The sequence below is a fragment of the Gigantopelta aegis genome, chromosome 4, assembly GCF_016097555.1.
Source record: "Gigantopelta aegis isolate Gae_Host chromosome 4, Gae_host_genome, whole genome shotgun sequence".
Classification (NCBI taxonomy): Eukaryota; Metazoa; Mollusca; class Gastropoda; order Neomphalida; family Peltospiridae; genus Gigantopelta; species Gigantopelta aegis.
In genome coordinates, this window is record NC_054702.1 from 102410145 (window position 1) to 102554323 (window position 144179).

General features: G+C 37.9%; 5 protein-coding genes across 6 annotated transcripts in view; 3 read left to right on the forward strand and 2 right to left on the reverse strand.

Moving 5' to 3' along the window:
- The first annotated feature begins 36332 nt into the window (after nucleotides 1-36332).
- LOC121370117 (acidic mammalian chitinase-like) lies at nucleotides 36333-49050 on the forward strand. The gene is made up of 11 exons (XM_041495220.1): nucleotides 36333-36401; nucleotides 37381-37474; nucleotides 37858-38061; nucleotides 40341-40503; nucleotides 41270-41363; nucleotides 41910-41971; nucleotides 42425-42605; nucleotides 44632-44817; nucleotides 46415-46537; nucleotides 47486-47774; nucleotides 48920-49050. The coding sequence occupies exons 1-11, from the start codon at nucleotides 36333-36335 to the stop codon at nucleotides 49048-49050; spliced, it is 1596 nt and encodes a 531-aa protein (XP_041351154.1).
- A 29760-nt stretch (nucleotides 49051-78810) lies between these two features.
- LOC121371623 lies at nucleotides 78811-102760 on the reverse strand. The gene is made up of 4 exons (XM_041497649.1): nucleotides 102698-102760; nucleotides 85502-85676; nucleotides 84377-84484; nucleotides 78811-79863 (listed from the first exon to the last, which is right to left on the reverse strand). Exons 1-4 carry the CDS (start codon nucleotides 102730-102732, stop codon nucleotides 79249-79251), a joined length of 933 nt encoding a protein of 310 aa, XP_041353583.1. The 5' UTR covers nucleotides 102733-102760; the 3' UTR covers nucleotides 78811-79248.
- On the forward strand, nucleotides 80754-111518 carry LOC121371622. Of its 2 annotated transcripts, none has more exons than XM_041497648.1 (4): nucleotides 80754-80964; nucleotides 104062-104241; nucleotides 106115-106222; nucleotides 106833-111518. In XM_041497648.1, the coding sequence occupies exons 2-4, from the start codon at nucleotides 104119-104121 to the stop codon at nucleotides 107679-107681; spliced, it is 1080 nt and encodes a 359-aa protein (XP_041353582.1). In that variant the 5' UTR covers nucleotides 80754-80964; nucleotides 104062-104118; the 3' UTR covers nucleotides 107682-111518. The 2 variants fall into 2 exon arrangements, with proteins under 2 accessions (XP_041353582.1, XP_041353581.1); XM_041497647.1 differs by lacking the exon at nucleotides 80754-80964 and adding an exon at nucleotides 102118-102228.
- Nucleotides 111519-129242: 17724 nt separating this feature from the next.
- Nucleotides 129243-144179, reverse strand: part of LOC121372421 (transcription factor kayak-like) — a 14973-nt gene continuing 36 nt past the window's right edge. Inside the window, exons 1-4 of the mRNA XM_041498727.1 lie at nucleotides 144079-144179; nucleotides 134561-134769; nucleotides 132615-132722; nucleotides 129243-130616 (exon numbers count right to left, since the gene is read on the reverse strand). The exon at nucleotides 144079-144179 is cut by the window's right edge and continues 36 nt beyond it. Of these exons, the coding sequence (XP_041354661.1) occupies nucleotides 129963-130616; nucleotides 132615-132722; nucleotides 134561-134755 (957 nt within the window). The 5' untranslated portion in view covers nucleotides 134756-134769; nucleotides 144079-144179 and the 3' untranslated portion in view covers nucleotides 129243-129962. The remainder of the gene's footprint in view (nucleotides 130617-132614; nucleotides 132723-134560; nucleotides 134770-144078) is intronic.
- LOC121370118 lies at nucleotides 135233-137161 on the forward strand. Its single transcript, XM_041495222.1, has 2 exons — nucleotides 135233-135243; nucleotides 136393-137161. Exons 1-2 carry the CDS (start codon nucleotides 135233-135235, stop codon nucleotides 137159-137161), a joined length of 780 nt encoding a protein of 259 aa, XP_041351156.1.

A 144179-nucleotide genomic window follows, 5' to 3' on the forward strand; every position in this document is an offset into this window, starting at 1 on the left:
AATTAGTCCAGTCAATGTTTATAAACTAAAAACCTACTTTTGCGGCGAATAATTTGTATTCATTGTAGACATTTTCAAAACCTGATCACAAGTCAACAAATTCAGTCTTGATAGTAAACCAGAGAGATTCCATTTACCCAATCATATTCTGACTTTGAGACAAACTGAATTTGTTGACAGTGACATTAAAAGATTGTTACATAATGAGTGCATTGAAGAATGCGAGAGAAAACTTGTGTGTGTTAGTTCGGTTGGTTGTGTTCCAAAACGTAATAACAAATTTCGATTAATAACAGATTTACGCGAGTTAACTTCATATTGTGATACACCAACAAAAGGACCGGTTTGTATCGATAGACATAAAAAATGGTTTTCACCACATTCCAGTTGCACAAACGTTTCGTGATAATCTCGATTTTAATTGGCAGAACACTTTTCACAGGTGGAAAGTTCTACCGTTTGGTTTATCTTGTTCAGCGTTTTTCTTTACTAAAACTGTGCGACCTATTATTACCTATTTACGGTCACTGGGAGTTCGCTTAACAGTGTATGTTGATGACTTTTTATTAGCCGCCACGTCATCGGTAGTCGCCGACCACACCGATCAATTAGTTCACACTCAGGGTTTCATATTAATTATGAGAAATCTAGGTTATCACCCAGTCCTAAAATAGATTATATTATCAAAGTACAAAGTACATATATTATGTTATCAAAGTACAAGGGAAGCGCGTAGCAAAACTGAAAAGATGTATACAGAAAATACTGAATAACAAACAGATTTCTGCACGTGTGTTGGCTACAGTTGCAGGCCAGTGCATATCTGTAACGTGTGCGGTGACGCCTGGCAAATTATTTCTTCGAGGACTATACAGATTTTTGAGCACTAAAATGTCCTGGTCTAGCCAATTAACATTGACACAAGAGGTAATTAAAGAGACATACCCTAGTTTCAGCCTATGAAAAAGCACACTAAGTTTAGTTAATCTACAAACCTGTAACACATTTGGATAAAGTTACAACTGAGTGAATCATGAGTTTGTGACTTTGAAATGGTGAAATACCCTCTAAAAATAGACTAAAGCTCGACTCCATAACTGTTACTTCTCAGACGCACGCGCATTTTTAAAAATATGAAAAATGCATTTTGTGATATTAAAAACACCAGGATGACCAAAAACACTTCGAATGTACGGAAATGGATAATATAAACAATAAAATCTAAGTAAAGTATGATTTCAGTTATCAAAACGGCTCTAATAGTAAAACATATGCCTTAGTGTTTACAAACTAGGGTATGTCCCTTTAAGGAACTAAATTGGTGGCTCGAAGCGGTTGGCCACTGGAATTATAGAGAAATATGTTCTCGTCCTACAGACATACAAATAGTTACGGATGCCTCCCATCTAGGATGGGGTGCTGTTTGCAACGGGAAAGTCGCGTCGGGGGATTGAAATATGAGAATTTCGCGTCAGTCGTCAAATCAACGAGAAACGCTAGCAATTTTGATGGCGTTAAAGGCTTTTCAGCCTCTGTTAAAAAACAAGTGTGTACAAATTCTGACAGACAATATATCGGCGATCGCATATGTAAAACACAAGGGCGGTCCGTGCAAAGAGTTGTCGCAGTTGGCAATGGCAATATGGGTAGAGGCATGGGCGTACGACCCGGGGGCAATTGCCCCCCCCCCCCCCCCAAATTTGGGTAAAACAGTGGGAAAACAGTGGGGAAAATTCGGGCAGTTTTTATCTGGGTAAAATTTCGGGCAAATCAACCCCTCCAGCCCCCCTAAATCAAAGAGTCCCCATACGCCCATGGGTAGAGGCGACAAAGAATGGAATATATAAATATATACATCTAGCACAATGACGTCGTAGAAAGGTGCTAGAAAGGCGAGGTAGAAAAACCGTCTACAACATGTGTGTAGACGCTAATCCGCCCTTTTCATTGGTTAATATTAGGATGTACACGGCAGTTGCTACCGGTTGATTACGTCATTTTTTAAACAAAGTCGTATATGACGTCACATAATATGAGTAGGTCTTCTCGACACCACTGTATGCTTTCACACTCGTGACGTAACATGGGTGTCAGCTTAGAGGTGACGTCACGCTACAAAAATAAAATGAAGAGACTTACAGTATAGTTAGACTAACTTAATAATTAACAGGTGCTAGAAAATATTTCTGGCACTCGTCCTTTTGTAGATGTTTTTTCTGACACGAGTCTCAAGAAAATCAATCTTTGGAGCGAGCTTTAGCGAGCTCCATGGATTGATTTTCTTGCGACGATATATATTCATGCCAATATATATATATATATATATATATATATATATATATATATATATATATATATATATATATATATAGTAGTCGTTTTCAAGTTGAATGACGCTATTTTATAGAGTGCTCAACCGTGTGGGAGCCAGATATATATATATATATGTTTTTTGTTGTTGTTGTTTTTTTGTTGTTGTTTTTTGCTGGGGTGTCCTTAAGCATTCTGTCTGTGTTTGGAGCTGTGTTCACCACCACCCACATGTCTGAACGTCCCACACAGGGTTCAGTGTTCCTGTATACTTCCCTGCACTCAGTTAGCATCCTGGGGGCGGGACGTAGCCCAGTGGTAAAGTGTTCGTTTGATGCGCGGTCGGTTTGGGATCGATCCCCGTCGGTGGGCCCATTGAGCTATCTCTCGTTCTAGCCAGTGCACCACGACTGGTATGTCAAAGACTGTGGTATGTGTTATCCTGTATGTAAGATGATGCATATAAAAGATCCCTTGCTACTAATGATAAAAATGTAGCGGGTTTCCTCTCTAAGACTACATGTCGAAATTACCGGATGTTTGACATTCAGTAGCCGATGACTAATAAATTAATGTGCTCTAGTGGTGTCGTTAAACAAAACAAACTTTCTTTCACTTAGCATCCTCGTGCAAAGTGCCTGGTAGAAATGGACGTTTTGCAAATGACAACACCATCCTATTATTTTATTAATTAATACAGAACAGCTGGCGTTAACACAGAGAAATAAAGTTAATATTTGTTTTGTTTAACGACACCACTAGAGCACAATGATTTATCAATCATCGGCTATTGGATTTCATATACATGTATTTGGTAATTCTGACACAGTCTTCAGAAGAAACCCGATAGTGAACCCTTATCAGCAAATTATATTTTATATGCACTTTCCAACCACTGGTCAATGATCTTGTTTGACCAGTATGACCCCAGACATACATACAGGACACTACATACCACGGTGTTTGATATGCCAATTGCGAGGCACGGGGAAAAACAGACAATGGGCCCGCCGAGTGGAAAAAGATGTAAGGATTTGTTTCATTTCTACCATACTTCCTAAATCGTTCAGATGCGTCTGGATGTTATGAGCCAAATAAAAATATTGGCAATATTAGTCTGTTGACACCCATCCAGGAGGCGAAGGCGTCACAGCCAAACACTTCCATTTTACAAAGTGTCTTTATTATCTTTGGACCAACTTTTTTATATGTCAAGGCTGTGAAAGTGGCCAATATTTTGTTATTTTTTAGAGCTCAGGGTTTAAATTTTCCACGATAATCATCCAATTCCAATATTGGTGGATTTAAAGCAATGTCATTGACAGCCGAGTTCTTTTCAAGAGATGTCTGGATGTTTCAACACATTGGAAACTTAGCAAAGTAAATAGAAAACTGTGAATAAGCCACTATTTGCCAAAACGTGATCCCTTGGGATGGAGTCATACTGGTCAAACACTATCACTGACCAGTGGTCAGACATGTGCCAGGTGAACACTGTGTTCTTAACCACATTCGATTTCTGTTAGCCAGTTCTGCTTTTCACGAGGCACCGCTTCCATCTTTTATTACTGTAAATAGTAATCGCAAAGAAGTCGGTCTTCATATGCAAATTCTCGTTGCCAACAGAATAAAAATTAGATGTGTAACATGGTCATTCCAACATTTGGTCTAGATATGACAGAAGAAACCCGTTACTGTAACATCGCACATACATACATACATACATACATACATACAATCATACATACATACATACATACATACATGCCTCAATAGCTCAGAGCGCATCGTGGTTAGTCTGCAATTTGCAGGCGATTCGGTGCCACAGATTCGAGTCCCAGCAACGGCATGGGACAATTTTGAGGCCAAATAGGATTTAATTATCCCCTGCGCCAGTGCGTTAATATCTATGTATGTAACAGTCAACCTCGACATACATACAATATATAGATATATTCATACATACTAGTCAATACATACTAGCCAGTGCCAGGTCTGCCCACTGTTTCATGTACGTAAGCGGGATCAACCGCGTAGCTTGTAGGCCCCATGATATAGTTGAGTTAAAGAGCATCCTTTTTATGGATGCCTCAATAGCTCAAATGGTATCGTGGCAAGTCTGCAAAGTTGCGGGCGATTCGGTGCCATAGGTTCGAGTCCCAGCAACAGAATGGGACAATTTGTGAGGTCAGAAAGGATTTAATCATCATACATACATACATACATACATACATACATACATATACATACATACATACATACATACATACATACATACAACCATATATAGATATTCATACATCAATACATACTAGCCAGTGCCAGGTCTGCCCACTGTTTCATGCACGTAAGCGGGATCGACCGCGTAGATTGTAGGCCCCATGCATATGGTTGAGTTAAAAGAGCTTCCTTTTTATGGAAGCTTCAATAGCTCAGAGCGTATCGTGGTTAGTCTTGCAATTTGCAGGTTCGAGTCCCAGCAACGGCATGGGACAATTTTTGAGGCCAGAAAGGATTTAATTATCCCCTGCGCCAGTGCGTTAATATCTATGTATGTAATAGTCAACCTCGACATACATACAATATATAGATATACATACATACATACATACATACATATACATACATACATACATATATCGCCCGAAAAAACTAAAAACCTACTGAATAATCATGTAATTGTATAAAAAACCTACTGAATAATCATGTAATTGTATAAAACAAACAATATGGGAACAATAACTTTGATATTTCACACTCATTACTATATACATATTTGCCACCTTCAGTGAAACGTTTAGGCCCACAGATCAAATTTTATATTGCGAAAATAGCAACAGATTCACAATTGCAAATACAAACAATGCGACGGTTATTGCTCTTACTGTCCTGCTATATGGCGTCACATTAAAAAGAACTTACAATTTTGAATCTGTTGGTATTTTAACAATATTTGATCTGTGGCGAAGGTGTTAAATATCCATATAGTGAACTATCAAAGTTACTTTGGGCATCTAATTGAGCTATCTGGTGTGTTTATCCAAGAGAAAGATTAATAGTTATAATTAGAAGCTTGTGAACGTGGTATAGTGGCATAATATTTTAGCCACTTCGCATGTAATTTGAATCCCTCTGGATGTTCACTACACGTGCGTGCGTGTATGGGTGCATGCGATCCGCACGTGCTTTTAAAGACATTTTGCAAATTAAATGTAATCAAAATAAATATGAAATTTTAGAACAGATTAAGAAACGAGCGATTTGTATTTTTCGATTGGTATATTTCGTATGATTTTTGGCAGTCTTAAAGCCCGGTTTGTCTTTCGTGTATAAGCGTTGAATATATTGTATTTCTTCTCACGAAGCATCTTATCGTTTTGCGTCATCTGTCGAACGTCAGCACTTGAACCGTCCCGAGGACACAGAGAATAAATACCCGCTGACCCCATGGTCGAAACCTAGAAGAATGTCCGGCATGTCAATTGCCAATAGAAGTCAACTGGCTACCATTACCCACGTTAGTTAATGTCTCTTTATATTGCTGTGTAAACGGACTTTGATCATTATGGTAAACGTGGCTACACATTGAATTTCCCCAGCTGTGGTCATCAGCCAATACAAATACCCGGTTTCACCGACTGACATGTTGACTGGTCAGAAGAAATCTATAAGTCCAATACGAAGCATTTTAAAAGTTGAAGATTTAATTGACATTGGATTTTCTGTTATTAGAAGGTTGTGTACAAAACAGTATACACATAGACACATTCTGTTGAATTTATTCGCAGAATACCCATATTTACTCAGTACACTCGTTGTAAATAATACCAAGAATTTATTACCTTAATTTTGATTATGTTAATTTAAACGCCCCAGCTTTTTAATTAAACGTCTGAAACACTTGCATATTATAATATTGTGGGAACCGTTTTTAACGAAAATGTTATTGAATGTTGTGTTAAAAACATACAACCCCTCATTCCCCCCCCCCCCCCCCCAAAAAAAAAAAAAAAAAAAACCCAGAAAAACCCACACCACCAGTCTAGTGTTGGCAATTTTGCTTTAGGTGTTTTGTGTGTCACTGTGTGGTGCTGTCTTCTCTTTCCAACACGTTTGAATTACCACTCATTTGCTATGGCAACCGAACAATTTATATTTTGTTGATAATATACATAATATATGTGTCCCTGCCCAAGCAGTCAACAAATTGGCACGGTCGGATGCCTAACTACCCATGCCAATACGTATTTGCTTGGGCCATTTCTTTTGTATCTACTATATATATATAACGCATCCGGTCGTGTCAATCTGTTGAATGCTTGTAGGCCCCCGAAATACGTAAACACGGAGAAAATGCTTTATTACGGTGTTCTGGTTCTTATTTATTTACTTCACACTCCCTACATGGTGTATACTACCAAATCAAATCCCTTAGACGACAATAGTAAAATATGTGGCTAAAACTCCTACATGCAGCGTATCAATCAACATATACACCACGGATATAAATACCACAACCCCTCACCCTTAAAGGAAATCAAAAAAAGGCTGCTCAGTTCAGACATAACGGGCAGCGTCTATGACTACCCTAGTCCCACACAAAAACTGTCATGCTAATTTTCGTAGGACCCCGCACGTTTCAATGGTAATTGATACATTGACACTAGTTCAAATTAAATTACAGAAATGTACACGTGGAACGTGTATATTAAATAATCATTTACTTCTACTCGGTGGGAGTAATCAGTTGGCTACCCATTAGTCTGTTCTGGATTTAAGCAGCTGAAGAGTGTGCCCAGGACAGCGTGCTTGAACTTTAATTGGTGTACAAGTATCCAGATATTATTAATGACGTCCTCTTGAACGCTAGGTGATCAATTTAACACCGGTGAAATCCAGGAATAGACTTGTCTGGAACAGCGTAAAGCAGAGAAGTGTCGGTGCACACAGACCGACTATTGGTAAATATTATTTGTCGTTGACGCTGCACCATGCGTCATGCTGTCTAAACAAAATTACAGGATTCGCGAGATTTTAGAAATGTTCCAAGGTAAACGCTGAATACCTCGACATTTGGAATTATATTAAATCCACTTTTTAGCTGTCTTCAATATCAAAAGTTTGTTTTGTTTAACGACACCATTAGAACACATTGATTTATTAATCATCGGCTATTAGAAGTCAAACATATGGTAAATTTGATGTATAGTCCTAGAGAGGAAACCAGCTACAATTTTCCATCAGTAGCAAGGGATCTTTTATATGCACCATCCCTCAGACAGGATAACACATACATCTTTGATATACCAGTATTGGTGCACTGGCCGGAACAAGAAATAGCCCAATGGACCCACTGACGGGGATCGATCCTAGACAGACCGCGCATCAAGCGAGCGCTTTACCATTGGGTTACGCTCCGCCTCAGTAAAGATAAAACGACAGAAAAAACAAGAGCAAAAAAACCCCAAAAAACAACGAAAAACAACAAACAAAAAAAAAGAAAAAAAAAGACCCCCCCCCCCCCCCCAAAACAACCAAACAAACAAACAAACGAACCCAACCAAACATTACCTCCCTCAACTCCCACAAAAACAGTACACAAATGGGAGAATATAAAAATGGATGCTGTATAAGAAGTGACAAAGAAATGAATAACATCATCCGAGAAACTGACGATAGTTCTATGTGTTAATCTACTCACCAGTAAAAAAAAAATCAAAACAATACAAAATTTTAAAAGTGTGAAATAAAAGCCTTAATATACATGAAGACACAAAGTGTACGAGACGGGGGAAAACGGGGGTGGGGTCACTTTTGCTCAACCCCTCCCCTCCCCCCACCGCAGTGCTGGAAAAACACGATAGAGATATTCGAGCAAAATGAGAATGAGATAGCCTGGACACTTTTCGCCATGCTTTTCCATCATTCCACCCACAATATTAGTTGTAAATCATATAAAAATGCGCAGTGGCATCCATATACAGCTGTTTGGCAGTAGCACTAATATGAATTAAAACAATTATCCAGATTGGAGCATTTTCGGTTAATTCGGTCAAAAAATCCTTCTTCCTTTACAGAAAGGGAACCCATGGAGATTATGAATCGCTGCACAAACCCGATTCCAAAAGAAATTGAACTGCGAGCGTATGCAGTCATGACTCACAAAGGAGAGCTGGTCTTGACCACAATATATGGTTCCAACTTAGTCTGTAAGAGGACTGCCACTTTACAGCGAGTCGATTTTTTTTATTTATACAAATAAACGTCTAAATGCACAGACGGATTTTTTAGAACAATATTTTAAGCAAGGAATTGTTAAGTATTTTACAGGAATATTGCACAAATTATTTTGAACGCGAAGTAGGTCTACCTTTAAGATTTAAACACTCTCTTTTGGGTACACACTTCAGCTAGGTTAATGGTTTGGCATTAGAGCTAAAGACTTCGACATAGAAGTCTAACAACAACACCTCCATCCCATCCCTCCCCCCACCCCCCAAAAAAAAGAGAAAAAAAAAGAAGAAAAAAAGAAGAAAAGAAGTTAAAAAAAAAAATAGTAAAGAAAAATAAAACAATGAAAATGTTGTAACCATAAACATGTATCTGCTCAAAACTCAGTCCAAGATATATTTTTAAACAATTACGATGTATATCGGGTGATTAAAAATTTCCAACTTTTTAAATTTGAATATATAGAAAGTAAGCAATGGAATTTTGCACACCACCAGCTTACTGTGTTGTGTAATGATGAAACCATTTTCACTTTAAAATTGCGAATGAAACAAAACGTGATGTAAAAAAAATGCTATATTAGGTAGTCGGTCTATAAATAATACTCGAATAATCGATAGAACAGACGAGCAAATATTCGAATACTAACTAAACAACCACTAGCTCATCAAACTAACGTTTATTTTGTAGTTTGAACTTTTAATATCACCCCCACCTCTCCAAAGCAAGTTAAGACATAAAACAAATAAAAATCATAATGCATTAGTGACTGATAGCTAACCTAGCTGTATATTTCGACGTTTTGTATTACTGAATTATCAATATCAAATTATGAAAAACACTAACAAAGTATGATTTAAAACAAAGCATATCTTCAGCTTTAAACGATTTCGAGCCGCGCTTTTAACAGCCGACCTAACGGATTCGGATGGATTTATTTAACAACACTCAGACACATTACAATATGTAACAAGAGGGCAATACAAATACATATATCTTTATTGAAAACCTTTATTTATTTTAAAACAATATCCAGTCTTATGACCTGATGAAAACTTGACACTTTATAGTTATTTTGATTACGTATAGCGTTCGTTGTTCATTACAGATATTCTGTGTCGATGCGTGTTCTTGGCATGCATGTTCACTATATACTTTTTCAATAAAGATGCATAACACAAAGCCAACATATATATCTATATATATATATATATATATATATATATATATATATATATATACAAATCGAATCATAACAATATACATTCAGAGAAGGACATGTTTGTGTTAACAGAACAGTACATATGCACGCATCTCCACCGACAAAAAACGAAAACGAAAAGTATATACTTGAACCGCGGCATTACGTCCAGGTATGTTATTTACAATTGATTCATTTTGAACGTATAAAAACGTGACAAAGAAGCTTAACTACAATTCAAAGTGTTCAGCTTTGACAGGTATACATTTAAAATGATACTGGCTAAAACAACTACTTTGTATTGGTGTGTGTATATATTTCTAAATCTTAACAATCCATAGATAATCCCATACATTGTTCTTATGTGTGCACAGAAACTGCGGGTATTTGTGATATTGTTTTATATATTAAACCATAATAGTGCATAAATATGCATAGTGGCTATTTTAAACAGTGTAAATGAAATATAATAGTAAAGGTATTTTTTATTTTAAACCTAGGTAACATATTGGATTTGGGCGATCTAACAAAACGTTTAGTAATAGCCACTTAAGATGTGCAGGGAAATTGACGAAAATGGGTCAGACGAAAATAACACAATAAATGCAAAAGGTAGCTTGTTTATTCAAAGATACAGATATAATCCACAAGTAATGTTAGATACTATTTTTGTTTATGATCACATGAATCACACCTTCTAGAAAACCTTAAAACTTTAATCTTCCACCTTTGAACAGCTCTTAATAACTGGCAGTGGCGAAGGAAGTGAACAGATGATCTTTAACGGAAATGAATTTCTTTTCTTTGTTACCTATTTCAGACTGCCAGGAATCTGAGCTCAGTTGATGAAATGTTCGCTCGAGGTACGTGGGTCGTAGGATCGAACCTCCTCGGTGGACTTTTCCCGCACTTCCAAAAAAAGAAAGAAATGTTTTATTTAACGACGCACTCAACACATTTTATTTTCGGTTAAATGGCGTCAGACACATGGTTAAGGACCACACAGATTTTGAGAGGAAACCCGCTGTCGCCACTACATGGGCTACTCTTTCCGATTAGCAGCAAGGGATCTTTTATTTGTGCTTCCCACAGGCAGGATAGCACAGACCATGGCCTTTGTTGAACCAGTTATGGAGCACTGGTCGGTGCAAGTGGTTTACATCTACCCATTGAGCCTTGCGGAGCACTCACTCAGGGTTTGGAGTCGGTATCTGGATTAAAAATCCCATGCCTCGACTGGGATTCGAACCCAGTACCTACCAGCCTGTAGACCGATAGCCTAACCACGACGCCGCCGAGGCCGGTCCCCGCACTCCCAGTGCCCCGCTACTGATGAATCAAAACTTGTACCTTATTTTATGATATAGATGTCTTAAGGTAACTAAAAAATGTAACATCGGAGACGTGTGTTTCTGAATATGTCTTCAGTGCACTCGTATTTAAAGGGGTATTCGTGTACTGCATGGTTGGATCCAACTAGAATTAAAGGACCTCTAAGAGTTTGCTGCCATCCAAACATGTTTACGTCTAATAAATCCTTTTAGGCGACTAAATTTACATATTAAAGATATTAGTCTGTTTAGAATGTCAGTATCAGTATAAACAAGGTGTTTTTTCTTCTAATGATGTCTTAGTCACCCAAACTAGATTTTACCACCCATTAATTTCGTACGTACAAAAATAAATATTACGAAGAAAATGAACAATAATTTCTACGAACATCAGGACACGAGACCTCAAACACATTATCTATATAGACACAGGTATTCTAAATGTATTTAATATGTACATGTAGTCACCCCCCAAAAACAAAACGCCCACTAATGCTCACACAACATACAGTGTTTGTCAGAAAGAAAGAAAATACTAGTATATATTACTGTGTGAAAGTGTAAAACAAATACTTCCATACATATGTTCCAACACATTATCTAAAATCTATCCACAAAAAAGAGAGAGAAAGTGGGGAAAACAACGTAAAAATAAACATGCACCTATATAAATAGTTTAATCATTGTGAGAAATATTCTAACCTAGCAATATTTGGAAAGAGAAGGAAAGAAAAAATATGGAATCAATTTTGTTTTCTACCTAAGCCATGTGACTTGTATAAATACTAATCGGCTTCGGAGCTGCAACATGTGCTTAAAGCCACGTGTTTGTAGCCGAGTTATCAATAGACACCAAACAAGTCAAGATGCCTATAGCCGGCTCGTGTTCGACAATTCCGCTTAAAATGTTCTCTTGGAATTAACCAATACACATTAAAATCTGTCCGCAAACAAGTAACATGGATGAAATAATTGCAGGGTGAATCAATTTATTTATTGTGGGGAAAGCTGGCTTATTTGGGATATCTGAAACTTAAATTTCCACCAAGTCGATTGTAGATATAGCCCCCGTTTAATGAAGTCTGTATTTATCTGATAAACTTCACAGATGATTGTCAGAAAGCGACCACTTAAGCTGGCGTCCAATCATGTTAAACGTAATATACGTGACCGTGTTTTGTAAGAAACGAAAAGAAGATTAAAGGTGCATATTCGTCTAAAATATAAAAGTACTTACGGGTAAAGGTTGTAGTTGTGAAGGGTTAATATCTATGCAGTGTGTCTTTCATTTTCCTAATGTTTATACAACCTTTGTGCAATATCTCGATGTAACCTTTTCGAGAGAAGAACTTTGTTTTGTTTAACGACACCACTGGAGCATATTGATTAATTAATCATCGGCTATTGGATATCAAACATTTGGTATTTCTGACCCGTAATCATCAGAAGAAACCCGCTATATTTTTCTTAATGCAGAAAGGGGTCTTTTATATGCACTTTCCCACAGACAGGAAAGCACGTACCACTGCCTTTGACCAGTTGTGGTGCACTGGTTAGAACGAGAAAAACCAACAATCAGCTGAATGGATCCATCGAGGTGGTTCGATCCTGCGACGCATGCACCCCCAGTGACTTTTTGGAAAGAGTCCGAGGTTTAGACAGACAGACAGACAAATATATAACTTAAAAGAAGAAAAAAATGTCTCACCATGTGCACGTCACATACACATAAATTATACAAACATAAAAGTACAATTGCTTATGGTATTAACAAAGACAAGTTACAGTACATGGATAAAATAAGAGGTGTGTTAAAAAAATAACAATAAAACTATTACGTGTATAAAAATATACATTTCATTATGATACTGGTGTTTTTGAAAGTGCGATATTTTTTTATTTTTTTTTTTTGTGTGTAGAAATGCAATGCATCCTACTGAATTATCCGAATATGTGACAATTAAAAAATGTATCCAGAGCACATGAAATGGTCACAAGGGTTAAGGAGTGTCTTTTGAATTTGTGGGTGATTATACACTCGGAAAAAAATATTTCCACAATTATACTAGATGTGAAACAAATGACTATTTCGAGTAGGACAACACGTTTTAAACAGAAATGGCATGCAGTGATATAAATGAACCAAGTACCTTTAATGAGAAGAAAAAGGTAAACAGAAGGAACAAAAACATAATAATAATGTATTCGCCGTGAACATACAGTTCATAGGCACACACATACATTATTCATAATATAAATATAGATCACATAATTATAGATACACGTAATACATTAACCATAGTTTATTACATAATTATACATACACATAATACATTATCCATTGTTTATTACATAATTATACATACACATAATACATTAACCATAGTTTATTACATAATTATACATACATAGAATACATTACCCATATTTATTACATAATTATACATACACTTAATACATTAACCATAGTTTATTACATAATTATACATACACATAATACATGAAACATAATTCACCATATAGTTATATATTTATCGCATAATAATACATAGTACTACACTGTGGAGAGTGATACGTAGATCTATTATAAATATAAATTATATTTTCTCTGTGTTTTTGCTGCTAATAAATATAACCGCCAAGAACCTTATAAAATATGATATAGTGAAACGGACTTGGGGCTAGAGCGTTCGACTGAAGGGAAGGGAACTGTATTAACGTGCCCACTTCCTTACGGTTCAGGCACGCCCACCATGGACTCGGGTTCTGACTTCGCCAGCCTACGATTCCATGGCGGGAGGGTGTTCGACTGAGGTGCGATGGGTAGAAGGATCGGACGCTCTCAGTGGACTAGGATTGTTTCTCCGTACCAACCAGGGCTCAGTTGTTCAAAGCATAGTTCAGTTAACCGTGGGTTAATATTTTCCTTTTAATTATTTTTGCACCATTACAAATGTATGATTATAATTATGTATCGAAATCTTTGGTTAATGTAAGTCAACGTTCCACATTATGCTTTCAATTATTATTTGTAATGATTCAAGGTTTGAACAACCAGCCCAAGTGCTCCACGACTGATATTGGATATCAAACATTTGGTAATTCTGGTATATAGTATTAGAAAGGAAACCCGCTACATTTTTTCCATTAGTACCAAGTGATATTTTACATGCACCATCCCACAGACAAGATATCACATACCACGGCCTTTGATATACCAGTCGTGGTGCACTGGCTGGAACGAGAAATAACCCAATGGGCGACATTGTTAAGAGGTACTTGTCAAATGACTATGTACCCTATATTTAGAGAAGAAAAAAGACCTAAAAACCCCCCAACAACAATCAAAACAACTAATCAAACACATCAGTTTTTTTCATACCGATTAGCAGCAACAGGTCATTTATGTGAACTTTCCTACAGACAGGTCATACTCCGCCCCATAATGTACCATCTCTCCCTAACTAGTTGGAACGGGAATAAACCAATCGAAACCCATCGTAGGCAGAGCGGCGACACTGATCAAAGAAGACGTCACAAGTTGTGATCAGCGGTTTTATTTAAATAGCACAATTAGCATCGATTATTACAGAAGTGACTGAAGGCCATTCAAACAACTCTGTATCGGTGACATCCAAGTTAGCGTGTACAAATGAAGAACCTTTCTGCCGTTGAAAGTATACGCGATATAGATTAATAGCAATTGGGTAGCACTGTACTGCACTTTAATCCCCAACCTACATTCAACAGTTAAACATTTTGTTTTGTATTGAAAATCTCCCGTTATTTATACTGACAAATAATGTATGAAATAAATCCAGTGTCTGATTTCACTGTGAAAGTCTCGAATTTTCTCTCAGTTAAACATATATATATTTATGTTTGGCGTCATACCGCAGCAATATTTTGTACTTTCGTCAAGCCATTATTAAAAAAATACAAATATATTCATACAGACGTGAAACTGGTTGATATATATATTTAAAAAAAACATTCTTCAAGATGAAAGAATAAAATATGCACCCTTGGTGTCTCTTCCCGACACTTTCTGATAAACTGTATCGGTAAAAAAAGTCTAATCCACAAACTTAAAGCCAATATTTACTGAATTGAATGATATGGAAAAAAAAAATCTCATTGTTTTTCTTACTTCTCAGACTGATAGATGTTTTCCTGGGTATATATTTGCGCATTTATGTATTTTGCATATGGATTCATAATATATGAAAAATAAATAATTGACTGATTTAATTTTATATCATGGGGTATGGATAATAGAACATAAATGTCTTCTCCTAATTCGCAGCTGACCACCTCTATATATTTGGAAAGGAACCCATTTTATAATCATTTACAGATCTATTACCATTAATAAGTATGAAGGAAAACGACAATGCTATTTTTAAATATAATGTTTGCCTACAGTAGTCATAGCTGAAGACAAAATTGACGTTTGTTTGTTGTTGTTTGTACACATGTAATTGTATAAGTATGTGTGTATATCATGTAACGATGTTTTCACACCAGAATTTATGAACTCATTAAAAGGAAACTCATATAAATTCACTCTTGACAGTTCGTGAATCGTAGTCCAAAGATTGGTGATCGATTTGTCAATTAAAGTCATGACGTTAAGCACCTATAAAGCAGTGTCAAACTAGTGAGAATACGAATTCTGAGACTTTCTGCTAGTACGTACTAATGCTGCTTAGAATAACTGGTACAATATAAAAACTGTGATTCTAATACCGTGTTGTACAGCAGATATTTGTAAACCGGGCAGTTCTCTAAAGTGTTTCTTCAATGTAAGCAGTCATAAGTTACAAACATTTTCACCCTAAAGGTACATGTACCTGTATATTTTTGGTGGTAGATTTAAGGGTCGTAACCAATGAGAAGGGGCAACGGCAGCTACCCATCCTAAAACAAACAAACTGACAAAACAAAAAAAAACCCCAAAACAAACAAATAAACAAAAAAGTGCCGATTTAGTTTAGAAGTGGCATTTTTGTCTCCCAAGCGTAGACTCTATTTAATTATTACTGTGCCCTGATTGGTTATTGAAGAATGGACAACACTGGGTCTTAGTAATTGATCTAGAATTAAATGTGTTTATGTTTCCGTTCCGTGGTGTCCGGTTGAAATTTACTATCTACTTTGAACAGGTGTTTGTATTTCCTTCCTCTAATAACAAACAAAACTGCAGCTTGTTTGTAGCGACATTGTAGGAAGTTGTCATAGCGTATCCACGAAAACTGCTTCCTCGACAAAGACAAGGTAAGTATATATAAAAACACATTAAGAAAATAACCCTGCAAATGACATATAGATCTCCATTCATTAAATGTATATATTAGGAAGCCATACACAATCACGTCTTAAACACATTCATGCCAATTAAACACCACTTTTACATGCCTTAAACACATTCATTATTTAACCAAGAACGACAAAAACCAGTGTGTTTTCCAAACCAATACGGTAATGTGAAAATGGTTTGTTTCTTTTGCTTAACGACACCACTAGAGCTCATTGATTTATTACGATGTCAAACATAGAAAGGAAACCCACTACATTTTCCCATTAGTAGCAAGGGATCTTTTGTATGCACCATCCCATATACAGGATAACACATACCACGACCTTTGATATATCAGTCGTGGTGCTCTGGCTGAAACGATCTTAGACCGACCGCGCATCCGTTGTGCGCTTTACCACTGGTCTACGTTCCGCCCAAGCGTGAAGACGGAGATTTCTACTTGAGTGGCCGTTAGAAACAACTTGTTTTGAAAAGTATCTAACGAGCAAAAGCCAGTTGAATACGCTTTTGAAACAATGAGTTGGAACATAAATGGTAGGGATGGGTATTATTAAAATCTTCGTATCGCGATATCGCTATGTGGGTTCCTTGTATCACGATATGTATCATACTATATTACTCAGATCAGCGTTAACCGATTTTAAAGAAAACATCTAACAAAATTACAAAATGTATGATACAAGTTTATTATTTAAAACATTAACTATATGGATCACTTCAGTGTACTAAAGCTTATTTAATAACGAGAGGGCCTTCCGTTTTGCAAATCTATCAACACAGTTCTGAAAACAAGTGGAATCTAAGTAATAGGGTCTTTCCAACCGATTACGAACTTGAAATTAGCGAGTGTGTCGATATAGGAAACGTATATGATAATACGTATTATTTAATCCTTTGAATTGTATTAATTATATCAGTATATAAATTATAATACCCAAATAAATTGTATCTAACACACACGATTGTAGTATTCTATTTCAAACATATATTAACATTTAAAACAAATTTAAATGTATTTTCTAAGTGAAACATATTTACGGCTCTTGCGATTATGCGTCACAGAGCAGTCAGTTTCAGTGTAACTGTTACGTCACATATCTATTAATTCCGTTCTTATCTGATTGGATGTGTAGCTGTGACGACCAGATCATCACCTAGGACTCGTCAATCGTATGTCTTTAAATCGTTATCACACACGTGTTTTATTGGTGTGCTATCTTAAATAACGAATAATGTTCTCACTATCGTGTCTGTAAGAAATTATTCTATTCGTGCCATAAGCAGCTTTGCGATTAACTGTATATGACAGTAAGGTCTTAATCCTACGAAATATTAAACAGTTGACAAACAGATTCCAGTAATTAAACTTGCATTTAATATTCCGTTCATACTCGTTTTAAGATCTCCTAGGGGTTTTGTTTTGGTTGTTTTATTTAACTTGTTTATTTATTATTATTTGTTTTAAATCGTCTAAGGTGTGTGTCTGCCACTCACTCACTCACTCACTCTCTCTCTCTCTCTCTCTCTCTCTCTCTCTCTCTCTCTCTCTCTCTCTCTCTCTCTCTCTCTCTCTCTCTCTCTGTATATGCAACGGTCGTTACGCCTATTTAATATATTAAAGACAGCCATAACCATGATAGTGCCATTGACATTTCTAGAACTACCCTATACGGTTTGATAACCCATGTTTTATTTCTTATTCTGTCTTCCAAATGGTCGGTGAGCTCATACCACAGCTTAAACAATACAGCACTTTTTGTCTTATAGCGTAGTACGCTTTTCAGTTTTTACCTTATGTTGCATAATGGCAAGTGCAACCTGATATCAACAGACTTCTATTGGTCAACGTATACATTGTCCCGAGTTTGTATGGCGGTGACAGATGGCAAATTAACACATCTATTTGTTGCAAATCGCGACAAGGCCAGTCGTGCAGCAAGGTTTGTTCCTATAAAATACAAACACGCTATTTGTCAATCAAGTCGCCCTGTTTTATGTATAGTACACTTTTATATGTAAGAAACACGTCACCGACGAGGCTAAAGTTAGCGGACACTGCCAGGTTTTTGATACTTATTTACTGTTCGTAATTCAGTCTATTTGCGATTGCGGAGTTGTCTGTGTACAAGTGCAACGCAAGTCTATATATTCGAACAGATGAGTGCATGCGCATTTCAAATGTGTTAATATTATTAATATTTCTTTGAGAAGGTCAAGTTATATTTTTGGCCATGCCTCACGGTCAACTTCTTGTTGCCTATACCACATCCCAGTCCTTTGTCTCAAAACGCCACACCTGTCTTAAGAATGCATACCACCATTCACTTATAAAAACTATTTTTATTGCAAGTACTATTTCAGAATAAATTGTGAACAAAATGCCCCAATGTATTTTTAAAACACAATCACTTGTAGGTAAAACGTAAACCATCCACTGTAGGTTGACCATAAGCATTTTGATTTATCCACCATTAAGATATAGCGTCGTAGTTCCAAGTAACATACCGAATACACAATTAGTTATATATACTATAGTAATAAAAACAAAACAAATACGAAAATACTTAGTACGTTAAATAATATAATACACAGCCTACTCGTTAGCATCCAAGAATTATTTGGTAAGACATATATATATATATATATATATATATATATATATATATATATATATATATATATATATATATATTTTTTTCAGTGAAGACTTATTTCTTAATTTGAACGATATTAACCTGAATGTAATAACCCGGGAAAGGTGACGTCGTGCCTTCACAAACTGTTATTCTGGAGATACATTTGGATTATACTAGTGAATTGGCGCTGTTGTGTTTATTGATTGTTTATGTATCTACTAATGGTGGTCTTAAGAATTGCCGCGTGGCAGGCCCGGACAGATAGGAAAATAACAAATTCATACTGAAATAAAGGAAACAGCAGGTAGAAGATGAGATAATAGTGCGAACGATAACTTCCATTGGTCTTAATGAAAAGAACTCCGAGAATTACTGGTTTTTAAGATGAGTGTAAAGCAATAACAACAATAGACAAAAACCTGTGATGTGCAAAATAATTATTTGGGTTTAAAACATTGGTGTAAATAAATAGCAATTGATGATTTTTTCAAATAATGATATATTTTCAATGCATAGTATTATTTCTATACAACAATAGTATGCGTGTGTTTTCTTTTCTTTTTAAACTATTTTTTTTTTCAATTAAATTAAATTCAACTGTTAAAATATTTTCTAAAGTAAAAATGTATTTAATACATAAATATAATAATTATATGTATTATATTTTAAATGATTTATAATATACATATTATTATAATGTTTTTTGTTTGGTCTTTCAATTAAATTAAATTAAATTAAATTAAATTAATATACATTTTTCTAAAGTAAAAATTAATTCCATTAACAATACACAAGACTTTTTGACAATGCTTCTGTTACCCCAGACATATAATAGCTATTATTATAAGTCTAATGTGTGTACAAACCAAAACATCTCCACAAAAGAACAAAATCAAATATTGTACATGAATAATGAAGGAATGCAAATGCACTTTAAACTTGAGATCCTCATAAACGCTAACTCATATGTACACACACAGAATACACCGCTGCTTGTGTCTTCATCTCACGAGAAGCTATTTTTGGAAAAGTCACATGCAATATATTAATAAAGAATATTTAATAAGGGATTACATCAATAGCCCTATCCTTCCTAGTATATGGTTATAATGCCCAGAATTCACGTGGTGTGGAATTACACGGCGTTCTCTGTCCGCCAGCGTCTTCAGTTCCAAACTAAATATGTGTTTAATTGTCTCCGTGTTCGTCGAGTACGTCTATCGTGTTATCTATGTCAACATCTTGGCAGTAATCGTTGCCTATATATCCCCATCCGGTCAAACTAAGCTGTCGTTAGCTGTTGACTCTATATATTTGTCTCAGGTGCGCTGTCCTGTTGAATGAGATCTCCCGGAAGAAAGTGTTAATGACCAGGTTTTCCACAATTGCAAATAAGGAAAAAGAAAGATGTGTGTGTTTATCTACTCTGGTATCCTGTATCATTGTATGATCAGTGGTTATTAAATGTAAGAGGTATGATGGTTCATTATACTGGTTTTGGTGGTGTAATAGTTAAGCCATTGGTAGGTTCTGGATTCGCAGCCTGATACCGGCTCCCAACCAAAGTGAGCTTTAATTCACTTAATTGTTAGGTCTAAGGCAACTACACCAACTTCTCTCTCACAACCTACTAGCGCTAACCGAACTCTGAGACAAACATCCCAGGTAGATGAGGGATGTGCCCATGACTGCATGCTTGAACATTAATCAGATATATGCACAAAAATAAGTTAAAATAAAATGACTGTCTACGACAATCTAACGTTCAGAAAGAGAAACCAGTTACACTGACAAGTCAACTAACCGTTAGCCTCTTACTAGTCTTAGCATAACTGCCAAACTCATTTTAGAGCTTTTGAGAAAAATATAGAGAAAAATAAAACTCAATAAAAAACATTCGTGTTAAAAATGTTTTGGTTTTTATAAAATTTCCAAAGTTTACTGAGGGTTAAAATTAAAATACACAATTCGGTATTTTTCCAACACTCTCACAAAGAAAACTAAAATAAACACCCTCAGTTTCCATGCAAGTTTTCATACAGATTTAGAAATCTCTGGACTCTTTATATAGTGTATTCACAAAATGAAAACATGGGTTTGAGGATTTCGAGAGAGCAAAATTAATTAAATTAAAATTAATTTAATTAAAACCTCTTTACTAGTGATGGTCTTCACAACCAGTCATTAAATTAATTAATTAATTCGTTATATTTTCACCAAATCGTAACACCATTTAAACAGTTCCAATAGAAAAAGTTGGCATTTGTTTATTATAATAGTATGCTGTATTTGTTAAACTATTAAATGCTGATATTTACACTACAGGCCTGGTGCTAGAAATATAATGCTACAGTTAGTTTCCAGTTTCTTTATACTATTAATTAATTAATAATGTGCATACATACTAGGTCATGTACACTGTAGTTGAAACTTTACAATATTGATCTGTACTTTAGCCTCTTTGTACTTTGTGCTATCTTGTCTCTCAGACACATTAAGAAATATGTTTGTTCTCCGTTGCCAAAACCTCATCACGTAATTGCCAGACACGTCTGTTTACATTATGGAAAGTGAGAAAGAGACAAAGCTGTTGGTTTTAAACAAGAGTAAAGTTTCATATTTCAGCCGGAAGAAGCTGATGTTGAAACGGAAATCAAAACTTTTAAAGTTCCTTATTGTTTTAATAATTTCATTAAACAAAAAACAAAAAACACAAAAACAAAAGAAAAACACATTGGTTAATTTTATTATTAAACGGTTGAGACATTATTTATGTCCTATACTTAATTTAGCCTTTTCATGGCATTCAGATAAAGTACGTAAAATGAACCTAAATGGAACTGAACTAATAAAAGTTTAATGAATCGAACCGTGACACTCTTTAAATGTTAAATGCCCGGGGTGCCCGGGGTTTCCGGGGGTTTCGCCCTCGGGACGTCCCCCAACGCCTGTTGACAGTGAAGTGAGTGTGTTTGTCAGAGAGGCAGAGTGGAAAGGGAGATGTCGAGTAACGTGTTTTCATCACGAACTATCCACAGCTTGTTTCAGTTCACACGACTAGATTGTCTAGGGTCTGCAAATAACCGGTCTCGGGGTCATACTGGTTGAGCCATCCACCTTACGGCTGATAGGTTCTGGGTTCGGTTCCTATTCAAACTGCGTTTTAAAGATCCAGCGATGAGGTGTAATGTCAATCGATTGACTTCTCTTTCACAAACAACTAACTTTTTATCATTCCAAATAGTTCAGGAATGTGTCCAGAACAGTGTGCTTGAACTGGATATAAGCGCGAACATCAAGTTAAAATGAAATTAAAATGCCTATAGATTTATGTTATAAATGTAAAAGTAGTGAACCAAATAGCACTTCATTGATCCAAAGTTCTAAGTACTCCTACACCCTTTAAATAATGAACTGAATGTCTTCTATTGGTGAGATATTATGTGACAGAACCTTTTGCAATCACATTGTTATTATTGGGGTTTTTTTACCTGAGAAATGAATTCTTGTAATTTATTTGTACTAGTATCAGTGTACTGCGTATTATTGTTCATGAGTCCTTTAAATTAGCAACACTCTTTAGTAGTAATGGATATGTTCTGTCACGTACGAAACAGGTGACTTGTCATTGCATGTTTTCTATTAATTTTAAGGGTAAGCCGTGATAGTGTTTATATATGTGGTGTATGTACTAATAGAAATGTTGCATGTAGCAGCTTTACCCATATGTATTACAATTTGTCATCAGGGCCTACGGCATACTAGTATTAACGACACCACTAGGGCACATTGATTAATTAATCATCGGCTTTTGGATGTCAAACATTTGGTAATTCTTTATCGTAGTCGTTAAAGAAAACCCCTACATTTTTCCATAATCAGCAAGGGATCTTTTATATGCACATTCCCACAGACAGGAAAGCACATAGCACGGCCTTTGACCAGTTGTGGTGCACTGGTTGGAACGAAAATAACCCCAACCAGTTGAATGAATTGACTGAGATGGTTCGATCCTGCGACGCAAGCACCTCAGCCGAGCACTCAACTGACTAAGCTAAATCGCGCCCCTAGTATTTGTAAAGTACATCTACTAGCAACATTACCACTTAACTATTTACCCGCACCATTGTTAAATGTGACTGGACATTGTGCAGCTCTACATGTTACTTTTAACGGGACAAGTGTAAGTGTACTGCTGTTCCTATCGTCTTGTCCCTGACATTAAATTTCAATATCTTCTATGCGCTCTGTATTTAATCGCACTGTACTTTAAAGATTAAAAGCTATAAATAAGTAATGAGGTTAATCGCTAAATTAAACCGTTTATGGACGCTATAGCTTCACCAACTGTAGTGGGTTCTTTTTTTTAAAAGCAAAAACGTCTGGTTTCTAGAACAGAATTATCTCCAAACACAATTCTCTTAGCCTACTTGTTGCTACATTAAAAATCGACCGCTGTCATTCTGTGTATTTATGACATCATGGATTTCGATTTGTTATTGGAATAACGAATTAACAATTCCAGCCAGCCTATTTTAAGAAATTCAATTTCTAATGTGTTTGAAGTCGGATTCGTAACAAAATATTTTGCGTTAACGTGGCAATAAACAGTCGGGATAATTATTTGATTTTCACTCAGCCTCTATTTAAAGAATGCAGATTCCATAACTAATTTCATCCAGCTATCATTGATTAATGTCCAGCTGAATTTCATATAAAATAAACAAAAAGGTATTGTGCAACGATGTGCATTCAAATAAACAAAACTTTGTTTTCAAAAACTCAAAAACGTTAAGATGCCAGGCGGGCAACCTACAGACATTATTGAAAGAGTGAAGCATAACAATGTCAAAGATTACCAGACGTGCGAGAAATATTTGGCGCCAAAAGCCTGGAATTGTGACGGAAAGTTGAGAAACACTTGAACTTGGTGAAATGTTATTTCTCACATCTGCAGTGTAGCGACAAGTGAAGTCGCGAAACGTGTTCACTTCACAACTCTAGCACACATGTAAAACAAGAATTAACGTATTTTGTGTAAAATCTGACAACAACGTCTGAGCCAATCATGCACTTTTGGTGCCAAATTTATAGTGTCTGTTACGCCCCTGATATTGCGTCAATAAAATCGAGGGAAAAAGAAAAAAGAAAGAAACACAAAAAGATAAACTCATTACCAAAAAAAGAGAGAAAAACCCCACCTCATTTCCTAACTTGTTAAAAAAGTGTCATTATAAATATTAATTTATGAATTTGTAGTTAATTTAAATGATCAATGAAAATATAACTTTGAGCGGCTTCATATTAAAACAAATAATGAAAAGTTTGAACGCGCCAACAGACAACACATAAAACTTTGTAAATAAGTAATGAATATAAATATGATATTGCTTAACGTTATTATTAAAAATATGACATAATGAATAAACCTTTCATCTTTCATTTGATTTTTGTCAGCAGAGTTCGTATTACAATGCAACTCGTCAAGACGAAACTTAGATTATTCAGTTCGATTAATAACTTTGTAGTTGACTCTAATGATTTTGCAATTATAAACATAAAACCATATTAATCAAGTTATTAAATAACCCTTGTTGTCTAATATAACAGACTACACATCAAGTTTCTTTTTGCTGTATCATTTACCTGTGTATCAATCATAGCATACGTTTGTCACTTTATAAAACAAATTATCCAGGTATAGAAATTATTTAAACTTCTGAAATAAAGATACATTTTTACACCATTTCTAATACATGTAATAAATTTTGAAAAGGTTTCTGGAATATAAATTCTGAATATAATTTATTATGTATGTGCATCCATATTTGGAGGAAGTTAAAGCTATTACGAATAGAAGTACATTTGTTCTTTAATACAACAGATGACATAACACAATAATTAGTCGATAAATATAATATTAATCATGAAGTGCTATTGTTCTACTTGCGCTTGTAATTCAATATTGTGTTCACTGAGATATCGCCCACCGATCTAGAGTGTGTTCCAAGAAATACATATGACAAACAGCACTAACCTGCAATGTAAACCGTGCTACACAATCTGATCTTCAATATTAGTGTGGACATTCAAATTCTTGGACTTTTCTATTTTATACTGATACACTTGAACACTGTAGAATATAATATTTATTATTGTGTTCTAAAACATTTTCATATTCTTTATAAGCTCCTTAAAATCGAATATAGCTGATCGATCGTGCGACAGTTCTTTATTCAAATTACTGTACAATGCGAGGAATGAACTTAGTACTCAAAGTTTTCATTCAGTATACATAAAATGTATATAGCAAAGGCAGTATCAAGCTATCAAATGTTTTGAATCAATTTCCACAGCAGAATTGTTTGATACAAATAACGAAGAAAGGACAATACATGTACTAGCTGGTGTCGTCCCATTTGGTCAAATTCCCAATTGGTCGAAAAATAAGTACTCGTCTATTATATAGCCACTACCTGATTACCAGGGTACGTAATGAACATGGCCTCTTCATGTTTAGACAAGTTTTGATTATAGACGGTGATTGTGACATTGTGAGTAACATTCTGAAAGAAACTGCTGCTTAAGTGGACATTTGTACTTATATGTATACTTGCTTTTTGTAAAATATTTTTTTTTAAATGGAGACCTTTTTTAATTATTTACAGACATTCACTACATTCAATACATGGATTATTTCAATATTTGTCACATTTGCATACTTTATGCGTTAAGCGATATCCATACCATCTATACAATAATAATCGGTTTCCAAATACTAGTAGTCTGGAACAGTTCATTATAGTGACTGAGGTAACAACATGCATGTCAGTAAGACCATTGAACCATATCTATTGTTGTTTTAGCAGTTCGACCAATTGATAATTCGACCAAATGTGAGTAACTGAAAAAAAAATGACTAAGGAAATAAAGAAGTCAGTGGTGAAGGGGAGATGATGATGAGCCGAATAAGAAGAAGAAGAAGGAGGGGAGAATGAGGGACAAAGGGGAGGGAATGGAGAAAGGGGATCTGAATGGTGATAGTTGGGAAATGGAAAAAGTTGGGAGAGAAGGGACAGAAGGATAGTAAAACAACAAAGGAGAAATAAGGTATTAGACATAGTAGTATTTAGAAGTAGTAGTAGTAATAGTAATAGCTGTAGTAGCAATAGTAGTATCAGCAGCAGCAACAGCAGCAGCATCAGTAGCAGGAGCAGGAGTAGGAGTAGGAGTAGTAGCAGCAGCAGTAGCAGTAGTAAGCGGCGCATTGCCCATATTATATCATTGTGATAATTGTGGTATTGAAAAGCCCAAGTAATGAGATGATCAACTGCCATTAATCCTACCTATAAGGAAAATATAATTATGAAAACTATTACTGTTGATATGTATGAGGTAGTGGGAGCGACTAATGATTTACGGTGAATATGTTTGTGTTGTTGTTTTCTCCTCTTAGTGAACTGTAGTTTGTGTGTTCAAGACAAAACAATATAACAGGTGTGTGAAAACCAATATCAAGACGAATTTGACTCTGTAAGGCTGATAAATTCGTCGGTAAACAGCCAAAATACGATGCACGCCATCTAGCGTGGTGCGAGATGTTTGGGTTACGTCACAGAGGGTGTCGCGAAATGCTTGCACTTGACCCTGGTGGCACCCGTTCAACATCGATCGCGTCTCTCGGCGCGACGCCAAGCGCTGTTTTATAATGCATTAACGGCAACCTGTTACTAATTTCACGAATTTCGACTGATTTAAGATATCTTTGATGCACTTCCTTCACATGTTAATACGCAGGTGCCTGGATTAGTATGAAGGTATTTTATTTTAACTTTTTTTCCTGATTTCAAATCCCACCATTCCTAGAGGAGACATTTCATCTTTTATGTCTAGTTCAAGGTCACCAAGGAAGCTATTATTAAAGAACGTGAGTTCAAGATGTTTTTGTTTTAATTATTGTTATATTGTTATTAGTATCATTATTATTATTAATTATCCTAATATTGTTTTAATTCATGATGGTGGTTATTTGTGTTTATCAGTTTTCTAGTTATTGATATTTGTGTATAATAGTAGCATAATAACGACGATAACAATGACGACGACTACGATGATGTGGTTGTTGTTTTTAGTATTATTACTATTTAACTATGAAATATTTAAATTTAGTTATTCAGTGATTAAATGAAATGTAATTTGTCAACAAGTAGCATGATAATGCCGTCGATTTCTAAATATCATACTGGCCTAGTCGGGATTTTATATTCGGTGGGGGCCGGAAGGGGACAACCAAAGTAATCCCCACCCTAATAAGTCCTGTTAGGATATGTAAGATGGTGGTAAAATATTGATATGAGGAACGTCTCGTCTCCCGTCCCTAGCTACGCCAATGCCCCTTCGTGACATAATGATTACAATATTCAATAGATCTTCCATGGGTCTCTAGCCCAGTATCTTGTTTTAACCCATTGATAACATGTTTACGTCAACTATCCGAGGTCTTCGGGCAGTTATCGCAGGGGCTCGGGCTTAAATATTGACCTTTGCAAGCCCATTTCCCTGGCCTGATTTGGCCCTAGACGTTCGTTGTGACGTTATATGATTATAAGACTATAACATTATTTCATGGATTTGTGTAGCTAAATCCACATCTCCTTGGTAAAGCCATGCTGTCTCTAAGCGAAATTAGAACGATAGCTTTTATGATGGTAGAAAAATAGCTAAGTACAGAAAATAGTTTTTAAAAATCTTAATTGAGATCGTGTTAGAGGTAAGAACTCCAAAAGGAGAAAAATAATATGATGATGATGGTGATAATAATGATGATGATGATGATGATGATGATGATGATGCATTTTAGATAATGACGAAAATATTGTACTGGAATTGAATTCGTTCGTTGATCATAAAATATTGGAGATATAATTCTGCTTTTGTTTCCATACAGTTAATTTTAAATTAAGAAACATATTTCGTTTAATATTATTACAGGTCTTTTTTGTGTGTTGATTTGAAATAATAGTAATATTACGAGTACGTGCGTCTGCCAAGTCTGTGTAGCTGTTTGTTTGATCCCGTAAAATGCAGCATACCCATGTGAATTAAAATCCAACTATTTTAATTTAAAGAAAATTATTGAGAGTATACTTTATTGCATACGTGTATATACAAAAGGATAGGTACCGGGGTTTTTAGCATAATCTTTTAAAATTACTTTTTCTTTATTTGAGATATACCATAAACGTTTAGTTTAGAAAGATAGGTAATCCGAAATATTTCTTAATATCGTGTGAACGATGTTTCAAGGAAATATCTGCTAAAGCCGACTAACTGAAGCATTATACTCCCATAAGCAGATAACATGGACTTAGAATTAAATCCATGTCACCCTAGATATTATAGTGGAAGCCGCGTCGGTAACTGGTGCTAAGCTGGTAAAAACTCAACCAATACAAGTGTTGTTTCTCGATTAACAGATCGTTAAATACGGGATAAATCGTCCAAATACCGAAATCCTGTCGCTCTTCTGCGAGAAAATAGGAATGCCACGGTCCTGAATGCAAAGACAAGATTTTGCTCTGATCCGAAATCTTGTTTACCTTTGCAATTTGCACAAACCAAGGTTTTGTTGAGGGGGGCCAATAGAGTTCAATTCTAGGGCATATAAAAGACGAGAGGTCCACATAGCGGGTCAAACATTGTAGCGGCCGAGTAACACGACACTTGTCATTAGTTTGGATAAGGATATTTCTTCAACGCTGAGGTAAGTTGGCGAATTCCATTTTCTTTTCTCATTAGTTTATTTTCATAGTAATTCATGTATTATATACATTAAGTACATTATTATTATTATTTTAATTTTGTTTTTAATTTTAACATTTATTTTTCTACAGATGGATGTATTACATTAAATTAATGATTTTTAATACATAAAAATTATTATATTTTAACACTTTATTTTGTTTTCTTCAAAACATGCCTGGCTGTGTTAAATTGATGATACAACGCTTAAATATTCCACAATTTTCACTTCTTTAAAAAAAGAAAAAAAGAAAAGACATATAGAAAAGTCATTTTCTTCAATATTTAAAAAAAATAAATAACAAAATTCAAATTTTAATATTCCTAGAAATGTATTCATTATTTTAAAATTAATGATTATAATAGATAAAGTAACCCATTTTTATTTTTAGAAAAAATGCTTGCATTATCTTAAAATTAATAATTATAATATTTAAAAATTATATAATGCTCTAGTCGCTCTTCTTCTTATTCTTCTTCTTCTTATTATTATCATCATCATCATTGTTGTTGTTATTATTGTTATTAATGAAATGCATGTATTATATTTGTTAAAAGTAATTAGTCAAATGCTTTAATACTAGTAATTACTTTGTTTTCATACTTTCACTTATCACTATAAGAAATGATAAAATGACTAATTGCTGTCGACTCCATCCTTTGAAGTAGGAGCAGTGCTATAATGACAAAACACATTTATTAAGTTTTCTTGTGAAATGTAAAGATTATATCCTTCAATTACATGTCCACAAGAAAGTACATTTAAATAATTTAATTCACTGTCATTTATAAATTTCTATTATTGTAAAATCCAGTAAGGTTGATCGATGTCATAGTTTAAGTTTTAATTGCATCTCCCTATTCACAAAGAACTGGTTGGTATTTTAATAAGTTCCCAGTGAAGAGTTTCTGTGTACTTTATTTTGCTAATGGTTCTTAAGGAGTCCATTGGTTACACCGTGTCGCATCACATTAAAAATTGTATACTTTTTAGTTGAATGTACAAAGATGTTATGTGCAGTCGATTAATATTTAGTGATTTATCACAAATTCTTGTGAAAATAGCGACATCAGACACTTGTAACTTTAAAGTACTAAGCTGTAACACAACACTGACTGTCCATGTATTTGTTTTGTAAACTCCCCACTAAAGTTCAAAATCGTTTCATACTGAAACAAAAAATAAATTTACTTGTAAGAGGCAACTTTTAAATACATAGTTGACTTAATATTAAAATACGTAATACATTATAATCATTATCGATATAACGGATACAAAACATACACCCACAGCCAATATGCTGTGATTTCTCTCTTAAAACTAACTAACGCAATATCGAACAATTAAACATTTAAAAGTATTTTTTTTCTTGACTTTTAATGTCGCCAGTTAGATGGGGAAAGGGGTTGGTGGAATCATAGGAGTAGCATATCTGCTATGCGTGTATGTGCGTGTGTGTGTGTGTGTGTGTGTGTGTGTGCGCGTGTGCGTGCGTGTGTGTGTGTGTGTGTGCGTGCGTGTGTGTGTGTGTGTGCGTGCATATGTGTGTGTGTGCATGTGTTTATGCGTTATATCATTAATAACTGATAAGAATTATAATGTATTGTATTTTAATCTATTCTTTAGGGGTTTTAAAAAAATCATACTTTTTCGAAAAATAAAATTAGTTTTGAGTGGAATTTAATAGAGTCCACCATATTTTTGTTACCAAATATCTTACCTCATCGGCTAAAACAATATTTAAAAAACAAATCCTTGGTTATACAGAACAACAAAATAAATGTGAATATATAAATATACTTCTATACGAATTATTTCGGTAAATAGCTTGTCAATTAGGCCTAAAATGTTCATAAGACATTGATAATTTCAAGAGAAATTTGTTTTGTTTAACGACACAACTATAGCACATTGATTTATTAATCAACGGCTATTTGCATGTCAAACATTTGGTAATTTCGATATAAAATCTTAGAGGAACCCCGCTACATTTTCCCATTAGTTGCAACGATCTTTTACATACAACATCCCACAGACAGGATAGCACATACCACGGCCTTTGATATACCAGTTGTGGTGCACTGGTTGGAACGAGATATTGCCCAATGTGCCAACCGACGGGGATCGATCCCAGACCGACCGCGCATTAAGCGAGTGCTTTACCACTGGGCTACGTCCCGTCCCCAATTTCAATAAATACAAATATTAATGGGATTCAAATTGAATAATGTTAAATAAATTAACGAAAACTATATTAATATTGATGTTTCTGTTATTGTTCAAAATATTATGTAAATTGACTATGGGCGTTTTTAATATTAAAACAATAAAAAAAACGACCCCCAAACAAAAATCCTAAAAACTTATAATATACTATGTGAAATGCAGTTACACATGAAAAGTGAAATATAGTTAAACATTAAGACATGACGTGAACAAAATTAGATATGAAATGTAAAACGTAGTTGGACAAGAAATGTGAAATATAGTTAGGCATGAAATGTGAAATGTAGTTAGACATAAAATGTGAAATATGGCTAGACATGAAATGTAGTTAGACATGAAATGTGAAATATAGCTAGACATGAAATGTGAAATGTATCTAAACATGAAATGTGAAATGTAGTTAGACATGAAATGTGAAATATGCTTAGTCATGAAATAAAAAGCATAATACCTTGCTAAATCCAAACATGTCAGTGTTCAAGCATGTTTACCCTGGATACAGTATCTGACGTCGCCAGCGGCTATGTTCAAGGCAATTCACACAATTTCTCTATTCTATTTACAGTATTATTGCACATTTATTAGTCATACTGATGGTTTGTGTAAAATGCTAAATATAGGGGTGATTGTTATTGACGTGCTTATTAAGTGTCAGTGTTATTGCATAACTTAATATCTGTCATGTCTATGTTTTCGTCAAAATCATGGCTTCATTGATGCATTCATCTTAGTTTTGAATGAATGAATGAATGAATGAATGTTTAACAACACCCCAGCACGAAAAATACATCGGTTGTTGGGTGTCAAACTATGGTAAATGCAAACAAAATGTGATAACATCAATATACAAATTCAACAGTTAAATTAAAACACAGTGTAAAGAACTGTGCAAAAATACAAATATCACAGATAGATCAAATTAAAATTTAGAGTAAAAGTCAGTATTATCTTAGTTTGGCACACAATTGCCAATGTGTGTTTTCTGCTGGGATGTCCTTAAATATTCATTTCATTCATTCACTGTTTTTTTCTGAAAGTCTACTGTGTTTGTGGAAAAGTGCACCTAAAATATTCATTCCTTGCTACTATTCGGAAACTACACGCGCACACAAACACAAACACACTCACAGAAATTCAAAACAACATCAACAAATACAACAATAAAAACCAAAAGCATACCCAAAAAGATACAATGTTACGACACATTATGAATGACATTTATCACTACACTAAGTGATATACGAGAAAATAGGTGACACACGTAATCGTATTATGGACAAAATACCTGGAAGAAACAAGGTTAACACTTAAACATCGGCTTATCTCAGATTGTTCTTTTAAACACTCCCATCTCTAAACATTGGCAGATTAAACTAAGACAGACAGACACACGGCTTCGGTCACTGGGTTAACACTTAATTCATCTGTATTTATGTAATGTTAGATGTATTATTACTGAATAAAACGAACCACTAGAGACATGGGCAGATGCAGAACTTCTACCGGAGGGAGTGCAAGCATATTAAATGGTATATGCAGTGTACCATAACGCACTTTCAAAGACTCAATGAACAAATGCTTTTGGGCTTCAGAACTGACTCTAATTACAGGCAAATTACAGGAAAATATACAGGTATATTTTTCTTCTAAAATGCATTTCATAATTCCTTCTAGATCGAATACTGTGAGTGTTGATGTTCTTAGTGGAAGAGTTTCTTCATTCGCTTTTCTTTTTTTTCTCTGTGCTGAGTCGCAAGTTTTAATTTTGTTTCCGTGAGAATGGCGAATACGGCTCACATTCGGCAGTACCTGTCAAGCATTTTCAAATTATGTCTTTTTATGCCGATCTTTCTTCACACACCCATTCCTCGACGAACAGTAATGGTGTCGCATCACCCACATTCCCAGTCCTAGCTCATTACTGAATTTGATTAAGTTTAGCAGGCAAACTACTTTTACAGATTTAAAGTAGTAAAACATTCGTGTAATGATCAAATACAACATGACCACCAGTTCACACTGTTTTGAAACAGGTTGAAACAGGAAATATATCCAATTTGGCGTAAAGGTTTCTGCCTTGGATATATACCTTGACTATACCTGCCTCTGTAAAGTACTGATTAAGATCGGACTTAAGGCTGGTGAGTACTGGGTTCGCATTCCAGTACAAGATTCCACCAAATGCGTTTTAATGGCTCAATGCTCTGATGTACGTCCACAAACCACTAACCACTGCCATTCACCGAAAAGAGCCCAAGGTCGGCGTGCTGGAACCTGAGTGAATGGATAAATTAATGTTTAACGACAGCCCAGCATACAAACTCATCGGTTATTGGGTATCAAACAAAGATATATGATGATCAACATCAGTTTAAATTTCTAAAATAATTAATGAAAATAGCGTGGGCAGCTATGACACAGTCACATTTATGAAAGACAATGAAACGTATTAAAATTATATAACCCTAAAATCGTCAAAAAGATAAAAATAAACGCTGTGGTCAGACCATGTGAAATAGTGTATATATAGCCGTGATGAACAAACCAATATTGTACTGAATTAACAAAAACGCGAATTACAAATTTGAAAGTAAACAGCTGTGAAAGGTCAACACATCATACCAAAATAAAATTTTCTAAAAAGACAAAAATAAACGCTGTAGTAAACTAACCAATATTGCACCGAATCATCAACACAAAACGAAAAACATATTTGAAATCATCATCATATATGCATGTACAACTCGTTTTCAAATGTTTAAAGAGATACCGAACATGTGTTGTATTCGTCACTCAACTACCCCTGCACCACGATGAGTTACAGCACACGTAAGAATATAAGCTTGAAGTCGGTGTTCCCATTGGGCTATTTCTCGTTCCAGTCAGTGCACCACGACTGGTATATCAAAGGCCGAGGTATGTGCTATCCTGTCTATGGGATGGTGCATACAAAAGATCCCTTGCTACTAATGGAAAAATGTAGCGGGTTTTCTCGCTAAGACTAAATGTCAAAATTACCAAACGTTTGACATCGATGATTAATAAATCAGTTTGCTCTAGTGGTGTCGTTAAACAAAACAAACTTTAAACAAACTTTATAAGTGAAGTTAGACTAAAAATGAAATTTGACTATTGGAGGTGTCTGACTAGGCGAAAATCAGATAAGAAACAACTGTATTTGGTCTTTTTAAGTTTGCCATAATCGCAACCAAAACAAAAGTTTTTTTAACGACACCACTAGAGCGCATTGATTAATTAATCATCGGCTATTGGATGTCAAACATTTGGTAATTCTGACATGTAGTCATCAGAGGAAATACACTACATTTTCTAAAGCAACAAAGGATCTTTTATATGCACTTTCCCACAAACAGGAAAGCACATGCTACAGTGCACTGCTTGGAACGAGAAAACCACCAATCAGTTGAATGGATCCACCGAGGTGGTTCGATACTGCGACGCAAGCACCTGAAGCGAGCACTCAACCAACTGAGATAAATCACGCCCCCGATCACAACCAGTGCTCTACTACTGTTACATCGAAGTTCATCATAGGTACTTTCCTGTCTGAGTGAAAGTGCACATGAAAGATCCCTTGCTGATTTACTGTACAGCTATAGACTAAATCTGCCCCTGTCAACTTCACACATTAAACAATTCTATGTACTTCTGAAACATACTAAATAGTACCAAAACATTTAAAAATGATATTCATGTATGAATATATATATATATATATATATATATATATATATATATATATATATATATATATATATATATATATATATATATATATATATATATTAAGCACGAAATGTATCATAATTAAAAATGTACTGAGGTGTCGTTAAAACAATTTATTTCCGTTCTTATTCGTCGAAAACGTGCTACAAAATACGATCAAGGTTTAGTCAACCGCCGGTGCATATGTCTTGGATCTCCGTGTGGACATAACGTGACTCAGACGATTTCATGTTCTGCTGCGTCAACACTTTCACAAATTTACCACCACGCCAATAATAATAAAAAAGAACATATAAAACGGAAAAAAAAATCCTTTAAATGTGCACAAAAAATACAATACTAACAGCCAAAACCACTAAACAAAGATGTCCGTAACGCTACTCACATCTGTCTAACAACTAACTGAAAACCACTTTGTTTCTCTCAAGGGCGTATATGTCGTTATATATACAGACAACATTGGCTTAATGAAGAAGGAATAATTTAATTTGCGAAGAATCAAATATTGTGAGTGTAGAGCTAATGCTGCTAAGGTTGGAGGAATGCAGGCGTCAACATCCAGTCGGAATTGACTCTAGTCTGGAATGGAGTGAAGCACATATGCATATATTAGTAATGCAGCCATTTTCACACACTGCTGTGCAGAACAAAGATTTAACACGCAGGGCAAACACACAAACACCATGTGTTGGCAAAACAAATTTGGATGATGTTAACATGAAAGGAGGTAACCGTTTGTGTAATGGTTATTGATTTTTGAGGTTGTTAAAAAGTTATATTGGAAACAGTTCTCGAATGTACCAGGCGTCCATTTGTACTTAAATGTTAATACGTACACTCACTCACTCACTCACTCACTCACACACACACATTCTCTCTCTCTCTCTCTCTCTCTCTCTCTCTCTCTCTCTCTCTCTCTCTCTCTCTCTCTCTCTAACCGACTATCCATATTCGATCCATCCACCCGACAGTCAGTCGTTCATGCGCCCCCTCACTTATGTATCTGTCTGTCCGTCTCCATCCATCCACGTACATACATGCATGTGTGCACACATGCATCCACTCATCCATCTATCCATCCATTTATACAGAAATACACACATACATGCATGAATGCATACATACATGCACACATACATACATCAATATTCTGTGGCCAATGGAACAAGAAGCGTGTTTTCAACAATTAATAGATACATTTAAAAAAACTGGCCTCCCTTATATATTGTCGACATAAAGCGCATAATGATTCAGAAAAGTCCTTTTCCCCTCTGATTCATTTCCGAAATACATGGTTTCTATTGTATAGTGTGCTTCATGTATCCCTCGCACTGGCTAGCTCTACAAACCATCGCGATGGAGTCTCTGTCGTAACCACTCTACTCTGTTACTACACTCATCTAATTTAGACAGTAATCTCATAAGAAAAAAAAAGTCACGTTACATCCTGAAATTTTTTTATTGTTATATGTGCATGTCTCTTAACACGATAATGGCAACAATGCGGTGACATGGCCGATTAGCCGAAATGTCCAACTACAGAAAGAGAAAAGTTATTTTCCAGAAACAAGTCGCCATGAAGATATTTGCCTTTGTCGTTTGGACTCCAAATCTTTTAAGCAATCCTTCGGCAACAAACGGACTGACGGCATAGCAAATATTAGATATAAATATGTTCAGTGAAGAGGCGATGAATTTACGCTAGATGTTTTGTAACTGACCACGCTGACAGAACTGGATTTGAAACACTGAATGGTAAAGGGATATTTGATTGGAACTTTGTGCTGTGGTACTTTAATGGCACGTTTAGTGACGAAGCGACGGATTTCACAAGTTTGTTCTTTTTAACTAACCACGTTGACAGTACTGGATTTCAAAACTGGATTACAAAGGAATATTTCTTTGAAAATTTATAAGGAATATTTGATTGAGGCACTTTAAAGGTACGTTTAGTGAAGAGTGACAAAACAGATTTACACCAGAAGTTTCTCTTTCTTTCGGTTTATTATTATTATTATTATTATTATTATTTATGTATTTAACTGGCCACGATGACGGCTGGATTTTTAGTACTGGAATATACAGCAACATTTGATTGAACATTTGTACTGTAGCACTTTAATGGTAATACCCCTCTATCAAGAAGGTGTGGTGCTTCTGTATGAATCTTTACAACATTTTTGCTTGGACTATTCATCTCTGCACATCCAGTGTATTCTTTGTTGTCTAATGTTTGTAGAAGCTAAATACAGTGGCTTGAACGTTTCGCGCGTGACAGAATAATTATGACGGTACTTGGTTTTCTTAAGTCGTTTGTAAAAAACAAAAAAAACATCTGATTAAATTAACATGTATCTAATCATTTACTCGTCTCCAGGCAAGATTTGAAAATGTTGGGTTGTGGAGAGCCATGCGAATGTGTTGGTGATATACACACGGGGCAGAATTTTAGAAAGAAATAGCACACAGTAATGTTCACATTTAATGTTTTAGTTCTATTTCAGGCAAGAAATAAAGTTATAGACAATGTTATTAGAGGACCAAGTAGAGTTAATGTTTTAATTCTACTATTTCAGAAGATGAATAACGTGGCAGCCTTGTTGGGATTATTAATTGGAGTCGGGGTCATGTGCGCCAATGGTCCCTCAAAGTCATCAAGCAGACGGAAAGGTAAAGGATTATATTGCAAACGTTGAATATGAAATCTATTTCAGATTTAAGTCTGCTGGCGCTGCAACGTAGATTGCAATGCACACTCCAATGGTATAGTGCGGTGATGCGTGAGACAGAAGTTTATTTATTGGGTGGTACCCACATAGGGGTGGGAAAACAACCACGCTATGTATGTGTGAGTGAGTGAGGATTTTGTTTTATTTGGTGGTACCCACAGGGGGGTATGAGGGCACCCACAATGTCTATTAGTTTGTTTTACATGTGTTAAGGGGCGACAAGCAAATATAAAAAGGCGGTGAAGGAAAAGAGGTGTCACTGGAGAGTGGCGGTTACAATACAGTATTGGATAAAGCTAACGGTTTTTTTTCAATTTCACACAGATCCTGTGCCCTATCAAGGCACCACAGGAAAGAAGATCTTCTGTTACTACAGCAGTTCGGCGAACGGCAGACCAAGTGTTGGCAAGTTCTGGCCGGAGCATATAGATCCGTTCATATGCACACATCTGATATTTGCTTTTGTGGACATCACAAAGGATGGCAAGGACCTAACGCCAAATAACTGGAATGATCTTGGGCCCGACGGTATGTACACAATTCATATAGCATCTGGAGGTCATTGGGTCCATGCAGAATCGTCAGTTAGTCTTTGTTTTAATCTCATCATTTAATCAGTTGGCATCATGTTGGTTCTACGGGTATGGAGTAATATTATGACCTTTCTCGTTTAAATTACGATTAGATCAAGTCTTGTCAAAATATCGTTCGCTGAGATAAGCAGTTTGCTGTGAACATTTAATTTTGGCCTCGGTTTAAAAAAATCAAATTAACACAAAAACCCAGAGTGCATGTTAGCAAGATTGCACCGATTCACATACAGTTTGTTAGTTCGCGATTTTAACCTCACGGCTAACCCCGTAACTCGAAAAGAAATAATAAACCAAGGATGTATACTGTCAAAATATTAGTACTAGTAAAGAAGACATAACTACCAGTAATGATTTCAGCTTCTAATTGCCTAAGTTGTTTATTTACGACGACGACTATGACGATAATAATAATAATGATAGTAATAATGATGATAATGACGATGATGATAATGATGATGATGATGATGATGATGATAATGTACACGAACAAACATAGGGCATACAGTATTACTTTGTAAAGATTGGAACGTTTTGTGTAAAATGTTTTAAAGCAAGATCTAGGCCTATGTAATGTGAAAAAATGACGCAAAATATTTATTTATTTATTTATTTATTTATTTATTTACTATATTGATTGATTGATTGATTTATTTATGTATTTATTTATGTCTGTATTTCTTCTTCATTTATTTCTTTATATATTTATTGCGCTAGCAAGTTTCTTCTCATGATTTGACCATGTCTAACAAATACGATACTGTTCAGTCGTTGGGAAAGTATATACAAAAATCTTCTGCTGCTTTTCGGTGGTAGTCTTTGTGGCGAAGAGGATTTCGTCTCTTACTCTCTAGAACACATGTTAAACCAGCCATATCTGGTAGCAAATAGTCGCAGTTTAAAATGTGGTGATATATCGTTAACTAAACAGTCATTTCCTTTTTTCTTTTCGTTTTCTAAGATATTTGTTGCCGTAAAATTCAACATATTTGTTGTAAAATTCTCCTTTTGTAACCCCAAATGTATGAAAAAGGTTAAAGTTTTTGTAGTGTCTGTGTTTACCGGCGGTTTTAGTCGTGAAATTCGTAATACAGTCTTCCACGCAGTTCGTCACCGTGCATTAACCGAGGAACACAAGCTTAGACAAGAGACTAACATGTGGATTTGTCTAATCCTCGCGTGGCTAATCCCACGTGCGTCAACACTGTCTTGGCAACGGCAGAAAGTCATCATTGGAAGTTGATCTGCGGGGAATCCACAGTACAAGTTATGAACTGGCTTTGCCCCACAGATCACCGCGCAGTAACATCAAATATCACATTTATCATTACGTGACGTGGCCTGCATGCTAGGACTTTCACGAGGCAACTAATTAGTTTAAAGAATTAGACACGACAATTCGGGGGATATTTTCCAGTTTATAAGTAAACTGACAAAGTCATCTTAACAAATGTGTGGAATGAAAAAGTCTCAATTACAGTCAACTATTTTTACATTAAAATAGTTATTAGCGCAATACTACCACACATCATTGGCTGCATCATTAATTTATCTTGATTATTGTGATACCCATTCTCCTATCCTGGTCTATAGAATGAAAAAAAAAAGCAACTTGCTGCATCGAATTTTGTTGTTCTTACTTTGAAAATGCATTAATAGCTGATAATTAAACATTATCATGACAGCGATTCAGAAAACTTAAGATTTGTTTTGTTTAACGATACCACTAGAGCACATTGATTAACTCATCATCGGGTATTCAATGTAAAATATTCGGTTAATCCTGATACGTAGCCTTCAAAAGAAACCTGATACATGTTGCCATTAGCAGCAAGATGTATGTCTTTTGTATGCACTTTCCCACAAACAGAACAGCACCATGACCTTTGCTATACCGGTCGTGGGGCACTGGGTGGGTGGGGGAAACTGAGGTGGCGGGTGCGTTCGCTGGGTGGATTAGGTTCGATCCCACGACCCAATCGACCCCCGAGAGCGCACTACCGACTGAACCACATCTTCATCAGAACAGATTAAATTATGAAATGAAAAATAATTCCTTTATTTCGCACATGAATTCAATAATTGTTTAATACACAAAGCAACATGTGGGTTTTTTTTTTAAATACTGGATACATCTATTACATTATATAGCGATGCTCTTTTTGGATATATGTCAACATCCATCTCATCACAAGTTTTATTTTTGTCTTTTTTAAGGACTGTATGCCAGGACTATGAAACTAAAGGACATAAATCCAAGTCTAAAGATCCTGCTTGCTGTTGGTGGATGGAAAATCGGATCAAAACCCTTCCTGCCTGTTATCGCCGACTCCGAATCCATGACAGCGTGGACGGCAAATGTTGTGAAGTACCTGAGAAAGTATGCTATTTTACACAGCTATAGTATCTGAGAAAGTATGCTATTTTACTCAGCTGTAGTATCTGAGAAAGTATATTATTGTACTCACCTGTAGTATCTGAGAAAGTATGTTATTTTACTCAGCTGTAGTATCTGAGAAAGTATGTTATTGTACTCACCTGTAGTATCTGATAATGTAGGGTGTATCGTAATACGTATTATTTATCCTTTGAATCATAATAATTTTATATCTTTATACTGACAATACCTCGCATCTGTGGCCGTTAGAGTATTCCCCATGAACAGCTGACAGATGTTGCGTCCATAGGAATATAACTACCTTACAGGATGATATATTCTTCCTATTTGCTCTTTAGGAGGACTGCCACTCCCAAGCCTGGTTTGACAAAACTGATACCGGCCGTATTATTACGTGTCTAGATGACATTGTATTCGACTAATCAGAAAAATCACAATCATAAATCTGCTAGACGTTTGATGGGTAGGGGTGGGGGACGTCAAGGCCCAAATATTTACTGTTTTGTCTTTTACTGTGTTTGTGTCCCCCACTAAGCATGTACCCACATTTAATATGTCATACCGACGACGCTGAAGGTTATAACATATTTTGTGTTTGTGGATTTGTTTTTAACAGATATGTGTCAATAAGTATTTTGACTACAGCTTAGATGCGTTGGTGAGTCTATAAATGTTTAAAATATAAATTACACCAAGCCAAATGATAGTGACCTCTCATTGAAACAAACAAAATGTCTTCTTATTTCAGATATGGATTTGATGGTCTTGACATGGACTGGGAATTTCCAGGAATTCGTGGCAGCTCACTGAATGACAAATACAAATTTACCCAGCTAATGAAGGTATGTACAGGTTGTAGTCAGCAGAAAGCACGTACTTGGCTTTTATTTGGCCTTTTAGCTTAAAGAGGTAGCAAATAAAAATGGTACTTATGGGGTTGTTAATTAAAACGTTCTTAGGCTGTTGTTACGAGAAAACAAATATCAATGTGCAAATATTTAACAAAAATTGTTCTTTATAATGTTGTTACATAGCACACGGGGAGTGGGGTACACAGCCAGTGTTCCCTCTCAATCCGCCACTGAATCCCCCCTGAGTCCCGTGTAATTATTAATCAGAAATGCATAAAAACGTTGTTTGTTTCCGTTAAATGTTTCATAAATAAACACAACAATTTGACGCAAATATGATTTTTAGCAGAACGTTTTGTAGTTTGTTTCAATGGTTTTCGTGCTGGGATGTCATTAAACATCTATTCTATTCTATTCTATTCTGTTCTATTCTATTGTTTTAATGGACGCAAGGTCATCCTTTCCCCAACGTTGATCTTCTTACTTCGTGTCAACACTACTGGTTCAGAGTTTATTATTTATGTTATGTAATATCAGGGACTTTACGAATCTTTTGCTGAGGAGGCTTCAATATCAGGAAAAGAAAGGCTGATGCTGACGCTTGCCACAGCCTCTAGCGATTTCTACATCAGCAAGGCTTACGAACCCACTGAGATTTTCAAGTAAGTTTAGGAAAATGTTCTTGCTATATTTTTACTTGTTTCCCTTTTATCTTGAGTATGTTCATTCAACAGTACATCTGTTGTACATTTGTATAGCAACAGATATGAATACAGTGACATACAGAACATGATGTGCAATATTTATACTTGTTTTACATCGGAGAGGCGTTTCTGTTTTATAAACTAGTTTATAAGAACCACTAATACATTGTACAGATGTTATCGCAACGTACATGATTTCATGAGGAAGGACACATGAAAATAATTTTCACTGTATGACGCTTTGGATGCTTGTAAAATAAAAGTATCTTGGACATACTTTGGTGGAATGTACACATTTAATATGTTTACCCTATTTCATGTACATGTCTATCATTCCAACAACCACAGATGTAATATTGCTATACGTACAATGATCTATGACGTGTCTTGTGTTGATAGATACATCGACTACATGTTGCTTATGACCTACAACTACCACGGCTCCGGCTGGGAGAAGGAAACCGGCCACCACAGCCCACTGCTGCCTCACCACCTTGACCCAGAGGGAGAACAGAGAGAACTTTTCCAGGTATCGTCAGTTTTACTTGGCGTCAGCTCCATAATTTCTATTGCGTTTTAAAGTTTTATTTTCAGTTTGCAGGGGGATCCAGGATTTGTTTTTGGGGAGGAGAGGGCTAAGTGAAAAAGAGCTCATAGACCGATCCGGAATTATTTTATTTTTTTGGAGGTGGAGGACTAAGTGGAAAAGAGCACATAGACCGATCCAGGATTTGTTTTGTGGGGGAAGAGGGACTAAGTGGAAAAGAGCACATAGACCGATCCAGGATTTGTTTTGTGGGGGAGGAGGGACTAAGTGGGAAAGAGCACATAAACCGATCCAGGATTTGTTTTGTGGGGGAAGAGGGACTAAGTGGAACAGAGCACATAAACCGATCCAGGATTTATTTTGTGGGGGAAGAGGGACTAAGTGGAACAGAGCACATAGACCGATCCAGGATTTGTTGTGTGAGAGGAGCTAAGTGGAAAAGAGCACATAAACCGATCCAGGATTTGTTTTGTGGGGGAAGAGGGACTAAGTGGAAAAGAGCACATAGACCGATCCAGGATTTGTTTTGTGGGGGAAGAGGGACTAAGTGGAACAGAGCACATAGACCGATCCAGGATTTGTTTTGTGGGGGAAGAGGGACTAAGTGGAAAAGAGCACATAGACCGATCCAGGATTTGTTTTGTGGGGGAAGAGGGACTAAGTGGAAAAGAGCACATAGACCGATCCAGGATTTGTTTTGTGGGGGAGGAGGGACTAAGTGGGAAAGAGCACATAGACCGATCCAGGATTTGTTTTGTGGGGGAAGAGGGACTAAGTGGAAAAGAGCACATAGACCGATCCAGGATTTGTTGTGTGGGAGGAGGGACTAAGTGGAACAGAGCACATAGACCGATCCAGGATTTGTTGTGTGGGAGGAGGGGGACTAAGTGGAAAAGAGCACATAGACCGATCCAGGATTTGTTTTGTGGGGGAGGAGGGACTAAGTGGAACAGAGCACATAGACCGATCCAGGATTTGTTTTGTGGGGGAGGAGGGACTAAGTGGAACAGAGCACATAGACCGATCCAGGATTTGTTTTGTGGGGGAGGAGGGACTAAGTGGGAAAGAGCACATAGACCGATCCAGGATTTGTTTTGTGGGGGAAGAGGGACTAAGTGGAAAAGAGCACATAGACCGATCCAGGATTTGTTGTGTGGGAGGAGGGACTAAGTGGAACAGAGCACATAGACCGATCCAGGATTTGTTGTGTGGGAGGAGGGGGACTAAGTGGAAAAGAGCACATAGACCGATCCAGGATTTGTTTTGTGGGGGAGGAGGGACTAAGTGGAACAGAGCACATAGACCGATCCAGGATTTGTTTTGTGGGGGAGGAGGGACTAAGTGGAACAGAGCACATAGACCGATCCAGGATTTGTTGTGTGGGAGGAGGGGGACTAAGTGGAAAAGAGCATATAGACCAACACATACAAAACGATGATTTTTGTTAACCTAAAGTATGAGGCATGATGGTTCCCTGGTATCATCCTCCGCATCGTTTTTCTTTTGCATTTGATTGTAATGTTTATATAAACGTGAAATCCCTGCTCATTAGTGGGGTCTGTTAAATAAAAAATGTACGTGCAGCATATCTTTTTCAAAAACCCTACAAATGAAAGCAATTTCTATTATAAATTTATTTTAATTAAAAATATATAAATTAAAAATAAAACTATTGAAAGTTATATTTGAATATATTGTTCTTCCATATAATATTTATGAATGATCTAACTTATTATTTGATATGATATTGTAGTTAGAAATGGACTATATGTTTGCGTGATATGATTTTCAGTAAGAGACTAAAACTCTTCTTTTAATACAATTTTCAGACGTCAGCTATATTTTTGCGTGATATGATTTTCAGTAAGAGACTAAAACTCTTCTTTTAATACAATTTTCAGACGTCAGCTATATTTTTGCGTGATATGATTTTCAGTAACAGACTAAAACTCTTCTTTTAATACGATTTTCAGACGTCATCTATATTTTTGCTTGATATGATTTTCAGCAATGGTCTATTTCTCACTGGCTTGACTACGGCGTGCCCAAATCCAAGCTGATCGTAGGAATGGCGACATACGGACTCGGCTGGAAGTTGTCGGACCCCAGCAACAGTGGAGTGCGGTCACCAGCTGAAGGGGGAAACGCCGCTGGCAAATACACCGGAGAATCAGGGATTTTAGCCTTATATGAAGTAATGTGCTGTCTTTTACTGGCTTTATCTTTAACAAGTATGGGCTGCCTTCATCGATTCTGTTCCCTTTCCGACCAGTAAAACAATACTGGTATATAAAAGGTCGTATTATGTGCTGTTTGTTATGTCTCCGAGACAGGCGTAGCCAGGAATAATGCGGGCACCCCCATTGAGAGGAGGGGTGGGGGGCAAACTATGAGTCTATGAGTCGTGCTATGAGGCGACATGAAAATATGAAGGTGAGGGATGTGATTGGGGGGGGGGGGGGCACTATGCCCTACCCTCTTGTTGGAACTGAACCTAAAAGATCCCTTGCTGCTATTCGGCAGGAGTAGCCTAAGTGGCAGCAGTGAGTTTCCTCTCTCATTAACCCGACCAAGTGTCGTAAAAATGATGTTAAACATCCAATATACGTTGCATATAATGCTCTGAAGTGTCGGTAAACAAGTATTCCGTTTCCATCCATTCTGTCGATTAACTGCAGTAGCTATGGTTTGAATATGAAATAATACTACATATATTTTAAATTACTATTAGGTTTATTTCGCTGCTGTGGCCATACTTTGAATATGAAATAATGCTATTTAAATTACATTTAGATGTATTTCCTTGTAACAATGCTGTTTTAAATTACTATTAAGTTTATTCCACTACTTTAAAAGTCATTACATTTTACGAAGTCATATGCAAAGTATTTCACGTGGTCTATACTAAAGACAGCTCATTTTGTTTATATTTTTATAAATGGATATAGCAGCAGTAATCGTAATATTGATTAATTATAATTTACCTACTTCAGTAGAAACTTATACAATCTGATTAAAATTAGCTCTACTGGTCTACCAGTAGATCTAACAGCATTGCGTGGACTCCCATGTCCATGTGACATTTCATCTATAAATAACAATTTAATTATCGACCAATTACACTTCGCCTTTTATAGCGTTATTCGGGAGCATACAAATTCTAAAAATATCGGGCGATACTATTTATGTTGGTCTATTTCAACATTTAAAAATAGGGGGGAAAGTGCAGTAATAAACTCTGGATTGTATACTAGTATAAACAGATTTTATGGTTATACCATCACGGGTTGGGTTTTTTCGTCTTGAAACGAATTTTATATAAAATTTTATATTGAAATTAGTTTCCGGCATACTTCGTAATTAACTCGAATCATTTTGTATACCTTCGGCATAATCCCGAATGTTTTCAAATCACTGGCATGATTTTGCAAGTACGGTTTTGATTGGTCGAATGAAAGGTCAACTAGACATGAGCTCCAACGGGGTGCTGTTAGATCCACAGGTAATAGTAATTAACCAGTGGAGCTAATTTTAATTAGATTGAAAGTTATATGGATTGTTATTATTATTAGGAGAAAATCCCAAACAACCTCCGCTGTAGTAGACATAGTTCATTTACCTCACTAAATTATGATGATTTAGCATGTTTTAAAATGACGGTGCCGGTAGTATTGTATTCATTGAAACTGTTAATATGACATTGGTGTTTTTTCTCATGCGCACGAAATGGTATTGAGAATATGACCACAGATTGTAGACGTCATAACAAACGTGTTTTATGGTTACTGTAGATATGTGAGAAAATCCAACACAACAGCTGGCAGGTAAATTGGATCTCGGACCAGAAGGTGCCATACTGCCACGGCGAAGGAGAATGGGTTGGGTTCGAGTCTCCGGACAGCATTGCACTTAAAGTAAGTAGTCGAACACGCGTCACCGAGATTAACGTGCGTTATTTGGACTATGGAACACAGAGTTCGGTCTTTGTATGGTTTAAATGTGTCTAACCAATCTTGGGAGTGGCAGTCCTCCAGAGAAAGGATGAGGTGGCAGTTCTCATCCAGAGAAAGGAGGAGGTGGCAATCACGACTGTCAACACTTGTTTTTTATTCTCGCCTTGTACAGACAAATGATTTTCAAAATGTTACTGATTTTGTCGTTCAGATTCGATTCTCTTGCAGATACATGGTTTTCTCTTTTGATTACTTTATTGACGAAATAGCTGACTGAAATAGCAATGAAACACAATCGGACAGCCAATTGAAACATAAAATAAACCGACAAACGTTATCAACTTTTCCACAATATATATTTATTTCGATTCTTGGTAATATCAGATAGTTTTACAGACCAAACATTAGCATATATATATTTACATTTTTGTTAATATCGCAAATAATTTTACCTGAAAGTTGTACATTTAGTACCGTACATGCATTCCAACAGCTCATAATGTCATCTCTGTCATGTGTTAAATAATGATTGTGTCTAAGGTCAAAAATGAACATGAACCACAGTTCAAACTGAACAGTAAATCAAAGGCGAAATAATCCACCGACTTTAATTAAACACATAAAATAGGTGAGGGATGAATTAATTTGTTTATACATGTTGGAACTAAAACAATGTAGAGATGCTATGCTGATATTCAACATAATATTTTTAATATAGCATGCTTGACAACAATATATTTGTTATAATGCACATACTATTTATATTGTTGTACACATTATGTACACATAAATGGTGGAGAAATTAGTGTGTTCATAAATTAAAGTATAATTTAGCTGGATATGTAGACTGAGATGTGTATTAATCTATTTAGTCACGATTCATAATAATGTCACTTCTTTGTATTTTAGGCTATAAACGTTATGCAACGTGATCTTGCTGGGGCATTTTTATGGTCAGTTGAAATGGACGATTTCGGCGGCCATTGTGGAGGAGTCACGTTCCCGATAATCAGAACAGTTCATGAAATTTTACTAACAGCCAAAGGAGTTGAAAGTGTAAAGCAAATCATAGACCGTGGAAGTAGGGGTGGCAGCGGCAGTGGCAGAAGCAGCGGCGGACGAAACACAGGTAGCAGCAGTAGCGGATCATCATCAAAATCATCGTTAGGGTCTTCGTCAAAATCTTCATCAGGATCAAGTATGTACATAGCTCATTGAACATTCTTATTAATTAGTTTACTCAGCACTGATGGTTATTTGTATTAATAATTTTGTTGTACCTCCAGCATGACATCATAATGATTAAAAACAATACCCAATACCAAAAAATATGTTAGATGGGTATAAATGACAGGGGTATAGATCATACATGATCTCTGTGACTATAATTGGCTGGGCTTTCTTTAAATGGAAACTACTACACTACAAATCTTTATAGCCTTCCAACTAAATCTGAAAAGAGGCCTAGTTTAGGAGTTAGTACAAGTGGTCGACTAGAAAAATGTCAAAGGTACATTAGGGAGTGGAGTGGGGTAGGTTGGGATGGGGTGTATATGGGGGTAATCACCAGGGTGGATTTAGGGTGCAATTATTGCTTTTACAGAAGTGTTTTCATGATAACAACAAATTACTATTAAAAACCAAATTCGTTCTATCTCCTGTAACTTTTTTTAATTATAGAAGGTAAAAGCACAATTACCTTGACATATAATTATTACTTAGATATGTATTATTTTAAAACCAACATAACCACTTTTTGTGACGTGCAAGCTGTCAGTGAATCAGCTGTACTGCAGAATGCACTATAATATCTAACAGAGAATAATGCATCATACTTCTGAAACTAATTCACCCTTACTACAGTGCCCTTGTTCAGTTTCTGCCATCCACCGATACCTGCTAACCAGTTGCGTTCAGTATTTACTAAGGCATCATACTTTACACCTAAAATCGATCTAAGCCTTTTTGCCAGTCCTAAAGTATCACTGCTCTCAAGATACTGTGCAGTGGAATTAGGAGTGACGTTTTATGCGTTTTATGAGTTCAGTTGCCGTATCAGCCTTTATTGATTATAGCATATTATATCATGCAGTTTAGATCCATGAATTGGAGTAAGATGAATAACAATTTGTTTTCTAAAGGCTCAAGCGAAAAATCTATATTTCACCCACCCAAATCAGCATCAGGAAAGTCCAACTCTGTCTCGGGTAAGTGACGAAGATATCAATAGAGCTTTCAGCACCTGCTGCAGGCGTACCGAAACTGTCGCACCTAGGCTTTCTACTAATCTCACAGCGTTTCAAGGCTCATGTGTCTGTGTTTGTGTTCATGTTTTGCTTTCAGCACCTGCTGCAGGCGTACCGAAACTGTCGCACCTAGGCTTTCTACTAATCTCACAGCGTTTCAAGGCTCATGTGTCTGTGTTTGTGTTCATGTTTTGCTTTGAAGATGACTTACAATGCATCTCTGCTTAATGCACAAGACTACTATAATACATTTAGACTGTACTATATTCTTCAGACACGACCTATCGATACTATTCAGTATTGGTGTTCTGTTCTACAGTTCTGGGGGTCTAATTCACGAAACTTTCTCAACTTTGTGTGAGTTTTAGTGCAAAGTTAAAGTTTGTTTTGTTTAACGATACCACTAGAGCACATTGGTTTATTAATCGTCGGCTATTGGATGTCAAACATTTGGTAATTTTGACATATAATCTTAGAGAGGAAAGTCGCTACATTGTTCCATTAGTAGCAAGTGATCTTTTATATGCACCATCCGAGGGGGGTAGCACATACCACGGTATTTGATATACCAGTCATGGTGCACTGGTTGGAATGAGAAATAGCCCAATGGACACACCGACGGGGCTCGATCCTATACCCATCTAGCAACAAGCGAGCGTTTTACCACTGGGTTCCGTCCGTCTCCATCTTGCAATGCAATGCAAAACGACTTTAAGAGATCTTTGTGAATTAGGCCCCTGCTTACTAACAACCCTCAGTCGTGAGCAGATCGTCCGAGGGAGCTCGGACGGAATGCCTTAGTTACCGGGATACGAACCCAATACCTACCATCCTTAAGTGTGATAGCCTAACCACTACTCCACCTAGGCCGGTCAAACTAATACTGTAAAACGCAATGTTATGTATTGTTAGTCCGAGAGATTTGATGTTATGCACACGATTAACAGAACACTTGCTTGTACGCAAACCGCAGTGCTTATAATATTCTTTATTTCAGCAACACAGTACTGCTTTCAAATAAGATGCAGTTATACTTGTTATCACGTAGAATGCAGCAGCGAGCACATCATACCATTAACAGTACAGCACCCGCCTGTTCGCAATCACTAATGCAGATATTAATTTTGTTTCAGCACGGCATCAACCTTTGTTTGTCAATGTAACCACTGCAGCGATCATTTAGTATTTTGTGCACAAAACTAACAAAACATTGGTTTGTTTTAACATGTTGTACAGGGCGATATTTATATACGGTATTAACTCTCTTTCAGAGATTGATGTTGTCCTGCACTCATAGTTCTCACTGCTTTTCTAACACTTATTGTGTTCAATACTTATTGTTATATACCAAATGTTATTATACGATAATTATAATATGCGAATATTTATCTCTATGTTTGTTTGTTTGCGCGCGCGTGTGTCGTGTGTCGTGTGTGTGCCGTGCGTTGTGTGTGTGTGTGTGTGTGTGTGTGTGTATGTGTGTGTGTTTGTTTGTTTATGCATATGTGGATCTAATATAAAACAGATTATATTTGTCATGACTTAAAAGATGATTTTGTATCACTTCCTGTCCAGGGAGAACTTTCAGAAAACAATACGGTGTTGAACGTAACCCTATTTGTTGTACAGAAGACATTTTTGTTTTATATTACGTATATTCGTATATTCGTGTGTTCGTGTGCAAAGCAAATGTTTTAATTTACCTTAATGGTTATATGCAATTGCTACAAATATTGTCATGACAATGTCCCGTCCATGTGGCCAGAATACGAAATTTACCGGATTTTATTTGTATCTTTTAGAAGACAAGATATAAAATCTTAACTGATTGTCTTTTGAATGGTTGTTAGTACATGCCAGCTACTTTGCTTAATGTCATTTTCAGATTATACTAAACACCAACTGACATTGTGTTTCAGCTTGTCCTAAAACTAGGTCATCACTGACATTGGGTTAAATTAGTTTGTTTGAGTTAGATAAACACAACTGCACAAAGACAATCAAAACCTGTTACAACTATATTAAGACTTTAAAACGGATCATATGAAAAGTATATTAATCTGTTTGCCAGGACATTAAAGCTTGCATTTCGGTACCCACAATTGCTCGTTGTGGATTTTGCATCTTTTGGAAGATGCTAATTGAAGATCCAAATGGTGCAAACGTGACTCCCTTGAGTATTTCTAAATATTTAAGACGATAATCAGGATGGCTTCCATAAGACATCATCTTGAATATTTCAAAATGTTTACGGGTGTTAACTGCAGACACAAAGAGCGTATAGCTGTTTATCAAAGCAATCAAAACTTTATAAATTCTCTTGAAAACATCTAACACCTTGAAATGATATTTTTGAAATTGTATGATGTGGTAACAAAACATTTCAACGCAAATACTTATTTATTTTCTAAAGGCCCAAGCGAAAAAGCAAAACATTCACCACCCAAAACCGTAACCCAGAAGGCACCTTCTCCGCCTAAATCCGTAACCCAGAAGATCCCTTCTTCACCTAAACCCGTAACCCAGAAGATACCATCTCCACCTAAAGTCCAGACGAAACCGAAACCTAAATCTGTTTCTGGTAAGCATCGAGATTTCATCAGCACTGACCGCTTGCATCAGCATCAGCCTTTGTTCATCATCATACTTCACGGAACGCGCTTTTTGCTTAGGTTGTACCGACGGCTTGGAAAATTAAAGACATTTACATTTTATTTTATGCCTGCTGAGTGTGCTTGATTTATTATTGAAAACAATTGCCTTTAAAAATATTTAATTTTTTCTGAAACAGCTTTATTTAGCACCCACTGCATTTTAAATACATTACAGGGGTTAAACAGTTACACGCTGGTATTGCCAACACGTACTGCGTGAAAATTATCTTTATAGTGTTCATTGCGTCATACAACATTTTGGCTCTGTACTTCAGTGATGCTTAGCTAGCACGTGCCATTTCACTTTGCCATGAACGCCTCGCTAGCACACTTTGATAGTCATCATTTACTATTTGTGTGCCACACTCAGCAACGTACAAACTGTTTTAAGCACACTGCATGGACACACCGGGTGTTATTGTGTTACAATCGACGTTATTTTCTTTGGAGAATGAACGAATGCATGTTTAACGACATCCTAGAATGACTTGTTGAAATATGACATTGCTGATTGAAATGTAACGTAACCATTGTATCCTCACTATCTGTTTATAGTCCTTCCCACAGGGAACGCCGTTTTCTTACTATGGTATTTACTACAAGTTATTTATTTGTGAGCCGATTGTTTTCTAAACTGCACAATCAAATGGTGTTTGTTTGTGTTTGTTATTTCCAAAACACGTTTACTTTTCTTATTTCCAAACTGAAATTATTTACAAAACCAACCTGTTAATAGAGGCTAGGAAGGACTATCCATCTATCTATCTATCTATCTATCTATCTATCTATCTATCTTAATTTGGAACAGCATTGTCATTAGGATTCAATCAGTAGAATGGCAATCTTGATTAACTTGGACCAGTTTGTACTATAATAGCACTGTCTTTTTAACCACACATTCTGGTTCAGTATCCATTATTCCATCCACGCGTCCACCTGGCTACCTGTACATCCATCCGTCCGTTCATCGACCCATCCATTTATGACCATGCACTATTTACAATAATTTGTTTTCACATTGAACAACGCTTTATTTTCTAAAGGCGCGAGCAATAAAACAATGATTACGTCAGCAAACACCGTGTCTCAGGTGAAATCCAAACCCAAACCGGTTTCGGGTAAGTGAGGCATACTGGGAACACCATCAACGCTTTCAAGCTGCACCAGCGTTTAGTACTAATCGTCATCATTTGATTTTCTTCCAGGCACACCTATTACTTACCCATGCGCTGTTAGCTTATCACGATCAACTAATGCAAGGTGTACATACACTGCTACAATTCAGTTCAGAGCTATCAGCTATATATTATACATTATAGATGCATTGCAGCGCTGTATGCACAGTTGCAGTATACTATAAAGCATTGCTATCACGCGTTTTCATACATTTATCGTTGTATATTCCTTTCATGGTTTATATTTTGGTTGTGATTTGTGTTAGTGTTTTATATTAGTACATTATGTCATTGGTCGCTTTTTTCCTATCATTTGTGTATTTTTCATGACATGTACGTTTATTGACCAATTACAAAAGAAAACCCCGCTAAGACCATACACCATTGGGTTTGTTTTCCACATGTCAAAGTCTCTGTTATAACGGAATGTTTAACTGTCATACTTCAGTAAAAGTAACTATACATTTAGAGCTGATTCGAATATTCATATATATGTGTATCAGTGTTCTAGCTAGGATTTGAGGAGGGCAGGGTGCTCACTTATTATTAGGGCACTGTCTGCGGAAATAAAAAAATTTATGAAGGTAGTAATTTATATATCACAACCGAAAAAACAACAACCCAAAACGGAACAAAATATGAAAACCGTATTTACCGCTCTAAAGGAAGATTGTAATATTATGTGTAATTTTGGAATTAAAGATACGTAAGGCTGGTACATTAAAGATACGTAAGGCTGGTACATTAAAGATACGTAAGGCTGGTACATTAAAGGCTGTGATATGTACTGCTATGTGTGTGGAAAATGTATACAAAATATCCCATATTAGTTTTCCTTAAGGGTAGACTATCTCTCCAAAAAGTATGATAACAATAATTTTGGATACCAAATAACCGTAGCTTACAATGCGGAGAGATGTCAAACAAATATAATCAACAATAGATTTAAAAAATATTTTATTATGAACGATGCCCAGTAGAAAGAATAACTAGATTAAGCACTGCGGCTAAAATAAACATTTATTTTCAACAATATTGCAATGTTAAAGATTCATTTTACTTCAAGAATTATGAATGATACCTACGAGAAAGAATGACTAGATTAAGCACATTTTATTTTCAACATTATTACACATTTATTTTCTAAAGGCCGAAGCAAAAAAGGTATATTTGCTCCATACAAATCAGACGTACAGATGGAATGGAGTCCTAATTCGGTCTCTGGTAAGTGGGTGAAAACTTTACCTCTCACCCGCACGTGCATCCTGCACCAGCCTGTTTAACTAATGTCCTATTTTCTTTCAGGCACACACCACAATCACGTATAATGGTGCGCTTTTGGCTTGTCACGCGTCACTTAAATGCATAATTAATATTTTCATTTCATTTCAGAGCTAATGCAGCACAACATATTAATATTGTTTTAAATATACTTGCTGCACATATATTTTTTTAGGTTAATATTGCCTACACAATTTTTCATTTACTTCCCTTGACGTCGCTGACTTAGTTTACGATTATTATGCAGGGGAGGAATTGAATGAATGAATGAATGAATGTTTAACGACACCCCAGCACGAAAAATACATCGGCTATTGGGTGTCAAACTATGATAATGCAAATAAATAAAGTGACGATCAACATCAATATAAAAATTCAATGTTTAAACAAAAACAGTGTAAAGAACTGTGCCAAAAATACAAATACAAATATCACAGAATTTTACGGACACCGAATTTTACTCTAAACTTCAATTTGTGCTGTATTGGCCATTCTCAAAGAGAATGTTACACCCCTGCACCACGGTGAGGTTACAGCACACGCAGGGGCAGGGGAGGAAAGTCTGTCTTAGTACTTTCTTACTTACTTTATATTTGTGCAAGGTAAAAGGTGTATGTTTGCATAAATATCTCATTAACTCAGTCTGTACAGTTTTATGTTTGGATATTTTAAGAATTGTGTTGTTTCTTTCGGGTTTGGTGGTGGTGGGGGGGGGGGGGGGTTTGGGGGGGGGGCAAAACTGACATTGCACATTAACTTTGACTTATTATGAAACCATTAACAAGGGCATATAAGTGAATGTTGCTCAGATTCTAACAGAACTTTGTAGAAAAAGAACATCGTTTCCCATGGAACATAATATATACTAGTATATATTATGGTATTTGGTATTTAAATTTGTTTATCGTCTTAAAAAGCCAACATTCTATTTAGAGTGATGTTGGGTTTTTTTAAATTTAATTTAATATTATATTCTGTTGAAATATCTATCTCAATGACGTATAGATGTATACTATATCACGAAAGTAAATTCATATTTACAACAACATTGTTGTATACATGTTACTAATTCGTCCACTCATAACTGAGATGGGTTTGTTTATTTCAAAAGACTATGACCACAAAAAAATAGGTGACATGCCAAATCAAAGGACATTTTGTGTCTTGTATAGCTGGGGCAATTGTGTTACACTTATTCCAACAGATCTGCATGTTGCAATAACGACCCATCATAAAGAAATCATGTCAGTGTTTAATGTACAAATGTTTTATATAATGGTTCATTTTCTTTTGAAGCCCCCAAGACAAAGGTCGAATCAAAACCAAAACCAAAACCAATCAATTCACAAGGTAAGAGAAGAAACAATATATAGGCTAGTGGTCATCGGCGGGGTAATTGATAATTTGCAGAACATCTTGCTATGAACTATGAATTATGAATAGTGTCTTAATATATCGATTTCTGTTATGGACAGACCACCTAGGCAACTACGTTGAATGGCAAGGTCAGCGTGTTTGAACATCACACTTTTAATTAGCTGCAAGCATGAAACATAAATGATTATATTATTATGATGACATTGTTTATAAAACAATTGTATATTGAGCAATGTTCCTTTTTCTACAACAATTCCTCTTTCTATATGAGGACTTCTGAAATACGTTAACGGCAAGACAGTAGATATTGGTCGTGTTCAAATTTGTTTTAGTCTCTGCTTAGTACAAAAATATGATTTTAACATAGGTCAATTTGGTGACAAATTGCAACTGTAATTTTTAATATTATTTTTCACTATTACTAACAGTAGATCTGGCATTCTAGAATACGAACTTTATAGCTGTTAACGTACATTGGGTTAGTTATTTATGTTTGGGTGAATAAAACTGAAATGTTCTAATAATTGGATCATTTTCTTTTGAAGCCCCGAAGTCAAAGGCAATTACTAAACCAAAACCAAAACCAATCAATTCCCAAGGTAAGACATGACATGAAGCGTGCGGATTTATTTCAGTAGTCATTAAACTTTAAATACAGACTTTAATACTATCGTTTTATTTTCGGAACTATAATGTCTTTTTTCTAGTAAAATGTTGAATATATATATATATAAATAATGAATATAACATACAAATGAAATATGTTGTCAAATAATAAACACAAGTAATCGAAATATAATATTTCAGTACAGTTTGATAAGATATTATTCACAAGGTGCGCTAAGAATGCTATTTTGGACTCAAATATTGGACTGATTATTTTGGCACTTCATGCCTCTATAGACTTGTTACATAATTTTTTGGGGACGTTTTGGTTATTATGCAATAGAATCAGACTGACTTTTAATATAATACGTCATATACATATTTGGCTAAGATTCAATTTTCTGGGGTATATAATACGTTATATACACATTTCGCTACTATTATATTTCTTGTGTTCAAAAGAAAACATTATAACCGCAATATCATGTCTTATGACAGACAAATTCTTTATTTACTTCTCACCTTGTATATAGATTAAAATAAAAGCAAGATTTCAACAGTAATAATACAATAACACAGCAATAAAAGTACACAAGTAACTCCTATGGAGTTAGGAGAAACTATTAAAATACTCTCATGGGAGTACTTTTCTGCATAGTTAATTACGTCCTGTATGTCGATAAATACACACAACCGACACATTTACCTTTATCAAACACATAATACTAATAATTGTTTTCGTTTTCAAGCTCCCAGAGAAAAGGGAACCCGTGATTTCCAGCCAAAGGAAGCGGCAGCTGGTAAGACTGCAAGCCATCAGATCGCTATGCTTGTAGCTCAGGTTGCGCCAATAAAACCGCTTTTCGCTGCAAATAGTACACTTTTTAGTTTAATCATAATATGTCTTTCTTTCAGATCTGCAGGATCGACAAATCAACAATTGCGCTGCTTTTAACTAGTTTCTCATAACTGTGTGTTGCGCTAACCATTGCTTGTAATGAGTTTAATTTTTTGGGTGCGATATGCGCTGCTTTTCACAAGTTTCAGTTCTGCTGTTTGATATGGTTTAATTTAAATAACATTGCGCATTCTTGCTTAAGCTGTTCCAGAAATATCAGATCACTTGAGAGAAGTGAGAGGTTTGGGTATTTAGTTTGTTTTATTATTGTTATTGTTATTTATTTATTTATTTAGTTCGAATCCTCCCATTTGACACTTTGCGTTTTTAATTATTATTATTATTATTATTATTATTATTATTTTTTATTTTTATTTTTTTTTTTTGGGGGGGGGAGGTTAATTGGGGCGGGTTCGCCTACTCTTAGGACACAAATAAACAGTCTGCATACACCAGCATTACACATAGCTTCAACAGCTTCACCACACGTAAAACAGTTTATGTTGCTTCCGATCCTGGCCATGTCTTCATATCTGGAAATACAATTCCTCCTGAGTGACTCAGCTGATGTCATGTCGCCAACATCATTGTGCTTTAGATTTTACTAATTCTTTAGTCGTTATGCATGATTTTTTTTTATGAAACTAACTTTTAATAAATTTGCTTTTTAATACCAAATAATATTTCCCGTTTTAGCAGGCTATGCACTTCTTTTGAATAAACATGGTGTCCTTGTTATTTATCAGATTAGTTTTATATATTCCATACAGAGTCACAATACAAACTGAATGAACTGAAGCAAGCACTATTTTAAAGTAATAATTGTACGGATATAGACTTATCAGCATTTGTTATTTATTTGGCTTCATGCCAAAATACTACACAAACGAAACGTGTTGTCCTGTTTGACTTATATTGTAATAAATTTGCTACGACCTTTTTAGATATGGAAAATGGACACATTACAGATTAACAGTCCGAGCATAATATTGCCCTATAGAAATATTGCTGACGAGACCTGTTATCGCATAAGTACTATTTCTAAACCTTCGCAGTGTACTATTGTTTCACTGTGTAACACTTATTATGAGCTGAAGTGTTCACTTTATTCAGCTGGGTTTTTTTTATTTGACATAAGCTACATTTTGTGAAAATAATAATAATTCATATCTTTTTTTCATCTATATATGTTTCTTGTTTTCTGTCTGTCTATCAATCTATCTGTTTATCTATCTATCTATCTATCTATCTTATCTATTTCCTTTATTTTCTTCCTTTTTATTATTTTATTATTTATTTATTTATCATCGTATTTATTCATAGTAAATATTTTGCTAGATAAATTGTAAAGTTACACACTTACACACGTCTGACGTCCGCACCCCCACTTCCGACGCCACTGTTGCATTCAGTATAGGTTGTTGTGGTTAGTTTGAATTAACAATGTTATAGGTTTTAATTACCATTTTCATATTTTAATTCATTAACCACATATGTTTGCGTCTGTGATATTAGCACACTGGTGAGTGATAATTAGTATATCAGACCTGATTGTATATAATGTATACGAAACTCGTCAATGTATTGGATATTAATGATTTCGTTCCATATGGATATCACGTGTGGGTATTTTATAACATGTCGCTTTGTACAATTAATCATGTTTGTTTAATAACAAACTGGCGAAAAGGAAATGGTTTTCTGCGGTACATTGTTACAGAGACAGTCGGCAAATGCGGTGAGGATACAGCAGTAGTTTAAGGATGTACGTTGATATCTGAATTATGCTAGGCTCAGACTATCAGCTGCCATGATGGAGTTGGCCAACTTGACAGTTGCGTTGCAATTTCTCCAACTTGCAACTTACGACGGGTGCGCTCAGATTAACAACTAATGATAGTAGGCTCTGTATACGACGAAAACGTAGTTGTGACAATACTCAGATTAACAACTAATGATAGTAGGCTCTGTATACGACGAAAACGTAGTTGTGACAATACTCAGATTAACAACTAATGATAGTAGGCTCTGTATACGACGAAAACGTAGTTGTGACAATACTCAGACTAGCAACTAATGATAGTAGGCTCTGTATACGACGAAAACGTAGTTGTGACAATACTCAGATTAACAACTAATGATAGTAGGCTCTGTATACGACGAAAACGTAGTTGTGACAATACTCAGACTAGCAACTAATGATAGTAGGCTCTGTATACGACGAAAACGTAGTTGTGACAATACTCAGACTAACAACTAATGATAGTAGGCTCTGTATACGACGAAAACGTAGTTGTGACAATACTCAGATTAACAACTAATGATAGTAGGCTCTGTATACGACAAAAACGTCGTAGAAGTCATGAAATCAGCGTGTTGGCAAACTCCGTCGTTAAAGTTGATAGTCTGACCTTACCGTTATATATAGATTTATTTCCTCAAATTAGGGTGGAAAAACACAGATATAATGTTTAGGTTTGTACACGGATACAATTTTAATTCAGTCCAGGGTTTTCGTTTAGACATATTTAGCTTTAATGTTTACAGGGTTGTATGAATCATTCGTTCCAGCCAGTGCACCACGACTGGTATATCAAAGGTCGTGGTATGTGCTATCCTGTCTGTGGGATGGTGCATATAAAAGATCCTTTGCTGCTAATGGAAAAATGTAACGGATTTCTTCTCTAAGACTATATGTAAAAATTACCAAATGTTTGACATCCAATAGCCGATGATTAATAAATCAATGTGCTCTAGTGGTGTCTTTAAACAAAACAAAGTTTTCTAGCTTTAATTTGTACAGCATCGTGTGAAACATTGTATTTGATGCTTTTGTTGTTGTTCTGTGAGTCGTGTCCTGTTGTTTTAAGTCCTGTCCTGTTGTTTTAAGTTATGTCCTGTTGTTTTAAGATATATCTAAAATAGATTGGCAGTGGTATGTGTATCTACCAAATCATATTTATATGTAGTTATATATATATATTAATAGCCATTTACATGTTGCAACCATTTCATACGACATTGACACTGATGTCCAGTAACTACTGTTAGAATGTATATGTGCAAAGATATGTTCCACATGTACTTTCCTAATACATTAGTACAATTATTTTTGCATAGGTGAAATGGAAATGCAATATTATACATAATGTATTTCTGAAGACTTTATATGAATAAAATTCCAACACTCCACATGGAGAGGCTAATTATAAAAACCCACAACCCACAACCCCCCTCCCCCCCCCAAAAAAAAAAAACCCACCCCAAAAAAACAAAAACAAAACAAACAAACAAACAAACAAAAAAACACACACACACCCAAAAAAACACAAAAAACACACACAACAACAACAACAAAGAAACCAATATGGTGTGCCCAAGCACGAGTTTTCTAGTATTAATGTTTATGCACAGAAATATAATATTAAAGGGCTTATAAATAGTTTCAAGAGTTGGTATCTGCTATTAGAATGAACGGATGTGTATAAACGCTTCAAGGTTAACACAGTTTTAAAAATCGGCTGTTGGCTAGCAGACAAAGGTAAATAAACAAATGAATGTTTCATCAATGTATAAAATATTATGTAAATAAAAATACGAAAACGTATTTTTGTTTAGATCTGTGGTATTTGCAATGCCCTACTTTGACAGTTTGCAGACATCAGAGCCCGTGCTTATAAAATGTACTCTAGACTCAATCTCAAATGACGTCAGACGCAATCAATTTGTTTCAGACTGTATTAGTCTTGAGTTCAGACTTAAAGCGTTTTATAATGCCCGGCGCAGACGAGCGTTTTTTAACGCATGCGTCTACGTAAAAAAACCGCAGACTCAACGCAGACGGATGCGTCTCGTGTGCGCCTACCTGCGATGCGTTCCTGCGATCCACTAACGATTTCTTTTATTAATTAATTTATTTATACTTTACTCTAGGAAAAATAACAAAGATTAAATGTAATTTATTAATACATTTTAAAACATAATAAACTTTATTTAAAACATTATGCACAATATACTATTACGATATAAATATTTCTTATTTCACAATTGTTTGTTTTAATTATTATTATTAGGCATAGTACAATGAATGCAATAATTTATATTTTTTAATTTCATCTATTTACAAATGTCATTAATTACACATGCCTAGTCTTTGTTTCAAGGATGAGCAGTTGGAAATTATTTGTGTTGAAACATTTATATGTTAGTCATTTTTAATGGTCCGGTCTGTTTTCACAGTTCTATTCATTACTGAAACCAATAATTGTTAATTTCGTTATATGCTGTTTTACACTGATATATGACATTGGCTTGGGTTTTTTCATAAATTACAATACATTTTCTACGGTGGTATGCACGATATACCGTGATTTTACTGGATCACTATTTTCACAATATGCTTTCGTAATATATGGCTATAAATACCCTAACTTCATAGAAAGTGAATTTGGAATAACACTTCGTTTGGCATGTCCAAAATGGCAGCCACCGTAGATAACATGAAAGGCATGTTACTGAACAGACAGATGATTGATCAATTTAAAAATGTGAACGCAACGCAGACGCAAGTAGGCGTACACGTGCGTTTTTTAGACGAATGCGGCAGGAGACGGATGCGTTTGTGCGTCTAAAATCAAACATGTTTGATATTTGAAAAATCGACGCAGCGCTAAAAAACGCAACGCAGAGCGGGTCGCACACGATGCGTTTTTACTGCGTTCGTACGGATGCGTTTTTTAACGCAAGACGCATGCGTTAAAAAACGCTCATCTGCGCCGGGCATAAGCGCCAGGCCTATATTACTTTACAGAATAGTGTCATTCACGTAATGCATTTGGTAATATGCTCGTGCTCTGACGCCAATGTCACTATGATCATGTTTTAAAAAAATCTTCTCGTTGTTTCACACACTTAATATTATTTATTTCAGGAGAACTCGACTGCGACAGCCTCGGCCTTGGCATCTTCAGCGACCTACACGACTGCGACCACTTCAACCTATGTGTCCCCGCCGACCCCAACGGACTCAAGGCGCTACGGATGGTTTGTCCCAAAGGAACGAAATTCGACAAAGAACTCAAAATATGCAACCACGCAAACAAGATAAAATGTTAACGAGACTGGGAGCGTCATAATGACTGTTAATGGCAATTGTTTTACAAATTGTAACCTGCATTCGTTCTCAGTGTAACGGATGTGCCAGGCATGAGTATATGGGAGCAGGAAATATGTTCTGGTTTTCATTATCATTGTGCTAGGTTCAGACTGTCAACTGTCACGTCGAAGTTGGCCAACTCGACGGTTGCGTTGTAATTTTCCCAACAAAAAATTAACAATTAATGGGTACGATTCCAGAATCGAGTTGTAAGAACGTTTAAACTAGCAACTGGACAGTTGTAGAAATCGTGACAGCAGAATTTTGGTCAACTTTGTCGTGACAGCTGGTAGTCGGACACTAGCATTAGAATGTAATAAAGAATTATCGAATCTAATCTATGCTTCCATACATTCCACAACACAAATTCCAAATCTCCAAAAAATATTTACATAAGTTATTAATGAAATTATGGAAAACTGTGCTATAATAGAATATTATTGGAGTATTATGCCTTCATGGATCAACGTACATATCGTAAACATAACGTACATATCGTAAACATAACGTACATATCGTGACTTTAGACTAGTCAGTCTACTGGGAGTAAAGAGTTCTTTTCAATTCGTCGCATCACGATCGTTATTAGCCGAGTTTCTACCTAGACTAGTTTCAAACATGGACGAAAACCAAGGCCTGTCGTTAAAATAAGACGTATATTGCAAACAAAGGATTCGAAACGATGTCTGCCGTTAACAAGATATCTGTACCCAATTTAGCTGTCAGTCCGTGGTTATAACAAACATTTTAATTTTACTTTTTATTCTTATTAATATCCAATGATTAGTCACTACGATAATTGATTTTAAACGGTTTTGTTCGTTTATTAACAAAACGGTTAAAAGTATGGGTCTCAATACTTGTTTTATATATGTACATATCAAACATGGCACTAAGCCCCTGTATATATGTTAATACATTTGATAGAAACTATTTTTGGAAACATAAAAATTATTTTTATACACATAACATTATTAAAGAAATGTGGTAATATGTCATTTATTTACAAGTAACAAAGCGTGTTAGAACACGCCTACTAAGTTGAAAAGCACTCGTATTGTGCATACAACCAATAAAGCGCGAACTATTCAGTGAAAATACCCAATGACCTCAACTAATAGTAATAAGATTAACTGTATTTGTTTTGCAGTAACCTTGCATTATGAGATAGCATTAGATATCCTAACGTCATGTATATCGGGTGTTATAGTCTTTGTTTTGCAGTAACCTTGCATTATGAGATAGCATTAGATATCCTAACGTCATGTATATCGGGTGTTATAGTCTTTGTTTTGCAGTAACCTTGCATTATGAGATAGCATTAGATATCCTAACGTCATGTATATCGGGTGTTATAGTCTTTGTTTTGCAGTAACCTTGCATTATGAGATAGCATTAGATATCCTAACGTCATGTATATCGGGTGTTATAGTCTTTGTTTTGCAGTAACCTTGCATTATGAGATAGCATTAGATATCCTAACGTCATGTATATCGGGTGTTATAGTCTTTGTTTTGCAGTAACCTTGCATTATGAGATAGCATTAGATATCCTAACGTCATGTATATCGGGTGTTATAGTCTTTGTTTTGCAGTAACCTTGCATTATGAGATAGCATTAGATATCCTAACGTCATGTATATCGGGTGTTATAGTCTTTGTTTTGCAGTAACCTTGCATTATGAGATAGCATTAGATATCCTAACGTCATGTATATCGGGTGTTATAGTCTTTGTTTTGCAGTAACCTTGCATTATGAGATAGCATTAGATATCCTAACGTCATGTATATCGGGTCTTATAGTCTTTGTTTTCCAGTAACCTTGCATTATGAGATAGCATTAGATATCCTAACGTCATGTATATCGGGTGTTATAGTCTTTGTTTTGCAGTAACCTTGCATTATGAGATAGCATTAGATATCCTAACGTCATGTATATCGGGTCTTATAGTCTTTGTTTTCCAGTAACCTTGCATTATGAGATAGCATTAGATATCCTAACGTCATGTATATCGGGTGTTATAGTCTTTGTTTTGCAGTAACCTTGCATTATGAGATAGCATTAGATATCCTAACGTCATGTATATCGGGTGTTATAGTCTTTGTTTTGCAGTAACCTTGCATTATGAGATAGCATTAGATATCCTAACGTCATGTATATCGGGTCTTATAGTCTTTCTCAAGTACGCGCGAACTGTATAATGGCATACAACGATTGATATCAGCATTACTAGCATATCACTAGTAAAATGTTTATATTTTGTTGAATACCATTGTATTCACGATTGTTGGACTGTATTTAGTAATATGCTGTTGGAATCAATTTACTTTATTCATAGATACATGTATTGTTTACAAACCACTATGCAACACAGGAGCTGTGTATGTCAATGTTTTTTAATTTGTATATTCTGTACATAATTTTTATAATGTAACTGAACATTAAGATCTCTGCAAGCACGATACGTGTGCGCATATTATACCGTTACAACCCGAGGATGGCCGAATACGTACCGACATTCGGTTTCCATGTACAGTCATCTAGTCGTAATATATACTCAACCAAATTAACTAAGGGCCAGTAGAGGTTTTTGGTAATTCTTTACGAGGGTCATATTATTTAAGAAGTCAGTGCTCGACAACTGGTGTAACAAAGGCCGTAGCATGTGCTATCCTGTCTGTGGGATGGTGCATGTAAAAGATCCATTGCTGCTAATCGAAATGTGTAGCCCATAAAGTGGCGACAGCGGGTTTGCTCTCTCAATAGCAGTGTGGTCGTTAACCATGTGTCTGACGCCATATAACAGTCAATAAAATGTGTTGAGTGCGTCGTTATATAAAACATTTCCTTCCTTGTATTATTTAAGCAAGTTGTGGCCACAGATAACTCGTAAACATTGTCAGTCAATTTAGACCCGTAATACACGCAAACATCATGCACATAAGGTTTTTTTCGTGCATTTGTGAAAATTACAGACATGTGCATTAGGCTAGGAATCGTTACATGTTAGTTTATAACGATATTTATCGTTTTGTTTGCTCTAAATTGTTGGTTAAATCATTACGTTTTTAGAACATGCCTCAATGTCGACATCTCGCAACGGAATAAACTGTACGTGTGTTACTATATTTAAAGAAAGATGCCGAAAATATATGTTGCACCTTAATTAATTTTATTGAGATATACTTGTGTATTTATCTGACGTCACATGCAGGTGATAGTCAAAGAAGTCGATTATTGTTAGAATAAATAACTTAGTTATAACACATCTTTCCAAAAAGAAAAGTGGGAAAGGACCAAGCCTAATATGCAATGACATTATAATGCTTTATATTTTATGTGGATTTCGTTTCAAGTTCGTTAACCTCCACATATTAAATATTACAAGTAATTAGTAGTAAATTTTATTAATAATACATCAGATTTAATCAGATGTAAAAATAACTATTGATATATCTATCTATCTATCTACATATATATATATATATATATATATATATATATATATATATATATATATATATATATATATATATATATATATAGTATTAGGTGATTAGGCTATCCGGGTACTACATTGTGATATAACAATGTATTTTTTTGAAACTGTACATATTAATAAATTGTGTATTATTATAATTATTTTCCGTTGTTTTGTTGTTTTTTGTGTGGGTTTTTAAAGTGTCAGAAGATAAATGATATTTCCCTTTTAGTACAAGGGGTGTAGCCCAGTGGTAATGCGTTCGCCTGACGCGCGGTAGGTCTAGGATCGATCCCCGTCAGTTGGCCAATTGGTCTATTTCTCGTTCCAGCCAGTGCACCACAATTGGTATATCAAACGCCATGGTATGTGCTATTATGTCTGCGGGATGGTGTATATATAAAATCTCTTGCTACTAATGGAAACGTGTAGCAGGTTTTATCTCTAAGACTACATGTCAGAATTACCAAACGTTTGACTTCCAATAGCCGATGAGCTCTAGTAGTGTTGTTAAACAAAAACAAAACAAAACTTTCCCTTTTCGTATGGGACTTCTTGACAGAGTATTCCAATCCTGCGATCGCGTGATCTGTTGTTGTTGTTATACAAGGTTTGTGCTTCTCAACACCCACTAGACTTCTCAAACTCTTTAAACATCATAAATTGCAAGTACGTCCCTTATCTGTGGGTTACACTGAATTAAGGTTCAGATTTGTAGTGTTAACATATCTACAATTAACGTACGAACAGTACATCATCCATACTGGTGTATTATTTATGCACCTAAATCAAGTTTTAATGAACTATGGCAGCAATAAATATCGATCAAACTAGCCAAATAATCTGAATGTGAGTGGGAGTGGGAACTATTTTCGCGTGCCCCTATCCATCATGGTTCAGGCACGTCCACCATGGATCCGCGTTCTGACTTCGTCAGCCCACGGTTCCATGGCGGAGGGGGGGGGGGGGGGGGTGTATTGATGTGATGGGGACATACAATAATTGGTAAAACCATTAACTATACATTTCTATTACCGGGGACAACTGTATTTAACTTTGCTTATGTATATCAAAATGATATATTATCTATATTTCTTTATTGTTTAGAAACACCATAAATTTTGTAGACAGGCTATATCATTTAATTACTTTTATTTTTAGTTGGTGTTGTTTTTGATCGGGCTGTTCCAATATTATTATTAAAATAATCATAAATTAAAACAAATTATACATTTAATTAACCTATCTTTTTAGCCCTGAATGTGAGGAGAGGCTATGAATATAAAGTTATCTGTATTAATAACGGAATGCTAACAGTTTGTATCCGCTGGGGTGGAGAAACGTTGTGTGACGGAGTTTGTTTTGCTTGACGACACCACTAGAGCACATTGATTTATTAATCATTGGCTATTGCATACATTTTGCTCCATTAGTCACAATGAACCTTTTATAATAGGCACTTTCCTACAGACAGACCATCACATACCACGACATTTGATATACCAGTCGTGGGGCCCTGACAGGGACATGAATAAACAATCAGATAATGAGTCCACTGAGGTTAGTAGCACATACCACAGCCTTTGATATACCAGACTAGGTGCACTGGCTCGAACGAGAAATAGTCCAATGGGCTCACCGACGGCGACTTACAGCCAGTGCTTTACAACAGCAGTGGTATGCGCTACCATGTATACGAACACTTCTAATCTTTCTATGAGGCAGTAGGGCGAATCATTCTTTAAATCGGACTCATTTCATTTCCAGTTTTGTTCCTGCTCATATTCAATAAGACCCATTTACGATGTCTTGGGCACACACTTCAGCTATATGTCTGTCCAAGCTAGTGGATTAGTGGTTAGTGAGAAAGAAGTCGGTGTAACACCTACCCACCGAGTAGCTAAACTCGCTCTGGATGGGAGTCGGTACCGGGAGGCGAACCCGGTGTCTACCAGCCTTATGTCCGATGGCTTAACCACTACACCACCCTTGGTGGTGCTATGCTTTAAAAATTAAAAACTTTGGTTTTAAGGATCGTAGGTGCTGGTTCACATTCCAGCACTAACACCGAACAAGACTTAAGTTTTGATAAAATTGTGAAAAAGACACTACATTGACTTCTCTCTCACTAACGACTAGCATCTGTTCTAAGAGATGTTTGCTCAGACAGCGTGCGTAACACATAAATTTGATGACACGTTGAGCCGAGTCAGACCCCGCCCTGTGACTGTGTTTTGTGCAGAAATCTTATTTAGAATGATCGACCTGCTTCCTCGATCAGATACACAGCAACGTCCCAAATACTTAAATAGTCTTTACCTCAACCAATCGCGAATCTAGCTTTTCGTTTTAGCGGAGAGGGTGGGCAGCTTAATAAACGATTCCTCACCCCAATCCAACCACCTAACCAAAACAAAACACCAAACATAACAAAAACAAACGAACAAAAACCATGTCCTGCTATCCACTAAGTCCCCCAAACTTAAAACAAAACAGTAACACTTTATATAAAAAAACATTTAACATCCGATATTTTTATCACATATACATTGCACACTTTAAGAAGTATCACAAAGATTGGCCATTTTGCATTATTTCATTGGTACCTGAAGTTTATGGCACGTCCTCCATGGAAGTCTAGATGCTAATAACCCATGTGTAACCCGTGAATTGTTCATTTCAGACTTCTCAATGTCACCGAAAGTTACAGTTCATAAATCGGTAGTTACAAATGAGATCGTTATTTAAACTGATTGTTTAATCTTGAATAGTGACTGTGACAATAAAGTAGGTTATCTAGTTGTCTGCGATTTATTCCAGCAAACCCTATAGAATGCCGCTGTATGAATGAGCGTGTATTTTCACTAGTTCTGTCAGTACTCTAGTTGTCTGACGTGTATTCCAGCAAAGCCTTGAGAATGCCGCTGCACGAATTAGCGTGTATTTTCACCAACTCTGTCAGTTCGTCGTCTTCGCGCTTCAACCGATCTCGTTGTTCCACCAACACCTTGTTCTGCATCTCCAACATGGCCGCCTTCTAAAGAACACAGAAAAACAAGACATATTATATATTTATAACGCCTTCCATTCCATTGAAGCCACTATTCCTGGAAATTGTGATATATGTATGTCAACTAATGAGCTGTAATGCTCAATGTTAATAATGAATTAGAGAAAAAATGTATGCTTAAACAAAACATTAAAACCATATGGGCTATTGGATGTCAACAGCAATACTACAGCAGCTACTCTCGACTCACTAAAATTTAAACCTATGTTAGCTAATGATCTTTCCTTTTTGACCGACCGCTCAAAATTGCGCCAAATTTCCTTAATCAAAATTGCACACCTTTTCTCTTTGGCATTTTTTTGCTCCTTCAAAATTCCATAGCACCACTACCCACTCCCCGCCTGTTACCGACCACGGTCGGGCTGCTGGTGCTCCCTTGCACATGCCAGTGCAGGCGGTCCCTCCTCCTTCCCACCCCCTCCTTTCCTGCCCAGGACAGGCGTATGCTACAACAGCTTGTTCTGAATGTGCACGTAAAGCCCTGTGACCTGATCTGACCTGCAGTAGAAAAATCACCGGCCTCGGTGGTGTCGTGGTTAAGCGAACGAACATAAGGCTGGTAGGTACTGAGTTCGCTTCCCAAAAACAGACGCTCACAAGAAAAAGAACCTCACAAAACCAATCCACTTAAAATGTGTACAATACAAACGTTTGCCACACACTTTGGACTATCCCTAAACACATGCTTACCTTCTGCAAGTTTTCTAATGTAATTTTCTTGTGGTATCTGTATTTCTTTGAAGCCATTCCGTTTTTATGCCTACTATTCTCTTGCAATTTGCTCTCTGTCGTTACCTTGAACAAGAAAATAAAGTTATTTATATTAGCTTGGTCAATCATTATTTAATTTAAACACATGTATAGTTGAGCTTGGTTCCCAAAATATCAGAGACCAATCGCAGATCTCCACCGACGTAAAAAAAGAAAGATATGTTTTATTTTACGACGCACTCAACACATTTTATTTACGGTTATATGGCGTCAGACATATGGTTAAGGACCACACATACACATATATTGAGAGAGGAAACCCGTTGTCGCCACTTCATGAGCTACTCTTTTCGATTAGCAGCAAGGGATCTTTTATATGCACCATTCCACAGACAGGGTAGCATATACCACGGCCTTTGATATGCCAGTCGTGGTGCACTGGCTGGAACGAGAAATAGCCCAATGGGCCCATCGACGGGGATCGATCCCAGACCAACTGCGCATCAAGATAACTTTACCACTGGGCTACGTCTCGTCTCTTCCACCGACGTATTCGCGACAGATTGGGAAAACATAGGACATGACATCTGCGTCTAGTCTGTCATAATCTGCGGACTGATACAGATTTCATAAGAAGCCGACATTAAATACACCAGTAATAGTGCTCGAAAACAGAAAGAAGGAAGGAAGGACTGGTTTATTTAACGATGCACAAAACCCATTTTAAGCGAAATTCGTCATTCGACCTGTATCAGGATACAGCCGATATATTAAGACAGTAACTCGTTATTTAATTATCCCAAATATTCAAATTGATGAAATTAACTATTTACTCTCTATTAGTATTACTGTGCTATGCTTATATATTAAGTTATACTTATGAATATGGCAGATAATACTAAAAATTCAATTATTGTGTTTAGTTTAATCTATCTGGATGAACGTCTATATTACTGTGTCATTATTCTTTATTACCCCCCCCCCCCCCCCCCCCACACACACACACACACCTCAACTAATTATATTAGGCCAAATACGACCCTGTATACCGGCTAGCTAATACCGGCCGGCATTTTGTTAATCGATATCTTATAAAAAAAAATGAGATATAACGTATACTTATTAAGCATTTTACTTGAACTGACTTGACCGTATTCTATGAATATAACTAGTCAATAACTACACACAATACTTGGTACTCTGCTTACCTCGTGTTCTGTCACTGTGCTGGCAATTTTCACCATTTTACCAGAGATTACACTCTTACGATCAGCGGTTTCCAGAACAAAACTCGAGTTATTGTTGTTTCCCTCTTTAAATACTGGCCAAATGATGTGTCATATAACACCTATAACGTGGAATACCAGTTATTCTATGGCAAAATACATGTGGTGTGATGTGTGTCTATTTTTAGACAACTATGTACGTATATACAGCTCATGATCTTAAAAGATAAAAAACATTCTACGTGTGGTTATTTTTAGATTTAGAAACTACGCATGACTAATGGTAGGAAGATCCTGTTTCTAAAACGAACAGGTTGCACTATACCAAATAAAATCCCAGAGACGGCAATGTTAAAGTCTGTGTTTAAAACCAATATGTTATGCAATATATCAACCAAACTATGACCCATAAATATCAGTACTACAACCCCTCACTTAAAATATTAACTAAAGAAAATGGTACCTTTCATGGCTCATTTTCGATGTAACCGGATGTGTGTACATCACCCCAAGTTTCGTACCAAATTGTAGTACTTGTTTTTACAGGTACACCATACATGTTTCAAGCACAAGGCTACTTGATACAGTGGTACTAAATAAAATGAAATTGCATACATTTCTTTTTGACCAGATGAAAGTAGAATTTTTTGACAACAGTCACTGTCACATTTATCACCAATGACACAGTTTGTGGTATTAACTGCTCAATGCGGCAGGACGTAGCCCAGTGGTAGATTATTTCCTAATATGTTATGCTACCTGTGTTATGAACGTGACACCGAACACAACATCACCGTCGTTGTCGAATATGACGAACGTAATAAATAGTTGGATCAATAACAAGCCAGTTGGGCAATAGAGATAACAGGTGTGTAAACGAATAATGACATCAGTATGAAATTCAATACAAATCCAGGGTTTCCGAGATGAGTGGGGTTGAAGCTTTTGAAAGCCCCGAGATCCGCAAAACCAGTGGAAAGAAATTTCTTATTACGTAGTCGAATTATTGAAAATTAATTAGAAGACAAAGTGTCAATCTGAGTGGACGGCGACAGACCCCCATATCACACGCTATAGATACGTCCCTGGATATGTATCATGTTATGTAGCATGTATACGCTATAGATACGTCCCTGGATATGTATCATGTTATGTAGCACGTATACGCTATAGATACGTCCCTGGATATGTATCATGTTATGTAGCATGTATACGCTATAGATACGTCCCTGGATATGTATCATGTTATGTAGCATGTATGCGCTACTATTATACACACGTGCGAGTGTGTATGTGTGTATGTGTCAGTGTGTGTGTGTGTGTGTGTGTGTGTGTGTTTGTTTGTGTGTGCGTGTGTGGTTATGTGTATAATGTATCACAATGATTACTGTTCAATATAAAAATACTACATAACTAAGAATTTGCTAACTCGTATCCAACTACATGGTAAGGGTAAGAAACGAAAACGCTGTCCAAGGCTGGTCACAGGACTGTTCGTTGTTGTTGTGATCAGTGTCACGTTCACAACAGCGCCCGAGTTGCTCACACGTATACCTCTAATATATACATTTTGATTGTATTTTGCGTTTGACAGATATTTCCTTTGTCTGCATTGTTTATTTATTTATTTATTTATTTATTTATTTATTTATTTGGTTATTATTATTATTTTTAGAAAGTCATGAATTAAAAAAAAAAAAAAATTGGGTTTTTTGTGTCTATTTATAGTCATACATACATTTTGATATGATTTTGCGTTTGACAGAGATTTCCTGTCATACAACGTATAACCCGTCTGGTGCTGTTTGTTCTATTAATATACCGGCCTCGGTGACGTCATGGTTAGGCCATCGGTCTACAGGCTGGTAGGTACTGGGTTCGGATCCCAGTCGAGGCATGGGAATTTTAATCCAGATACCAACTCCAAACCCTGAGTGAGTGCTCCGCAAGGCTCAATGGGTAGGTGTAACCCACTTGCACCGACCAGTGATCCATAACTGGTTCAACAAAGGCAATGGTTTGTGCTATCCTGCCTGTGGGAAGCGCAAATAAAAGATCAGCCTGTAGACCGTTGGCCTAACCACGACGCCACCGAGGCCGGTCCACATGGAATAGCTGATGATAAATCAATGTGCTCTAATGGTGTCGTTAAACAAAATAAACTTTTTAACTCTCCGGTTGTTGGCATCTTCCGATGCCTATGAAGACATTTGAAGAAGTTTGAAATTTAATAATAGGTAAACGTTTAATTTTTAAATCGGGTGTTTTTGATTCATTTCATTTCAACTTTTTTTCGTGCTTTTATCCAATTAAGGTTCAAGCACATTGTCCTGGGCACACACCAGCTATCTGGGCTGTCTGTCCAGGCCATTGGGTTAGTTGTTAGTTGGTTAGTGATTAGTGAGAGATAAGGGGGTGTAGTGGTTTTACACCTACCCACCGAGCCCTTAAGAATTCGCCCTGGGTTGGAGCCGGTGTAATAGTCCAAAATATACCCCCGCCAAACTATACCCGGGGTATAAACTGGACTAGCCCAGAATATACCCCGGGGTATAAAACAGGCTAGCCCAGAATATACCTCTCTTTTATGAAAGCAATAGTTGCTTTTCTTTTAAAGCGTTTAGTATTATTTATTTATTTATTTTGTATACAGGTTAGTAATAAAAAATGAGGGTTAGGGTTAGGGTTATAAAACCCCGGGTATAGTTTGGCGTAAGTATATTTTGGGCTATTACATCGGTACCGGGCAGCAAACCCTGTGCCTACCAGCCTGTAGTCCGATGGCTTAACCACTAAGCCACAGAGGCCGGTGGGTGTTTTTCAGTCGCATTTTGTCGTTTGCAGATGCTGTTAAAGACGATACCCGTATATCAAGGGCTGTAACTCTAGTGCATCTCAATAGAATCTTTGTTCAGCACACTCTATAGGTAGCACTAAACCAATTAATTTCCGGCTGGGTCAAAGTTCGAGGTGCACCGAACTTGTGATAGAGAAGTTAACACCACAAGTCCTGTGATTGGTTATAAATGTGAGTGTGTTGGTTGTAAAAAAAATAAGTTTTATCTGGGCTAAAAATGTATGCAATTTTAATTCATCTAAGTATCATTGTGTCAAGTAGCCTTGTGCTTGGAACATGTATGGGGTACATGCTAAAAAAATTGTATGCGAAACTAGAGGTGTTGTAAAAACATCTGGTTATACCGAAAATGAGCCATGAAAGGTACCCTTTTCTGCAGTTAATACTTTGAGGTAGGGGTTGTAGTACTGATATTTATGGGTCATAGTTTGGTTGATATATTGCATATAGTGTTTTTAAACGTTAACATGGTCGCCTATGGGATTTTAATTGGTATAGTCCAACCTATAGGAACATTTTAAGACTAGCCTAGCCGAGTACTGGTGTGCGTGTGGAAGGGGTGGGGGGGGGGGGGGGGGTGTTCACGGTAGGTCAAGTTTCCTCTCGGACTATTCCTGTGAACAAAATATGGATACCGACGTTTTCAATGGTGCTCTGTTACAAAGTTAGTTTTGTTTAACGGCACCACGAGATCACATTGATTTTGCTCTGATTCAAGATTCAAGATTGAGATTCTGTGTATTGCAAAATGGGATTTTAGGCTGGAATAGTGGTAGAAATATATATCCGACGGACAAAACGAACAAAGTTGGTTGCTTGAGATCAGTTCGCCGTCAAAGTAGATGTGGGTACCAGATAGACTTCCCCAAACAAGGCACGTCATTTTCTTTCAACGCTGCCAGTATTGACCCTGATTGTGGAATACAATTTGTACGAATACACACTGACTGCAGAATGGTCTTGGACACCAATCAGTGGACCGCATTCATAACATCCAGTCGGTGGGCCCATTGGGCTATTTCTCGTTCCAGCCAGTACTCCACAACTGGTGTAACAAAGGCCGTGGTATGTGCGTCGTTAAATAAAACATTTCCTTCTTTTCTTTCCTTTACAATATTATGCACTTTCTCATCTACATGCATATGCAAGATGTTCATTCCATAGCCGTCAGTACACCATCCGTGTTTGGACTGGCTGGGACGGGAAAAACCAGTCATAACCAGTCTTAACCACTCCTGAGGCCGGTGCCGTGGCCTTGTGGGAGGACGGATGTTATGAAGAAAGGGAATGTTTTATTTAACGACGCACTCAACACATTCTATTTACGGTTATATGGCGCCAGACATATGGTTAAGGACCACACAGATACTGAAAGAGGAAACCCGCTGTCGCCACTTCATGGGCGACTCTTTTCGATTAGCAGCAAGGGATCTTTTATATGCATCATCCCACAGACAGGATAGCACATACCACGGCATTTGATATACCAGTCGTGGTGCACTGGCTGGGACGAGAGATAGCCCAATGGGCCCACTGACGGGGATCGATCCCAAATCGACAGCGCATCAAGCGAGCTCTTTACCACTGGGCTACGTTGAGCGACAGCGATCTGCAGTAACTACATTACGTCCCGCCACTAATATTGTAAACGATTGCTTATTGTTTGTTGTTGTTTGCTTGGTAGAAGTAGTCTGTCTAGCCTCTCCATCGACCAAGTGTAAAAATATAACCAAATACTAAACAAATAGCCGTAGTTTAAAAATGTGTTGCGTTATTGTTAAACGAATATGCTTTAATAGTGCGACTTTTCTGTTTCCTTTTTCTTTCTTTCTTTCTCTCTTTCAGTAATATTTATTTATGTTCATATTTAAATTGCAAACATATATTACTGTCGTGACATGTATGTATTATGAAGAAGGCCTAGTAAGTTGTATAACTTTTGTCTAATCCACTTGTTCTTTTAAAAAGCAATAAAAGATTTTTTAATCAATCAATGTCTTTCAGTGGAGTGATCAAAATGCGCCTACATCGACGTCAGTTGTCTCTCGATGACCGCTAACAACTACTCATTAACTAGTAACCTACACAGACAACACAGAAAGATGAGGTGTATGTCCTGAACTGCTTGCATGAACCTTCATTCAATATAAGCTAGAAAATGTCACAGAATGTGTTTTCGATACATTCTATTGGAATGCGCTTTATGTTTAATAGGTACACCTTATCCTTCATAATGGCCGACTGTCTGGATGTTTAATAGGTACACCTTATCCTTCATAATGGCAGACCGTCTGGATGTTTAATAGGTACGCCTTATCCTTCATAATGGCCGACTGTCTGGATGTTTAATAGGTACACCTTATCCTTCATAATGGCCGACTGTCTGGATGTTTAATAGGTACACCTTATCCTTCATAATGGCCGACTGTCTGGATGTTTAATAGGTACACCTTATCCTTCATAATGGCAGACCGTCTGGATGTTTAATAGGTACACCTTATCCTTCATAATGGCCGACTGTCTGGATGTTTAATAGGTACACCTTATCCTTCATAATGGCCGACTGTCTGGATGTTTAATAGGTACACCTTATCCTTCATAATGGCAGACCGTCTGGATGTTTAATAGGTACACCTTATCCTTCATAATGGCCGACTGTCTGGATGTTTAATAGGTACACCTTATCCTTCATAATGGCCGACCGTCTGGATGTTTAATAGGTACACCTTATCCTTCATAATGGCAGACCGTCTGGATGTTTAATAGGTACACCTTATCCTTCATAATGGCCGACTGTCTGGATGTTTAATAGGTACACCTTATCCTTCATAATGGCCGACTGTCTGGATGTTTAATAGGTACACCTTATCCTTCATAATGGCCGACTGTCTGGATGTTCAATAGGTACACCTTATCCTTCATAATGGCAGACCGTCTGGATGTTTAATAGGTACACCTTATCCTTCATAATGGCCGACTGTCTGGATGTTTATTGAGAAATAACCAAATTGTTATAGATTAAATGATTGTGGAGTTTATCACTTTTATTTGTAACACATAAAGTAGCAATACTTGGTCATTGTAAAAGGCCTGCTCATTGGAAAATGTGATGACATATAATACCAAATTGCGTTAAATGATGTCAATTAACAAACTAACTGATTGACTCTTTTAACGTGTGCATATACCAGGAAGGTTTCGCACACTATCCATTGAAACCCAAACCAGGAAATACCTGTCTGACGTGGCAATTTATTTTTCACTTCAGTCTTCAGTGATTGTGATTACCTCTTGAGCTGTAGCAAGATGAAAGTAAAAGTCATTCAAACATAAAAAAAATATTTGGGCGATTCGTAAGTTAGCTGTATAGTGTTAAAGGTAATGTGGACGTGTCAAATCACACTTAAATTTGTTTTATTGTTTTGTGTGTGGGTGTGGGGTTGTTTTTGTGTGGGTTTTTTTTCTATCTCTTGTTTAGGCAGCCTATACTTGTAGGATGATGTCCAGAATAGTGTACTTGAACCTCAGTTTCATACAGGAACACAACTAACCACGACACTTATTGTTGTCTATATATATCTAATGTGACATAATTCAGAGATGTAGAAATTCGAGAACGTCAAGGTTAAGAACTTCTGATCATAGTGTAGATCACAGGATACTTGTGATAATCATAACTCAACTAGAAGTCATTCAACCAGCGAATAAAACTAAACATTGACAAGTATAGAACTATAGAAAATGGGTAGAGTCATAAATAACTCATAAATCAGGGCAGCAGCGAACTCGTGTGGGTGTCGGGGTGTGAACCCCCTCTAGTCATAGGCGTCAGGACTGAGGGGTGGGAATGAGGAGCGGATGGTCATTTATATATTAGCTAACGGGGAGAAGGCATTGCTTAATATTCAGAGATGGGGACCACTGCCCCCCTGTCTTGTTCCCTCTCTTCCGACGTCTATTTTCGAACTCCGAAGATAGGTATTTATTATATGCATACGACCAGTTTATGTTGTTGTTTTTAATGGGAGGATGTAATATCTTCATCGACAGCTTTTATTCTGGGATAATATACAAGCAATGCGCGCTACTTTGGATCAGTGTAGGCGCCCTTTTACGTTATACCCCTAGACAAATCGCGAATCCGTCAATGAAGGATCGTCGGATGCGCATTTCATAAATCTGGGCCAACAGTAACTAATGGCAATAAACTGATAGGTCGTCACCATTCTTTTACAAGTTTGTTTCTTTTATTTAACGACACCACTAGGGCACATCGCTCTCTTAATCGTCGGCTGTTGGATGTCAAACATTCGTGAATTGTAACATATAGTCTTAGAGAGCATTTTTCCATTATTAGCAAGAGATATGTGCACTATCCCACAGACAGGATAGTACATACCACGACATTTGACATACCAGACGTGGTGCACTGGCTGTAACCAGAAATAGCCCAATGGGTCCACCGATCGGAATCGCTCCTAGACCGACACTGCATCATGCGAGCGCTTTACCTCTGAGCTTTGACCCGCCCTAACTCTTCCACAAAGACAGTGGCTGGTGACACAATGGTCACACTTAAAACCTGCCCTAACTCTTTCACAAAGACAGTGGCTGGTGACACAATGGTCACACTCAATACCCGCCCTAACTCTTTCACAAAGACAGTGGCTGGTGACAAAATGGTCACACTCAATACCCGCCCTAACTCTTTCACAAAGACAGTGGCTGGTGACACAATGGTCACACTCAATACCGGTCCTAACTCTTTCACAAAGACAGTGGCTGGTGACACAATGGTCACACTCAATACCCGCCCTAACTCTTTCACAAAGACAGTGGCTGGTGACACAATGGTCACACTCAATACCCGCCCTAACTCTTTCACAAAGACAGTGGCTGGTGACACAATGGTCACACTCAAAACCCGCCCTATCTCTTTCACAAAGACAGTGGCTGGTGACACAATGGTCACACTCGATACCGGCCCTATCTCTTTCACAAAGACAGTGGCTGGTGACACAATGGTCACACTCGATACCCGCCCTAACTCTTCCACAAAGACAGTGGCTGGTGACACAATGGTCACACTCGATACCCGCCCTAACTCTTCCACAAAGACAGTGGCTGGTGACACAATGGTCACACTCGATACCCGCCCTAACTCTTCCACAAAGACAGTGGCTGGTGACACAATGGTCACACTCGATACCCGCCCTAACTCTTCCACAAAGACAGTGGCTGGTGACAAAATGGTCACACTCGATACCCGCCCTAACTCTTCCACAAAGACAGTGGCTGGTGACAAAATGGTCACACTCGATACCCGCCCTAACTCTTTCACAAAGACAGTGGCTGGTGACAAAATGGTCACACTCAATACCCGGCTTCCAGAGGAATATACCTGCACTCACGACCACAATACCTCCAGAACCACATCAAATTATTTTTAGATATTTTTTATTTGTTCTTGTTTTATTTATACACTTATAATAACATACACAAACATGAACGGTAAACACATAGCATACAAACATGAACAATAAACATAGCATCATGCAAAAAGAACACGTTGTACAAAGGTTGGTAAAACACACCAAAAATACTTATTGTTGATGGTGTGTGTGTGTGTGTGTGTGTGTGTGTGTGTGTGTGTGTGTGTGTGTGTGTGTGTGTGTTTTGTTGCTGGGGGGGGGGGGGTTGTGGGGGTATTGTTTTAGAAAACCCCCAATTATTATCATAAATGTAATGTTCTTCATTTTATCTACCTAAATATACAATATTCACATAATATTTAAAAGTTTTCATAACAAAATGTTTTTTCTGTACTTCTTATAAAACGAAACTATTGGGCAGTGACCACAAGTGAGTGTCAAGCAATGCATCACGCTGTGAGTGTGACAAAAGTCTTCTTTGGCGGAGAACTTACATCTCAGTTTTAGATTGAGCAGAGCACGTCAGTGTCAGAAAACGAGATTGTGACTAGGTCACTGAGGTTGTTGTTGTTGACATAATCAGCCAAGTCGGCGTTGACCACGTTGACTTCGACAGTCGCATCACCGACAGATGGCGCTGTAAATAGCTCAGGAACCTGAACATCATTCGCGACTCCCGGTACCCGCGCGTCTGTCATTTCCGTGTCTTGATGTTCATATTCCAGGGTCAGTCTTGCTTCTGGAGTGATGTGTCCATCTGTGGACAGAACCATGTCTGTGAAGTGTGTCTGCGCGTCTGTCATTTCCGTGTATTGATATTCATACTCCAGGGTCAGTCTTGCTTCTGGAGTGATGTGTCCATATGTGGACAGATCCATGTCTGTGAATTGTGTCTGGACGTGACCCTGAATGTCTGGGTCCTGAGTGTACCGGTCGTTGTCATCATTCCCTATCTGAGTGTGGAGTGCGAACATTGCTTGTTGGTGCTGTGAGGCGATGGTGTTGGAATAGTTAGAGAATCGTCCTTCAATCTCAGCTAGAAGGGTTCTCTTCTCAGCAATAAGCTCCTGCATCTCCTCTTCCAGCTCCTTCTTGCGACATTCTTCTTTTTCCACTATCTGAAGAAATAATATACAAGTATGATACAACATTTACATAAGTATGATATATATATACAGAAGTGGATCCACTGGGTGTCAACGGGGTCTCTTTAAAAAATAAGCGTCACAAGCCTGGTTTTTTTAATTACATTAGTCTAATCGCAACAAATTGAGCAAGCTCCTAAATTATGAAACCTATTCAAATTATGCTAAATACACGTTAATAGATCTTTGACACTCGCCGGTGTACACGAAATCCATCAAATAGCAGCCTACTTAACGGGGTTATAGTGGAGAAAAATACATATTTGAAGGTGATGTACTGTAGAACGAGTGCCGACAGTAAGATAATTAATGTTGATGGTCCATTCTAAATGATTAAATAATTCATATAAACCTCGAGATTGAAGCTTTAATAGTCCACCACTTAAGGCGCCAGTCACAAAGTTGCATAATAACCATAATATTCATATTTCGTGCCACGTGTAAAGATTATCCCTTGAATTATATGCGTTCCCCTAACAACAACAGCAACAGCAATAAAACAAAGCAAACACATTGTTTATGAGTCATATTATGTGGCGACAGGAAAATATATAACGTAGTGGTGGAAAAATAGGTGTGATTTGTTTGTGTGTGTGTGTGTGTGTGTGTGTGTGTGTGATTCGTGTGTGTGTGTGTGCGTGCGTTGACAGACTATGCTTATTACTGTCCTGCACTACCTTTATTCCCCATCAGGTGCCGATCAAAAGGGAGGGTGCTGGGGGGGGGGGGGGTGCGTTTCAGTGACATTTCCCGTTAAGTTACAAAACTTTCCGGAAACGTTTCCACAAAAACAAGAGTCGTTTGACCTGACGTCAACAATGCATTGATTGACCTTGTGTTACTATGCTTATTGACGTCAAAGCGATACTACGTACATTCTCCTGACTATTGTTTTAACTTCAGAAATGTGCAAACTGAATCGCCGTTTGTCATTTAATAATCATATTTATATTAAATATGTATACATGTAAAATATCTGTGCATAGATCTAATACTATCTAATGACGACGACTAACTTCTGTGCCGTTCTATTGCAATGTTTTCTGCAACTTTTGAGCGGAATTATCATTAGAGGTAAGCGTTTTGTTTGTTTATGATTGTTTATGTGGAACGTTGAAGTCGGAATGGGGTGCGTCAGCACTGGCGTAGTGAGGATTTTATATGGAGTTGACACATTGCGTGTGTATTGGGGTAGGGTAGGTGGCTGAGAAGGGTCAAAACCCTATGCTCCACCTTGGCTACGCCAGTGCGTATTAATAAGAAATGTTCGCGAGGTTAATTCAGTTCAGTTCCAAATTCGAAGTGTCCTACAAAATCCAACTGGTTTAGCAGATAAACATAATGAATTTAGTAGTTTTATTAGGGAATAGGGCCTCCACAAGTCCAAAATACTGGACTCGAGTACTCGAGGGTCAAACTCGACCCGGACCCAAGTACCCGACACGTACACTAGATGATGATGAGACTAAGGAATAAAGTAAAACAGCATAAAGATGGGAATGACAGGTTGATGCTAGAGTGGAGAAATGATTTGGAATACATGTTTGAATGACACTAGGGCATCCACAAGTCCAAAATACTGGACTCGAGTACTCGAGGGTGAAACTCGACACGGACCCAAGTACCCGACACTTACCCTAGATGATAATGAGATTAATGAATGAAGTAAACTAGCATTATGCATCTTTATTCCAGCGCTGAACATGGATGCCCAATCAAGTCATTGTATTTCATTCCACACATTCAACGTTGATTTTACTTCATGTCTCGTAACCCTACACTGTAACAGGTGGCACGCATATGGAAAAATTACGTACAAATTAAATGATAGTGCTCTTCCTTGCACGGGTACTCAAGTACTCATGGAGGCCCTATTAGGGAACATGTTTACTATGATCAGCTTGCTATTTCTGTGGAAGATTACGATATAAATAATAAGGTGTCCCTTTTAATATAAGGATTGCACCTCCTCCCCAGAAAAATCCTGCGTCTGCCGCTGCATGTTTAATACTAACAAACACCTTTTCACATCCGCCAGATGTTTTGTTTTGTTTTTATCAAATACAAAATCTTAGTCCTCTAAAGTTTGATGGCTTCATTTACAATGTGTTTATTAGATTACAATAAAAACTCAAAAACTCAAAGTATGGGAACGAGCAGTTTCTCGATTTAACTCTTACCAATGGAATATGTCGACGGAACAGACGATAACTCACACTTGACTACCATTATACCTATAAGAGTTATTCCCCGTGAACTGTCATAAGGTAATAATCTGGAAAACTTTAAATAACAATAATTGTTATAACTCTAATAATATGCTTTGTAACGACACACACAGTTAGATAGATAGCTAGAGAGTAAACGGAGTTGTTCGATGTACACCCACTTCCTAATACACTGCAATCGAGGTCATTACAATTATATGTCACCATCATAACAGTTCTTCCAGTTCGGTAGTTGCTGCGTCTAGACGGAAGGTCAGGCGAGGTCAGGCGAAGTTCCAGACGAAAGGCTGTCTGGTCGCGCGTCTTGAGTCGTCTGGGTTTCAGATTACTAAACGGCCAGACGAAACTGTTTTTGTTAAGATAGGTTTGTTGTGGTTTTAGTGGGGTTTTTTTTATACGAAGCCAGTAAGAACCGACTCCAGGACCACAATATTTACTCGTTTTGATTAAACAAAACGATAACATTTGAAACATTCAGAAGTTGTCATATAAAAAAACTATTTCATTCTTCTGATACTAAGTTTAATATATATATATATATATATATATATATATATATATATATATATATATATATATATATATATATATATATATATATGTTATGCTAAGAGATTGTTTGTTTAAATCCCTACAGTTTTTATATTTCTGCACTCTTTATATTTCGTAAATAATAATTTCGCTGGTACCATTAGCATTTTTCTACTTGTGCATAAATGCTGAATCCACATTTGGCTGGTAGACTGTGATACCATCACCTACAACACACGTATCTGCTTTACGTACCCTCTTCTCTCCACCACCCCACCCCTCCAGTTTGAAAACGACTGTAGTCCTCAAGTATGCTTATTTTATTCATTATCATAATACGTTTTCCACTTCTTTAGTTGTTGTTGGTATTATTATTATTTTTTTTTTTTTTTTTTAAATTATAAATACTCAGAAAAAAGCTCCGGTGTTCCATTGCCTAAGGGGAGGATTGCAATCCACTACTACGTCGGGGCGGGGTGTAGCCCAGTGATAAACCGCTCGTCTTATGTGTGGTCGGTCTAGAATCGTTCCCCGTCGGTGGTCCCATTGAACTATTTCTCGTTCCAGCCAGTGGTCAACAACTGGTGTAACAAAAGCCGGGGTATGTGTTATCCTGTCTGTGGGATACTGCATATAAAAGATCCCTTGATACTACTCGTAAAGAGTAGTGCACTGCGTAGCGGCAGCGGGCAATAAAAAGGTCGATTTTGCTGCCAAGTCTGCTTTGAAGTTCCCCCTGGTCAGTGTTGGTGTCCCCTACAGTGATTTCAAATATCATATTAACCAATATATCTTTTCGACTTGGTAAGATGATTGGAACGGTGAGGTCGCGAACAAGCTTCATTCTGTCAAGCCAGTCCTGAGAGAGTGGCAGCCATCTTACAGGCGGTGCAGGAAGGATGAAGTAGTCTTGAGCCGTGCCTGCATCGACCATATATATATATATTTGACACATTCATTTATTTTAAAGGACCCACCCAGGCACGGCGGAAGCAAGTAGACATTGGTGGGTGGATGGGAGTGGGGTGTGACTGAGATCGAGGGTGCAAAGCAAAGTATCTAGAGGATCCGGGGGTATGTCCTGAAATGCAATTTTCTGCATTCTACAAGTAAAATTAATCGCTGCGTTAAGATTTACTACCAATAATATTTCTTTTCACAATTATTGGGTGACTGTGAGCCAAAATTTTGGCGGAGTGTGATCAGTTGAAGTCTTTTAAATTCCACCCAGAATTAATTTTTTAATTAGGTTTTTAAAAAAAAACTAAATTTTAAACTATACTTACTTTGATATTTGTATTGTATTCTGTTGTACGAATACCACAGCTCTTTACACTGTGTTTTACATAATTATACACTTTGTATTGGAATTAATCATATTGATGTACTTACCTTTGTTTCACACCCAATAGCCGATCTCTGTTTTTGTGTTGGGGTGTTTTTAAACATACATTCATTTATTGGGATCGATCCCCGTCGGTGGGCTCATTGGGCTATTTCTCGTTCCAGCCAGTGCACCACGACTGGTAAATCAAAGGCCGTGGCATGAGCTATCATGTCTGTGGGATGGGCATATAAAAGATCCCTTTGCTACTAATGGGAAAATGTAGCGGGTTTCCTCTCTAAGACTATATGTCAGAATTATCAAATGTGTCACATCCAATAGCCGATGATTAATAAGTCAATGTGCTCTAGTGGTGTCATTAAACAAAACAAACTCAACATACCTCCAGGAGCGAGGACGCCTTCATTTTCTTGTTTTGCCTGAACTTGCGGGCAGCGTCCCTGTTCTGACGACGGCGTCTGTCTCTTTTCACCACCTCGTCATCAGTCAGCTGCAAAACCATCAATATGTGTTGGGTTATTATTATTATTATTATTATTATTATTATTATTATTATTATCCCACTGCCCCCTTTCTTTTATCTCCTTTAGATTTCCATCTCATTTCTTCTCGATCTGGCAAGTTCTATCGTTCAACTTCTATCGCTATCCACCTTCACATTCTAGTTCTTGACTCTCCAACCGCGACAGGTGCTTGGCTTTTGTGGCTATCTGTACCACACACCTGCCATTTCCCATCAGCTTTAGCTGTGAGCTTAATCTGACCACTCCGAAGAGTGTTCAGTAGTTAGTTCTGGCATAGCTAAGAGGTACTTGTAACCACGTACTATACTCCCCTAGTACCGGCGGTCGTTAGTTAGTGCCGTGGGTAAGACCAGCTTTATCAGCGGCAGATGACAACGATGCCAGGTGGATGCATATTTAATCACTCCCAGTACTGGCTCTAACCCAGAGTGTCGTTAGTGGTGCAATGACCACTACATTAATAACTTTCCGCCTTAATGATTTCTTTCTCACTATCCACTAATCCACTGTCCTGGACAGACAGCCCACATAGCTGAAATGTGTGCCTGAACGGTGTGCTTGAACCTTAATAGCCACTAATAATTAAGTTAAAATAACTGTAATCCAGATTTAACGAACAGGAGGGTGCTTCAAACATTAAAATTGATTAATATATTTTTTCTTGATTCGTTTTAATAATAACAAAACTGGTATATATTATGGTATATATATCTGGTAAACTGATCAAATAGAGATACAGATTTTCGTTTTGAATAACTATATGACAATGGAATACAACTTTTCCTCTCCACCCAATCCACCAACGATTTCCGACGAAATACGTTTACGTTTAGTCTCGTATCTCCATGAAGAGTGACCTTTATATTGTTTATTAAGAATGTTTCTCCTGTATTTTATTTTGTGTCTGTCTGTCTGTCTGTCTGTCTTTAAACATGTTTAACAGTATTTATTAAAGGCATGTATGGAGTGGACTGGTTGATTACCTCGTATTTCTTTGGCATATTAAACTTTACGACCATCTCGTCCTTCCCCTCGGTCATTCTTTTTAACAATATAGACAGTCGCAATTCTTCCTTAACAAGAGGCGTTGCTTTGTTCGTTGCCATGGCATCGGACAGGGCTTTCTTGATGCGCATATCGTTGTACATCTGTTCCATTCTGCAAACAAATCCATCATCGTAAAATAAATAGTAGTTAATTTTAACAATTTGTCTGACTAGAGAATCATTTTTGTATTTCCCTTCGTTCGACACCCAATAGCCGATGTATTTCCGTGCTGAGGTATCATTAAACGTTCATTCATTCATTTATTTAACTAGAGAATACCCGGTATTAATTCTCCGATTCTTAATATACCATGTTTATTCATATAAATGTTTATATTAGTATATAACACGACTGTAAGGTATAGAGATATGAGGCCCTTAATCCTGACACTGTCTTGTTTGTTTTTTAGGGTTAATAAATTATTTAAAAAAAAAAAAAAATCCTGATATTATTACTCAAGCGTGTAAGTAATGTGTGGAGACGTCATTGTATGGGTTACCTAGCAGCAGCGCCCCACTAAACACATGACTGACCTGTCTTGCATCGGTGCACACGCTCATCTGCAAAATGATCTTCTTAACATTTTGCATCCAGCTAGCTAGATCAGAGGATCGGAACATGCTCCACATAAACATTTTAGAATATTCTGATTTGTTTCCTGGGCCATTTTCAGCGAGCTCATCAATCATTTTAAAAGTTGGTGGGATAAAGTTGAGGGTATGAGAGATTAAAGGAGAGCTGCTCTATCACATAAAACTTATGTTTCGACGGCTATGTGGAATATGTATAACAATAATAATACTTTATAGCAATAGGCCTGTTAGACGTTTTAGCATTCACAAAATACTCAACATGATGTGCAATTCTATACAGGTAATTATAAACACACATAAAATACATATTCATAAAATATATGCACTAATACGTGAAAAACAAAAACATCCAGAAGACCTCTAATTTCAGGATACTGTACTTAAACATGCCGTTAAAATAACTACCGTGTGTAAAACTTTAGGTACATATCCAGCCAATGAACGACTGATATATCAAAGGCCGTGGTATATGCTATCCTGTCTGTGGGATGGTGCATATAAACGATCACTTGCTACTAATGGAAAAAATGTAGTGTGTTTCCTCTCTTACACTATAAGTATTACAAAATATTCGACATCAAATAGCTGATGATTAATAAATCAATATGCTCAAGTAATGTGGTTAAATAAAACAAACTTAAACTTTAGGTATACAATAATTGAATATAGTTTTTCTTAGTTAAAATGCCTTGAAACAGTACAAGTCACATTTCTGATCATTGATGCACAATGGTGTTAGTGTAGCAAACAATAAATTTAAACATACTGGGGGTTAAAATACTGGGGGGAAATATTGTGGAATACGGGTTTTCGCATTTAATCATCCACAGATACATTGGTACAAAGCGATATCAATCCTCTCTCATTACATAATTAATATTTATAACCAAGCTACTAATAATATGTGTTACTTATTCAAACGACCTAGCAAAAAACTACAAAGAAATAACAACAAACATGTTACAGTGACTGTCGGAGAGACCCCACTGACGGAAACATAAACTCATATATTGTTCTCGTTCCAACCAGTGCACCACGACTGTTTTACTGTCTGTGGGATATCCCTTTCTGCATTAGGAAAAACGTAGCGGGTTTCCTCTGATGACTACGTGTCCAAATTATCATATGTTTGACATCCAATGGCCGATGATTAATTAATCAATGTGCTTTGCTGGTGTCATTAAACAAAACAAATCATATAATAATAACATTGATCACTGACAGCATAAACTGTTGCACACTGTTTTGTATTTAATTGCAAAAGGGACGGGAAGTAGCCTAGTGGTAAAACGCTTGCCTGACGCGCAGTCGGCTGGGATCAACCCCCGTCGGTGAGCTCAATAGGCTATTTCTCGCTCCAACCAGTGCACCACGACTGGTATATGAAATGCTGTGGTATGTGCTATCCTGTCTGTGGGATGGTGCATATAAAAGATCCCTTGCTACTAATGGAAAAATATAGCGGGTTTCTTATCTAAGACTACAAAAATTGACAAATGTATGACATCCGATAGCCGATGATAAATAAATCAATGTGCTATAGTGGTGTCGTTAAACAAAACAAACTTTAACTTAGCTACATTCTAAGATGCCTGCATTATGACCGCATGAGAAAGGAGTCTCCTCCTCTCCCCCCTCCCCCCGCCCCCTAAATATGCGAATTGCGCCCTCCTCCGTTCTTATTTTATGTTTTTAAGCTGAATATCACCGTGTGTTTCTCTGTTAATTTCAGTTAAGGGTGGGTAAATATGGCAGAATCATGACCCAACCTTAGCCGGCCCTGTGGACAGTGTGGGTGTGGTCGAAAATGGGGATTAACTGCAAAATATATCACACAAAACATCCGACCGTGCTCCAACTTATAAAACATTTTGCCGGCCATAAATGCCTCGTTGGACTTGTTCTTCAAACTGCAACATTGTTTCCGCTAGTTATCTGCTGACAGTCGTAGATCGGGGGTGGGGGGTGGGGGGGTGCTAACAGGGTTTGGACCCCCCATTCCGTCCCGATCACAACGAATAAATATGTTTTCCACTTAGTTTAAAGTGCATTCACCGTTAATATATAACTTCCATTTAAGTAGTTGCGTGTAGACCCCCGCCCCTGCAAAAAATCATGGCTCCGCCCCTGGATCTTTAAAAAATCCAACAGTGAAAAAACGAAAAGAAAACCAATGTGCATTTTATTCTTATAAACCGGACGTCTGTCAAAACATATATAACTTATACTTTTTAGCATCAGACTTAAAGAAGTTTATTGTTCTGGACTTCACACAAAAGTGGAAAAAATAACCCCGATTAGACTAAATGTCAACACAAGAATACTGCAGCTGTCAAACTTACCAGCCAGGTATAGTGTATAAGCAACAGTTCAACTTCATCGCGATTAAAATAGCAATGAAATAACTAAGATAGTAAATAATAAAATATTATATTTACCTTGCTACCGACATTATTCCTCTCGCTTTCTGTTTTCGCTCTAAACAAAGACAGTTTATGCCCGCTTGTAGTTTAAAAGGCTTTTAAATCTCCAGAATAGCAAGTTTGGACATGTAAGCTAAGGGAGGTAAATTTAGGCGCCTGTCACTGGTTTCTGCCCACGTGTTCTTGTTTTGACCTAGTTAGTAGGGCATGTCTGGCGGACGAAACGGTTGATTTTTGTACAAAGAAAGCAACATATGCTAATTGTCATGTTTAATATTTTAATAATATGTGAAAATAAAGACATTGCACAAAAGTTAAAGTAGTATTGCATGTAAAAATACTCTTTTGTACGCAGACAGAGAAACACGTTGGCAAGACTGGAAGTGACGATATGTCTATATTTAGTTGGGGAATTCCCAAAATAGGTCTATAATCGGCGACCTTGTATTAATATTGACATAGCGGTAAATCCTTTTTTTATATATATAAATTAAATACGTTAATTCAGTACCATCTTTATTTTTCATTTTTTAATTCTTAAAAGAGATACAATTAAAGATGATATTAGACTGCATAGGTTTCTTTCTCTTAATTTATATATATATATATATATATATATATATATATATATATATATATATATATATATATATATATATATATGTTGTTGTTGCTTTTCTACTGTATCGAGAAAATGGAACTGCGTCACTGAGCGTGGTTCAACTCCATGGTTGCGTAGTCTACCGACCCTTGCACCGTGTGGCAGGTCACCAGCCTCGGTGGTGTTGTGGTTAAGCCGTCGGACGTAAGACTGGTAGGTACTGGGTTCGCAGCCCGGTACCGGCTCCCACCAAGAGCGAGTTTTAACGAACCAATGGGTAGATGTAAGACCACTACACCGACTTTCTCTCACAAACAGCTAACAGCTAATCACTAACCGTCTAGATCTGGCTGTTACATAAATACTATACATATTTACAGAAATTTAATGACCAAATGAAACAACAGTTTGATAACAAATACTGTCACATTTATCACCATCGGTAGTATTAACTGTGCTTTTAAAAGTTACTGTTATTACTGTACAGTTAACAAATTAATGGTACATAATCCTATAGATATTTGTATTTACATATTTAACAGTTATACATATAACTACCTGTGAAAGATAATTGTCCTTAATATATTAACCCTCCCCCATCCAGCTTTTACAATGACTGAGCTACAGTTTAATACACTCGTAAGTTTTCGCTGTCAGCTTTAATTTATCATCAGTTATACAAATGATGAAATATAATTTTACTGTATATAAACTAAAGGTATTTTCTCCAATTTCCCCGAAGAGTTTAGCAATAAGATAAACCTTTTTTTGTATCTGGTTCACCTGATTTCGCAGAGGCGCAGAGAGCATTTGAAAGTGACCAAGACTGTTAATAAAATTAAATTTTGTTTTGTTTAATGACAACACTCGGGCATATTGATAAAATATGTTTGAACCTCCCTGTTTCAATTCTTAATGGTACACCGCCGCACCTAAACTTAGCAAATGCGCTTCTATGAGAAACAGGTAAAATAGATGTACAGTAAAACTCTATTACATACATAAATTATAAGTTCGAACTTTGTTACCTCCCTTTCCATTAATGCTAGTATTACTTGGAACATTCGCTTGAGGTGCTTGCGTCGCAGGATCGAACCACCTTGGTGGATCCATTCAGCTGATTGGTAACAAGCTTTTTATCATTATTCGTTTACTCACTCTTACATTAACATTAGTAAAACCATGGAAGCCATACTGAATTAAAAATTGTAGCAGGTGTAACTACATGTTACTATTTTCGTTATTGGGGTTTGATTTGGTGGTGTTTAGCCTTACGAACTGAATGAATGATTGAATTAATGAACGAACGAACGAACGAACGAATGAATGAATGAATGGTTTTAACACAGCACAGCACAAAAATATATCGGCTAATGGGTGGCATACAAAGATAAATATTTGACTGAAATGATGACCGACATCAATATAACATTCAAAATTTGAATTAAAACAATGCAAAGAGCTGTGAAAAACAACAAAAAACAACAACAAAAAAACAAAAAAACAAAACACAAAGACGTGTTCAGTTCATTTAGGAAAGATATGCGCATACATGTATATTATCTTATTAAAATTAAACGAATATGAAACATATCTATGTTATTCTCCCTCATCCCCACTAATAAAACTTACCATTCTCATGCTGAACGTGTGCTTTTTTTTTTTTTTTTTTTTTTTTTTTTTTTACATAATCTTTAATTATAACGTACGTGTACACGTACACAAAATTAGGCATTTAATGTATTTTAATTTTTGTTGTGATTTGTGCTAAAAGTTTAAGAAGAAAGCTAAACTTGATTGTGTGAGTATTAGCCTCAATTTCGTGTCAGTACATTCAAACATCTGTTAAGCAGCCACTAAAGGGAGTATCAATACAGGTCGCTGCTCAATACAGGTGGCCGCTAGATCAAGTTTGACCCTAATATATTTATGTCTTCTACAGAAGATGTCTGGTCGATTTCTAAATAAATTATACCATAGACATGCAATCGATATGCTAATTGTGTTGCAGTGGGTGTTTTACAATAAGGAAATTATTTGTTTTGTTTATGTAATTTTGTTGAAAACATTATTATATATTAACAGTTAATAAATTTATAAATAACAGTAAAACATATTGTATAGATTTCTTTTCGTGAAATTAATATAAAATGTTATTGTTTTTATTTTAGAAAACGTTTCCTTTTACCCTCGCTATTTCTCGAAGTATAGTGTAAAAACACGTTCTCGGATACAGTCACAATTGTATTAATTATTAATAATTTAAATTAATTTTAAAAAATTGATTAGAAAAATATTTATATTAGAAATATATTTTTCGTGAGAAATAAAACGGGAAAAACATAAATTCTTAATGCATTTATATAGCTAATAACAATATATAAATAACAGACACTCATGCATGTATCACAAGCGTTGTTCAACACACGTAATATCTAAATGTGCGTATTGCATATTGACAGACCAATAGAAGAACGCCATGTCCTATAATTCACCCTGATTGGGGGAACTGTTTGCTATTGGCATGCTGATCGATAACCCGACACGATGTTGTCCGCCCATTCTATTGAGTGACAATACCATGGCGACAACTTATTATACTCAGTACGAATGACATAAGATCTAAAAATGTTTACAATATGACTTTACTTACATTGTGGCAACACATGACGAATAGTGCTAGAAGACACAGCCATTCTGTATTCTTCAGTTTGTGTAATTGTTTCACACATTATTGGGTTTCACTGCGAAATTTAAACTACATACAATATGATATTAGGCAATCGTCATGCTCACTGTGGTGTTATGTACATCAGTCTGGCTGTCATTTATTTCAACTAATTTTCGTACTTATATCAAGCACGCTGTCCTGGGCACACCTCGGCTATCCAAGACAGTGGGTTAGTGGTTAGTTCTTAGTGATTAGTGGGAAAGAAGTCAGTGCAATTGTCTTACACCTACCCATTGAGTCGTTAAAACGCGAACCCAGTACCTACCAGCCTTATGTCCGATGGCTTAACCACGACACCACCGAGGCCGGTGTCCGTCAATCGTGGTCTTATCTGCCGTGGGTAATTTGGTTCACAGCATTATCTTCACAACATTATCTTCACAGCATTGTCTTCACAGCATTATCTTCACAGCATTATCTTCACAGCATTTGGTGTTAAATTCCAGAAACCCACGTGATAATGACAATACAAATAAGTCTATTAAACTGTATTTCAATGGTTTTAATGGGAGGAAATAGGCAGTATTTGTTGGAGTGCACAAGGGCAGTTTAATTTACATATTAGTATGTGGATATAATTAGTGTTCGATATTCGGTTTGAAAATGGAATTGCAATATTCGATGGAAATGACGAGCGAATATATAAATATTCTAATTCCAACTAAACAACTGACTTATTGTGTAATGGACTTTTAATAACCCTCCAATAGCAAGCTACGACACAAGACAAATATAAAACATAATGTAGTAGTGACTCCTCGTCTAGTATTTCTGAATAAGAACACACATTAACATAGAATATCTATTTTAACAATTAAAAGATAACAAAAGAAAATGTTAATACTGTTAAAGCATCGATTACGTCTATTAATTTTTTTTTTCCTTTTCTGTTCTTTCAGTTTATTCTATCGTTTTTTCACAAACGTTTACTTTTATTACTTGAATGATTTATTTATTTATTAATTTTATTGAAAATTGCAGTCGTCACTGTTGTACAATTTAATTTGTAATTAGGACAGGGTCTCGTGAGTTGGAACACTTGTGATCAATCCTTTAGTATTCATACATTATATGCAATAAAATATGTTTTCAATCAGTCAATCAACAATATTTATAAATATATATTCTTCTCTTTTCAATATTTTGATTTTTACAATTCAATAATAATAATAATGGTATTCATCTCCAATATCAGTATTACAAAGTTTACGTAGCAGGTTTTCTACAGGGGTGTTAAAGCATCTACTTGTTTCGAGCGGTTATCTTAAATTTGACCTACGCAATTTAGTTATCCAGTATCTATTTTGGTTCGATAATCGCGTCAAATAGGTTTCGAACTTTCGATAAATTAATATATATAATTTCCGCTAGAAGGGTTTGTAATATCCGGGGGGGGGGGGGGGGGGGGGGGGGGGGGGGTGGGGGGGGGGGGGGGGGGGGGGGGGGGGGGGGGGGGGGGGGGGGTATGGAGGAAGGACTGTTGTATGATTGGTCACAGAGTTTTTGTTTTAATTTTTGCTCATGGGATTTGAAATCTATATATTGATTAGTGTAGATGAATCCCATTCCCGTGTTATCGAAAATAATTTTTTATGAATTTCAATCACCCGCATAACGTCATTACTAGTACTCTATTATGCTTTATGTTCCCGACCGAATGCACATGGCCAGCACCATGCAGAACGGCCGATCGTAGAATTCAAAGATACAACATTATACATCTCGTGTAGTAATTTTCCCATATGACATAAATCCCCAGATATTTGAATACCTTGAAATAGTATTCGAATAGCAAATAAGCTAGTGAATATTCGAATATTCGGACTGAACACTAGAGCTAATCAATAGAGATTCGAGCAAAGAAAAACAAATCTAATGACAGAAAAAAACCCTTTGCATATGAGTTAAAGAAAGAAACACGTAGCTCCAACTACAAAAGCGCGCACATAAACAACATAATATTACAGCATCATACCATGATAAAGATACTGACTACCAGCGCATCAATTATTATTGGTTGCTGTATCAACCGCGCATAAACATACATAATATTATTGCATAATGTTATACATGTATATACCAATGTAATGACATCAAATCGCCTAGTTATTAAAATGTTGTATCAAGGGTGCACCTATAAAAGTTGTTGGTTCTTTGTTAACAATTATTTAACCTTAAATAATCCCTATCAATGTCATTTTGTCTTCGACCTTACGAGAGGGCAAAAAGTCTGTTTGTCCCAATTACCAATACTAGCATAGGACCGATGTAGTAGTAGGATACTTTGTTATAGGTGTTGTTGCATTCGGGAAACCAGCTGAAAACGTTTCTGTTGCGTTATGTCAATGTAGCTGGTAAAACAGTCTGATTTCCAATCACCGTAAACTTAATGTCTTGTGCTGATAATCCTACAGCATAGCACCATGTTGCACCTCCCCGTCTAAAGCTGTGACCGGAATATTTGGCCGCATCATAACCAGCCAATCGGAGACACTCTTTTATGCGTCTGTGGCTGTGAGTGGTCGGTACCCAGAAGACGTGAGTTGCACGAACAACGGTCCATCAGGCGGAGCCTGCGGGGTTAATTCCAAAGCAAGGAATAATGCTTGCACTGGACACAACACGTGGTTTCGCAATCGTGGCAGAGGAATGTCCAACACGCGTTCTTTATTTTGAATTGTCTTAGTCCATCGAATGTGAATATTGGTACCCCATCCGTAAAACATAATGTCCTTTCGTCGTAAATGCCTGAAATTATCAACGTTTGCAAGAGAGGTTGGAATCACAGTGTATTAAACTGTAGCTCAGTCATTGTAAAAGCTGGATGGGGGAGGGTTAATATATTAAGGACAATTATCTTTCACAGGTAGTTATATGTATAACTGTTAAATATGTAAATACAAATATCTATAGGATTATGTACCATTAATTTGTTAACTGTACAGTAATAACAGTAACTTTTAAAAGCACAGTTAATACTACCGATGGTGATAAATGTGACAGTATTTGTTATCAAACTGTTGTTTCATTTGGTCATTAAATTTCTGTAAATATGTATAGTATTTATGTAACAGCCAGATCTAGACGGTTAGTGATTAGCTGTTAGCAGTTTGTGAGAGAAAGTCGGTGTAGTGGTCTTACATCTACCCATTGGTTCATTAAAACTCGCTCTTGGTGGGAGCCGGTACCGGGCTGCGAACCCAGTACCTACCAGTCTTATGTCCGACGGCTTAACCACAACACCACCGAGGCTGGTGACCTGCCACACGGTGCAAGGGTCGGTAGACTACGCAACCATGGAGTTGAACCACGCTCAGTGACGCAGTTCCATTTTCTCGATACAGTAGAAAAGCAACAACAACAAAATTAATATATATATATATATATATATATATATATATAAATTAAGAGAAAGAAACCTATGCAGTCTAATATCATCTTTAATTGTATCTCTTTTAAGAATTAAAAAATGAAAAATAAAGATGGTACTGAATTAACGTATTTAATTTATATATATAAAAAAAGGATTTACCGCTATGTCAATATTAATACAAGGTCGCCGATTATAGACTATTTTGGGAATTCCCCAACTAAATATAGACATATCGTCACTTCCAGTCTTGCCAACGTGTTTCTCTGTCTGCGTACAAAAGAGTATTTTTACATGCAATACTACTTTAACTTTTGTGCAATGTCTTTATTTTCACATATTATTAAAATATTAAACATGACAATTAGCATATGTTGCTTTCTTTGTACAAAAATCAACCGTTTCGTCCGCCAGACATGCTCTACTAACTAGGTCAAAACAAGAACACGTGGGTAGAAACCAGTGACAGGCGCCTAAATTTACCTCCCTTAGTTTACATGTCCAAACTTGCTATTCTGGAGATTTAAAAGCGTTTTAAACTACAAGCGGGCATAAACTGTCTTTGTTTAGAGCGAAAACAGAAAGCGAGAGGAACAATGTCGGTAGCAAGGTAAATATAATATTTTATTATTTACTATCTTAGTTATTTCATTGCTATTTTAATCGCGATGAAGTTGAACTGTTGCTTATACACTATACCTGGCTGGTAAGTTTGACAGCTGCAGTATTCTTGTGTTGACATTTAGTCTAATCGGGGTTATTTTTTCCACTTTTGTGTGAAGTCCAGAACAATAAACTTCTTTAAGTCTGATGCTAAAAAGTATAAGTTATATATGTTTTGACAGACGTCCGGTTTATAAGAATAAAATGCACATTGGTTTTCTTTTCGTTTTTTCACTGTTGGATTTTTTAAAGATCCAGGGGCGGAGCCATGATTTTTTGCAGGGGCGGGGGTCTACACGCAACTACTTAAATGGAAGTTATATATTAACGGTGAATGCACTTTAAACTAAGTGGAAAACACATTTATTCGTTGTGATCGGGACGGAATGGGGGGGGGTCCAAACCCCGTTAGCGCCCCCCCCACCCCCCCCCCCCCCGATCTACGACTGTCAGCAGATAACTAGCGGAAACAATGTTGCAGTTTGAAGAACAAGTCCAACGAGGCATTTATGGCCGGCAAAATGTTTTATAAGTTGGAGCACGGTCGGATGTTTTGTGTGATATATTTTGCAGTTAATCCCCATTTTCGACCACACCCACACTGTCCACAGGGCCGGCTAAGGTTGGGTCATGATTCTGCCATATTTACCCACCCTTAACTGAAATTAACAGAGAAACACACGGTGATATTCAGCTTAAAAACATAAAATAAGAACGGAGGAGGGCGCAATTCGCATATTTAGGGGGCGGGCGGGGGGGGGGGGGGAGGAGGAGACTCCTTTCTCATGCGGTCATAATGCAGGCATCTTAGAATGTAGCTAAGTTAAAGTTTGTTTTGTTTAACGACACCACTATAGCACATTGATTTATTTATCATCGGCTATCGGATGTCAAACATTTGTCAATTTTTATAGTCTTAGATAGGAAACCCGCTATATTTTTCCATTAGTAGCAAGGGATCTTTTATATGCACCATCCCACAGACAGGATAGCACATACCACAGCATTTCATATACCAGTCGTGGTGCACTGGTTGGAGCGAGAAATAGCCTATTGAGCTCACCGACGGGGGTTGATCCCAGCCGACTGCGCGTCAGGCAAGCGTTTTACCACTAGGCTACATCCCGTCCCTTTTGCAATTAAATACAAAACAGTGTGCAACAGTTTATGCTGTCAGTGATCAATGTTATTATTATATGATTTGTTTTGTTTAACGACACCAGCAAAGCACATTGATTAATTAATCATCGGCCATTGGATGTCAAACATATGATAATTTGGACACGTAGTCATCAGAGGAAACCCGCTACGTTTTTCCTAATGCAGAAAGGGATATCCCACAGACAGTAAAACAGTCGTGGTGCACTGGTTGGAACGAGAAAAATATATGAGTTTATGTTTCCGTCAGTGGGGTCTCTCCGACAGTCACTGTAACATGTTTGTTGTTATTTCTTTGTAGTTTTTTGCTAGGTCGTTTGAATAAGTAACACATATTATTAGTAGCTTGGTTATAAATATTAATTATGTAATGAGAGAGGATTGATATCGCTTTGTACCAATGTATCTGTGGATGATTAAATGCGAAAACCCGTATTCCACAATATTTCCCCCCAGTATTTTAACCCCCAGTATGTTTAAATTTATTGTTTGCTACACTAACACCATTGTGCATCAATGATCAGAAATGTGACTTGTACTGTTTCAAGGCATTTTAACTAAGAAAAACTATATTCAATTATTGTATACCTAAAGTTTAAGTTTGTTTTATTTCACCACATTACTTGAGCATATTGATTTATTAATCATCAGCTATTTGATGTCGAACATTTTGTAATACTTATAGTGTAAGAGAGGAAACACACTACATTTTTTCCATTAGTAGCAAGTGATCGTTTATATGCACCATCCCTGTGACGGGACATACTCTTAAATTTGTTTTCGCCTGTGGCGATTTTAATTGTGTTAGAGGGCCGTGTGCAGTTTAATTGCACTTAAGCCCAGATGGGCAACTTGTTACGTAATACTTGGCGCGATCGGACATTCCAATATGCACTTAGTCCAGCTGTGGAGGCCATGTGGCGAGTAGTTACGTAATACCTCTGCGAGTGCAGTTTTTACAACCGTGATTTGGCGACGATGGCGTCAGTAAGTCTGACGATCAGAGAGAAATATACCGACTCTAGTAGAGGTGGAATATCAGATGATAGGGGGAGGTAACGCCTTGTATCCCCAGGCGAATTCTGATTTTAAAATAAATAGCTAGTTTTTAGAGATATCGAGGAGAACCAGAATAGGAAGGCTCCCAGGGAACGTAGTCCGTTGGACTTTGGTAAATATTTTTATTTCTGATCTGTGTATAATCTTGATGTGATTGATGTGACTTTAAATATTTTAATACTGTATTATACCAATATTCTTTAGACAGTGTCTTCGGTCATCTGACGAAGTAAATCGTAGACTTTTTGTTCTAACATTATATGAGTATTTGGTAATATAAAGCTTAGCCAGTCATCCTAGTGGACCTAGGTAAACTGTAGGTTACTGTCTTTATTGTGATAGGTACCAGTATTAATTCTGTGTTACAAGGTTACTGAATGAGTAGTTAGGGTTAATTAAAAATTAACCCGTTAGGAATAGAGCTGTAATTCCTTTATTAATTAAGTTCCCCTGGAAGCGTTCCTAAATTATCACACGTTACTGAACGAGTAGTAAGGGTTAATTAAAAATTAACCAGTTAGGAATGGTGTTGTAATTCCTTTATTAATTAACTTCTCCTGGAAGCGTTTCTCAATTATCACACGTGTGGGTGTGGTGTAACGGTGAAGTGATTCGCATATTGTGTAACTAGACACCTAGAGATTAACTAATTAAGTGATCAGTTCTGGGTTGTTATTATTGCTGTTATTAATTAACTACTACGGCTGTACATTTGTCAGCGTAGATTAATACAGATTCCAAAGTGTATTGTGTTTTTGTTGTGTTTCTAGAGAACTAACGTGCTATAATAATATATACTTTATATAAGATCGTATCTCTGATCATACCTAGACGAGCCATACTAGGGTTTAACCGCCTGTTACAGAGAGATCTAATAGATATACAGTTAGGAGAGATATTTTGATAATCGTGTTTTATTCAGTTACGGGAATTATAGAATCCCCGTGACAATCCCACAGACAGGATAGCATATACCACGGCCTTTGATATATCAGTCGTTCATTGGCTGGATATGTACCTAAAGTTTTACACACGGTAGTTATTTTAAAGGCATGTCTTCTGGATGTTTTTGTTTTTCACGTATTAGTGCATATATTTTATGAATATGTATTTTATGTGTGTTTATAATTACCTGTATAGAATTGCACATCATGTTGAGTGCTAAAGCAATACATGTCTCCCAACGTATCTACTAAATTCAAGGGTCATAACTCCTGATCGACAGACAAAAAATCCCCAAATCGACCATTTACATGCGAAGAATCCAAGGGAAAAACGATCAAAGTCATATTTTGCAGTTTTGATAAATATTGATTTTAAAGGTAGATGCTGCCTAAATATGTTTAATTCCACCAGACATGAAGGACACTGTATACTTTACATGCTTTTTCTTAAAGTGAATATAATTATGTTTTTTTCAACAATGAAGACCAGAAGAATTAATTTTGTCTTAGTAGAACAACATAACAAATACACAACGAAACCATACTTAGATTAGGATAGTGAAAAAATTCCCCATTTCACAAAGATCGTTTTTCCAGTACACTTTTCATATATAAGTACGTTTTGATCCTAACTCCCCAGAAAACGGGTCTGATAAAAAAAACACAGTTAGCACCATCGGATTCCTGGGTCAAACTGCATTACAAGTCAACTTGAAATACAAAGTGAATACTTTCTAAAAATATACCAAATCTAAGGAAAGTAGAAAACACTGCGCGAATTTCTTAGAGGGACATCATATTTAACAGCAACCTCAAACTTTCCAGTAACTTGTTGGCAAGGTTGTCCACCTAGGTTCTGACCCTAGATATATGATATGATTTTGATGGCAAACCTCTTACGGGTCCATGTTCCCATTTTGCCCCTGGGTACCCTACATACTCGTGGAAATCGCATTGGCTTACTTTTTAGCCATACGTTTTACCAACCGACCCATTTCTAAAATTATTATAACAACTTGAATGTTCATAATGCTTAGAAAATAATTCCATTGATATTTTTACAAGTAATTTGGGTGCGATTTAAGCTGTTTGCCTATTGTATCTTGAACAGTTTTTATTAAAAAAAAAGAATTGTAAGGGAAAACAAAGGAAAATAATAATAGTATAAACTTAATCTGTAATTTATTTTAGGACATTTAGCACGTTTAAACAATTTTTTTTATTTAAACAGAAATATATAAACCTGTGTTAGTTGACTATAAAACAAATGATTAATAACAAGTTAATATTAACATTGGAACCACATTCCCTACTTTTCGAGGTATTGATAAATTTGGATTCGTATAAAAGTATGAGCTATTACAAACAACAGGACAAATAATTTGTGTAGACGGTTTCAATTAATGTTGAAGTTAACGGTGAAACAAAACCTCCGGAATAGCCGAACATATTCTACATCGTCTAATAAAGAGAGTCAGTAACTTTAAATGTAATATTCTCAAATTATTTGAACACTTATATGTATACGCCTAAAGTCACATGACGCGAGCAGCTTGTGAAAACGTTAATGTTTGTTTTATTTATATACGGGCGGGACGTAGCCCAGTGGTGAAGCGCTCGCTCGATGCGCGATCGGTCTGGGATCGATCCCCATCGGTGGGCACCATTGGGCTATTTCACGTTCCAGCCAGTGCACCACGACTGGTATATCAAAGGCCGTGGTATGTACTACCCTGTCTGTGGTGCATTTAAAGATCTCTTGCTGCTAATCGAAAAAAGTATCCCATGAAGTGGCGACAGCGGGTTTCCTCTTTCAATATCTGTTTGGTCCTTAACCATATGTCTGACGCCATATAACCGTAAATAAAAATGTGTTGAGTGCGTCGTTAAATAAAACATTTCTTTATTTCTTTATTTATTTAAAGACACCAGTAGAGCACATTGATTAATTAATCATCGGCTATCGGTATTTTGACACTTAGCCATCAGAGGAAATCTGCCCCATTTTTTCATTAGCAGCAAGGGATGTTTTATATGCACTTTCCCACAGACAGGAAAGCACATACCACAGCCTTCGATCAGTTTTGGTGCACTGATTGGAAAGAGAAAAAATCCAATCAGTTGAATGGATCCACCGAGGTGGTTCGATCCTGCGACGCAAGCACCTCATACGAGCACTCGACCGACTGAGCTAAAACCCCACCCACACCCCCTTTCAAAAATAAAACGGACATTTTTAGTTATTATTATTAAATTCATTGATGTTTAATATACAAAACAACAAAAGAATCGCGAATTGTTTTTCCATACTACAATTAATTCGGTAAATAGACTCAAAATTAGCTTTAAATATTCACGACATTGATCAGCTTAATATACACAGAAACTAACGTGATTCAAACTGAATAATTTAAATAAAATTTTAAAATAATAAATCAATATTCCCGTTTCTTTCGTTGTTAGGTATATGGATGTACATGTTATATTGAGAATACTACATGAGTGGCCGTTAGATGCTATTTATCTTACGAGCAAACGCGAGTTGGGTACGTTTATAAACAAGCGAGTTGGATACGTTTATAAACAAGCGAGTTGGATACGTTTATAAACAAGCGAGTTGGATACGTTTATAAACAAGCGAGTTGGATACGTCGTGTAAAATACATTTTAGCCATTGTAACCACTCAGAACAGTACATGTATATGTTTTATTAAAATACTAGCAGTAGATATTTTTCACTGATAACAAAACCCGACAATTATTTAAAAATAGTAGATGACTTTATTATGCATTAGTAAACAGTCGATGTTTTTGTATGGGAAGGCTAAACTATATTTAACATTTTATATGGGTTGTTCTCCCCTTCCAAATCATTTCCTTGTAGATGTATCAAAGTCTATCAGGTTTCTCGGGGAATACCAGCACTATTTCAAGGGAAATAACCTGTTTTATAGTGGGTGTAAACATATCTCGATACTGAACGTTTATTGGTCAATTTACCAGGTACACACTTTAATCTCGCTACATGTCTTAGTTAAAAATAGATGTTACTTCCGTCATTCATTTCTGTTCCAGAACGAATTTCGTTTATTTTGTGGATCTTCGAGGCTGTTTTAATATGGTAGGGTAAATTTAATTATTTATGATTTGTTTTATTTCACAGTTGTTACTCACGGATCAGTTTCATTTTTTTTACAAAATATAACCGAAACTATGTAATATCGCCACAGAGGGAAGTTACTTGTATAGGACTATACAAGTCTTATCGTAACTTTCGGTTCTGGATTCTCAGATTCATTTTTGTTTTCTTTACACTAACTTTCCTGTGTTCTCTTTCCGACGTCATACTGCTAGATCGGCCTAGGTTGAGTACATATGGAATGTAAATGTTCTATGTGTACTAATTAACGGTTGGCTCGATATCTAGGCCACGCAGTTCAATACCTATGATCAATATGTCTGGAGTAGCTAGATTGAGTCGTCTGTTTTATTTATTGTTATTAATATACCCAGACAGGACTCACGGGAGCATTAACTGTGGCTGTCTGGAACATGTCTGGCTCCGTACACCTGCACTCACCTGGACTTACCTGCAGTTACAGTCGTAAATACTCAGTACTAGCATGTTCGGGCTGCTGGTGATCTCTTGCACTTGCCAGCGTGGGCGGTCCCTCCTCCCATACCCCTAAACCCTTTCCTGTCCTGGACGGAGGAGCCGGCATGGGCCAACACCTGCGCCCATGACAGGCGTACGCTACAACATATTGTTCTGAATGTGCATGTTAAACCCTATGACCTGACCTGACCTGACCTGACCTGACCCGTAAATATGACGATTTCGACTCTCAGACTACATGTGATAGGTCAATGTCTTCCGGGTGGAAAAGTACATAATTCCCGTGTTTTCCAACTGCGTAGTTTCGTGTTTCATGACAACGTGGTCATAAGAAAGTACAGTATACACCTCGAGCGTGACACTAACCTACATACGCGTACACCTGTCAAATCTGTCACGCAGTCCAACTCGTGGATTTCACAACACGTTGAAATAGGCTATGTACTCGAAACGAATTACGTTCACAGTTAACAGGGTTATTTGATTGAAACACATCTTATTGCTTGATAAAGAACGAATGGATTAGGCACAACTTACTAGGCCTTCTCCATATTATATACATTTTACGACAGTAATATATTTTTCGCAATTTAAATATGAACAGAAATAAATATTATTGAAAAAGAGTTACTTTATAATACTGTCTACTGCGATCGGATAAAACCAATACGTTTTGGGGTCATTATCGTCCAAACTCGTACAGATTTTCTAATCCTGAATAGAAGTAAATAATTATTGTTCTAATTCTGCATGCTATTGCAATGACCTTGATCGGTTGCTATACATATTGTCGTACACCGTGTGAATGTATTGTACAGTGTGACTGGTATACTATGTAGACAGTTATATCTATATTATATATGGTATAAGTAACGTAGGTACGTGTGGTATAATTATACAAATAATATGATTTGTCTACTTCATCTGTGTTCTGTAGTACAAGAATGTGAAGAGACGGACACTTTCCTATAGATAAGACTGCAATATTAAATTACATTAAAATCGTGTCCGTCATATTTATCTAAACATGATTCATTAAACACATACATTTATTCGCATTATTTGGGAATCTAGAATGTCTTTTAAAAATCTAAATGTTAAAATTAGGTCTTATACATAACGTTTCATTAAAGTATTCGAAGGAGTATTGTGTACTAAATATGTGAAACCATCTTCATTTTTATTTCAAAACTGGTTTGAATTCGTTATTGGTGTGCTGGCGGTGGTGTTGCTGATGTTGTTGGTGGTGGTGTTGCTGATGATGATGCTATTGTTTTCACTATAATATTATTTTTTAACTATCACAGTAACGCTGGAGTAATATTTTCTTTTCTGAAGGGGTGAAGCGTCGATACCAACTGCACTCTATAATAACAAGTTTAAAGTAATTCCAAGATGGCCGGTTACCCAGCCGTTGAGCTTGTGAAAAACACCTTGAAGACGGCCATTTTATCCAAACGACAGGCACGCGGGGAAGGAACAATAAAGGTGGAATTTAAAGAGACCCCAAGTCAAGAGGTAAATATATCAAATTGTGCAGTTTAGTTTCAGGTAGTCTTTAAACCACATACGAAAGTTATAGCAATGGACAATGCACTGAATGTAAATTCAAAATTTTTAAAATGTGAAATAACAAAATAATTTTAAATGTTAATGCTTACATGCTTAAACTGTTTTTACGTTCCTATATCCATTAAAGGTTCAGGAACAAGGAATGCATTAATGTATTAATTTTGAAGCATAAATAATATTTGCAAAAATTGTTGTTAATAAGAAAAGAGGGGGATAGCTATATGGATAGATAAAGACAGGCAGTTAGTTTGTTTTCTTTATCGACATCACTAGAGCACATATGGGATGGACACCAGTGAGTGTAAGACAATCAGTAGCTATAGCAATATAAGGTATTGGTGAAGAACACTCAAACTTAATTTTAATAGGCTGAAGTTTAGTGTTTTTGTGTGGTCGAAAAATACATCAGGTTCACATTGTAAAAACTGGGATTTTAGATTTCACAGAAAATGTAGTGCTCTGGGTTTTAATAATACGATTAATCTTGTTAGTAATCCAAGTTCAATAACAGAAACGGAAAAAAAGCATTATATGGTTTCAAAATTAAATGGAGACTTGTTTTGGAACGTGACACGTCTACTCAAAAAAATGGAGGAAATTTTAAACATGGTTTTACCACTGAATTTTATATTACTACGCCTATGCTTAAATCGTTTCGGCGTGCGTTATTAATGTTTCGTAGTAGTACCGCGCCTTTAAAGGCATACTGTCACGGGTTTAAGGACCTTATTTCTCTAAACAAAATGGATAATAAATAAAAATTACATTAATTGTTGGAAACCAAATCTAGTGATCGCATCACGTTAACTGAACCATGATGGAGTGAAATCCATGGCATCCCTCTCGGCAGTTTTAGGTTTTGAATTATGGACCATTGCCATAAATGACAAAATGTCATTAATAAATGGAGTATGGTGGTTATAAAGATGGTTGAATAAAGTACATTTAGGGACAATTCAAAATATTTTATGTTCAGGTAATACTTTGTTACACCATTAAATAGGTCAGTGGTTTGTGACAATATGCCTTTAAGGTTAGAAACTGGTAGATATGAAAATTTGCAGATTCAGAAAAGAACCTGCTTTAACTGCCTTAATTGTGTAGAATCTGGAGAGCATGTCCTTATTCGCTGTCTTCTTTATGACGACATTAGAGTAGATTGTTTTGAAAAGGCAGTAACTTCTGTAGTAAACTTTAATAACCTTTTAGATAAAGAAAAACATGTTATTACCGTTAAGCCATCCGGACATTGTTAAAATTACAGCCAAAAGTTGCCAACTTATATTATTACATCGTCAAAGATTTTTTATACATATAGACATATGTATATTATATATTTTTGTTTCACTTCTTGCAAATACAATATTAAAAACATATTTCTGATATTCTTTTAATAGTTTTAAAGTCTGTCATAACTCCATAGGAGTGGTTTGTGTACTATTATTGCTGTATTATTGTAGTATTACTGTTGAATTCTTGATTTTATTTTAATCTGTACACAAGGTGAGACGGAAATAAAGAATTTATTGGTCTGGGATCGATCCCCGTTGGTGGGCCCTATCGTCTATATCTCGTTCCAGCTAATGCACCACGACTGGTATATCAAACGCCGTGGTATGTGCTATTCTGTCTGTGGGATGGTGCATATAAAAGATTCCTTGCTACTAATGGAAAAAAATGTAACGGATTTCCTCAATAAGACTATATGTCAGTATTCCCAAAAGTCTGACATCCAGTAGCCGATGATTAATAAATAAATGTGCTCTAGTGGTGCTGTTAAATAAAAGAAACGTTTTTCACTGTCACGTGTGTGTTTCAGCTAACACCAGACGATCTCTTGCGCCGACAGCGACGACGTGAGCAGAATCGTGATGCAGCTCGCAGGTTTCGCATTAAGAAAAGAAACTCCAACACATTAAATCAAACGGTATGTTTACAACTTGGTAACTATGCTAGGCTTAGACTACCAACTACCAGCACAAAGTTGGCCAACTTTCTACACTCACGACTTCTACATCTATACAGTTGCTAGTCTGAGCGCTCTTACAATTCGATTCTCGTTGTATAACCCATTAATTTTTAATCTGCGCGCACCCGTCGTAATAGAAGTCAGTAGTTGGGGAAATTACAGCGCAACCGTTGAGTTGGCCAACTTCGTCGAGACAGTTGACAGTCTGAGACTAGCATAAAGAAGGAGATAGTATTGTAATACATCGAACGAAACACAGGTTCATGTGGATGTTATCAGCAGTAGTTTGGGGATCGGTTGGAATTTCATCATCGATCATCGGTTATAATCGGTCAGCACCAACTGATTAACTTCGATTACACAATCGGTTTAGAATTATATGAGTGGCTATGGGAGTTAACATTTCGTCGATTAACGTTATAAGAAAATCAACACAGTAATTCCATTTTCTTCTTCTTCTGCTTCTTTTTCTTCTTCTTCTTCTTCTTCTTCTTCTTATTATTATATAAATAAAATTATTCAGTGAACCAAATTGTTAAAACACTATCAATTTGTTTATTCACTGCAGACATACAACAAGTATTGGTTGAAAAACACGGGGCTCCAGACTGAGATAAAACAACTCCAAGAAGAGAAGAAGAAACTGGAAGAAATTTTAAAAACCCACGTCAACTCATGCATGTGTGTTTACCATACACAACCAAGACAACACCAGCAAAGACTTCATTATAAACAACGAGATATGATGTGTAACACAGAGTATAACAGAACAGACGCCATTGTTCCAGTCTTTGATAATACGCAACACCATATACGTCATTGTGAAAACACGAATATGACGTGCATGGCCAATTTCAACGCAGCAGAAGCCATTGCGCCTGTCTCTGGAAATAAGCAACACCAAATACGTCATTGCGAAAACACGGATATGACGTGCATGGCAAATTCCTACAAAAAGGAGGACGACACAGCCCCTGTGACTGGTAACAGACAGCGAACTCTTGTTCGCCAGTTTAGTATCCCGAGCGATGCGCTCACTAATCTGGAAAACCTTCTTGGAGCACGTGACGTCAACGCTTCCTCTTTCCTGCCGTTCGGTAGTTACTCGGACTTACTCGAGTGCACAGAATCGGATCAGGATGCCAATCCACCAACTCCAATAAGCGGGGGGTTTGAGGTCGTGTCGTCTGCCAACAGCACCCAAGAAAAGTCAATTTTTTTCGGGGATGACTTCGAGTTAAGTGATACTCAAGTGAAACGCTGCGGTCGGTCGGTTAAAGTTGAAACTGTTGAGATGACTGAAACAGAAGAACAGGTTCCAGATGTCTCCATCATCCGACGTGGCCCTAACTTTAATAATAATGACGGACTTCCATTGCCAAACTTCGAACAACTGTTATATCCCGATGACTGCTGAGCCCATAACTCAACATGTATGTGCAATATAAGCAAATAGACTGTGACAACAGACAATGGAATGAACACTGTGTCTACTTTTGGAACGATTTTAATACGTCGGGTTGTCATACTCAGGCTTTGACACAAATTTCGAGATATAAGATAAACTGGAAATTATCTGGGTACGCAGCAGTTAATTGAAATACGTGTACTTCCAATTATATTAGCTGTATTGTTAATAGTAATAAGAATTGTGGTTTAGTCGTAGATTTATGTTTAAGATGTTTTGTCGAGTATTGAGCCCAGTTCTGGTAGCTGAGTAGCGAGTTCAGGTTAGCGTACTTGTATCTTAATTGCATATACGACCATAAACAGTTGATCATCATGCCTATGCCATCATTATAATCATCTTGATTTTTTATCTACATGTACTTATTTGGTTCCTTTTCCTTTTAACTACAACTCATTTTGCCTGCAACTAACAAGAAACACACAGTAGCACCCTTACTTAAAATGGGAAAGCAAGTTACAAAACAAAACTTTTTTGTAATAACAAAACAATGTCAGAACTCGAACCTACGATAGACGTGCTTGAACCATGAATGAATAAGGGCGCATTAATACTATTTTAGTTCTCGGGGACATCCTACTCTCACCACCATACATCACGTGAATATAATCTGCCCGCGGTGGTAAGCTCCTGATATGTCATTTATAAAGTAGCTTTTTCTACAGTTATCTTATAGTTACGTGTGTTTGTTTGATTGACTGTAATTACAAGTTGATTTATGTTCCCTTAACTGAGTGTTCAAATGTCAAAATGCAGGTGCAAAGCGGCTAGATTTCAAAACCTGTAACGGGATTACGGCCTTGGCTTGTTGAAGTTCAAATGTCAACATGCAGGTGCAAAGCGGCTAGATTTCAAAACCTGTAACGGGATTACGGCCTTGGCTTGTTGAAGTTCAAATGTCAACATGCAGGTGCAAAGCGGCTAGATTTCAAAACCTGTAACGGGATTACGGCCTTGGCTTGTTGAAGTTCAAATGTCAAAATGCAGGTGCAAAGCGGCTAGATTTCAAAAACTGTAACGGGATTACGGCCTTGGCTTGTTGAAGTTCAAATGTCAAAATGCAGGTGCAAAGCGGCTAGATTTCAAAACCTGTAACGGGATTACGGCCTTGGCTTGTTGAAGTTCAAATGTCAAAATGCAGGTGCAAAGCGGCTAGATTTCAAAACCTGTAACGGGATTACGGCCTTGGCTTGTTGAAGTTCAAATGTCAAAATGCAGGTGCAAAGCGGCTAGATTTCAAAACCTGTAACGGGATTACGGCCTTGGCTTGTTGAAGTTCAAATGTCAAAATGCAGGTGCAAAGCGGCTAGATTTCAAAACCTGTAACGGGATTACGGCCTTGGCTTGTTGAAGTTCAAATGTCAAAATGCAGGTGCAAAGCGGCTAGATTTCAAAACCTGTAACGGGATTACGGCCTTGGCTTGTTGAAGTTCAAATGTCAAAATGCAGGTGCAAAGCGGCTAGATTTCAAAACCTGTAACGGGATTACGGCCTTGGCTTGTTGAAGTTCAAATGTCAAAATGCAGGTGCAAAGCGGCTAGATTTCAAAACCTGTACGGGATTACGGCCTTGGCTTGTTGAAGTTCAAATGTCAAAATGCAGGTGCAAAGCGGCTAGATTTCAAAACCTGTAACGGGATTACGGCCTTGGCTTGTTGAAGTTCAAATGTCAAAATGCAGGTGCAAAGCGGCTAGATTTCAAAACCTGTAACGGGATTACGGCCTTGGCTTGTTGAAGTTCAAATGTCAAAATGCAGGTGCAAAGCGGCTAGATTTCAAAACCTGTAACGGGATTACGGCCTTGGCTTGTTGAAGTTCAAATGTCAAAATGCAGGTGCAAAGCGGCTAGATTTCAAAACCTGTAACGGGATTACGGCCTTGGCTTGTTGAAGTTCAAATGTCAAAATGCAGGTGCAAAGCGGCTAGATTTCAAAACCTGTAACGGGATTACGGCCTTGGCTTGTTGAAGTTCAAATGTCAAAATGCAGGTGCAAAGCGGCTAGATTTCAAAACCTGTAACGGGATTACGGCCTTGGCTTGTTGAAGTTCAAATGTCAAAATGCAGGTGCAAAGCGGCTAGATTTCAAAACCTGTAACGGGATTACGGCCTTGGCTTGTTGAAGTTCAAATGTCAAAATGCAGGTGCAAAGCGGCTAGATTTCAAAACCTGTAACGGGATTACGGCCTTGGCTTGTTGAAGTTCAAATGTCAAAATGCAGGTGCAAAGCGGCTAGATTTCAAAACCTGTAACGGGATTACGGCCTTGGCTTGTTGAAGTTCAAATGTCAACATGCAGGTGCAAAACAGTTAGATTTCAACAACTACAAGCGGATTTTACGGTCTTAGCTTGCTGAACATTATTTCAGTTTCCTTGATTTTACTCATCAATATTTCCATACAATGACACATTGATCTGCTTTACAATAACAACAACAACAACAATAATATATTATAACATATTCGTTTATTTTCACAGTAGATTCGTTCTTATGGTTTTGGCACATCTACGGGTTTTGTTTTGTTGTTGTTGTTGTGGTTTTTTTATTTTTATTGTTGGTATTTTTGAGGGGTATTGTTGTTGTTTTGTTTGGGGGGTTTTTAAATTAAATTATTAGACTGTTTCATAGTCAATTATAGGTATAAGTGCAGGCAAACTAGATGTAGCAGGCCTCTGAGCAATATGACATTTGTGCAGACGATTTCCAGGTAACCCATTTCATTTCAACTAACCCGTTAACACTAAATGTCGTAAATATAATGAACGAACCAAAACATTAATATACGCAAAACTAAACTTACGCGAACGACGCGTGGACGAATCGATCGTTCACGTAATTTTCTGAGAGCTTGTTTTGGCAAAAGTAATAAGTTGTAAGCACAATGAAAAGTGATTTTACTTTTATGTGATTTGCCTGCTTGGGTTTGTTTTCATAAAGTGTGTTTTTGTTTAACGACACCACTAGAGCACATTGACTTTTAATCATCGGCTATTGGGTGTCAAACATTTGGTAATTTTGATATATAGTCTTAGAGAGGACACCTGCTATATTTTACCATTAGTAGCAAGGGATATTTTAAAGTTTTATATGGACCATCCTACAAACAGGATAGCACGTACCTGCTGTAGTTAAGCTCTTGGTACACCATTCATAATGTAGAACTCTTTATTACAGTTATATTTCAGTTACTCATAATTGTTTTTGATTCGCAGTTGATCTAGGGTCGATCCCCGTCGGTGGGCCCACATGGGTGTTTGTGGTTCCAACCAGTGCCCCACGAATGGTATATGAAAGGCCGTGGTATGTGCTATCTTGTCTGTGAGATAAAAGATTCCTTGCTTAGAATGGAAACATGTAGCTGGTTTCCTCTCTAAGACTCTATGTCTTAAATTACCAAATGTTTGACATCCAATAGCCAATGATTAAACAAAACATAGTTTAACTTTTTATGATTTACGGTAATTGTCATTTGATTTATTTCCTTCAAAGTTGACTGTTCAGGTGATAAACCGTAGTCGTAGAGTACAAAATAATTATTTTCGTTGTCGGTGTACAGACCACAATATATATATATATATATATATATATATATATATATATATATATATATATATATATATATATATATATGTATATAGTATGTTATGAAATAATACTGCAATAAACTTATTTATTTATTTATGTATTTATTTGAATACTAATGAAGATACTGTAATTACTATAGTAGATTGTAAATTAACTGTTTCAGTGTAACACATGTGACGATTTTATTCTGAGCCATGATAATAAATATGTAAACTTTATTTTGATCTTGCTTCATTATTTCCAAAGTTTACATAATAACGTATTCGGTTTCCTTTAAAAAAAGCAATTTCTGCTACTGATGCTTACTCCTGCTTAGTCCTGAAATAAAATTGGGTGTTTCCGATAACCCGACACTACCTAGAAAAAAAGGGGCGACCTTAAATATATTTCAATTTATTGTTCGATTTGTTTTAGGTGAAAAATTTCATAGTTAACATTTTATTTGGATACGTAGGAGTGAATGTAGTAAAACAATATAATAAAAGCCGATGTACCCTACCTAATTTCTTCAGCAAATTCCCTGAAGCACATACTTTTAGGCCTTAAGTTCAATTCATATTCTAGTCGCCGACCTGCATATGGACCTGTTTTCAAAGTCACACACACACACACACACACACACACACAGAGAGAGAGAGAGAGAGAGAGAGAGAGAGAGAGAGAGAGAGAGAGAGAGAGAGAGAGAGAGAGAGAGAGAGAGAGCAGAAGACAAATGAACTGAATCAGGTTGGAGTGATTCGACATATCGACAACGCTTAGTCGGCGGTGAAGTATGAAGATAGGTTTAGTTTGTCTGCCCTTCAAAACGTACTCGTATCATGTATCATAAGACATTTATGAAATAATACGGGGTCGTTCTGTGATTTCTTGAGTTAGGGTAGGGTTGAGTCAATATGGAATAAGAAGGTAACAAGAAAAGCAAAATATACATTTTAATGAGGGTGTTTGGTTTCTGATAACTGTGGTACTGCCGAAGTAATGTGGACTGTTACATATAAGATAGAAACAATATTAGTTTATTATTACTAATCGGTGTAGATTAGGCCAAAACTAAATTGTTTCCGGTAACGTGCTGAAATGTTTTTAGGTTGGCTTTTTATTTTATTTTATTACATTTTAACTCCTTTCACCTATATATTAATAAAATAAAAATCGAAAAATAAAATTCATTAAACATGATGGTCGACCCTTATTTCTAGGTAGGGCTGGGTTCCTGGAAACACATATTTTTAGTTCTATATTGAAACTAGAAGACAGTCAGTTGTGACAATTTGAAGAAAACAAATTGAATAAATATAGTAGAAACGTTCCCAATGGTGTGAAACGGACATGCCCAGTCAGACGACGAGGACTGAATAATAATGATCTATGATTAGTCTAACGACAACCTAGCTGTCTTTTACAAACAGAAGAAACAAGAATGAAACACACGGACGATTTTGTTTTTAAAATTGAAATTATGAATAAGGTCACAAGTATGCTATGAAAACTATTTACTAAAGAGTGTATGAAATGTCAGAAATAAAATAGATACAAAAAATACAACATTTGAACAGAAAACTGCATTGTCACGAATATTAATTATTTTTGTTTTAATAAACGCCATTAGCCATACACTGATATTTAAAAACCTCGGGTGCTTCTGGCAAAACAAATTAAAAGACATTTCTCACAATGTTAATATATCAGTTTTTATACTAGAATAATCACCTTCAAATCACTTACAATCTGGATTCAAAATTACACTAACAGTCTAATTACAGAATGCTTTTTAGATCTAAAGATTCAAAGAATATTTTATTTTTATCCTTTTATCTGAAATGTGCTCTTTACGTTAAAATATCTTTTTCGTGACATGATGATCTTATATACAGTTTAGGATTGACTAATGGTTTTATATTAAAGCATGTACATGTACTTTCTAAAAATATTCCAAAATATGAAAACATTAAAAATATAATATATTTCTCATAATTGCTTTAAATACAGTTTACTATTCAGGTTTGACTAAATGTTTGAAGATTATAGGACGTATTTACTTAAATAATACTTATAACATTCAATTAAAAAAAAAAGAAGATAAAATAAAAGTGAAATACAATAAAGTAAATATAATTCAAAATAAATTCACAATTTTCAGCTATTTGTTAGTGGAATTAAAACTTTAATTTAGTTTAGAGAGAGAAAGACCAGGCCCAGCACTTGTTTATAAACAACTGCCCTGATATGGTGAAAGACAGTTCACGGTGTCTGGGAAAGTCACTTCTAGCTTGCAGACCAGTACAGCGGTCAAGCTTTCTTTTGCTTTGCGCAAATTTAATTGCTAATTTACTATTAATATGATGAAAATACACTTATAATAACGACTAAGATTTTGCGAAAAATGGCTGCGACGGAAGAGATTGTCACACCACAACCTGAGATAGTGGACAGTGGAGCAGAGAAAAGTGTGAACTTTAAATTTGATACATGGGCGAAAGAGCTTGGACTAACCAGAAAAACAACGCAAGTTTTGCGCAGTGAAGAACTAATTTCCAGAGAAGTGCTCATATTATTAGATGCCAGAGACGTTAAAGAAATCGGGTTGCCTCTGGGGCAATACAAGTTACTGTGGTCGTCAATAGAAGAGATGAAAAATTAAAATGGTGCCCAACAATCGACTACGTGGAGCATGGATGATCAGGAATCTCCTGATATCACAATCAGAGATATCCGCAAACAAACGGACGGACTGACGCAAGCAGGTAAGAGGCTAGATTGCTTGCTTGCGGGAGGTCACAATAAAACGGTAATAACTCCATCAGCCAACTCCGTTATGGACCCACGGACAATTCTGACCATGAAAGCGCAGAAAGGCTTTGCATGTAACTCAGTTTTTAACAGAAAAGGCTAAACACAGAAGGCAAACCCGGCGTAAAGATTTTGTGCTCAAAATCAGGGGCTCGGATAATGAGCACATTCTGATTAAAACGGAAGATGACCATCCGTATGCAGGTATTTTTTATTGAAGAATGGGGTGCCGCCAATTGCCGTCTGCTGAACCAGCTACTAACGTCAAACACGCTCGACCGTGCAGAGCTCAAATACTATCTGGCATACACTACTAAAATATTCTACTTCTGATTGGCTAAATTGCCGGCGTTTGCAAGCGCACATCTTGAAAGTTCAACACAATTGAACTCTGGAAATTTTTATGCCGACATGCGCCGGTTTATGGCGAGTGCTCGCTGACGTTTAAAGTATAAACCTAGGCGCTGGCGAACGCCGGCAGCCACCTGACTGCGGTCGTATGCTAGCGTAGTATAAATCCAGCTTATGCCGACCTGCGCCGGTTTATGGCGAGTGCTCGCTGACGTTTAAAGTATAAACCAGAGGCGGATCTAGAGGGGGGGGGGGGGGGCAGGGGCCCGCCCTCTCTAAATTTTGCGGCAGTCATAATTTTATCATATATTAATTTTCATTTTTTTAAAATCCCCTCCAAACCTCCCCCAAAGTTCCATTGACATTCCGCCTCATTTCATTGCCCCCCCCCCCCCCCCCCCCCATGGATTTTCTGGATCCGCCACTGTAAATCTATGCGCTGCGAACGCCAGCCGCCACCGGCTGCGGCCGTATGCTAGCATATTACGGCGGGTGACGGCGTCAAAAGTATAAACCCATCTTAACTTGTTTGATTCGTGTTTTGTTTGTGCGGGGTTTTGGGAAGGATCGCTATGTCAGGTATCTTTGCACAGCAGTATTATTAAATAATTATTAATTTAATAATTAAATAAAGATAATTTTTTTATTAAAATATTGTATTCACACATCACTCGTTGACATAACAATGGTATTCTAAAAAAACATCAAAGAGCCCGTCCTCTTGTCTGACTATCTTATATTATGTCTGTCTGGCCGTGACTCTCTGGCTGCATGGCTGGCTGGCTGGCTGATAGTCACTCTTTGACAGCCCGTATCTCTGTGTCTGTCTGTTGACCTATCAGCCTGTTCGCCTGCATTACTCGCGTGCCAGCAACAGGGTGAGTAATTTGTAAAAATCACTTCAACTTATTTTAGTGCTTATATTCAGAAAAGGTTCAGGCACGCTGTTATGGACACACACCTCAGCCATCTCTGTCGTCTGTCCTAGACAGAGGGTTAGTTGTTAGTGTTTAGTGGTTAGAGACGTTGGTGTAGTGGTCTCACGGCTACCTACTGAGTCGTTAAAACGCCAACCCTGTACCTACCAGCCATATGTCCGATGACACCATTTCTGTGTGTGAAGAGTTTATTCCATGAAAACGAATTGCCACATTTACATTTGCTTTATACTCGCGTGGCTTGAGTATTGGCAACATTTTTAATACAAATTATTTTTTACAACCCTTTGTGCAATTATTACAATGTAGCAACTAACAATTCATGGAGGATATACACATTAGTTATAACAGAAAACTTGAAGGTTTTCTAGGGTCTATATTTGTGTTCTAGTTTTGTAATAGCAAACTAAAAAAACACTACCAAAAAAACACCTATAAAATTAATTTAATATAATAATCGATATTATAACTGTAAAATACCCCATTTATCCGTGAAGCGGTCTTCATTTTCTGAGTAAATATATTTTTCGTTATTTCTGTAAAATGTTATTCTAGTAACAACTATTTTAGCAAATTTGCAGTGGTATATATGTCGTTTAATTATTACAAGTAAGTGATCAGTAGCAGACATTCATTTGGATTACCAAGTAAAACAGTACAGATGTTTATATTAATTGGTTTGCTAGTTTTCGTTTCATTAGTTTCCATTAGAGTGTTGAGTCTAGGCTCTAGAAGGTTTATAAACACGAAACCTTGTCCCCTGACAACACTGACTGGTGCACCGGCCTCGGTGGTGTCGTGGTTAAGCCATCGTACATAAGGCTGGTAGGTACAGGGTTCGCAGCCCTGTACCGGCCTCGGTGGTGTCGTGGTTAAGCCATCGTACATAAGGCTGGTAGGTATCGGTTCCCGCCCAGTGCGAGTTTTACCGACTCAATGACGTAAAGTGTAAGGCCACTACACCGACTTCTCTCTCACTAACCACTAACAACTAACCCACTGTCCTGGGGGCATCGTAAGTTTACTTCTGCTACTAGCAGTTATACCAGCCGTGCGTTTTACACGTGTTTGGCGTCTATTTCACGCAGAAAATTATATCATTACGGAAGCTGGAGTATTTTAAGGACAACAGAAAATGAAATCTGTGTTCTTCAAACTATCTTTGTTGAACTATAATAGTAATACGAATTGTGGTTTAGTCGTAGATTTACGTTTACGTGCAAAACGAGGCTTACGATGTTTTGTGAAATTGGGCCCTGGACAGACAATCCAGCTGAGGTATATGCCCAGGACAGCGTGCCTGAACCGAAAATAAGCTGAAATGAAATTAACTGATTGATATTTCTGGCTCAAACTGAGCTTGTAATAGTTATCTCTTCACACCTGGTCGCGTCGGGTACATTTCTAAATGTATAATTCACAAATTCGTCCGGCACACCCCACCTCAATTTGTTAATCTGGAATCGATCAAATTCGATGGGCCTATCGGGCTATTTCTCGTTCAAACCAGTGCATCACGATCGGTATATCAAAGGTCATGGTATGTGCCATCCTGTCTGTTGAATGGTGCATATAAAAGATTCCTTGCTACTAATGGAAAAATGAAACATTCTGTAAAGTGTATTGTGTAAAGTATAAAGTGTATTTCTTAAAGATAGTTACCAACCCCTTGTACCACCAGTCGCGATCGGCCACTGTCTTGAGATTCTCACAGCATCAGAACAACCAGTACAGAACTCAATAGTATGCATTGTTGCAGATTTAGTTTACTTAACTACCAATCATTAATTTGTGTTGTTCTCCCACCAGTTCAATGCACATTACCTATATAGATGGAAAACTTGTCCAATATCTATTACACGTACCTAGCTACCACACATCTGCTCCCCCGGTAAGTGCTATTTAATCATTCTGTTAGCGCCTATTAAATGGACCATATTACCACCTTGGCTATTCTGGAATCGGGTCAGAAGTGTGCGATTTGGGTCACTTATATAACGGGATTTACTTACATCACACCTTCATTACCCTATAACGGTTCCGTGCCTGTATCTGTGGAAAGTAAATACTCCGTTTCATGCTTACCTAGGAATCGGTTAAGTTTGATTACCCGAGAGAAAGCAATCAATAGCCCGCGGAGTGACATATTTCCGTGTGAATGGTCAGGACAGTAAAATGCCGGTTAATTGGTGTCCGTGTTTTAGGCATGTCGTGATTTCCTTGTTATGTATGCAGTAACAGTTACTGTGGAGGCGATATTAAAATAGAGAGTGTTCGTTTTAACAACAGTTTCAACTTGTAGTGAAGAATACCAAGAATCGTGAACTTGGTGAACTAGTAACGCTGTTCTAAAAATGGCGATTACAATGTTAGAGTTAACGTGAGTGAGAGGCAGAATTATTTTAATATCATCATCTACCAACAGACACTAAACAATTTGCTAGTACCACACCCTAACCACAGTCTAATTGCCGTCGATATTTCATTTCATTTATACTTATATTCGTGCTTGTATCCAATTAAGGTTCAAGCACGCTGTCCTGGGCACACTCCTCAGTTATCTGGGCTGTCTGTTCAGGACAGTGGGTTAGTTGTTAGTTGTTAGTGAGAGACAAGTCGGTGTAGTGACCTTAGACCTACCCACTAAGTCGTTAAAACTCGCTCTGGGTGGGAGATGGTATCGGGAGGTGAACCCAGTACCTGATGGCTTACGATGACGCCACCGAGGCCGGTCCGTTCGATATAATTATGTTAACAAGAACACCACTTATATACGTTCTATTCAAATAAGAATAACCATGGCTAATCCATGATTATCTGTATGTTTTATTTAAAGATAATGTAAACGATTTATGTACATATTTTCTTCTTCCTCTGTCCCGTGAGTGTTTTTGCTTCTTGGCAAATAGTGATGTTGAGGCTCCTGTCAAATGAAAGTATCTATTCAATAATACATTTAGTGAATTAATAGACCTAATATAATAGAATTTGGTAATACGGGTTTCAAATCGACAATTAGTGGATGCCTGCATCGTAACTGACCATTTGCAGACGTTAAAGTCGCAAAACCTAGTTTGAACCCGTAAAGAAGACAGTAAGTTCGGTTAACCTACAAACCTGTAACACATCTGAATAAAGATGAAATAGAGTGAAACAGGAGTTCGTGACATCAAAACTGCGAACTCCATCTAAAAATATACTACTCAAAAGAATTTAAGGGTCAGACGATATTTTCGACATTATTTTCTGAATGTCAATTATATTAGCTAGACCATAATGTCACGCATGGGATTGTTCCATTTTGACGAAAGTGGGTCTAAGCAACCCATAAATGAATTAAAATCCACTGTCATTGACACTGTCGACTAGTTCTAATGGCGAAAACATGCTTACATTTGCACGTAAATTAGGGCGAAAGCGAAAGGTCTGCTAAGTGCCCATAACTTGCTTTTTCACAAAGCGCTTCATTTGCACGTGTATTCTATGTTCCCAATGCTGAATTTCCGTATAATTGGAGCTTGCGTTCGTGTACGGTGGACACTCCAAATTCGACAATGGTACGACTTCAACTGACTATCGAAGAACGAGGAAGGGCTATTGCTTGGCTTCAGGATGGCAATACGCAAAGAAATGTTGCTCTGAGACTTGGTGCCGACTGTGGCAACGGTACCAAGCAACGAATTCTGTTCGAAATCGTCCACGTTCGGGAAGACTCCGAAGCACTACAAATAGAGAGGACCGCTACATCACCAATATGGCTCTACGTCAACGCACAACCACTGCACACCGATTACATGACAATCTGCGGACTGCGACTGGAACTCGAGTGTCTGATCAAACCATACGCAATCGTCTGAGAGCCAATAATCTACGCTGACGTTGCCAGGCTGTTCGACCACCACTCCTACCACGTCACAGAACGGCCAGACGTCACTGGTGCACGCTTCATCTGCGGTGGCAACATGTTCAGTGGGGTCGAGTGATGTTCACTGATGAGTCCAGGTTTAGTCTCCAGTTCAACGACGGTCGGATTCGTGTCTACAGACGTCCTGGGGAGCGCTTCGCTGACGTTAACGTTAGACAACGTCACCGGTTCGGTGGTGGCAGCGTCATGGTGTGGGGCGGCATCTCTATCCACCACAGGACCCCCCTCTATGTGGTGGATAGCAATCTGAATGGAATCCGCTATCTGAATGAGATTATCCGGCCGTTGGTTCTCCCAGGTCTTCAGCAGATTGGCGGCGGGGCAGTTCTGCAGGATGACAATGCCAGACCCCACCGCGCCAGGGTGGTAACGGACTTTCTCAGACAACAAGGTATCGCCAGGATGGATTGGCCAGCATATTCGCTTAACTTGGCCCCAATAGAGAACGCCTGGGACGAATTAGGCAGGAGAGTTCGGGATAACCATGCCCCTCCGGCCAACCTTCATGATCTGGGTCAACTTCTTATGGCAGAGTGGTAGGCCATTCCCCAAGAGTTCTTCAGACGTCTGATCAACAGCATGAGGCAACGATGTGTCGAGTGTATTGGCGCCAGGGGTGGATTCACACACTATTAAACGAATGTTCTAATGTGTAAAATCCATGTTTGACAACCTTCAACTTTGACAGCATGTCGTGTGACTTTCTTGTATACAGTGACGTTTATTTGTGGGTTTTTGTAAATATGGAACAATAAATAAAAAATTTGGTGTAGTTTAGATCATCAAGCTAATACACTCTGAAACTTATTTGGTTATAAATTTTTGACCCTTAAATTCTTTTGAGTAGTATAGTATAGAGCTCGTCTCCAAAACCGTTACTTCTCCGACACACGTGCGTGTTTAAATTATGAATAAATGTATTTCTGTAAACACTTCGGATATACGGACATATCTAAACAATAAAATATAAGTAATATCTGATTTGAATGATCAGAAACGGCTTTAATAGTGAAAAATACGTCGTAGTGTTTAAAACCTAGGGTCTATCACATTAATACTGGTTTTAAATCACAATTTCAGTTTTTCTTTGCGACTCGATCTCTTCAGTTTAGATATGGGAGTTTCCAGAGTTATCTCTCTTTGGTTACCAGTGATAGTATGACATTTGTTTTGTCCTCTAAATAGTGCAAAATGAGAGTAAATGATGTGGATATCATTTCGGCTACAAAAATAAATTTTTAAGACTTGTTTTTCATATTACTGCCTGTCGTAATAACAGGTCATGCCCGTTTCAGGCCGTAGTGGGTGAGGTATCAGCTTCAAGAACAGTATGGTAAAACTCTTCCATATCCAAGACGAGGTAAAACGACTCGGTAGTAATCAAGTTAAAAGTTTGTTTTGTTTAATGACACCACTAGAGTACATTGATTTATTAATCATCGGTTATTGCATGTCAAACATTTTGGTAATTTTGACATACAATCTTAAAGAGGAAACCCGCTACATTTTTGCCATTAGTAGCAAAGGATCTTTCATAGGCACCATCCCATGGAGAGGATAGCACATACTACGGCCTTTGGTATACCAGACATGGTGCACTAGCTGGAAGGAGAAATAGTCCAATGGGCACATCTACTGGGACATCAAAGGCCGTGGTATTTGCTATCTTGTCTATGGGATGGTGCATATAAAAGATCCCTGCTGCTAATCAAAAAGAGTAGCCCACGAAATGGCAACAGCGGGTTTCCTCCCTCAATATCTGTGCGGTCCTTAACCATATGTCCGACGCCATATAACCGTAAATAAAATGTGTTGAGTGCGTGGTTAAATAAAACATTTCCTTTCCCTTTTCATTCAGCCGTTTGACACGAGCTTGCATCCACTGGAGGTTCAAGCACGTCTGTCTTACTCACATTCCCTGTTGGTGGGGTAATACGGGATGCTAGTTTCTTGTCCTCACATTCCCTGTTGGTGGGGTAATACGGGGTGCTAGTTTCTTGTCCTCACATTCCCTGTTGGTGGGGTAATACGGGGTGCTAGTTTTTTGTCCTCACATTCCCTGTTGGTGGGGTAATACGGGGTGCTAGTTTTTTGTCCTCACATTCCCTGTTGGTGAGGTAATACGGGGTGCTAGTTTCTTGTCCTCACATTCCCTGTTGGTGGGGTAATACGGGGTGCTAGTTTCTTGTCCTCACATTCCCTGTTGGTGGGGTAATACGGGGTGCTAGTTTTTTGTCCTCACATTCCCTGTTGGTGGGGTAATACGGGGTGCTAGTTTCTTGTCCTCACATTCCCTGTTGGTGGGGTAATACGGGGTGCTAGTTTCTTGTCCTCACATTCCCTGATGGTGGGGTAATACGGGGTGCTAGTTTCTTGTCCTCACATTCCCTGTTGGTGGGGTAATACGGGGTGCTAGTTTCTTGTCCTCCTTTAGGCGTTCGTACAAGTCTTTGTATTGATACTTAGATGGAATACGCGACTTGGTTTATGTTGAATATCTGTTTCACATGATACACGTATTATAACCCAGGTGTGGTTTTTATTCATATTTTGTGACACGAGCGTGGTGCTTGCCTAAGCCACTGGGAAGATAGTTTATGTAAACAGAATACGTTCACGATCATTAGTCTCAAATAAGACTCAGATCAGGGCGTTATACTATCCGATATACGGCGATCAATACAACATCAGAGACTTGTGGGGTCAGCGTGTTGTACACGTCTAGGCGTTTAATAGCAGTTGTCGATGTAACTGTGGTTCGGGTGCCAGACGGTGATCACAAAGCTCCATGACATTGCATAAATGCCCCACTAGCTTTCAATAAAAGCTGTTTACAATCAGAAAATACGTTGTGATGAGAAGTCGATACCAGGGTTATCCTATTACAAGACTGTACAGTACTCGAAGAAAACAAAACAAAGACAAACAAAAAAACCAAACAACCCTAAACAACCCCAAAACCCACAATGCATCCCATCCACCATTCCTACCATCCTAGTTCAATGATGGTGGTCGTTTTGGGTTTTTGACATAAAATTTAAATACTGTTTTGAGGTAGTGTGTTAAGGCATAAAATACGCGTATCTTCGTTATACTAACCCTTTAAATGATTTCGTTATGTATTATAATCATCCTTTTACAAACAAGTTTTGGGACTATCGTCTAATGGTTTAGGCGAACACCATGCTGATGTCACAAACGCCACACTGGGGTTATAGGGTGTATAACAACCAAATCTAATCTCGTAAAAGACATTAGTAACATACGCGGTTAAAAATCCTACATGCAGCGTACCAATCGACATACACACAATGGATATAAATATTACCACCCATCATCCTTAAAGTAATCAGAAAGAAAATTGGGATTAAGCTTCTCTTTTCAGATATAACGGATAGCGGCTATGACTACCCTAGTTTTGTACAAAATGTCTTATGCTATGTTCCGAAGGACCCCGCACATGTTTCCAGCACAATGGCAGTTGGTACATTGACCTCAGATTAAATTACATGAATTTACCTCACAGATGAAAGAACATTTTATCACAACAAACACTCACATGGTTTACTCTTTTCGATCTGCAGCAAGGGATCCTTTATATGTACCATCCCACAGACAGGATAACACATACCACGGCTTTGATATACCAGTCGTGGTGCACTGGCTGGAGCGAGAAATAGCCCAATTGGCCCACCGACGAGGATCGATCCCAAACCGACCTCGCATCAAACGAACACTTTACCACTGGGCTACGTCCCTTTCCTGCCTTGGACGCAAAGGCTTGCTCACGCAAGAACTTCCGCCCATGACAGGCGTACGCTACAACAGCTTGCTCTGAATGTGTACGTTATACCTGACCTGATGGGAATATGGAACATGTTTATAAGACTGTCAGAATTCTAAATGTTTGACATCCAATAACCGCTGATTAAATAAATAAATGTGCTCTAGTGGTGTCGCTAAACAAAACAAATTGTAACTTTTAACAAACACGGGCGGTTGTTGCTCAGTGATGGAATTCTCGCCTAAGGTGTTACGGGTTATAGGGCCGACCAAGCTTGGTGGACCAATTTCTTTCTTCCCCGTTTCAAGCAGTGTTAATCACTTCATTTCAACTTATTTTAGTGTTTATATTCAATTACGGTTCAAGCACGCTGTCCTTGGCACACACCTCAGCTATCTGGGCTGTCTGCCTAGGACAGTGGGTTAGTTGTTAATTGTTAGTGGTTAGTGAGAGAGAAGAGGGTGTAGTGACATATCACCTACCATTTGAATTGTTAAAACTCGCTGTTGGTGGGAGCCGGTGTACCGGGCTGCGTACCCTGTATTTACCAGCCTTATGTCCGATGGCCTAACCACAACACCACCGAAGCCGGTACAGTGCCAGTCGAATTGTGTATCAGCGATCGTGGTATATAATATGTTCTGTCTGCCGACAGGAGCAGGCTATGTTACGGCAGCGGGTTTCTTCCCCGAATATATTAGACATAAAATGGTTGTAATTCTGTATGACAGTATGTCGGTAAGGCAGACTCTGTGGCGGAAGCGAGTTTCCTCTCTGAAGATATTGACCATAACGTATGTACATGTAGTTTTAAAATATCCTGATATCGTTAACACACGTCTTCACTATTCCGAGTTTGAGGTGGGGTTTTCTCTTAAAGGCACCATCACTAGTTATTAGGCAGTAAATGTATAAACTAATTTCAAAGGCTGTGTTATGTGCTACCCTGTCTGTGAGATGGTGCTTATAAAATATCCCTTGCCACTAATGGGAGAATATAGAGGGTTTTCTCTCTAAAACATCCAGTAGCCGATGTGATTTAGTGGATCGTTAAACAAAACAAACAAACTTATGTATAAACCAGGTTTTGCTATAATTGTAGGCTTAGTTGTTTGTTATATTGTTCTTATTGTTTGTTTTTATTTTTATTTCTATTTTTTTTAAAATTATTATTATATTTTGTATGGTGCAGGTGGTGAAGGCGGGGAGGGTTTTGCTATAATTGTAGGCTTAGTTGTTTGTTATATTGTTCTTATTGTTTGTTTTTATTTTTATTTCTATTTTTTTTAAAATTATTATTATATTTTGTATGGTGCAGGTGGTGAAGGCGGGGAGGGGGGTACCAGTTCTCCTTGCTTAAATTATTAAACTGCACAAAGGCAATGTTTCTAGTCGTCAAAATATGTTTTAGGCCTATTACAAAACAGGAAGAGAACGTACTTTTCAAAACAGGGCCAATGACTTATTTAAAACACCTATATATATACATTGTGCGCACAATAACCGCAAATCGTTACACTTGGTTTTTACAAGTAGCTCTGATTACCAACACACGCCGTGGGTAGTCAGGGGTGAAATACGTGTCTCAACAGGTACTCTTTGTCTGTTTCATCATGGCTTTTTATAACAGTGTCATTTCGAAGCTCAAGTGCCCGTCTGTTAATACAAATCACCAAAGCGTGAATTCGCCGTTTTCCCCAAATCAGCACGCCCTATGTTTTTCTACATGGCTACAGTTTGTTTTCTGTATTTGTGGAAGATAAAGGATCCAACATGCAACAGTCACCCAGTGTAAAAGCTAAAATGAAGGTACACGTATAATTGTGTCTGCTTTATGGTCCATTAGCGTTGGTGTACAAGCGAACTTTCCTTCCGTGCTTCAGTCATTTTGAAAGCCTCAAATAACAGAAATGCACTGACAAGGCATATGTGTACTTGGTAGGATTGTCGGCGTAGAAGGGGCGATGTAAGATTAATATATATATATATATATATATATATATATATATATATATATATATATATATACACATACATATATACAGATATATACATATATATACATACATATACATACATATATATATATATATATATATATAGAGAGAGAGAGAGAGAGAGAGAGAGAGAGAGAGAGAGAGAGAGAGAGAGAGAGAGAGAGAGAGAGAGAGGTTATTACCCTCGTGTTTTTCGGTATCGTCAAAATTGTATTATGCGAGCCTCTGGCGAGCATAATACATTACTTTTATTCCTAATATATGGTATTGACGATACCGAAATACACGAGGGTAATAATCTCTTTATCATATAAGCTCAAGCTTAATACAACGTGTTTTTGTAAACTGTACACGCAATTTTAATTCCAGTCCGCCATTACTAGATATTCAAATGACGTAAGAATATGTGGCGCGGTGTATTTTTGAATGGAAATGACGTCAAACTCGAATGACGTCATTTTGGATGTCCTTACATCAAAATAAAGTTATGCCTAACGTTTTTTTGTTTTCTGAACGCTGGACAGCTTTCAGTGTCAAATTGCCATTGAAATGTTTTTGATGACTATGAATGCATACGTCAGTCATGGAGTGTCACCCAAGTACGTTTGCTTAAATGTTAATAAACCTAGTGCCGAGACCTCGACTAATTTACATCTAATTTGCAAAGTTATCAAATTCTTAAAGTATGTGATCTGAAAAATATCACATACTTTGATTCACTGAAAATGTAAGATATTATATGATAAATATATATATATATATATATACTGAACAAAAAAAGAAACTTCCGATTTGTACATATAGTATTTGTTGTGTTAAAGAATTCATTGTGTAATGAAATTATATAGGTAGTATTAGCCTTGAGCTGTATTATCAGGATTCATGAATTTTATCGATTATTTTTGCACTGTTAATCGTCGACAACGTGAAATTCAATTTGCACATGCATGCGTGGTTCGACATGTCCCGTGTAGTATTCGGTCAATTTGTTTTAGTTGTCTTACTGACATTGTTGTCAAGTGAACGAACACGCTTCAAAATTTGTTAAAAAAAACAAACCTTTTTTACACTGTAGCATTTTGAGTATGCCAAGAATACCCAATAATTTACGCGAACGGGCGATTGGCATGCTTGATGCTGGCATGTCGACAGAAGACGTTGCAAGGCATGTTGGGAGTTCTAGTCGAGCGATACGAAATCTTCGCGTAAGATTTCGAACGACAGGAAGCACCAACGACTTGCCACGTCGTGGACGTCCGCGTGTTACAACGCGTGGTCAAGACCGCTATATCTGCGGGAGAACGGTTTACATACACGACGTCCTTACGTCGGATGCGTTTTAACGCAACGTCATCGTCTAAATCGTCTTAATTGGGCACGTGTACACACTTGTTGGATACGGCGACGCTGGAATACCGTTCTTTTTTCGGATGAATCCAGATTTTCTTTACAACGTGGTGATGGCAGGGTGCGCGTCTACCGTAGGAGAAATGAACGCTATGCTGACTGTTGTGTTCTTGAACGAGATCGTTTCGTGGGTGGGGGTTCTGTCATGGTCTGGGCAGCCACTGCCCATGGTTATCGTTCACCACTAGTCATCATTGATGGCAATTTAAATGCTCAACGTTACCGCGATGACATTCTCGCTCATCACCTCATTCCTCTGTTCCATAACAACGCCAAGTAGAGACACTGTAAATTGTCTTAGGACAAATAACATTGATTTCATTGATGACTGGCCCGCTAAACGTCCTGATCTCAACCCCATCAAGCATGTCTGGGGTAGTCTGGACAGACGATTGGGGCGTCGTCCCAACCCACCCGATAACGTCAACGAACTTCGTCAAGCGCTCATTCAGGAATGGAACAATATTCCACAGGCAGAAATCAACACTTTAGTCAATTCTATGCGTCTGCGATGCACCGCAGTGGTCAATTCAAGAGGTGGTCATACCCGTTATTAAGTGGGTGTTTTTATTTTTAACCCCTACCACACTTGGTCAAAATTTCTCCCAGTTTCTGTTAACCTATGGCCATGATTTTTGCACCAAACGATGCATCATGGAACACTCTTTAAACGCATATATAACAATTATTCCCCCGGTTTGTTTTCATCAAGTTATAATCAAGCAAAGTTAGCGGACGTTTCTTATTTTGTTCAGTATATATACATACAGTAAAAGCCCTCTAAACCGGACATCCGCGGACCGAATACAATGTCCGGTTGACAGAGGTGTCCGGTTTGCAAGGGTTCGCGTCGTTTCTTTATGATATCTCCATTTGATTTTCCTACACGAAAGTTTTTACTTTGTGTCCTTAATGTTGGCTAAGATAAACTTTCAAAACTTTTAATGATTTTAAGTTAATCATCGAGTGATAGTTCAACACGACGATGTTTCACTGGACGTTCCGACATCTTGAAAATTGATATGGAAACTAAATGTCACTGACATATTCAGCTACGCAAAGCCAGTTACTCTTTATTTTGCTAAATAAATGTTTTTAAAAGGAAAACAAATTCAAACAATATAATGAATGTGGATTAAATTTACTGTTGTTCTGTCGATCTTTGGAGCAAATCATGAGATGCATACAATGTATTTGTGAAGGGCATTTAATCACACACACACACACACACACACACACACACACACACACACACACACACACACACACACACACACACACAGATATATATATATATATATATATATATATATATATATATATATATATATATATATATATATATATATATATATATACTACTATGTTATTTCCCTCATGTGTTTCGGTATCGTCAATATTATATATTAGGAATACACAATCTTATTATGCGAGCCTCTGGCGAGCATAATACATTATTTTTATTTCTATTATATGATACTGACGATACCGAAACACATGGGGGTAATAATCTCTTTATCATATAATCTCAAAACAACGTACTTTTGTAACCTGTATATGCAACTATAATTTCAGTCCGTCATAAATCGATATTCAAATGACGTATGAATATAAGATTCCTTGTCTTTTTCAATGGGAACGACGTCTGATATCATAACATGAAAATAAACTTGTGCATATGCCACGACCTTTGACCAATTGCGATGCACTGGTTGGAACGAGAAAAACCCAATTAGTTAAGATGTTACATATCTGTTTATATTTGTATATCTGCACGATTCTTTTCTTTATGCAAACTTTGCTGGTGTTACGCCACGACTTGTACACCAAAGGCCGTGTATGTGCTATCTTGTCTATGGGATGGTGCATATAAAATACCATTGCTATTAATGGAAATATGTAGCGGGTTTCCTTTCTTAGACTGTGTCAAAATTACCAAATGACTGACATCCAATAGCCGATTATTAATAAATCAATGTGCTCTAGTGGTGCTTTTAAATAAAAGTGTTTTCGTTGCTGTTACCTTGGCAGTCGATGGTGTTCTTTCCAATTCGATACAGTATGGCCCACATACCTGGTACGTTTGATAAATAAATTATATTTAAATGCGTTTTGTAATGTACGTACTGACCATGGACATGGGCCGATACCCAATATGTTGTGGGTGTTTCACGTTTTATAGGATACGAATCACACACACACACACACACACACATATATATATATATATATATATATATATATATATATATACAACTTCGATCACTCGACCTTCGATCTCTCGATCTGAAGCGACGGTCCCAGCCGAGTTGCTATACAAACTAGTAATAACGACCTTCGAAAACTCGATAACCTCGATCTCTCGACCTAATGTACATATATAAACTGCATTATGATTGATATATTTTATTGAATCATTAATGTGTGATTATATGCTTGTTTTTTTATTCTTTCAGCGCTGTTTTTGTTTGCTTTGTTCGACGGTTTCCTTTTCTACATAAACTACGTCCAAACCAGAGTTGTCATGTGTTCCAACCCGAAAAATTAAGCTACTGCATTAATATAATCTGTCATTTTTTTGTGGTATAAAATACTAAAGCTTACATATTACAGCTTTCGATAGATGGAATGGCTATTTGGTAGTGAGTTTCTTTCATTTCATAACCACCCAATGTCATTTGGACATTCTCTCCCTTTCAAAATCTAGTTCTGTCTTGGAATTATAGCAAAACATCAAATTTTGATGAATTTATTTACAACCATAATACAATATATACAATTTGAGTATGTACAACATACTTTTGAAATGTACAGTATGTTAATAATTTTAAATACATAAAAAAACCCCACGAAAATTGATGGCAATAACAGAACACATTTTAACGAAATATGATGAACATCTCTATCATAGTTGTAGCAATGTCTCATTTCATGTCCATTGTAAAAAAAAAATATACATTTTTACAATTAAGAACACACTGTCCACAGGTGAAAAAAAGGGTGTGCCTTAAAGTAGAATGAATGATAGTTTTGATATGTGTAAACAAATATATTTACAAATGAAAAAAAAAAAGAGTACCTAAAAACAGAATGAATGACAGTTTTGATATGTGTAAAGAAATATATTTCCATGAGGTTAGGGCCGATTGAGATGGCGGGGAATAAAGCGGAGGTTGTGATAATCGTAGTCTCGAAGTTAAATCAGATATGAGGAATCTGTTAGATTCAGGTGGTCTATGATAAGATCATATCGACATTAGGCAAATATCATGAGATGTTCAAGGAAACTGGTTTATCCTGGAGGACCAGTATGTTATCAGGTCCAGGTAACTTTATTTACGTTCCTATATCCATCAAAGGTTCAAACACGTCCATCCTGTGCCAAGACTCCCGTTCCTCTTATTATCCAGGGGATCCGTACTGTTTCTGTCTTTTGGGTAAAGGTCCCGAGCGGTCTATGGCTCTGAGTAAAAGCACTTTTCATCGTTTATTAGTTTCTCACACGTAGCAGTGTTTTGATGCTGCGTTAGTTCTGTATTATACTGTCCTACAGACAACATGTCTGGCTGAATATCTTCGAGCTGAACCTGAGGACCACCACCAGTCTGAAATACATCATCGTCATCCTGCAGAGGATCACAGAGAGCAGCCTCCACTACACCATACCCAGCTAGTCCTTCACCGTCTGATGACATGCTTGATGTAGACAGACCTTGCCTGCGAGTATCGGCAGTGATGTCCAGATAGAGTAGCTCGTCCATTTGTGGGTGGGATGGAAAGTCCATGTCCGACAGATTCAGCATGTTGTGTATATCTTCACTGTCTGTGCTGAGGCCACTGCTCGTAGATGTCCTGCAGGGGAAGGCTGGACTATTCTCTGACCACAGTTCGGACGCCCCTGGAACAGATCTCTGCATAGCCTCACAGAAGGATTGGGTTGACTGGTGGACAGAATCTCGTGTTTGTGTGTGAGGACATTCCTGGCTGTACCAGCATTTCCCTGAAGTCATGTGTTGTTGCAAAATTTCATTCAGTTCTTTCTTCTGTTGTCTAAGAGTCTCGATTTCTTGAACAAGTTTCTGGTTTTGTTCTAAAATCTTGGAAAAAGTCTGGAAAAAAAAGAATAAGAGATATCACTATTAGCAATAATTAGGTCCTAGACATCCCAATCGTTGCTGAATCATCTAATGTTTATATAAACATATTACTTTAATCAAAGCTTGCAGCAACGTTAATGTTATTTGTAGGCAAGTTCCTTGTTTTCCCCCATAACAATTTTACAAACATATTTGTTAGGGTTAGCGATAGTTATATAAAATACCTTTTAAAACAATTTGTTCTATAAAACCCAACATAATGTTTATATTTCTATCACTGTTTTTTGCAGCTATGTTTTGCCTTTGAAAAATAAGACATTTTTACTGTTCTGTGAAAAATATCCTCCACAAGAGTGCTTGTGACGGAGACAGCCGTCTGCACATTAACTTTTGACCGGGGTCGTAAACAACTGGAGTAGCACTTTAATGATCGTAAGTCACTGCAAGGAGTAATTAACCCAAGAAGATTCCCCCTATTAGGTGGTATCCGTATTGTTGGTAGTTTTAGAGAATTAGTGTGGCCATTATTTCGCCACTCGATCATAAATGACAGAACTGCCAGAGATAAGGGACCCAGCTGCAAAACCAAGAGGGGATATAAGCTGGGAGTTCTTTCTGTAGAGGAACATGGGTGGCAGCCATGTACAGGGAGGAGGTAGAAACGCTGTCAGCTTGGCGAACTATATTAGTCCAGTTGACATAGGTAACTATGTTTTACTGCTCTGTGGTAACTGAAAGGTGTTTTGTTGTGGCATTCAAGTATTATAATTATGTGTATTCTTGGTATGCTTAGTGTGGGAAGGGCAGCTGGTAATCTAAGTCAGACCGACTAAAGTAAACTGTAGGCATCGTATACCCCAAAAACTAGATAGAGGTTAATAATATCGATAACTAGTAATCCCATGACTTTGTAAACTGCAGGTTATTTGAATATAATAGGTGTGGAGAAGACAGCTGGTAATCTAAAGTCAGAATGACTAAGTAAATTGTAGGCGTCTCTTACCTAGAAGTTACGAATAGTTATATCTATAACTGGTAATCCTAGTCTCCTGACCTGGTAAATTGTAGGTCCTTTGAATATTGGATGTAGGGAAGACTGAGGATAATCATTAAGGTTGGTTACAGTTTTAACTGTGAGGGGTAACTATATCCCTAATTACCAAGTGATTAATTTACGTGTGGTGCTCAGCCTAAAGGTGGGGTGACACCGGTTGTAACAGGCCATGTAAGTGCTGTAACCTTACCTGGTATTCTGTAATACATATTTAAAACTAAACTTGTGTTGTCTTTCTAGTGAATATAACGTTGGTTAATAGTAAATATATATACGATCTTGTTCCCTGAATACCCTAGAGCCAACCACACGGGGAGAAAACTACTCGATACTGGGAGATCTATATGTATAGGTTGGTATATTTGGAAAGATATTGGTACACTCGTTGCAGGTTTCTGATTCTGTTGCCGGGAACTGAGTGGTGGAGCAACTACCGGTAACGGCGTTGGAAGTACCATGACAGTGCTTTTGGAAGAAATATAACATAGAAGATAGAATGAGGCATTATGGGACTACATCTTCGTTTTATTCCGTATTTCTTCATTCCGTCAAAATACACCCTATGAGATTTATACGTATTAAAATGCAGTCTCACTTGTTGATCCACTATGTGGTCGAGTGGTTGGAGTGCTCGACTACAGTCCCAATGGTCTGAAGTTCTAATCCAGGCCTAGCACTATGTCGTTTGCAGTGTTCAATGCAATACCCAGTTGATATGGCTAATTCAATACCCAAATAGGGGGGGGGGGGGGGGGGGGGGAGGGATACGGAACTCTTTCCTTGGTATACACCAAGCCACATTCTGCCTCGATTTCGAAAAAACGAACAGGTGTTTTGTAAAGAAAGCAGAATAATGTTGTGAAGAAAATATTAACTTCTGAATTTATATGGTATCAATATGGTAATATCTCAAGTGGCTCCCCAAAAGCTACATTAGGGGAGCAATTAATCACTACCTCTATCCATCCGTCGTGTTTCTTCTTCTTCTTCATGCGACATCTCTGAGCGGCTCGGCGGTTTTGTTCTCGTCTGCGCATTTTCTTCTCTTCTTCATCAGGCGTCAGCTACAAATATAGAGTCAAACCCGTCACACCGACTCGGTCATATTATCAATACTGTTGGAAGTTGTACAGATTATACAGTTAAGGTTTATTTTGTTTAACGACGCTGCTAGAGCACAGCAATATACAGATGCTGATGATAAAGTGGCATACAGTGAAACCCCTCTAAACCGGACATCCTAGGGACTAAGTAACAAGTATATTGCTATATTTAATTAATAAAACGGTTAAATGTGACGCTGTTATATATCTGTCACAGCCATTTTGTTCCATCCCAGTGATTACGCCCTCTAGCAAGCCGGCGGTTACGTAATACTTAACACATCACGTCAGGAATTACTCTTAGAACTGGAGAAACAAACGTACCTGATTTTTGCGGGATGATGAAACAAGCATGCGTCGCAATGTTCTGTAATATTACCCAACCCAGTAAGCCAGCAATAAAGATGTATTATTTTTCAATACAAAATAAACCACCATTGTCAAAATCAAAATAACTATCATTTTTGTCCACGCATTAACTTACGTCATGAAATGATAAACGGAGTATTTTCTTAGTTAACTGTTCTATTCTTTTTAGTTGCCTCCTCTTGTGATTCCTTATTGGCAGGTGTATATTTGGTATGAATCCAAACAAGGCAATTAATTAATGCCGTCTAGACACAAAAATATGTACCGGTATTATAAACATCACAGGGTATTGTGAAATAACCTGCCACCCCTAAAATGGTAATGGATATTATCAGCCATCATGTTTTATTACTGTAAATAATTCTGTAAAACTTGATTAAGTAGACATTCCCATCTAAAATCACAGAACTGGCCAATTACGTAGTCCTAAAAGAAAAGAAAATTAGGACGTGGGAGGTTGTTTTTGCTCCAACGACGCCTACCAATAGGCCTAATAGTATGCATTTTTTAAGAGAAAAAAATACTATAACCCCATTTCGTTGTGTTAATGCAAATTGAAACATAATTAGTTAAATACTCAAGTAATTTATGTTGTTTTACAAGTCTGTTTACACTACGCACACAGGAATTATTTTATGTTGTTTTTACAAGTTTGTTTACACTGCGCATACAGGAATTGATAGGAGCTGACGTCACGTCCTCCTAATCTAGAGTACCGGACGCGACGAAAACGAAACAAAATGGCTTTCCCCAGTTAGAAGGAATAATCACGTTTTGTTATTAATTCTAAAATTACGCGTACGTGTTGGTGGTCCGGGTATTCATCTTTCCAACACACAAGGCTCATATTCGACTTGCGTTCTCCTTTAACAGAGGTCCGGTTTTGAGAGGTTTCACCGTAATATCACTACAACGACATATATGCAATTTTCGGGGAAGCCTGACCTAAACTAAATAAAACTTAACTCGCCAGTCTCGGACCCCCACCTCCATTCCATGCACAATTCTCTGTACACGTGTCTGGTATGGCTGTTGAAAGGTTTATTTAGAGAATAGCTCTACAACCCGTAGTAATAAGCTTACAACGGTTGGGTGTCACTGTTTATCACCCCACTTCAAAATTCATCCTTTTTGTAAGAAAGGTTATAAGTTTGTTTTGTTTAACGGCACCACTAGAGGACAGTGATTTACTAATCATCGGCAATGATGTCAGTTGGCAATACTGACATATAGTCTTAGGCAGGAAACCCGCTATATTTCCCCATTAGTAGCAAGGTATCATTTATATGCACCATCCCTCAGACTCCATAGCACATACCACGACATTTGATATACCAGTCGTGGTGCACTGGCTGGAACGAAAAATAGCTCAATGGGCCACCGTCATGGATCGACCCCAGAGCGACCGCGCATCAGGTGAGCGTCAATACCTCGTGATATTCTGGGTCCTTGAATTCCGCCTTGATCTGCTCCTCTCCCTGGGCGTGTCGTCTGATGAGAATGGACAGTCGGAGCTCTTCCTTCAACAGAGGAGTGATCTCCTTGGTCTTCATCACTTGTTGTGCCGCCTGGAGTAATCGCCCCTGAGTGACATCATCTGAGGCGTCTTCGTAATGTCGCTTCATTGTGGGCCAACAACCTAGATAGAAATAATATATCATATCGATTAACGTAACATCAGAAGCAAGGCTGACATATGTTGTACCATATGTGATTAATCAAACCAAAATATTACCATAGTCACTGGTGTCAATACAACAGCACAGCTGGTTTTACAGTACTACTGTAGTACTACAAACCAAATACATAGTTTGGGACAATATTGTTTCGAAAATATTAAAACAGGCGCGTGTGCAATAATTTTACCAAGGGGAAGTGGTCTAGACTGTCGAGCGAAGTTTGTAGGGGGTTGTGTCATGCTACCCAGAAAACAATATATATATTGATTTTGTTTTTAATTGCTTGAGCATGGAGGGGTTTCGACAATAACAAGCCACACAAAACAAGAGCAAACAAACAAAATAGTTGCAAATAATTTAAATCTGTATGTTGATGAATTATCCAAACCTAATGAAACTGGCGTAACAAAACTAGCTTCTATCATGGGAAAGAGGTAGATATTGAATGCAATTTCATAAAGATGATCCAATTCTACTGTAAAGCGCTTCCCTAGGAAACGACAAACTTAGAAAATGACACCACATATATCAATATTCGCAATTGAGAATCACACCCTACCACTCTTCAGTTTCAATCTAGAGGGAATGGTTTTTCACTCATGTCTGCAGATGAGCATTTAAGCACCATGTTGCATCGGTGGTGTAGAGGTTATGATATGGGACTTGAGGTTGATAGGTACTAGGTTTGCATCCTGGTACCAGCTCCCACCTCGAGCGAGTTTAAAGACTCTTTTGCCACTACACCCTCTTCTCTCTTACTAACAATTAATCAATTGTCCTGGGCAGACAGCGAAGATAACTGAGGTGCATCCCAGGACAGAGGGCTTGAACCTTAATTGGATATAAGCATGAACATCAATGAATGAATGACAAAGTATTCACCCACAGTTGTACGCATACGCTATACAGTTTAAAGCCGCTTACAAAACAATGTGCCGGGTGTTGTTAAGCAAGTATTCATTTGTACTGGTTTTATTTTAACCGCTAAAATATTGGGTCGTTCTACTTTTGACACCTGAAAGGGCGGGGTTTAGCTCAGTCAGCTGAGTGTTCACTTGAGATGTTTGCGTCGCAGGATCGAACCACTTTGGGGTGGGGGGGGGGGGGGGGGGGTGGGGGGGGTGTCCATTCAACTGATCGGGCTTTTTCTCTTTCCAACCAGTGCACCACAAGTGGTCAAAAGCCGTGGTATGTGTGTTTGGCATCCAATAGCCGATGATTAATTAATCAATGTGCTCTAACGGTGTCGTGAAACAAAACAACCTTTTAGACACCTTACATTGTATGTATCGCATCAAGTGCAGTTAATACCCTTAGCAAGCGTGTTCAAATGTAATTATTCGAATGCAATCTGCTTTACTCGGCGATACGAAACGAGGGCAACAAACACAGTCGTGTATGTTTTCTCACAAATAATGGTTTAATCAATAAGCACCGACGTCAACATAATGTGCGTATTATGTATGAGAAGTAACAGCAACGCCAGCCCCGATTGGTACACATGTGACAGCGGTTGTTAGTGCAAATACGGTTATCTTTACAAAATAAATCACTATACTTATATATTGCCATTAAGTCAGCAGGTGCTGGATTCTGACAACTAAATGCAATTTGTACTGTATCAATGTACGGAGCACAGGTTGGGAAAGGGAAACGCCCAACAAATCTACCAACGTCGACAAGTCCATCAATCCAGCACACTCAGACTCCAGCCCAGCGCTCTACCACAGGACTACCACTTGCCACACTTCAGGCGACCGCTCTACCACAGAGCTACACCCGGCCACACTTCAGGCGACCACTCTACCACAAGGTTACACCACACCGCGCTTTAGACAACCAGCTACACCTCGCCGCATTTTAGACGACAACTCTACCACAGAGCTACACCCCGCCGCACTTCAGGCGACCACTCTATCACAGAGCTACACCCAGCCGCACTTCAGGCGACCACACTACCACAGAGCTACACCCCGCCGCATTTTAGGCGACCACTCTATCACAGAGCTACACCCAGCCGCACTTCAGGCGACCAAACTACCACAGAGCTACACCCCGCCGCATTTTAGGCGACCACTCTATCACAGAGCTACACCCCGCCACACTTTAGGCGACCACACTACCAGAGCTACACCCCGCCACACTTCAGGCGACCACTCTATCACAGAGCTACACCCCGCCACACTTCAGGTGACCACTCTACCAGAGCTACACCCCACCACACTTCAGGCAACCACACTACCAGAGCTACACCCCGCCACACTTCAGGTGACCACTCTACCAGAGCTACACCCCGCCACACTTCAGGCGACCACTCTATCACAGAGCTACACCCCGCCACACTTCAGGTGACCACTCTACCAGAGCTACACCCCGCCACACTTCAGGCAACCACTCTACCAGAGCTACACCCAGCCGCACTTCAGGCAACCACACTACCAGAGCTACACCCCGCCGCATTTTAGGCGACCACTCTATCACAGAGCTACACCCAGCCGCACTTCAGGCGACCAAACTACCACAGAGCTACACCCCGCCGCATTTTAGGCGACCACTCTATCACAGAGCTACACCCCGCCACACTTTAGGCGACCACACTACCAGAGCTACACCCCGCCACACTTCAGGCGACCACTCTATCACAGAGCTACACCCCGCCACACTTTAGGCGACCACACTACCAGAGCTACACCCCGCCACACTTCAGGTGACCACTCTACCAGAGCTACACCCCGCCACACTTCAGGCGACCACTCCATCACAGAGCTACACCCCGCCACACTTCAGGTGACCACTCTACCAGAGCTACACCCCACCACACTTCAGGCAACCACAATACCAGAGCTACACCCCGCCACACTTCAGGTGACCACTCTACCAGAGCTACACCCCGCCACACTTCAGGCGACCACTCTATCACAGAGCTACACCCCGCCACACTTCAGGTGACCACTCTACCAGAGCTACACCCCGCCACACTTCAGGCAACCACTCTACCAGAGCTACACCCCGCCACACTTCAGGCAACCACACTACCAGAGCTACACCCAGCCGCACTTCAGGCAACCACACTACCAGAGCTACACCCCGCCGCATTTTAGGCGACCACTCTATCACAGAGCTACACCCAGCCGCACTTCAGGCGACCAAACTACCACAGAGCTACACCCCGCCGCATTTTAGGCGACCACTCTATCACAGAGCTACACCCTGCCACACTTTAGGCGACCACACTACCAGAGCTACACCCCGCCACACTTCAGGCGACCACTCTATCACAGAGCTACACCCCGCCACACTTTAGGCGACCACACTACCAGAGCTACACCCCGCCACACTTCAGGTGACCACTCTACCAGAGCTACACCCCGCCACACTTCAGGCGACCACTCTATCACAGAGCTACACCCCGCCACACTTCAGGTGACCACTCTACCAGAGCTACACCCCACCACACTTCAGGCAACCACACTACCAGAGCTACACCCCGCCACACTTCAGGTGACCACTCTACCAGAGCTACACCCCGCCACACTTCAGGCGACCACTATCACAGAGCTACACCCCGCCACACTTCAGGTGACCACTCTACCAGAGCTACACCCCGCCACACTTCAGGCAACCACTCTACCAGAGCTACACCCCGCCACACTTCAGGCAACCACACTACCACAGAGCTACACCCCGCCGCATTTTAGGCGACCACTCTATCACAGAGCTACACCCAGCCGCACTTCAGGCGACCAAACTACCACAGAGCTACACCCCGCCGCATTTTAGGCGACCACTCTATCACAGAGCTACACCCCGCCACACTTTAGGCGACCACACTACCAGAGCTACACCCCGCCACACTTCAGGCGACCACTCTATCACAGAGCTACACCCCGCCACACTTCAGGTGACCACTCTACCAGAGCTACACCCCGCCACACTTCAGGCAACCACTCTACCAGAGCTACACCCAGCCGCACTTCAGGCAACCACACTACCAGAGCTACACCCCGCCACACTTCAGGTGACCACTCTACCAGAGCTACACCCCGCCACACTTCAGGCGACCACTCTATCACAGAGCTACACCCCGCCACACTTCAGGTGACCACTCTACCAGAGCTACACCCCGCCACACTTCAGGCAACCACTCTACCAGAGCTACACCCCGCCACACTTCAGGCAACCACACTACCAGAGCTACACCCAGCCGCACTTCAGGCAACCACACTACCAGAGCTACACCCCGCCGCATTTTAGGCGACCACTCTATCACAGAGCTACACCCAGCCGCACTTCAGGCGACCAAACTACCACAGAGCTACACCCCGCCGCATTTTAGGCGACCACTCTATCACAGAGCTACACCCCGCCACACTTTAGGCGACCACACTACCAGAGCTACACCCCGCCACACTTCAGGCGACCACTCTATCACAGAGCTACACCCCGCCACACTTTAGGCGACCACACTACCAGAGCTACACCCCGCCACACTTCAGGTGACCACTCTACCAGAGCTACACCCCGCCACACTTCAGGCGACCACTCTATCACAGAGCTACACCCCGCCACACTTCAGGTGACCACTCTACCAGAGCTACACCCCACCACACTTCAGGCAACCACACTACCAGAGCTACACCCCGCCACACTTCAGGTGACCACTCTACCAGAGCTACACCCCGCCACACTTCAGGCGACCACTATCACAGAGCTACACCCCGCCACACTTCAGGTGACCACTCTACCAGAGCTACACCCCGCCACACTTCAGGCAACCACTCTACCAGAGCTACACCCCGCCACACTTCAGGCAACCACACTACCAGAGCTACACCCAGCCGCACTTCAGGCAACCACACTACCAGAGCTACACCCCGCCGCATTTTAGGCGACCACTCTATCACAGAGCTACACCCAGCCGCACTTCAGGCGACCAAACTACCACAGAGCTACACCCCGCCGCATTTTAGGCGACCACTCTATCACAGAGCTACACTCCGCCACACTTTAGGCGACCACACTACCAGAGCTACACCCCGCCACACTTCAGGCGACCACTCTATCACAGAGCTACACCCCGCCACACTTTAGGCGACCACACTACCAGAGCTACACCCCGCCACACTTCAGGCGACCACTCCATCACAGAGCTACACCCCGCCACACTTCAGGTGACCACTCTACCAGAGCTACACCCCACCACACTTCAGGCAACCACACTACCAGAGCTACACCCCGCCACACTTCAGGTGACCACTCTACCAGAGCTACACCCCGCCACACTTCAGGCGACCACTCTATCACAGAGCTACACCCCGCCACACTTCAGGTGACCACTCTACCAGAGCTACACCCCGCCACACTTCAGGCAACCACTCTACCAGAGCTACACCCCGCCACACTTCAGGCAACCACTCTACCAGAGCTACACCCCGCCACACTTCAGGTGACCACTCTACCAGAGCTACACCCCGCCGCATTTTAGGCGACCACTCTATCACAGAGCTACACCCCGCCACACTTCAGGCGACCAAACTACCAGAGCTACACCCCGCCACACTTCAGGCGACCACTCTACCACAGAGCTACACCCCGCCACACTTCAGGTGACCACTCTACCAGAGCTACACCCCGCCACACTTCAGGCGACCACTCTATCACAGAGCTACACCCCGCCACACTTCAGGTGACCACTCTACCAGAGCTACACCCCGCCACACTTCAGGCAACCACTCTACCAGAGCTACACCCCGCCACACTTCAGGCAACCACTCTACCAGAGCTACACCCCGCCACACTTCAGGTGACCACTCTACCAGAGCTACACCCCGCCGCATTTTAGGCGACCACTCTATCACAGAGCTACACCCCGCCACACTTCAGGCGACCAAACTACCAGAGCTACACCCCGCCACACTTCAGGCGACCACTCTACCACAGAGCTACACCCCGCCACACTTTAGGCGACCACACTACCAGAGCTACACCCCGCCACACTTCAGGTGACCACTCTACCAGAGCTACACCCCGCCACACTTCAGGCGACCACTCTATCACAGAGCTACACCCCGCCACACTTTAGGCGACCACTCTATCACAGAGCTACACCCCGCCACACTTCAGGCAACCACACTACCAGAGCTACACCCCGCCACACTTCAGGCGAGTGCTCTACCCAAAAGCTACAACCCGCCGCACTTCAAGCGAGCGCCCTACCACAGAGCTACAACCTGTCCGTCACTAGTGACAATTAATCTGTTATTGTCTAAGAGCAGCCATTGCAACATAATGCCAGCGAAATGTCAATACTGCTGTCTGATGTGTCGGTCCGCCTGTACTCGTCGTAAACACTGAACAGCCCAGAATCGGAAATGCACGTACATATGTTAGTGTTTACTAGGTTACTTGAGCACCACACTCTCTGTGACACACATCTAGTAGCTAACGTATATTGACCCCCTTCCATGTGTTTGGCGCATGTGTAGATTTTTACCTGTCACATACATTCGGCGATTATTGACTGCGCTGTTGTGTATATACAGTTTCATATTATTTACAGTTAATAGAATCAGATAACACCTGCGTCGCAAAAGAGGTATTTGTAAATAAAAGGCACTGTGTGGTTCGATACAAATTAAACGTACATAATAATATTATGCAGACAAGCTCAAAAAAAAAAAAAAAAAAAAAAAAAAAAACCCAGACGTGTCTGTACGACGCCAACAGATATGCTTGATTTTTTTAAATTACAAATTTAAAATGACAGATACACAGAGATAGTTTATTAAAGTCTCACCTCAGACAGTACAATAGGATAAAATGCAGTATATACTTACAATCAATACAAATAATAATATTGTGATGAGTCACACCGTGACCTTAAAGACGAATCAACGCATTGTATTTCAAGGTGCGTTACAACAGTGTGAATTGTAGTAACCACTGTCGAAAGGCCCATTGGGCTATTTCTCGTTCTATTCAGTGCACTACGACTGATATATCAAAGGCTGTGGTATGTGCTATCATGCCTGAAAAATATTTTGCGGGTTTCCTCTCCAAATGTCAGAATTACCAAATGTTTGACATACAATAACCGATGATTAATAACTCAATGTGTTCCAGTGGTATCATTAAACAAAAACGGTTTGTAGTAACCACGTAATGTGATTGGAAAGGTAAATAAAAGTTCAACCGCACATCATCATAAGACAATTTGATGTCTAGCATTAGGTTATTGAGACATTTGGTCTAGTTAGTAGCCCAGTCGTAAAGCGCTCGCCTGATAAACGGCCGGTCTAGGATCGATCCCCGTTGGTGCGTCTATTAGGCGTTCGTTCGTTCCAGCCAAGGATTTACAAATGGTGTAAAAGGACGTGGTATATAATATCCTGTCTGTGGGATGCTGCATATAAATGAGCCCTTTCTGCTAATCGGAAAGAGTAGCCCATTGCGTTGCGGCAGCGGGTTTCCTCTCTTCATTATCTGTGTAATCCTTAACCATATTTCCAATGCAATATAATCGTAAGTGCGTCGTTAAATAAAACATCCCTTCTTTCTTTCCGTCTAGTTAGTAAGAGAGCGAGAAACCCGCTGACACCACAAACTGTTCCTTCGGAATCTTTTGTGTACACTTTCGCATACTCAGGACAGCACATACTCCAACATTTGATATATAACTCGTGAAACTAAATGAGTCCACCATGGGGATCGATAACACGACAAAACTAATTTGACAAACGGTTGCAAACTTCAAAATCCGAATTGTGCCAACAAATCGCATTGTAAAACCGCATCTTTATGAAAAAATAGTTTAACAGTGCCCGTAATAGCGTTTCAATGACCTTCCGATGTGAAAATCGTGTCCAAAAACCACTATTGGCTTCAATTTACAGTTAGAACAACATGTACTCGAGTGACTGACTGTGACTGGATGAATGAATGAATGTTTAACGACAAACAAAATTACATTACCCATTGGGTGTCAAACAATGGTAAAACTATGAATGGATTGATGATCAACATCAATATAAAAATTCCAATGTTCTGAAGTGACCGTCATCTGATTCTCTCAACATTGACAAATATAGTACATGCACCTATACATAAAGTATGCTGTCGGAAATGACCCCCCCCCCCCCTCTCTCTCTCTCTCTCTCTCTCTCTCTCTCTCACACTCTCTCTCTCTCTCTCTTTCTCTCACTCTCTCTCTCTCTCTCAATGATCGAATCTATTCATTATTAACTTTTGCAATTCGCCATTTCCCCCAATTTGTATCCTCAAGATCATCATAAAATTAATGAAGTCCACAAAATCCATACCATTTAACGATCATCAGATTCCTAAATACTAGTACTTCACCTCACGCCTATCTGGTTTAGACTTAGAGTTAAATCAACTAAGAATGCAACATGCCTCGGAAAGGGACATTTAGTTTACAACTCTTGATCTTTCGAAGTTAATTTTCCTACATGCAGGACAGCACATACCACGGATAACGAACACTAGTTATCGCCGGTACTACACAAATACGTCCTACAACTTGCCAACGTTCTGAGCAAGTAGAACCGGAGGTCAACGAGTGCACGATTTTCACACCATTCCCTGCTATCCGCATCCGTCTCTCAAGTTTATGTTATCGCCGTTCATTTGGCAAATTCGTTTACCAACACAAAATAAACATAAGCATGTACACACGCACACATATATACGTATACATGCACACGCACAGATACATACAGTCAATATATTTATATTCATATATCAATAGTAATACATGCAGACATACATACATACATATATATATATATATATATATATATATATATATATATATATATATATATATATATACACATACACATACATGAAGACATACAACAGACTCGACATACAGATATATATCGGCCTACTTTTTAACAAACGGAAACAATCTCAGTTTACTTCTATTAAAAACACAACAAAAAACAACCAATCAACAACCAACAACAAAAAAAAAAAAAAAAAACCCACACCACCACACATAAAAAAAAAAGACACGAAAAAAACATCTTATAATTATTCTATGAATGTTTCACTGATAGACGTTCGTTTTTTGAAAACCCAGGTGAGACAAATCACGCTCTTCCATATAATATTAATATGTGTCTTGCAGCACCCCTCAAACTGAATTTACGGGCGTTGCCAGGGCGATATAGCCTCACGACCCCAAAAAGAACCCCGTCTGTCAAAACAGTTGAAATACGCTAAACGACAACGAGAGAACAACCTACCTCTTAGCGCTATATCCTGTCGCGTGCTGGGCAGACGGAAGAAATCAAGACACAGACCCGATTGATTTTCCCTCCCAAACGTCGTCTGCTCGACTTAACGG

Bases quoted from the DNA above. Each gene is read 5' to 3' on its own strand.
- LOC121371623 (XM_041497649.1), bottom strand. From the start codon at position 102,732: ATGCTAGTACTGAGTATTTACGACTGTAACTGCAG. The intron at 85,677-102,697 runs GTAAGTCCAGGT...ATTTGTTTGCAG, and splicing joins ATTTACGACTGTAACTGCAG to AATGGAACAGATGTACAACG. The intron at 84,485-85,501 runs GTAATCAACCAG...ATGGTTTTGCAG, and splicing joins ATATGCCAAAGAAATACGAG to CTGACTGATGACGAGGTGGT.
- LOC121370117 (XM_041495220.1), top strand. From the start codon at position 36,333: ATGTCCAACTACAGAAAGAGAAAAGTTATTTTCCAGAAACAAGTCGCC. The intron at 37,475-37,857 runs GTAAAGGATTAT...AATTTCACACAG, and splicing joins GTCATCAAGCAGACGGAAAG to ATCCTGTGCCCTATCAAGGC. The intron at 47,775-48,919 runs GTATGTACATAG...TTTTGCTTTCAG, and splicing joins AAAATCTTCATCAGGATCAA to CACCTGCTGCAGGCGTACCG.
- LOC121371622 (XM_041497648.1), top strand. From the start codon at position 104,119: ATGGCCGGTTACCCAGCCGTTGAGCTTGTGAAAAACACCTTGAAGACG. The intron at 104,242-106,114 runs GTAAATATATCA...TGTGTGTTTCAG, and splicing joins AAGAGACCCCAAGTCAAGAG to CTAACACCAGACGATCTCTT. The intron at 106,223-106,832 runs GTATGTTTACAA...TATTCACTGCAG, and splicing joins CCAACACATTAAATCAAACG to ACATACAACAAGTATTGGTT.